We start from the raw sequence: 144,179 nt of genomic DNA, 5'->3' as shown, positions 1-144,179 counted from the left end.
CCCACGACGAGTCCATGGTTACCAAGATCAACGAGCTCAAGACCACTGTCTCGTTTCGTATGCGGAGAGTGGCGTGTCTCTGTGTCACCGTTGGCAATGTTGGCATGTCGAAGGAAGAGCTGACGGAAAACATCTTCAACGTTTTGAACTATCTGCTTCCGCTGGTGAAGGGCGCTTGGCAGAACATCCGCTCGTTATCGGTCAAGTCATCCATGGGGCCCCTGCAACGACTGCACGGTTGAGCGGTCCGGCTGTCCCCGAACGCTTTTCCCGCGTGTTTGTACGCCTATTGTATATCCCAAATTCACGTCGTAAGCGACTAAGAAACAATACGTTCTTTAGCTTCGCGCTATACACACCTGCGTTGATTTTCTACAACGCGCTCTATTTTGTGTTTGTGCTTAGCAATAAATTGATGTTTAGTGTGGTCCGGCAGAGGTACCTCCATATTTAGGATGCTTAATATTCCAGACTTTTTAAGCGGCACGGATCACGCGCAGCCTGCTTACAATAACACATTTGAAATCTGTTTTAGTATTATGAATGCTAATTGTAGTGCTCGGCCGGCGAGGAACCAGTGCTTCCCTATTCTTGGTTATCTATTATTTTTTACTCGCTTTATCCACTAGAGTAGAGACAATGGACGCGCGCCGAGCTTGTCGTCGTTTTGGTGGTTAGCCTATGCAGGAGTGTGATGCTGAGCACCTGTATTGGCGGACCATAGCAGCCCATATAGCATTACCTGACGTGTCAGCCGCTTTCGAGTGGGAGCAGTAGCGGACTGGCGGTTCCTGGGGCATGTTGGCCGGCACGCGCCTCACCACGAATAACAAAAAAAAACGAGGCATCCTGAGGCTTGGCCTCCTAGATCATCCCGAGCGCGTTTTGCTCCGGGTGTCCCAATCGCCGCGTACCCTAGCCAAATGCTGTAATTTCTCTGGTGTGTACAGACTCCACCAGGAAGCCCCGCGCACCATAAGGCCCCGTGGCTTGCTGTGTATGGGCCGCTTCGGCGGCATATCTACGCTTCATATGAGTGGTTTCTTGGGCGAGTTGGTAATTCATCGTACATGTAAGCGCGAAAAGAACAAGGACAAACGAAGTGGACGGGACACGGCGCCGTGTCCCCTCCACTTCCCGTGTTCTTGTTCCTTTCGCGTTTACTTATACGATATCTACGCTGCCGTGTTTGTTGGCCTTAAGTCGGGTGTGGTGAGGAAAAGTTTATTCCGCGCATGCAACACAACCTATCCCGTGTCTGGCCGCTTCTGGAGTGAACGCACAAATGGTATTCACTGAAAAGTGTAGCTGTCAGTTTCTTCCCTTGGAAACACTGAAACCTGCCCCGAAGATGACTGAAGCGCCACGGACATGGCGCGGCTTGTGTCACTGCACGCGAACGCCGTAGAAAAGAACACCGGCGTGCGTGAATTTTCTCCGTTTCAACCTGATTCCCAATGGCGGTGTCTACAGAGATGTTATTAATTGCACTCACATTGGAGTCGAGGCCTTGCTTTGCGTTCGGTGGAGTAGAGTTTGGAACGTCCAATACACATCAAGGCCTTAGCACGGACAAGTACCGCCATCCCGCGAAGCCCGACGTAACAATCCACGGCGCACTCACATGGTTGCCTACATGCGTGCCTCGCCAGTGAATACAACTCCTAAACTCAAAATTCCTGGCGCGCGAAGTGACCTCGGAGGCTATGAATGGGGGCCCAAAACGTTAATTCGCAGGATTACCACATTGCGCAAGCTGTGCAGACCGTGTAAACAATTACATGTAGTTTCCTTGACGTGCAGATGCCCACGGGACAGTCGTCTGGCCGGCAGCAAGCGGAGAAAATAGCAAGTGGGGAAGGGCAGGAGAGGTCAATAGGAAACCGGCTTTTTCGCTCTTATCAAAGGAGGGGGTTGGAAACGTTATACAGGTGGAGTTGGCTGAACGGAGTCGGCGGTAAATCTCCAGAAACTAATGGCAGATATTAGAGAATTTTAGCTGACCGTTTTCGACAGTCCGCTTCACTCCGATAGCCAGCAGTAGCGCTACTGCGCCTGCCGGACGCGTTTGGCCGTGAGCTCCATTACCGGATCTTAAAGCAGAAAAAAACTGGGCGTAAAAGGCAGGACTGTGATATTGGGCAAGGAATGGCGCAGACTCACAAATAACTGAGCCTGCCCCCGGTGGACAGATGAAAACGCGGTTGGCAGTACGCATCTGTCCGGTTGCATTTCGTGTCTCATATTAACGTGTTCCATCTTCCCATCCCGGCACGAATCACCTCGCCTAAAAAACTGGTTTGTTCAGACTTACCGAATGCCTAATATAGCCACATCTGAAAGGGACCCTAAGATGGATTTTAAAGTGTTTTTGTGGGATAAATCGGCTCTCTACTTCTTGTAGAGGTAAGGCCAAAAAATAGTAGGCATATTCGCTCACGCTAAAAAAACTATTACTCACAGAAGGCAGAAATATTTGTTGCCTCCGCGACCTGCGATAACGAAGCAGTGCAAACGGAACCATGGTTGCCCGCTTAAACTCACCTCTTTGCCAGTGGTTTTTGACTGCAATACTCCAGCCCACTTTTGTTTGAGGCGTCGGCATTACCATCGTAACTTCAGGGTCGCCCATGGGACGATGACGCTTGTTTTTTAGCGAGATTTCCGGTTCTTTCGGACTTCGAGCCCGACTTTACGCGTATACCATGATTTCGGGAGTCGATTGCGCATAAACAACAGTTACCGTATACGGTAACTTGCGGGCCAAGTTTTACCGTCACCACATAGCTCACTGCACAGCCGTATATATACTGTCGCGTCTTGATTACATGTAGCAAATGCACTGCGCTCGGCGCTTCATGCTTGGTACAGCCGATAAATATAATCTTAACTGATTCTGTTTATTGCGTTTAATCTTCCTAATGATGTTCAGCAGCACACCAAACGACTTTTTTTTTCAGGTTGCAAGGGGGAGGAGGGAGGCCAAATGCCGCAATTTCTCGTGCCTCGCATGGTTCAGATGCGCTTATGAACTCGCCATACTCTCTTAAGCCTTTACAATCTTGCTGAGCAAGATCACTTAGGTTACTGCGTAATGATTACGATACATTTTACTAGTTTCTCGGGGAAATATTTAGTGGAGGCGTGAATTCGGGCTAATGCGTTACTTGGCGCCAATCGTTCCGACTAGAAGGTGGCATTGCATCATGTAATCTTTGTTAAAGCTCTACGAGATATGTCTGCGATTGTTTCAAGCAAAACTATTGCATTATGAAAGTCTAATCTACAACGGCCGAGATTCAAGTTGTTTCCACTGTAATCGAACAGTTTTGGGCAACAAACCTTTCTGTCATTTTCTTGGAGACCAATTCGCCAGATGTCGCTACTTGCACTACGGCAGCCGGTCAGGCGGAGTACAGAAATCGCAAAGGAAGGGCTAAAACATGTACTTTTCGTTTCAGCGGCAACGGAACGAAAACTATTGTTTCCTGTAACATGGTGAACGTCAAAGCGCATGGGGGGACCAGGCAACACGTTCCGTTCAGAAGGCCGAGCGCATCCAATTCGATTTTCCGACGAGCATAACTTGATGGAAAGCAATAAAAGGAAACTTCTCCGCAGGAGTTGTACTTACCACAACCAGGCGCTGCGCATACTTTTACCTCATGACGAAAACAACGGCGAGGCTACGCTCGACTCAATGAATCACAGAAGGGTGTGCAAAGATTTGTTTCAGGTACAGCGGCGGAGAAAAAGTCTGATTGACTTCCTTGTCGTAGGAATCGGAAAAACACGGAAGTCAAATGTGCAGTGAAATCTGCAGCGAAAAGAGCATGATTTGTGGGTCGGCGGCTGTCTTGTGGGTGTGCTTGGAGAGCGACGTCTTACTGGTGGGTCACTTCGACAAATGTTCGACTTCTTCGGTCCTGCTTCGTGGCGTGTACGGCAGACGGTGGCGTTCCAACGAGCTCAGCTTGTAGAACGCGAGAGGCAGAGTTCGTAGCTTGGACTGTGAACGTGCAAGCGCATTCCGCTTCTCTCTGGCGTTTCTCTTTGTACCATTTGAGTCCCGTTGGCTGCATTCGCCCGTCGGCGTCATTGCCTTTTTAAGGCGCCATCGCGCTCAAGAACGACGCAGCTTACACTACCCAATCGATGCGCCAACTGTCGCCGCTCGTTAGCGTCATGATGCACTGCTTTGCTTCACCTCTCCTAGACGACAGCTCCATCCGCGTCAATAATACTTTTAAATGCAGAGCATTTCTTAGCCTCGCCTCTTCCTGCGTCGGACGGCGTCCACAGCTCCGCGTCCGCAGCAGGTGCGCCTCTCCTCCTTCCCTCCTCTCTCTCAACAGCAGCTGGCGCGCGCATGCGTCGTAGTCAGCCCGTTCCCTCCGTCGCGGTCTCGGCGTAACAGGTGCGTGATAGCAGCGCGGTGGGGCGTGGAAGGGCGCGCGCTGCTTGCGCATGCGCGCTCTCCCCCCCGTACTGCTCTCCCTCTACTGCGCGCGCTGCAAATATAAAGCGGCTAGCGGTCGCTCGTGCTTCAGTCACTGCGTTGCTCCTTCCTTCCTTGGTTGACGCTCGCTCCACCCTAACGCGACTTTACTCTCCTCTCTCTACCCCAAACCAACACCAACGCAACTACGACCCAACTACCCACCTTAACGCGACTTTACGCGGCGTTAACGACCCCCAATGCTCTGCATTTACTCGTGTTCCCCTCGCGGGAAGGCGCGGAAATTTTTTTTTGTAGTTTTTCCTGTGTTCGTTGTACTAAAGTCATTTCCATGACGGATATTACGTCAGTAAAAGCTTGGTGTACCCCGGCATAAAACACTTGCGTGTTAAATGAAAGCGATTAAACTCTTGTGCCAAGGACGGAGCGCTGAGCGCTCGCGGCGCGAGCGTTGTGGCGCCTGCGCTTACTGTATGCTCATCAGCCGAGAAAAGGTGAGCGTCGACCGGGTGTGTGATTGCTTTACACTCCGGTATAACACAAATATCTGCAACTGTGTAAACTCAGACCCACACGAAATAAGTTTTTTCTAGCTTTCTGGTGTTTTTACGTCTGTAAAAAATGCTTTATTCAAGGCCAGACTACTTCGTCACACATTAATTCAATAAGCCGTGGGGGTGCTATACCTATTAGCCCCATTCTGACGCTACATTATTCAGGAATTGTGGCCCGCCTGTTTAACAGGGTATTTAAAGCCAGCATTGTGGGAAAACGCAGAACACGCCCCAAAACACGCAATAGCAGTTGCACTTTAACCCCTTAAGGAGGACCTAAGTCTACAGACAAAAATATCGCGTAATTTTCCACAGCCCTTAGTCTTCTATTGCACGCCCTTTGGCAGGGTGCGTCCCACGATAAGTTCGATGTCTGCGTATCCCACAATGCTGGCTTTAATACCTGTTTAAAAGGCGGGCCACAATTTTTCAATAATGTAGCGTCACAATGGGGCTGATAGGTTTTCGGAATACTGATGTTTGCTTGTTTAAGTACAGGTTTTTTCACCGCTACGGAGCACTACGCCTAGGGTACTTCCAATTGCAGTACTCATCGCCAAGGTTGGGCTTTTCGCAATACACGCGTTCTCTTCCCGCTGCGTTCGAAACATTGGCACTAAGTTAAAGAAACGAAAAGCACTGGAATCTTTTATCCGTGCCTTTATTTAACCAACCTCAAGAATGGAATACTAATACAAAGTGAGGTTCAGTGGACAATACAGTGCACTTACCGGGTACCCGTTGCGCTATGTCGTAACGGAAATAAGGTGGAGGAATGTCTTACCCCACCTGTCGTCATTTGCCATCTTTACAGTTTTGTGATTGACTGCTGGTTAAAGGTCTTTGTAAGAGACATTACGCATGATTGCAAACACTCCTCGCTGTTCTAAAAGGTTTTAAAAGTAAAGCAAATGGTCAACAGCGTAGCCGTAACCGAAAACTAGTGCTCACTGTAAGGTCCAAGAAGCTTGGTTTACACACAGTAACCCTACTAGCCACTGAAAACATTTAGCTAGACATGAGAGGTTGATTGTACAGCGGGCATTGGTAATTTAGTTCGCAATTTCCCCTGCGAGAAAAGCCTGAAATAACAAAGTAACAACGTTATCCATCAACCTTGCCTTCGAAGTTCCCAAAATTTGACCTAATTAAACCTGTGCGTAAGGACCTGTTCGCATGTCAGAATTGATATCTCTGCGCTAAATAAAATACGGAAATGCTATGTTGCCTTCTGAACGCAAAAAAAGAATATCGCAAGCTCTTATAAACAATGTGAGGCAGTGAAGTGTTGTTACCATTCCAGGGCATCCCACAAATGCAATTACGCATCATGTTACCAATCGAAGCTAATGAAACTGCTGTCGTCAATTGAATTTGCGAGATCTGAGCTTCCTGGTTTTTTCTATTTCTGTTTTTATTCGACGTTCAAAGTCAGAGTCGGCAAGGATCGAGCTTGCTACAAACCACGGCCTACAGGTTCATTGTGATTATTTGAACCGTTCAGTGACCCCCCATGAGTTGCCGTTTTTTATGGCAACACTTGGAAATACATTGAACGTTGAGGGAAAAAAAGGACGACAGTTGTAAAAAGTATGTAAACAAAACAAAATCTCAAATAGAAGGTGGTGAATACTGACACTGGGCCAATGCCGTTCATTTTAGATGTGAAGCATCTCATGCTCGGGGCTGTGTCCCTCCCTCCGTTGTTGTCGTTATCTGCCGTCCGCACTCTACTGCGCATGCGCGTCTCTTCAGCCCCGTCAGCGTTTGGGCTGACGACAGCGCAGTCTACTATAAAATGAAATAGTTAGGCGGCGCGCGGTTTTGATCCCACGACTCTCTGGCCGCAACGGGAGGTACGTGGCGCTCTTCCCACTGCGCTACAAAGCGAGAGGAAGCATGTGCTACGAACGCGCCTTATGTACTTCACTCATTCAAACTACGTCCAGAAGCTACTGATACAACCAAGGCACGCGAAGCTGAACGTCAATGCAAACGACGAACTGAAAAGTAATGGGAACTTCAGTGACCCCATGGCTGCTTCGCATACTATTTAGGGTTCCCCTATGGAAAGATGGTGCAATTTTTTCATCTTCTCTTTCTATAATTCTGCTCTAGTATTTCGAACCTTACGACTGCCTAGTACAATGCCACTCACTGGATATGCACCGTTATCACTCTTGTCTGCACTGCTAATAGACACATACAGCGCGAAAAAGGCACGAAGCCCGCCCACAGCGTGTATTCTCCCGCTACCGCTCAGCGGAGCATCCACATTAGCAGTGCGATGTTGTTGCCACCTATAGGCCGACCTCGCGGCGAATAGGTTGTCTTGCTCCGATGTTATCATTTTATACCGTCGACAGCGCTTCAAGGCGGGAGAAAAGAACGAAAGCTCCAGTCCCTATAGCCTTCAGTACCCTATCCAGGGTCCCTTCTACTTTGTGGCGTAGGTCTCTTATTTCATAGGTTCGATATTCCTGAAAGGACAGGGTTACAAGTAATCGTCGTTCAGTGCACACGTATTTATAATTTGTCATTATAAAACGTGGCATAGACGTTATTTGTAGCCTGCAATGATTATCTTGGAGAGAATGTTACGAACTAAAACTTTGTAGCCGAGTACGGCTGATTGGATTTCATTCATCGACAATTTGGGTCATTCGCAAGACTGTCAAGTCTTTAACTGTCGTTTTCAGTGTCACCGTTTCGACGAAAAAAGCCTCCTGTACAGTTGTAATCAAAAGGGTACACTTACGATAAATTTAGACGCCCGGGTAGGAGGCTTCAAGCAAATGAATTGGAAAGGTACACATGGCCACAAGTTTTTTTTTAAGTGATAAACCAAGGGGTCTAGCCGTACACTTAATCTACTTTGTATATGTCTACTTTCGTATCTGTAGGTCCTCCTATGCTTTATTACGAGTGCTACAGAATATCAACGGGGTCTCGCAACCCTGACATAGACGTATCTAGCACCAGATAAATCGTTGTGGTGGGGCTGTTGCCAGACAAAGAGCTCATACCCATTGAGGGTATTGGCCTGGTAAGGGGCGTTCCCCGAGGCAACGTGTGCTCAGGATTTAAAAATGTTAAAGATGTATTAAAAGCACGCACACAGGCAGGAAAACAAATTGAGAATAAATTCTGTTATAGAAAAAACTTACAAGAAGTGGGATATTCTACGACAAACTAAAGAACAAGTTCGAAACTAAAGAATAAGGGAAAGAAAGAACGACAGGTATGAAAAGTAGGTAAGCAAAACAAAATCTCAAAGAGAAGGTAGTGAATACTGACATTGGGGCAATGTCGTTCATTTTTTTCTGGTCTAGTATTTCGGAACTTACGACTACCTTGTACAATGCCACTCACTGGATATGCGCCTTTGTTGCTGAAGACGGCCGAAGAAAACGAAGCAAGTAGCCCCGTTTATGCATCAGGGGTCATTTAGGCTCGACAACCGAGGTTTGACTTAAATTTGTGCCGACAACCAGTGCCATCCACCGTGTAAATTCCAAAGCCATGGAATCTCGCATCTCTACTGATAAGCTTGCCAGCTCCATAGCTGCGGTGGTGGCAGCGTCGAAAAAGAAGCCTCGCAAATTTGTCGAGACTGTGCAGCTTCTCATTCTACTGAAGAAATGGGACCCCCGGAAGGACGGGCGTTTTTATGGCACCGTCAAGCTTCTCTACGCTCCGAGGCCCAAGTTCCGGGCTTGCGTCTTAGGGGACCAGCAGCACTGCGACGAAGCCAAAGATTTGGACTTGCCCTTCATGAACAGGAACCAAATCGAGGAGATTAGTAAAAGCAGCACCAGGCTTAACAAGCTGGTTAAGACATACGACGCCTTTCTTGCATCTCCTTCGCTTTTCAACAAGCTTCCTGGTCCCTTTCGCCGAGTGCTGTACGTTGCAGGAAAGGAGCCCACGCTCCTAACCCATGACGAGTCCATGGGTGCCAAGGTAGAGGAGCTGAAGAACACTGTATCGTTTCGTATGCGGCGAGTGGCGTGTCTCTATGTCACCGTCGGCAATGTTGGCATGCCGAGGGAAGAGATGCTGGAAAACGTCTTCACCGTCGTCGACTATCTGCTTCCGCTGGTGAAAGGCGCCTGGCATAATATCCGCTCATTATCGGTGAAGTCATCCATGGGGCCACCGCAACGACTGTATGGTTGAGTGATCCGGCTCTCTCCAAACACTTTCGCCATGTTTCTTCGCTTATTGGACATGCTCAGTAAATTTATCCCGTAAGCGATCAGGAACAAATGCGCAGACTTTGACTTGTCCACGCAACCATGGTTACATGTGGGATTTAGTAGCGTTTACTAAGTGATATATTCCTTTTTAGCGTGCTGGCAAAGGTGCCGCCGAATTAAATTTTTATATTCCAGACCTCCTACCCGTCGTCGGATCACTCACAGTCGGCTTACAATAACACATTTGGAAGTTGCTTTCTTTGATGAACCGAGTTGCAGTGCTCAGTTTTTTTAGTAGAGCCTCATTGTTCTTAGTTATTGTGCGTTTTAATTTTAGTGAGCAGCACTTGAGCGCCCGCTTCTGTGGTTTGGCGACGGCATCAGCTTCGTAACCGAGCAAACTGAGAGAACACCAAAGACTGAGGGAAAATGCAAACGCAAAATGTCCGGAAGGTGTGAAGGATGAGGGCCGTATGCGGAGGCGGGGCGAGACGCTGCCCCGTGGCAACATGCTATGAAGTAACCGAGAGAATGAAGACGCCTCCTCATACGAGCCTGCAGGAGAGCGGACGATGAAAGTATGGCTAAAGTATGAATGTTAGGGCAGTATGCCGAGGCCGCTGCCTCATAAGCCCAGCAAGCGTAGTGTAATGGATATAAATCGGGCCTCGTCATTTAATCTCTCATCAGAACCACGAGACTTTTGCCGGGGAGGTTCAGACACGATATAAGAACATGCTCGGCGGCGGCGACGCCCTGAGAGGTAACGGTAGAGTATATCGCGTGCCGCCGTGCGTTCGCTGAGTTCGCGATCACTGTCTGAGATGCACCAACTTTGCGCCGTGACCAATCGCGCTCCGCACAAATTGCCCTGTAGGAAGCACAGCACTCGTTAGCCATTTTTAATCTATTATAGGAGACATGACTGACTTTGACCAGAATAGAAAATTTAGGTAAATAAAAACTTTAACACGAAAGCAAAACACGAATAGTTGGTATGCAGCTACAAAAAGCTCGCCAGGAGAGTGGATCTAAATTTTGCTAACTAGTTCTTTCATGGAACGGTAATTAAGACACGTTTATGTTGAAATCCTAGACCACGCTTCTCAGGCACGCATCCTAAAAGTCTAATGTTGCTGAAGCTTTTTTTTTTTGCTCAGGTAATTCATCAATGTGCATACTACGGATACGCATGGAGCTTTGCGTCTTGTTTGTTATTATCCACTTGGCGTGTGCGACGGTGAGCATCCATACTGCTCGACGTACTTTGCGCGTCTATTTTATAAAACTAATAGCAGGTAATGAATTTCATAAACAGGGGGGCGTAAGGCCACGAAGGCCGAATGCGGCAATGTACAGACAAACATCACCTTCATGCTGTCGTCCTGCATGCATCCTGTGCAGCTTCCACGATCTCACTTAGTACCTTCAGCAGCCTCTGGGCCTAGCATGTACTAGGCCTAGTTTGCTAGCAATGCCCTTTCTTGCTTGCGCGTCGTTATTCCCCCCTTTGACATTTACCCGAAGCCTTCGCTCTATTACAGAAAGCTTGCGAGGTGGGGCACACAGCAGTCTCATCTTAAACCGTAAGGAATTTACGCTGCATTTTGTGTACTTTTTACCCGATATTACCCGTTAAGCTCCAAAAAATTCCCGGTTGGCAACACGAGAGCAACACTCGGCTGGTGAGGTTTGGCACAAAGTCGTAGTGGCAACAATGGCGACCGCCAATAGAAAAATAGTCCCAAAAATACTACTCGTTACCGTTTGTAACCAATTATGTCCATTTTAATACTTCCGTACAAGGACCCGGAAGTTCTCCGTTATTGAAATTTGTGATAGATGAGCGTAACCACTGTCGTACAGATGTGGATAGAATTTTACCTGAGGCACCTTCTGTAACAAGTCAGAATGAAGTGGTGGGGCAGAGTAAAATCAATCGGAAAGAAGCAATAATATATGGAGGGGTGTTTTAACAGCCGAGCACCGTGGCTTCCAAGCTACATGCCCGTTGTCCAAGCACATCGAAAACAAGGCTACATGGATGTGCACCAGACCAGCAGCCAGAGGGGGCCCTAGCCCCCCCACCCCCCGAATTTTTTTTACATGGGGGGGCGGGTAGTGTTCTCCAGCAGCAGGGTTTTCGCCCCCCCCCCCCCCCTGCGCCAAGAAACTTGTCAACAGCAGATGGCCATGTGCAAAACTGAGCAGACCTTTCCATGCCCATGTTATACAGCGCTAAGTACATAGGCCGAGCGGGCCACGGCGTAAGCCACCCGGAGCATTACAAAAGATCGCCGGATACCGCACCCCATAGCAGGACCCCGATTAAGAGAGAAGGGAGGTTACGCTCCCGACTTCGTCACCCCTGCGGCTATTCGACCCGAACCACTAACATTTTTTACCTCCCAGACTTGGCCTGCCTGTGGCGCCCTCGACGACCATTACCACTCTAGTGCGAGTGCCCAGCAGACCCCTTCCCTCCCAATGCCTCTAGGAGCAGGCGCTGCGTGACCCGAGGCATCGAGCCAAGTCTACGTGATGTCGGGAAAGCCGCCTTCGCCGTCCTGGGGTAGCGCATCAAAAGCTGCCGTCGACTGAGTGCCCCCTTCCCTCCTTCCATCCCCTTCGACAGGGATTGTCCCGGCGTCTACACAACGACGCGTCGAAGAACCATGCTGCTGCTGGACACAATACGCTTTCGGCAACATATAGGCCACCCCAGCGCCTGCGAGTCTTCGGAGGAGGTGGTGACAGAGGCCTGACGTGGCACCTACCTTTTGGAGGAAGGCTTGACATTCCTGCCTGCTTCCTTGTGGACGTGCCCCGCATCGTTGCCCTGCACTTTGCGGCGGCTTTGACGACTCTGTAAACACCGTTATTCAACGACCCGCCAACGCCCGAATACCAGAAGAAATTCCAGATGTCCCCCCAACACGTCAAAACGGGTGGTCCTAAGGGCGTCGACCCTAGGCAGATTGCTTCACCGGAGTCACCCTGACCTTCACCTGTGCGAGAAGGAATCGTGGCCTCGCTGTGTGGGTATGTGGGCGTCTGTATGAGCGCAATGAATTTGCGTGATTAGTGCCTTCCCGACAACAGCGGGAGAAAGTGTATGGAACTACGCACACTTCCACTCTGATCGGGAATGTAAATACCTGAACATAAAGCTTTATTTCTCTTTCAACCTGGTCCCCGTTAGTGCCCCGGTGCGACACCAACCACGGTCAACTTCGACCACGCTACCCCGGTTCGCAACAGTGACCACCCAAGCCCTCGCGGTCGCCGCGGTTTTCTGGCCCACCCCTCCCCCTTCCCTAGATCCCTGAGCTTAAACAATCTTGTTTCGACCTCCCTCTCTGTCTGTCTGTCTGTCTCTTTCTTTCCGCCCCCACTAAGCAAAGTATACGACACGGCGCGACAAAGAATACCACTGGTTCAAATTAAAGGCCGAGGTCCATCGCAGTGGAGGTAAGACGCACTGGCGTTCAACCCATTTATGGTCGGGAATATATCGCGTGGTGTACATTTTATGTGTGGTGTTCTCTGCGTTCATCATTCTGAGCCCAAAAAAGAAACGGCAAGGTGCAACGCTGACGAGCTACTTCAGCAAGCTTCCGAGGTGAGCTTTGTAGATTTGTGCAATTTTCCATAAATGCGGGAATGTACAACTGCATAAATGCGGGAATGTACGAACGCATATACAACTGCATCAAAATAACTTCTGCCGAGTTTTCTTTTGGAATTGGCAGACAGTTTAGGTTTTAGAAGTATACTTTTAGGAGGACTTGAGCTGCTTGCTTGATACTTACGAACGGTAACATTGTAAGCTTGCAGTGACTGGGCGGTTGTACGAACAGGACGAAACCGGTAGCAATCCGACAGCTGCGGTCCTTCACCGCGAGAAAGTCACTGAACCGTCGTCTCTAGAAAGACTGCCTGTGAATCTGAATGAACAGCCAAAAAAATGATATTGGAATCTACGTAGGCTGCCCGACCGCTCCCGAAGACGCAAAAGAATGTGTCTACACAAGCACATGAACCCTTGTTCAAGGCGCGATGTCGAGATTTTTTTGTGTGAATGGACGGGAAAGCCGATAATTGCAGCTGAACTGGCTTCAACGTTTCCAGTGACTCGCCTAATCAGACGTACAAAAAGGCGCCTTCTAGAAGGTCTACGTCCTGTTTAATACGAAATCAAGAACAGGAAAAGCTTCCGGCGTCTGCGCCGTGTCTCGTCACATTACCATTCACGAAATGGAAAAATGCACTAGCAGTATTCGAAATTCACGCGAAAGGAGTGTACCACAACGACGCAGCAATCGCGGCACAGTCATTTTTGGAAGTGACTCATACAAAAATGAATGATATTCATCTGCAGCTGAATAAGCAAGCAAAGGTCGAATCACAAAAAAACAAGGCAATTCTGAAGACAGTCATTGCAACAGTACTTTTTTGTGGCTGGCAAGAAATTGCGCTCAGGGGAGATCAAGATTCTGGCAGACCTGCACTAGAAGAATCTTGAAAAAACGACGGAATCTTTAGAGCAGTGCTGTAGGGGGGGGGGGGTAGTAGGGGCGATCAGATTCTTGCTGAGCACATAAAAACGTGTGGTAGAAACGCCCTCTACACAAGCCCAATGATTCAAAATGAGCTGATTGCGATAATCGGCAAACAAATGCAGACGGAATCATTCAAACCGTTCAAGCTGTGAACAGCTCTGGATTTTTCTCCGTTCTCGCCGGCGGCACAATTGACGGAACACAAACTGAAAAGTTCTCCTTGTGTGTATGGTATGTGGAGCACAAAAGAATGAGAATCAGATTTTATCGCCTTCATACCAGTTTCATTACTCAGTGAATCAGGTCTGGCGGAAACGCTAGAAAACGAGCTTGTTCACCTCGCTTTAGATCTCAATTGCATTAGAGGTCAAGGCTATGATGGAGCCGCTGTCATGAGTGGTTCATTTTGTGGAGTGCAGGCCCTCATTGGTGAAGTGTGTCCTTTAGTAGTGTGCACGTACTGCCCTTCGCATTTGCTGAACCTTTGCTTGAATGAAGCATCTAAGGTAAGCGACATCCGATACGCTTTCGCAACGACTGCTGAATTTTCTACATATTTCAGAAGCTCCTCGAAAAGAAGCGATGTTCTTAAGAAGCCCCTCGAGTCTTCGTCGCGCACATTTTCACCCCTTCCTAAGTACTGTGAGTGTGGGTGGGTTGAGCGGCATGAAGCAGGGATTCTCTTCAATGAAGCGGTACCTGAGATCTTGGAGTCACTGGAAGTACCTATGGAAAGTCTAACAGGGAAAAATGCCAGTGCTTTTGCACTTCACACTCATCTGTGCAGCTTCAACTTTCTAGTGTCACTCGCAGTGAGCGAGAGGGTTTTTATTCCTGCGCTTCGTTTGCCTCGGTACCTGCAAGGCGATTTCGCAACCATCAGCTTCGTCCTCCAGCATATAGACTTGGTGCTGAAACGGCTTATTGACTTCAGAAAAGATGCCGATGATAAATTCAATGATACGTTTGATTCATGCGAAGCAACGGAGAGAGGATTCAGCGTTCAGCCAGAGATTCCCAGAAACATCGGTTCACAGATGTTCAGAGAAAACCACGCTTCCTCTTCTCCTGAGATAGACAGACGGAATTGTTTCATCCCGTATTTGGATGATCTGCGGCCTGCATTGACCGAGCGCTTTACTTGTCACAGGGCGATGCTGAAGAGTTGTTAACTTGTGCTGCCGGACTACACCGCCAACAGCCGCTTCGAGTCTCTACAGCGGGCAGCAGATTTCTGCATGGCAGACATGAAACAAGAAAAATTTCAGAGTGATCTTAAGGCGCAGCGGGAGATATGGAAGCAGAATTGGCAAGCAACACCTCCAGAAGAGCTGCCAAGGTACGCGACCGATGCCCTCAAGCAGTGCAACACTAGCCTGCTTTCAAATCTCAGCACTCTACTCAAGATACTTGCCACACCTTCTGTCCCCACAGCGAAAGCTGAGCGAACCTTTTCTACGCTGAAGTAACAGCTCTGTTGAGGAACGCTTGAATGGGCTCGCTCTGATGTCACTGTATAGAGTCCGTGGACGTGAGCAATGCGACTGCAACGAGAGGAACACAGCGGGCGGCTGAGACCCAGTACGAGGCATTACAGATCCTCGTGGACACTCGGGCCCCAGATAGAGTTGTATCTACTGAGATCCAGTGTCCCGTCTACCCAGACGCCTTGCAAATGTGCCTCTACCTGACCGTCCGCGCCCTGCCATCTCTACTGAGGAGCTCACAGCCATCCGGGATAGCCTAGAGGCACCAACGCTGGCCCTACCGCGCACTTCAGTGCGTTCCATCATTCCTTTTTCCATCATTCATCTGCCCCTTGTGCAAAGATTATGATGTGGATCATCTATTATGTGTGGGTCCTTCACTGGACTGGGCCAGAATTCGTCACCTTTGAGGCCAAGGCCTCCATCCTGGAAGGCCCCCCGAACTCCAGCGGTAGCTCTGGGGACCCCACAACTCTCCTTTCTTGCCTTCCCCCGAGAGGCGGGTGTCGATCTCAATCTTTAAATAGGTTATTTTTATGTCCATAGACATTCTTTTCGCAAATAAAAACAGCGTTTTTTTCTGTCACCCACCAGTGAAAATTTATCATCATCGTTAGAGAATGTTGGCTTTCCTGCAGGGCGTATTGGCCTACAACAGCATTAGTGAGGACAGTAAAGCTACGATTTAAAAGAACCCATTGGCGGGGCTCGGCTTTGCATTTTAAGCCCCGCAGTCGCGAGGGAGAGTGGGAAACAACACAGTCAGTGTTATGCCTCGTGGGCGGCGGCGATTAGTTCTAGGCGTAGGCCAGTTCTCACACGTGCGCTCGAGTGCAGAAAATTTGGACAGCCAGCTCTTGCTTCGACGCTCATTGAACGCAGACACACTTGCGCTTCAGCGCCAAGCTCCTGGACGGTTTTGGACGGTTCTAACACTTGCATCCAGTGCAGACGATTTATTTGATAACTCTTGTCATCCTAATTTTTGCACTTCATTTCTCGGCCAACAAATGAAATACAAAAATTGTGTTCAATCGAAGATTACAAGCAAACGTGTTTTGTTTCATGCATTCCGTTGACTGCGTTGTGCCTCACAAGTCATCCCTTTCGCAGATTGGAAGGGCGCAAATTTTTTTACGAGCTTCGCACATAGCCTGGCCGACGCCGCGTGCTCCTCGTGAGACGCACGCTTACATGCACTTGGTCTGTTTTTTGGTATTTTTTTCTGGTAACGCTATGCGGGGGAACTAAAAGCTTGCAAAGCTTTCTGTTAAACGGGCGTCCTGACGACGACGCCACCATCCTGAGACCTAAACCTTTGGCGCAGCTTGCACTACTAGTGCAAGCTGGAGAAACAGCAGAGCTAGGGGTTGACCTAGCTTCTTCCCACACTGACAGCGGATCCCAAGAGAGAGAAAGCAGCAGGACCCAAGCAGTGCAACGCCCTTTCAGGCGGCAATGTAAAACAATTACTAATAAAGTATGTAGAGTGTTTCATTCTGTCGCAATCATCGTCATCCCTTTCGACGTCATACTCCGATAGCACAGCCACCTAGAGAAAATCCAGTTCGCGTCCTCGTTTGGTTAGACCTCCACTTCTTCGTCAGCTGGTCCGGTGGGCGTTTCCTAGTATGGCGAACCCGTGTTGCGATGGACGAAGACGGGAGCTCCTCATGCGGCGTAACACGGAGAAGTAGGCGCGAGGCATGGGCTAACGTGCTTTCGGTATTTTTTGCCTCCGTTGAACGGATTTCAGTCGGCATAAAGAGCTGTGCTGCAAAACTGGCGCTAAGAAAACCTGCAAGACATCGCTAAAGTATTACTCGCATAGAGATTATATTTTTGCAGAAAAGTTTTGTTTCTTTCTTAGCATGTGTATCCTTGCAAGGCGACATCCCTCGTAAGCCACTGGATTCTACCCCTGCAAGTTTTGCTATTCGCGTTGCTAGAAGCACCTTCGGCAACCCGCGACCGGGCAACAAAGATACCGAACGCACGCATGCACCGGTGACGGTTGAGTGAAAGAGGTGATTAGAAGACGAAGAAGGTAACGCAACCGTGAAAAACGGCGGACGTATTCTACGCTACCATGCCCACCGGTTCGCCACGAATGCCTCGAAGACCTCGTAAGTGACACGACCAATGTTTTTGTCATCGCTGTAGATCGCCTATAAATGTTTTTTCTCCTGCGCCCGTCCGCGTGTTTTCTTCCTAGGTGCTTGTTTTTTTATTGCCCTTACGAAACCGTGGACCGCTTCAGACTAGGCCGTCCCGCTGTGTTGCCAAATATAGATTTCCAAAATAGTCCACATACTCTAGCGGGCCTCACGCCTATTATATCACACCATTTCTGTACACAACATACCTTATCTGGTATGTACCATCTAAGGATACGGGTAAATTGCTCGAGGAGGTGAAGGTGCTGTCGCGACGTGCGTCTAACGCATAATTCAAATGGAGTGGCGGGTGGCGTAGGGTCAGCAGTTCACGACTTGCGCTATGTATTCAGGCCTGGCGCCAAACACCTGCGGTAGCCCTGGTTACAATCTAGAGAAAATGGCATTACGTATCCATGCTTCATATCGCTCAGCATATTTTGTTTCGATGTCTGTCGCGTCCTCAGTGGTGTTTGATCCACATTGTTTGATCCACATACCGACGAAATATAAATAGCTCTGTGCAAGTTCATATCGATGCACAATAAACATTCAACTGCTCCTGTGAAGGCGAATTTCATTTTCGCGTTTTACCGTTTCCTATGGAAGAGGGATCAACCACATTTTTTGCAAATAACTAATCAGAACCCCGAGTGAGCTTCTGTATTTCAAAAACAGAGCACCCTTCGGTACTCTCTAGTTTGCTGCTCCAAAAGAGAATAACACATATTTGTCCTCTACATTTCTGCCAGAGGGCCGTTCCTGGGGCCGCAAGCTGACTTCCTCGCTTGCCGGCTATGGCCGCCGACTGGAGTCCATGTCGACCATCATGAGGCCTTCAATGAGAACCCGCAAGAAGTCGGGCGGGGACTTCCACACCACCTTTTCCACTCTGTACCCAAGGTGCGCACTTGTTATTCTGTCCGCACCCATACGCATGGCCCTAGGAATATTAGAAAGACGTTGTGCTTTAGCAAGAACCACGTGAAGACGTGTTACTTTTAAGACTGCGATATAGATTTATTCGCATTAACCACCGGCTATGCCATTAAATGCTGTCCCGTTTGAAAATAACCGACGTAATTTTAACACTACTATAAAGGATCGTACAAGGTAATCCTCAATCACACCACTTAAAAAGCCGTAACGTCAATTATCCATCATAGCGCCAAAGCATCCCCAAAGTGACACTAAAGTGAATTTGTCAAGCTTCTATTCTTGCCTGCATTGTGTGGACAATTACTTATCACTGTTTGTTAGGTCGTCTAGTCGATATTTATTTCATACATCCAGAAACAAGAAAAACTACTATGCGTGGTCTGTGGCCGCCGCACTAACAGCAGAAATGTCCATACGAGGTATAGTGGGATTGGAAGGTGTCCAAAATTAGAATTCAATCCAGATTGTGTTTCGGTTCTGTGAAAAAAACTAGCTGCTTCGCTCGCATTCGAAGTTGTCGTTGGCTGGACATTCTCGATATCTCAGTAACAGGCTTACTGCGCTTCTGCCGTGTTGTCGGCTGTAGAAGGCGTGATATAAGCCTATCAGCACGGCTTATAATCATAACGATCACTAGCCGAGACGTGCGCAGTAGTTGAACGCCCTCCGCTTCACCGCGGACGCTCGAATGCGATGCGCTTTTCCTATAACTTTGTAGCGTCTGACTCGCGCCTGTATCGGAAGAGGCGTGTTCGCACCAGTAAAAGGGTCTGCCTACTCGGGACTGTATACGGGCCAGCAGTCAGTGCTTATGGCAACGCCGCGCCAACTTGACCTTGCCAGCGCATCAGTGTCAGTCTGCGCGCGTTCTCCGCACTCGCTCGTGGAGGAATGAACTTTACAGCGCAAATTAAGCATAAAAAATATTGCCCAAAAAACAAATAACTCAGCTTCAAAAACATGCGGTTTTGGGGATTTGAACTTGCGAATTGCAAGAGAATACGACTAGAGCTCCAGACCACTCAGCCATAAGCCATTGTTGGAACGGCCGGAAATGTGTACTATGAATTGTATCGCCTGTTTGCGCCTTTATTTAGCTTTAGCATTTTCAAGGAGCTTAGATGACATTCTTGAATACCCGCCGCGGTGGCTCAGTGGCTAAGGCGTTGTGCTGCTGAGCCCAGGGACACGTGTTCGATCCCCAGGTGGTCAAGATAATTCCGGAGCCCTCCACCACTGCGCGCCTCATCGCCTGTGTAGCGTCAGCACGTTAAAGCTCATAATTTATCGAGTATTTCTTGAATAATGCTCGTGCAGTAAGCGCCTTCCCAAATCCAACAAATATCTCATCCCTACGCACTGGAGAAAACCGTTAGCAAATGTGCGGTCGTGCTGCTGACCGCTGGGCTAGTTCCCCCAGCGCAAAAACTGCTTCCCGCACCTTGGTTGACGCTGCACGATAAACGTTTCGGAGAATTTCAATTCCTTAGTACCTATATTAACTTCGCTGTTTCTTCTCCCGCCTTTAATCGGCCTTACATTTTTCTACTAACGTCCCATATAAAGAACCGTCGCGTGTGAGCTACTATGGGACAACTTCGACTTAGAGCTTGATACAGTCTACAAACTAAAGGAACATTCTTCCATGCACAGACGTGTCGTGGCTTAGTTTCAACTGAGCGAACGAATTGCGACGACCCACCGGCGGCCGCTGACTAAACTCTGGCACGACTCATTCTGTCGGAGGGTCGCCGAGCCGTGCAGTAGTGCAGTCAAGCCAACCCATCTGCTGTGTACGTCATACGAAACGTCATAGGAAGACGACAAGAAGGATGAAGAGAGCAGGACGGCACTTTAGATTTGGATTTTTCTAATGAGTAAAGTCGCGTAAACACACTGAGAGTGGTTGAAAAATGGCCTGGAGACTCGCACTACAATTTCCGCTAGTACTAATAATATCCGCTTCATGGTTGGGACCCGGGGTCATTACATTGCCGAAGTAGATATATTCGCTTACCACCCCCCCTACCTCGCCACCAATTTCAACCGCCGTGCTCTACCCTGGGTATCGAGCATTACTTCGGTTCTCTGGATATTAATTTGCAGACCCGCGATTGCACTCTGTTTGTACAGTGCGGTAATCATGCGTTCCGTTTCGTCCCCCCCCGTTTCTTCGCAAGGCAACGTCATAAGCAAATCTGAGGTTACCCGACGCGGTGGCTCTGTGTCTAAGGCGTTGCGCTGCTAATCACGAGTACGCGTGTTCGATTGCCAGCCGCGGTGGCCGCTTTTCTGATGGAGGCGAAAAGAAAAATGCCCGTGTGTACGAGATTTTAGCGCTCGTAAAGATCCTCAGGTGGTCAAAATTAATCCGGAGACCTCCACTACGGTGCGCCTCATCGCCTGCGCTGCGTCGGCGCATTAAACCCTACAATCTATCAAATAAAATCTGCGGTTACTAGGTTATCTCCGTTAACCGTTACGCCCACCTGGTCCCCATTGAATATTTTGAATACCAATTGTAAGCATGCTGTGAATAACATTTCAGAGATTATCTGCTTCTCTGACACCCTTGTTTATAAGTATTTTTCTGTCCTCCTTACGGAGGACAATGGTATCTGCGGACTCATTGTAGATACCCGTCTAGTATTCTTACGTAATGCGCGTCTACTCCCTGATTCCGTAATGCCTGAATGACAGCTAGGGTTTCGACCGAGTCAAATGCTTTCTCATAATCTATGAAGGCTATATATAGGGGTGCAGAATACTCAGCGCACTTCTCTATCACCTGATTGATCGTGTGAATATGGTCCATTGTTGAATAGTCTTTACGGAACCCTGCCTGTTCTTTAGGTTGACTTAAATCTAAGGTTGCAGAAATTCTCTTAGCGATTGCCTTGGTAAGTACTTTGTAGGAGACGGACAGTAAGCCTATCGGCCTCTAATTTTAAAGACCTTCATGACACCTTTCTTGTGGATTAGGATGATGTTCGCGTTCTTCCAAGATTCCGTTACGCTCGCGGTCATTAGGCATTCCCTATACAGGTTTGCCAGCTTTTCAAGTACAATTTCCACGCCATCCTTCAAGAGGTCTCATGTTATCTTATCTTCACCAGGTTCATTGCCCCCTTTCATTTCTCTCAAAGCCTTCCTTACTTCTTATGTCGTTACTGGTGGAATCTCTATCTCCTCTGAACTACTTTCTCGTTCGAGATTATCCTGGATGTACCGGCTACTGTACAGATCCCTATAGAATTCATCGGCTACTGTGACTATTTCATCCCTATTTGTGATGACATTGCCTTGCTTGTCATTAAGTGCATACATGTGATTTTCCCCACGCCAAGACGCCTCTTCACTGCTTTCAGGCTATCTCCGTTCTTTAGGGCGTATTCGGTCCTCTCCATATTATACTTCCTTATTTCAGCTGCCTTACGCATATTAACTTGAAAAGCTCCGCTAGCTCTGCTCTGTCAGCTGGGGTGGAGACTGTCATGCTTTGCCGTTTCCTAATTAACTATTTCGTCTATTGGGACAGTTTACGACTATCCTGTCTAGTGATATTACCTCCGTCTTCTATTTCACCTTCCCTGATAATGCGTGCAAAATTGTCGCTTGCTTCCTGTGTCGTACACTGTTTCCGTGATTCAAGCTGAATATCTGCTCTGCAGGGCGATCCTGAATTTTCCAACCTTCAGTCTTACTGTTAGCTCATTTATCGCCTTCTTTCGTACTATCTTGTTACGGTCCCTCTTCAAATCTAGCCTAATTCAAAATCTCATTATCCTGTGGCCACTACACGTCACTCTTCCGAGCACTTCCACAACCTGCACGAAGCCAGGATCATCACATAGTATGAAGCCTATTCCATTTTTATGCTGCTCCTTAGCGATTCGGCACGTCCACTTCGGCTCTCCCTTTTGCAGAACCGAGTATTCATGATGCGCGTAATATTCCCTCCTGCGAACTCTACCAGTATGTCCCCTCTGTTATGCCTACACCCCAGACCATAGTTCGCAATTGTCTTGTCTCCAGCCTGTTCCTTCCCTATATTGGCATTTAAGCCTCCCATAACTACTATATACTGTGTCTTTACTCTAGCCATTTCTGATTCGACATCTTCCTAGAAGCGTTCAACTAGCTGGTCGTCATGGCTGAATGTAGGGCCGTAGCCCTTTACCACCTTGAATTTGTGCCTCTTATTAAGTCTAATTAAAAGACCAAAAAGCCTTTCGTTAATGCTATACTATTCGTTCATGTTTCCAGCTAGGCTTTCATTGACTAGAAATCCCACTCCCAGTTTTCTTCTGTCCACTAGACCACGGTAACATACGACGTGTAAATTTGCCGGCACTACAAAGCCTTCACCTGTCCTCATAACCTCACTAAGCTCTACTACATCCCAGTTAATCCTCTCTAATTTCTTGAACAACACCTCTGGATTCGCCTCGGTAGATACCGTTCTCGTGTTAAACGTTGCCAGGATAAGACTGCAATGGCGGCCTGTCGGGAATAGAGTGATTCTTAGCACCCTTTTCTGCGCCACAGGTCTAACCGCCGTCGTGGTCAGTTGCTTCGTAGCCACTGGAGACTGAGGGCGGTAGGTTAATTGGCGCAGTCAGACCCGTTGTGGCCATTGATACACCATTGTGGCCAATCCTCCAGTGGTGAGGGAGTGCGTTACTGGCAATGGTCGCCGGATCAAGCAGCACCCTAAGCCCCCTTGTTCAATTCTATCAACACACGGATTTTTTTTCGCTGCTGGGAGTGAGAGCCCACTGCTCGACTGACTGCGTGGAGCAGCGGACCGCGGTAAATTTGAATTGGCTTGAGCAAACCTGTAGAGTAATAATGGAGGGCGGAGCGCGATGACAGATGTAGGGAAGGGGTGGTGAGCGGGGAAAGAGAAGGGAGACACTTAAGTACCAGGAACTGCAGACGACTGCTGTCTTGCGATGAGATTTGCAACGAAATGAGCACATGGGCATCCTTTTTTTTGCTTTTACAGCAAAGCTGTAAATGGCTAGGATCCAGCAGATCGTCTCCGGTCCCAGAGCGATGTAGACAGGAATCGCTAGCGAGCGTAGCGCCAGGTTGCGTAGCCCACTCAAATTTCCGGAATCGTAAAACTGCGCGTCACACCCCCGGGGCATGAAAAAATCATACAAAATTAAAGCATGCGCCGTGAGTACCATACCGGCGCTATAATAAATTTCTACCACGATTCCTGTGTGTTTTATAGCGTAAGCTACACTGGCCGAGGTTGAGCAGTTTCGCGTGTGCCGTGAAGGGCCGTTCTCCACAAACGCGAGAGGCATTGGATTGGATTGGATTCGAACCGATTCGATTAAATTGGATTGAATTGGATCGGATTGGCTCGGAGTGGCTTGGCTTGGATTGGATTTGGGTTGTATTGGATTAAATTGGATTGTGTTGGATTGTGTTGCGTCACAGCCGCGGCAGACGCACTGGCGCCGGCGCGGGCCCAGGTGTGCGCCTCAATTGCGCAGTAGCCAAGTCTGACGCTGCGTCGGAGCCGCTTGATAGCCGTTTCACATGGCTCGGGAAGAGCCGTGCTGAGCATGCGCGAGGAGCAGTGACTGCACAGGACTGGACTTTCAGTTAACAACCAGGAACAATTCTCAATCGCAAATTACAAACAAACGTGTTATTCTTCGTGCACCCCTTGAACTACGACCCAGACAAACCTCACGTTGAAACTCGGCACCGCAGGTTTGCTGGCCATCCCTCTTCACGGGGTGGAAGGGCTCTGAAGTTTTTTTCTAGAAGATCCCCTCTTTGCCATTAGATTAAGTGAGTTATGTGAACATGGCTGCCGTCAATACAAGCGGCGACGTACTGATGTAATGTAAACACTATTTCTAGTTTTGTTGGTGGACCGCCGTAAGCAACGACGTTTTGTGGGAGGGTAAACCGCGTGTCAGCTTTTCTATGGCTAAAATTTCGGCATGGGGATCACAGCTTTTTGTTTGTTTGGCACGCATAGCATCCACCGCACAGCCTCTGACTGTTTGGCTCCCGACTCCATGAAAATATACGCCTAATTTTACGGCGCCAATCGAGAATCGATAGTACAATTGCCACGCTCATAAAAGCGGCAATCTTGAGATCCCCTAACGTTGGAAATTACGGGCTTAGTAACATTAAGAGCTCCACTAAAACATGCCGCAAGCACATCTCCCGTGGTGGGAAGCAGATTTTGTTCGTCGGCTAAGAGATCCTCCATATTCCTTTAATATCTGCTCCATCAACGCGCGTGTTGTTTGCCTCGTGAAAGTGTACCAGGGTGTTATATCTCTATTGTTTTTTTTCAGCTAGCCATGCAGACCAACTTTTTTATAAATGGTAAATTCTCAATTAGGTTCTTGTGTGTGGGTTAGTGCTGCCTTTCTTACGGGCTGAGGGGACCGATAGGGAACAAATTTAACGCGGTTTTAATATCTTGCCGCCGTGGCTCTTATTTGGTGTAGGTAAGTACAACTTTTCTGCAGCAGATGCGGGAGCAGGTTAAATATCGATTGATTGATTGTGGGGTTTAACGCGCCGACGCAACGCAGGCGATGAGGCGCGCCGTAGTGGAGGGTTCCGGATTAATTTTGACCACCTGGGGATCTTTATCGTGCGCCGAAATCTCGTGTACACACGGGCGTTTTTGCTTTTCGTCTCCATCAGAAAAGCGGCCGCCGCGGCCGGGAATCGCAGGGTATATATCCCAGGTTAGTACAGGACAATCCGTACCTCTGCTCGACGCTCAACCCCATACCGCAAATGGAAGTTCAGTTCTTGAGAATCCAATTTCAGTTCTGAGAAAGACGACCCCCCTCTCGTCTCCTGTCGCAGCATGGACATCGGGGACTCCCTGTGGGACGACCGCACCCCCTTGGAGCAGCTACTGTCGATGGCCTTCTGCTTCGGCCTGTTCCTGCTCATCATCAGCAGCACGTACTTGGTCTTCTTCGCGCACACCTACAACCTGCCCAACAGCCACCAGGTGTTCGGCATGGAATTCGACGTCTGCACCAAGGAGGTCTGCATGGAGCACGGTATGACTTTGGAAGTGACGTACAACTCGGAACACTGAAAAAACGTGCTATAGAGCCTTCTCAATAGGCCATAACTAGTTGGCGAATGTGCGTGATGGTTAAACCGCATCGCCTTGTTTATACAATGCAAGCTCGTTAACTCGAAGGTATATTCAAATTATCTTAGCAATTTCAGTGACGGAGTTGGAACCTCCCCCAGTCAAATTCCTGCATAATTCGAAAAGAACAATTTGTTCTCGCCTAGCCATCGTAGAAGCCGATATCTGAAAAACTTGATTAACTTGAAGGCCAATAGGTTTCGCCACGGCATACGTCCCACAGCACCGGCAGCTTGGCGCCAGACAAGCGGTGAAATAAATAAATGCACCTGCCACCTACACACAAGACATCACCACCTACAGAACGGAGAAAAGTGCGGACAAAGGTAAAATTGAGTAAACACAAACTGAACACTCAAGGCGCTTCTTACAGAAGACGGACCGATTCCTTGCTGGCTACGTCAATGTGGGCACGATGCAGTGGTGAGTGCTGTAGTGATCTGTCATGCCAGAAGCGCAGAACCTTGCGCTGGGAGTGACGAGGACGAAGAGGACGACGAGGCACCACTGCAGCCGTCGACTCTGGAGCGACGGCCGGTTTAAATGCCGCTCTTCTCTTTTTCGGTTGTTACGAAGCCGAAGATGATGCCTTCTGCTACCTCGCTTGTTAGAACAGAAAGTGCTCACTGGCGCCTTTAAGGAAAAAAAGGCAGACTGCAATCACGGTCTTTTTCAAGAATCAAATTGTCGATATCACTACTGCTTACAAATCTAAGTGAAGCATTGTTAGTCCTCGAATCCATTAGCTGGAACTTCCATAAATTTGTCCAGAGATGGCTTCACCTTTCGGTTAGAGTGATCGAGCCTGTATTCATATGTTTTTGCACAATTAGCAATAAGGGCATGACAGTACAAGTGGTGCTTTGCACCCATCGGACGACCAGTCTCCACCAATGTGCAGACTGAATTCACCCTCGGCTGTAAAGAGTGTTTTAGCTGCGGTTAACTAACGTGCTTAGTGCTTTGTTTGGGATAATAAACGTCTTATAGACGAGACGATGGCCACCGACAACAAAACGGTCCTCAGCTTACAAAGCTCCAAATACTGCGCAGATATCGCACATCGCTGGCGGCATGGTGACGCTCTAACGAGCGAAGCGATCCACCCCTGCTCACCTTAAATAGAAATAAAATCCTGCGTGCGCCGCTTGCCCGAAACATACAAGCTCGGAGTAATGTTAAGCGCTCCACCCATATTAGTGATTGCACACACGCGACGAAGCAGACTGGCAAGCCAAACGGTTTTGAACGTCTCACAATGAAGGTTAAGAACAGCTAGAAATTATGCTCCACCAAGCAGAGGGAACCACCGTCCCCGAAAGCGTTAGCTATTCCCAAGTTAGCGTGGCTTGGCTGCTCAATAAACTTTTAAATTATGTTTAGTGGGAACTTAAAATGGAATGAAGATGCGCCAACCAGCCTACAAAGAAGCGCTATTTGTTAGACGCGGTTATGGATTGTGAATACAGCAAGATTTTTCTGACTTTTGTTTCGGTCATTGTGTGAGAGTGAACGTTTTACTCGGCGCCTTTGCAGCGCGCCTGCTCGAGTCGACGCTGAATCGTTCAGCAGAGCCGTGCGGTCACTTTTATGAGTACGCCTGCCACCAGTGGCCTCGGACGGTGGCCTCCGCCCTTCCCGACAACACCAGCAACGTCTGGACGCTGCTTCGCCATAACACCCTCGTCGAGCTTGAAAGTAAGCATCCACGTATCTACTCCCACTCACTTAACGTATGCTTAGATTACTGCCACTTTTAAATGAGGCGCAATTTTTTACAAACTTAGTTCGGTGGAGACCTCGTCCTGTGTAAACGTACCGCCACCAAAAGCTTGTCCTGTTGCTTAAAAGGGCGATGCAGACAAAACACAAGTTTGGTTCATTCGAAAGATTGCCTCGTTAGAATCATACTGTCACCACTTTTAACGTAAACTTGGCTCAAAATAAGCTACACAATTAGGAAAAGAGGGAATGAAAGGAGGGAATGAAAGGAGGAAAAGAGGGAATGAAAGAGGAAAGCAACAGAACGAATGTGACAGCTCGGCGATTAGCGGAGCTCGGCAAAAGTAAACGCAAATTAGGAGGGCTATAAGCTTGCCGAACGAGCTATTTTAGCTTACACTTAGCGCACATTTTTTTATAACAGTAAAAATGCAGGGGTGAGCAGTGGAAGTTACGAAAGTGTACGTAAACATAGAAGTACCGATGCGTACAGCTGTTTGTACTGCGCGCACTATGCTGTTTTAGCTGCACAACACTGCGGCACTTTGGGGTTGTCTTAGACGACAATGGCCGATTGGCGTAAGCGATGGTGTCTTGCGGGTCCATATTTGTTGAGCGAACACCATGTTACACGAAACGAGTATTTTCTACTTTAACAAAACAAGCCAGGTATAAATACGGTCAAAAACAAAGGCAGAAAATGCCCCGTCGCGGTGTGGTGGGGCATCTCGGTTGACTAACGGTAAAAAAAGGCTGCCCAGCCCATATGATGTCATTGCAGACGTCACGAAAACACTCGATTTGGCGGGAGAATCAAAATTTTAATTTAAGTCTATTAGTTTGTCAGGGAATAACGCATCTTTTGCTTCCGTACAAGCGCTGGGGGCACCACAAAACATGAAATTGTTGGATTAAGACATACTTGCATTTTGTCTGCATAGCCCCTTTAAGGATACCACACAGACAAACACATGTTGGTTCACTCACAAGATTGCAACGTTAGAATCATGCAGAAACAACTTTTAACTTGAACTTCGTTCAAATAAGCTATATAGTTAGGAAAACTAAATTTACGCATCTCCACGAAGTGAATCATGGCGAGTGAGCGAAGCACTGGGTGTCGTTCTTACAGTAAATCACCCTTCGCATTGCCCACTCGCGCATGTAAATGAGTGACAACGCGTGTGTACAGTATATACAACTGTAATGCAATCCAATCCGATACAATTCAATTCAATCCAATACATTTAATCCAGTCCAATCCAAATTCAATCCAGTCTAATCCATTTTAATCTTATCGAGTCCAATCTAATCTAATGCTCCTTGCGCAAGCGTAACACCGTGTCACGGAAGCCAAGCCCCGGACAACAAGAGGCCTTAAGGTGCTTCGCCGGTAAAAAGGAACGGCCAAAGGGAATGGCCAATGGACACACTAGCTCATTTCCTGCAACAGAACCCCTGCCGTCATATGACCAGCCCTGCGATTAGCTGAGGCCGGCAAAAGCAAAGGCGAATTACGCAGGGCTTCTAGGCTTGCCGAATGAGCTAGTTGCGGTTAAACTTCCAGCACATTCGTTTTATAGCAGTAATAATGGTGAAGTAAGCAGTGCAGGATACGAAAGTACACGTGAGCGTGAAAGTACCGATGCGTACTGCTGTTGGTACTGCGCGCACTATGCTTTAATTGCACAGCAGTGCGACGCTTTGGGCTTGCCCGAAACTGGCTGACTGGCGTAGCGACCGTGTTTTACATGACCCTATTTGTCGAGCCATCACCATGCTTCACGAAACGAATTTTTGCTACCTTAACAAAAACAAGCCAGTGCAAATACAGTAACAAACAAAGCAACGGCGGAAAACTGCCACGTGCAGTATGGTGGCGGCATCTAGGAGGACTAACGGTAAACAAGGCTCTCCATACAGCTGCCTGGCCTAATCGCGCACTAGGTTCCGCTTGAAGACCTGTTCTTGTGACGTCATTGGAGACGCGACGAAGGCAGACGATTTGGTGGGATAATTAAAACTTTAAGTTGAATTGAATAATTTCCCAGTGAATAAAGCATCACTTCCTTCCATACAAGCGCTGGGGGCATTATAACACACGACATCCTTCGAATATAACAAACTTGTATTTTGTCTAAGCAGCCCTTTCATAGGAAACAAGAACATTTTTCTTTCCTCACAACGAGGTTGGTTGTGAAATTGGAGTCACATGACTCGACGGAGCGCTCTGCGGACGTCAGCGTCTCATTGGGAAGTCTGCGTCGTCTCGTTGTTTGCGTCTGTTTTCGCCCTACCACTTAATGGATATTCAAGAACGGGTGAACCCCATTTGCGATTTCACCTTTCAACCGAGCCAGCAGCACCGGAACCGTTTTTTTGTGTTGATGTCCGAATGAGTTCCAGCAATGTGAATCGCCCTCGAAGTGCGCGTCTCCTGGCTTCAGACACGTTGCGCGGCACATCCGGGGATGCAAAAAAAACGCCATCAACGTTTTGTCTCTCTCTCTCTCTCTCTCTCTCTCTCTCTCTCTCTCTCTCTCTCTCTCTCTATCTCTCTCTCTATCTATCTATCTTCTCACGTCATGATTTAAACAAGCCCAAAAATAAGCAACAGAATTTCAGGACTTCATTTATTTTTTAAAGGGACTCTTAATTACATTCCGTAAACGCTTTTCCTTTTTCCTGGGGGGGCGCCACTTGCGCTCGAAGAAGGTAGACATGTGTTCCATAGGCTCCGTCTTCGACCTCTGGTAGTGCCGGACTTGTTGTAGTTATTGCCTTGAGTGTGCACTCCACAGCTTCGCGAAGTGGCCAGCTTCCCGTTCGTGCTCGTCTCCAGCAGATCTGACCGCGCGGCGACGCATTACTGGCGACTTGAACTGTGCCCGCCAGCTAAGCCTCTTGCCCGGCAGTGAGGCGGCCGGCTGCGGTGGCACTCCTTCGCACGTGCTCGGACACCTCGTGCTCCCTCCTCCTGCCTGCATGCTCGCGCACAATGTCGGCGGCAACATCGCCTTCTTCAACGCTCCCACAACTTCCAAGGTCGGCGCTTCATGCTCCCAGTGGTTCCCTGCTGGCCCCCGCTCAACTGGTCCTGGCTTCTCCGCCGATGACGCTCTCACAAGGTACAGCCTCCACCCCTGCAACTCAGTCCCCTGATGACCCGGATGGTCAAGTTATGGATCAAGACGGCAGCAACCGGGACAACGACGGCCCCTGGAAGATCTGGACTCGAGTCAAGCCCAATCGGAAGACTGCAATCACTCGCCTAGATCGGGTAAGTAGGCCCCGAGCACTCTTCTTGATGAGACCACTCACAAAAATCAGTGTGCGCGCTATACCCAAAAACGCCCTCGCACATCTGTTAGGCGCTCTTGCGCCTACTCCCGAAATGGCCGAACTCGCAACGCACCGCTACGACGTCGCCGGAAACTGCATACAGGTTACCTTATATGACCAGGAGCACGCTAACCGCCTCCTTGCAACTACAAGTCTCTGCTTTCAGCACGACAACCGTGTGGTCACTCTTCCTATCGAGGTTAAACACTCCCCCAGCCGTGCGAATACTTCACGTGGAGTCATCACAGTGGAACCTGGAGATTCAAACGAAACAATTTTGAATTGGATTCGCTGTGAGCAAGCTGAGGTCTTGGCGGCGCAACGGATAGGCAAAACGAATCGAGCTGTTCTAACCTTTGCCTCTCCAACGATTCCGAACGTCGTCAAATACTATATGGCTATAGTTAAAGTATCTCCTTATGAGCCCAAGCGAATGGTTTGCTTCGCATGCCACAACATCGGGCACATGGCGAAGTACTGCCCGCATCAACCTGTGTGTCGTAAATGTGGGCGCGTACATGCCGAAGCTGAACCTTGCGAGCGCACACTTTATTGCGTGGCATGTAAAAAGGATGGGCATCTGGCAGTGGACCCCACGTGTCCGGCCCGCTCTGCCTTCTCCCCTCGCATCAATTCAAAAGTGCAAGACGGCGTGTCCTGGGCTGATCGTGTTCGTACTCATGGCAACCCAAGTACCAATGCCGTCGGCGCAGTGTCGTCACCTGCTGCAGCTACAGTTGACCCTCCACCTCCACGTCCTGAGACAAGCGGCCCCATTCTGCAGACAGTATTGTCCGAACTTGCCAGCCTCCGAACTGAACTTCACCAGCTTCGTGAGGAAAACGCGCAGCTCAAGGCTGAACTTGCAGCATCCAAGCTGGGGTCTCATACCACGCCCACCCATGCAGCTTCCTCGACCTCAATCACGCCCCCAAAAAAGGCTGATTCCCCCTCTACTTCCATTATTGCACCTGCAAAGTCGGCCCTCCGCAATCCCCTTCCCTCCACGCCCAAGCAACGAAAAAGTCGCAGTACTAGTGTCAAGCGTACCCCCACCTCGCAAAAAGCGACCAACACGAACGATATTATGGAGATTCTAAAATTTATTCGCGCTGACATCCAGCAAGAACGGCGCGCTCGAATGGCTGACATGGACAAGCTTCGCACTTTCACAGAAAAATATGCTGAACAAACTACGGCCATGATGAATTACCTCCAAACCCTACCCGGTCCACCAAATGAAGGCGATGAACCGCCTAGAAAGATAACCCTCTGTGCTACCCTTGGACAATGAAGCGGTCCCTTTGCGTTTTACAGTGGAACTGCCGTAGTTTCAATCAATCGGCTTCTATTCTGTCCAGTCGAGTATCACAAATTCTTCCAGTTCTTATTCTCCTTCAAGAAACAAGATCCATGCCCAAACTTAGAGGATACACCAGTTATTCAGAACCATCAATAACTCACCGTGGCAAGACCACACCACTCTCCCAGCCTCTAGTGGTAGAACAAGCAGCTGTTTTGGTACGATCGGACCTAGGTTGCTGTAAGCTGTCCGTCCCAGGTCAATGCTCGAAGGATCACGAGGTGGTTATCGTGCAGGTTCGCCTACCTGACGGGAAACCAATAATTGCAGCATCCGTGTACTACCGTCCAGTCACCGGCTCGCAAAAATCCATCAACTATAATTGGCTACACCACCTCGTTTCGCAGTACCCCCGCACTCCCATTATCATCGGCGGCGACTTTAATGCGAAAAGTACCACATGGGGATATGCCTCTACCGACAGCCGAGGCTCCTGCCTTGAGGCGGCCATTGACGACTGTGGCCTCTCGCTGCTCAATGACCCTACATTACCCACGAGGGTGGGTTTTCATCCCAAGCAAAATAACAGTTCACCTGACCTCACCATTTCTACTACTGGGGTGATTCGTGAGTGGAGCACCTATACCACCACTTGGGGAGGCGATCATTACCCGATCCTCCTTACTCTTCGAGGAAAGCGCTTCCGCGCTCGTCAATGCCTTTCGCACATCAACTGGACAGCCTTTCGAAGCAACGTTGATATCCCTGGAAATGCTACCCTGTCGCAATTCACTGCGGCTATACAGTGTGCGAAATTGCAGGCTACAGAGAAAATCATCTGTGACTCTTCGACATCTGCCCTGGACGCACATCTCACTAACCTCTGGAAGCGCGTGCAATCCCTCACCACTCGTTACCTCACCAATGGAAAACGTCAGCAAGACCTGATCCGGATTCGTCGCCAATATCAAATCATCAGGGAATACCAACGATCCCTTTCCAACGAGCATTGGCATAGCCTTTGTGAGAAGCTTGGTAAAGAACGCGGGCTTTCTAAACTATGGAGCACATTTCGGAGCTTGTCGGGAAAGTGCAAGCAAAAACCCACGTTGTTTGCTTCGCTCACTCTCCGAGACACGCCAGAGGACGTTGAGCGTCGCCTTATTACGGCGTTTTTCCCTCATGCCTCTCTCAGTCCCCACCCCCCGCTGCCGACCATAATGGTTCCAGACGTGGATAGAGATCTGGACGCCCCATTCACCATGGGGGAGTTTAAAGCGGCTCTTCACCAGGGCAAACCACATTCTGCACCTGGTCATGATGGTGTGACATGGCAGCACCTGCGTAACTTGGATGAGTCGGCGCACTTAAAACTGCTTGATATAATTAATACTTACTGGGCCTCGGGTGACGTTCCCAATGACCTCAAACTGACGCTAGTTCATCCGATACCCAAGCCAAACAAAGACTCCTCTGTCCTGACTAACCTTCGGCCAATTTCACTCACGCCCACGATTTGCAAACTCATTGAGCGCCTAATCAATAACCGCCTTCAGTATTATTTGGAATACGTGCGTCCGTGGTTTCACCCGTCTCAAACTGGATTCCGTCCTCACCTAAGTACGCACGACTGCCTTTGGCTGCTCCGACGTGTTCTCAATCGCACATCCCGGGCTGGCAATCCGGATTACGTCCTCACTTTTGACGTGCGAAAAGCATTTGACAACGTTAGCCAATCGGCGATCCTCGAAGAGCTCGCTATGGCCTTCCCCAGCCAAAGGGCCCAAAACTGGATACGAAATTTTCTTGAAAATCGTCCAATTCGGCTCAACAGCACGCATCCAGGATGGAACCCAAGAACATTTTATCTAGACAGGGGTGTTCCCCAGGGTTCTGTCCTTGGACCCGTTCTTTTTAATTTGGCTATGGCACGCGTCGCCCGCAACCTGGAACGGGACACTGCGGCTCGTTTTGCTATCTACGCTGACGATCTAACAGTGTGGGTTGAAGCCGCCGATTACAAATGCACTGAAGACATGGCTACAGAATTGCAGGCGGCGGTAAACAGCCTCTCAACCACTCTCCCAACCCTCGGCCTTGAGCTGGCACCAGAGAAGACAGAATTTCTCCTAGTCCACGGTCAGCACCGACCGCCCGCCAACATGCATCATACTATCTAAATCGGCGACACACCCATTGCCTCACACTGTGGCCATATCCGTCTACTAGGTGTTCCCCTCGCTAGCCACAACAGTGCTCGGCAATGGATAACGCAGCTGCGCAAAAATTGGAAACCGATGCTGCGCCTAATCTCTCGCCTTTCCAACAAATTTGGTGGCGCCAACCAATCGGCGTGTCTCACACTCTCAAGGGCAGTAGCCGTCGGTCGTCTGACTTATGGCGCCCCGGCTTATGACCTCTCTTCAGCGCACAAGAAGCACTTAGCGGTGCTTTACCGGGCCATGCTTCGTACTATCACCGGACTTCCGAGGCATACTCGCATTGACGCTCTTGAACGAGCTGCCCCTGTCCCTCCAATGGAAGAGCTCCTTGCGGAAGCCCTGCAACAACATCGGTTTCGGCGGACACTAACACAACAGGGGACTGCACTCTGTGCGTGGGACGAACGTGTACCTCCAGTACTTCCATCGGCCTCGCCACCCCCTCCCCCTTGGGTAAGCCCGCCTGTTACAGTTGCCCACCAACGAACCGGAATTCCGCGCTCCCGTCGTACCGCTCGTGAAAGGGCCCTTCAGCGCGTCCTCGCAGCGAAATTGCCGGACGAGGTCGATATTTTCACGGATGCTAGCCTCTCCCCTTCCCATATGGGTCTGGCCTGGCGCTGCCCAGCTCGACCGGACCTGGACGGCTCCCTCACACGTCACGCTTGTAACTCGTCCCCCCTGGAAGCGGAACTCCAGAGCATCTTTAGCGCACTGGATCATTTGGCCTTCACCATTGCAAACCCGCCACCTCCACGCATCCGCATTCTCACAGACTCTCACCAAGCCCTCCAAGAGCTGCGCAAACCCTTCACCGATCATCCAACAGTGCACCGAATCCAACATATGACCGCCATTCTGTCGCGTAATGGGATCACTACCCGTTTGGCATGGGTTCCGGGTCACACAGATCCGGATGGGGGCAACCAGGCTGCACATGATGCAGCACGGGAGCGCCTTGATAGTACACCTCCCCTGGTTGACAACGCGTCGCCCTCCTTTCTCTGCCCTCGCCTTCAACTTGATCACGCACGCCAGGCACGGAAGTGCCGTCTTTCTTCCGTTACCCCTCCTGGCTACCTGGCTCTGGCTCCCCCGATGCCTCGCTCTGCGGAAGTATTCGTCAACAAAGCTAGAGCCAACGCAGCTCTCACACCCCACATCACAAGAAAATGGATTTACCCAACGGGGTCTCCACCTCCTTACTGTCCCCACTGCCGAATGGCCGTATTCGCCACCCTTGACCACCTAATCTGGCGCTGCTCCGCGTTTTTGCTGTACCGGCCTATCCTCACCAATTCTATGCCTCCCGATGCCTCAGAAGATGATCCTCCATTTGAAGATCCGAATTTTATCAGAGCCATTGGGCTGTTCGGCGTAGAGAGTGGTCTCTCAAGATTAGTGTAGAATCGAGCCTACTCCGGTCGTGAAAATCTCCTAATGGTAGATCTACACCTTAGCCTGACCTCCGCGGTCTGAAGGGAACCCCTGTGCCGTCTTCATGGACGCATCATCTTTTTAGCTGGGCTACTCCTCCCTTCCCCTCCTTCCCCTACCCCTATTTTGGCCGCATGGCCTTCCCTCGCCTAATAAAGGACTACAACAACAACCTTTTTCCTTTGCGTCTGGAAGGACTGCGAAAGGTGTAGCTTTCGCCAGCACGGTCGCGCTGCTGCGTGATTTGATCGTCGCATGAGATACGCCTCCCGGTTCTGCTTTCCTTTGTGCCTTCCTTTTTAAAGTCACAGAAGTCACAAACTGGTTATCGGATTCGTCCATTGCCGCAACTGATTGAAAGCTGGCCAGTAGACGGTACGCCGCTGTAGTGACGTACTTTCAAGGGTCGAAGAATGCCAAGATCGGGAAAAAGAGAAGAATATTTGCGCAAATTTCAATGTTTTCTAATGGGCATAGAGTACTAATTATTGGCCAAGGTACTTCGTCACCCCTATTCTGACTACTGGATACGTTGTTTGACTACGTTCTGCAAGCATCTAAGATTTCGAAAAAAGTTGACAAAACCGTTGCAGGGCCCATATAAGAGAGTTGCACTGGATGCGCCTTTGGGTGGCACGTGCCTTCCACATGCTCGCTGTGGTTGCCAGGGCCTAGGAATCAACACTGCATCGCCTAATAACGGCGCATTGACTATTCCGGCGATGTGGGAAATGATATGGGGTTTTCAAAGAATTCTTGGGTGCGTGGCTGCTCCACTCGCAACCACGGCCGGCACCGGATTCCGGATTTCGCACGTGTCCGCAGAGTAGCACTATAAGGCGCCATTGTAAGAACAGTGCGTTTCCTGAAGTGTTTCAGCCACGTTGTACTGGTCACAGCTGCTTCTACCCACAAGACCGCACGCATACAAGACTGTAAACCTTGCCTTATTGCCATCTGCGGTCAAGCAGCTTCGGAGTTCGCAGTATACATACTACTTGGCAGTGCTAGCGACGTCTCTCAACATGGGTGGTCTTGATAGAACGTCTCGCGTAACATCTTTACTGCGTGCGCTGTACATGAAGTAATGTCGCAAAAGGTTTCCCTCTCAATGCGCGCACAAAGTGCGACAGAAAACGGAACGGCCAAACTCCGTCAGAAGGTGGAAGACGTCGTCTACGTAGCCAGCAGCATTCTCTGCGCTGTAGTTGGTTTCACACCCCGTCCGACCTTATCGTTTGGGGACGTCAACACAAACCGCGGCTGATTTCCTCTCTCCCCCCCCTGTGGGTTTGCTTGCGCGTTTGCTTTCCGGCTGTACCTATTGTGTATAATAGTCATTCCGAAAGCTCGTTCGCAATGAAGAGGATAGTGTTTCTTGGGCTAATTAAACTGTAAAATTTCGGTCTGTCCATCTGTTTGTGGGGGGGGGGGGGGGGGGGGGTAAAGAGAATTTATTATAGTCCGCATACTGTCTGTCTCGATTCAGCCAGCCAGCCAAAGCAAAATAGGCGCTGCTAAATTGTCTTATATACTCACAGCCAAATCTAAAGGCCTAAGTCCGGTGTGAATGTTCATATCTGTCAACGTTGTTGAACAAGAACAAGACATTACGCAAAGATAAGGCATAAAATAAATACATGTGTGATATTGGCACTGTTTAATTATTTAAAAATTTACGAATGCCTGCTTTTTGGTACAGCAAATAAAATACTACATCAACTGCAAAACACCTCGCCTGCTGTGGCGCGTGTTATCTGCAGGAATTCAAAAAAATCAAATGGCAAAAGCAACAAAAGGTTCCAATAGATAGGTTACGCGTTACGCTTGGAACGCACGTGGTCCTGTAAGCATTATAGTCGGGTGCCTCGATTCACGCGCGTCTCCGCCGTACGGCAGCGCTGGCATCGTGGCACCCGACTTGAGCAGTGGAACGCGGTAAATTTAAATTGACTTGAGCAAACCTGTAGCGTGTGATCTTGGGAAGAACGAGACGGGAGAGGAACAGCATGAGAGGTGATCGGGAAAGAGAAGGGATGCATTTTCTCGCCAGAGGCGCCAGTCCACTATTGTCTTGCGTCGACATCTGCAACAAAAGGAGCAGATATCCGCGGCACATTTTTCCTTCCATTTGCTTCCCACATTATCCTCCATTACGCGCGATGTTGCGAGGCAATCTCTTGCAAAGTGCGGCGTCACACTGAACGACGACGGGCTGTGCGACGGCAGCAGCTATGACCGCAGCAGCATCAGCAGTACTCAAGACGATGACACTGCCGAGGACAAGCTGTAGGTGAGGTACCGAATATAATTCGGTAGTGAAACGCGCTCGTGTGCTGTGTCTTTATTTATTTATTTTTTTTGCGTGCGATGTATGTGGGGTTGACCTACATTTGAGTCGACCTACAATCGTGTAAATACGGTCATGAATGGAGTGTCAGCAAGCCGTATATATTTTACAGGGGAAAAGAAAAGGCACAAAATCTGGAGGGTCCAGTCGCAACTTGGCCAGTAATTGGAGATGCGCTCGAGGATGGCTCTTTAAAGCCGCCCTGACGTAGTCATTTTCCCAATGTTTTGTTGTCAGAACGGCGATTTTAAGGCAAATTTTTTTTGTGTTCTCACTCGCGGCGTCTGTAACGTGAATACGCCCTTCAGGAAAGCCAACTTTCTCTGACGATAAGGATGATGATCGGGGGCGAAGTGTAACAAAATTAAAACTCTTCCGTGTGAAGCCTTGCAACTGCTCCCTCACGCACTCTCCGCCGAAGTTTAATGTGCAACACAGAGAGGAGGGGACGCAAGCGTGCAAGAGCGCGACGGAAATCGACCTTACGTCATGTTGTGAGGTGAACAAATGCAGTCGTTACCCCTACGACGACGCAGGATGATAATGGCGTTGCTGTACTTGTCGTAAGGCTGTTAGCCGTGAGACGTTAGGGCTAGCTTTTAATTTTGAGGTTTAGGATTTTAAGCCTAACGTCCCATCTTGCGCGAAGCAGCAGGTACCGATTCATGCGGTACACCCCAAACCCAAACGTTAGGCCTACGCAGTGCACGCCCGAGAGTTGTTCGGGGTATTTTAGAAAAGTGCTGCGTACCTCTTAAGAGAGCAAATGCCCGCAGTGTGGGATTGGCCAATCGGAGCCCATTACGAGGAAGCTCCGCGTTCAACCATCGTCGTCCTTTGACCGAGGGGTACGTGATCTTTATATAACACACCCGCTCTTGCCTACGTACGTTGTGGGATGATCCATCACATTCTGGCGGTGATTCGCGAGTTCCGGAATCGGCAAGTGCAGGTTTAATCGTACGCTCGCAGGTTTACTTGTTGATTCGTATTATTTATTTGTCAGGTCGTCCGTACTCCTATTTTATGTACAATCATGTAGAAACCAAATGCAAACACACGAATACGAATTGGAACACACAAATACCGCGATTTATTTCTCTGCAGGGCAAATTGTCGCGTGGCTTATTTACAGTTAAGAGGGTTGGGAAATGCGGCGCGTCCTATTTGGCCTTTACAAACACAAATACTCCATTTTGCGTGTTCTCGTCCATATTTTAGTTTTCGCGTTAGATTTGTCCTTGCCCGTACTTGATGACTCCATCGTTTAAAACATCGCTTGCTGTTTTCTGTTCCGTGTTTTTTTTTTTTTTTTTTTTAATTTCAGACGCCGTGCTGAGACTAGTCAAACAGCGCAGCGGAGGCGCCAAGCTCAAACCTGCGTTGGAGAGCGTCGTTCTGTTCTACCAGTCCTGCTCAAACTGGAGTGAGTGCCCTTTTCTTTTCCAAACGCAACTACTCCCCTAGAACAGAGAGGCTCTTTAAATTAATGAGTTCTACATTTTGACTACTGCATTCGCGTACTGAAACCTCCCCTGTTGTGCGGCTCTGGAGCTGTTCCGCACACATAACGCACACGCAAATAAAGGGAATGGGAGACGACCGTTTCTGGCAGGCTATCTTTGACCGCGAAACTGTTAGCCTTTAACTAAGGTCGCAAAATTTTGTGTTGGAAACAAAAAATCAAAATCGTTCCACTCAATGTGAAAGCTGTCGGATGTGCAGAAAAGTGATTCCCCATAATGAGCTGCAGCGCTGTTATCCGCTCACTGCTGCCACCCAATGCATTTCAAATTTCCCGCCTTCGCAGTGCTCTCGTGCCCTCTGCCTGAAACTGCGTCAGTAAGAGTTCGGTTCTTTTTGCGCTTGCTTTAATTTCGTATGCTTGAGCTGTCATGCGTCATTTCGAACGCAACATTTTTTTCTTGCGCGGCTGGAGCCTTTCTGCGTCATCTCAAACGCGCCATTTCTTTCTTGCACGGCCACTTTTTTCGCTTACTGTCGTAAAAACCAACGCAACGAGCGTTCCTCGAACTCGGGGGCTGCCGGTTATATACACAGATTTTGCCTCAAATGTACCTGCAGTTCTCTTTGCGCTAAACAACGGGGAGATGCACGACAAGATCGAGCGGTTCACGAGGTTTGAACGGTTATGACTGTTAAAACCGCGGGGTTTTTGTAGCCAGAGCGGTACTCCCTGACGCTGGTACATTAGGCTGCACTTAGGTAAGTTATGTCACTGCAACGCCTGATTCCGACAGTCGCATCGACCGTTACCGAGCTAAGACGACAAGGCGAGCCTATAAAGTGCTCTGCACTTAAAGCCCCGGTACTATACCCAGCAGTTCTCCCTCAAGACGCAGAACGCATGCGTCCGTCTAATGAGGCCTGCAGCCTAGAGCTCAGTATTCGTGTGAAGAAAAAGCCACAAGACAAACATCGAAACCACATGACGTATGATAATGCGGGGGTGAACAATGGGAAACTACCCTCCCTTCCCCCCCCCCCCCCCAAGTGTTCTAGTAAAAATTCGGTTTGCAGATGCTCTCAAAATGGGAGTGGGGTGTTGACGCTACTCGAGGACTAGCGCATGCATTAGGCTAGGCAGCACCCAGCAGTTGTCGACCAAGACGCCGAGCGCATGTGTCAGGATCCACCATGTTCCGCCGGAGAAGTCAAGTGCAAGCGACAAGCCCGCCGAGACAGCGAGGAACATTTCATACCCTCCCCCATTAGCATGTGTAGTGGTTTGGAACAGGTGCGCTGGACATCCACTTTCGAAGGGCGAGGTGGCGTTCATTCTTTATTCGGAACCATTTCTATCCGGGCAAGTACACTCAGAGGAATTGGTTTAAGACACTTTGAGCGAGTGTAAAAGCCCGGTACTACGTGTCTCGTATTCCCAAGCGACGTGCGCCACGAGAATATGTAATATTTACATGACCACCTCAACCACAATACTCGGGTGAATAATAAACGTTGAAGTTTTTTTATATTCTCCACGGGCCGCACTGTGATAGCACCCTTGTGCACTAGTTTTTCCATTCACGAACCATTACATTTGGCAGTTTCCATTTTGTACAGAATCAGCAGCCCTCACAGATGTTTTCAAAACATTTAAGTATTTCATCGTGATAATTTTAAGTCGACGTTGTTGCAGGTAATTGTTTCCCTCTCTCCAAAATCTTCTTGAACAGTCTGACGGGGGTGATAATAAACATAAACCAATGATCCCCCTTAAATACCGATGGTGCGAGAAAACCTGACCGTTGAATTCAACACTTCACAGTACAACCGTGAACATTTTGCTTATTATACGAATCCACCACCCATGCAGCATCAGTGCGTCACCCTTTATTAAGTGGCGCAACAAACTATTTTGGTTTGCGGGAAGTGCAAATTTTGCGGGAGTTCAAAATATGTCACCTTGACTTTTAGTTTCACTCTAATATATTTGGCCAGTACCCATTATTCATTGTTTGTATACAAAACCAGTGAGGATATCCAAAGGTTGCCGTGACGTCATGAACACACTGGAATGTTCTTTTTATTTCAAAACGCCTCGCATGTTTCACCCACATATTTTTGTTCGGCGTGGCGCATTAGCCTGCGCCTTTGAAGGAGTTAAGGCCTCAGTGCAGCCAGCAAATGTTTATCAGCTTTAAAAAGAACCCAGTTTGCAGCCTCACTAGCATCAGCCAAGCCGGCGAAAAACAAGCAACTTAGCTGGTTGTTTTTCACCTGTCGCAGAAAAGGGAAGTGAACACTCGGCCGTACTGAAGAAGTCGTTGAAGGGGAGCTTTAAACGACCAAAATGAATTGAGAAAGATAACGTACAAAGCGTAAAACGTGCTTTGTTCTCAGGTTCTCGCAACAAAGCCACCTCGTTCCTAACTTTAAATCAAAGCTTCACTTATCCTGTCGAGGCATTCCACCGTCGGCGGGAATTTGACCTTAATTTGACCCCAGCTGCGCCGTGTCCTTAAAGGAGCCATGAAGAGAAAACACAAGTTTGGTTCATTCAAAAGATTGTCTCGTTAGAATCATACTGACACCACTTTTAACGTAAACTTCACTCAAATAAGCTACATAATTAGGAAAAACGGGAATGGTAATGCGACCCACCAGCTCATTTCTCGCACCAGAACCTATGATGTCACATGAGCTAAGCTCTGCGATTGGCGGAGGCTGGCAGAAGCAGACGCAAATTAGGTAGATCTTACAAACTAGACGAACGAGCGATTTGCGCTTAAATTTAGGGCACATTCTTTACAAAGCAATAAGAATGATGGGACAAACAGTGGAAGTTACGAAAGCACATGTAAACATGGAAGTACTGATGCGTTCTGCTGTTCGTACTGCGCGCAGCATGCTTGGTTTAGCTGCACAGCACTACGGGGCTTGGGTTTGTCTCAGACGACACTGGCCGATTGACGCAAGCAACGGTGTCTTACGTGACCCCATTTGTCGAGCGAGCACTGTTTCAGGGAACGAATATTTTCTCCCAGAACAAAAACAAGCCAGGTTTAAATGCAGGCAAAAACAAACCAAACGCTTGCCACGGTATGGTGGCGCCATCTAGGTGACGGAACGTAAAGAAACGCGGGAACAAACCAACACCGCTGTACAGGGTGGAGAGAACCTTTGAACGGTCCCGTGCCGCCGCAATTGGGCCAACGAGCTCAACGCGTTATTCTTTTCGTTTCCCACGAGACCTAGCAACGCGAAACAGACAATATGATTCAAACTTCTTCAGTAAACCGCGTTGCGGCGATAATTTTAGCGCGGTTTTGACACAATGACTTGCTTCGGCGGCGAGCGAGCAACCGAAAATGGCGGCGCCAGCGTATACGTGTACGGCGGATGCGTGAATGAAGGTACTCTAGGCTGCAGAGCGGTCGGTTCCTGTGATGTCATTTGGAACCACGAAAACGCACGATTGAGCGGGAAAATCAAAATTTTAACCTAAATTCTTTAATTTCTCAGTGAATAAAGCACCGTTTGTATCCGGACAAGCGCTGGGGGCACTATAAAACACGAAATCTTTCGAATAAAATCAACTTGCATTTTCTCTTCATGGCTTCTTTAACAACGCCCCGCGTGACTCACAGGGCCGAATTCCACCGAAGGCGGCGTTCACTAACCACCGCCGCCGCCGCCGCCGCCTGCGCCAGTGCACGCGCTCTCCGCAGCGAGGCCCGGCTGTCTTCTGTGTGCTGATTCATAACTGAGCTTCCACATATCAGTTTAAAAAAATACCGCTGATTGCCTCCCCTCCCTTTGCTTGGTTTCGCGTGAGTGAAATCTCTTCTTTCTTCTTTCTTTCTTCTCTTCCTGTCTCTTAAAAACTCTTTTTGACTTCGGTACAGTTTCTTTATTTTTAATTGGCGTCACCCGTGATACGTATGTGGTACGGGTTGGGCTTTAATGTTACTTTATAGCACTTTATTTTGTCTCTCTGTCTTCTCTGAGCGTTTCTCGGGAGCGGGAGGCTTTGAGCCGTGGTCGGCTAGCGCTTGTGCTGTCCACGCCTCGTCCTATGTTTGTTTCTTTACAGCGCTTGTTTTGTGCGACTATGAGCCAACACTCCCAAACCTTTTCCCTTCTGGACGGCAAGCGCGGTCTGATCACCCCGCTGTGATCGCCCGGCGAGCTGCTTCACTGAAGAGGGCCGGGAATGGCAAGCGCGCGAAGGTAGCGTCGGAAACTGAGGAAGAGCGAGCCGTTCGGCTCGGAAAACGCGGGAAGTGTGGCCACAACCATAGACAAAGGCAGGCCTTGGATGGACCGTATAACGATTGCAGCTCAACCAAAGTTTAATTGATTTGATTATAGGGTTTTAACGCGCCGACGCAACGCAGGCGATGAGGCGCGCCGTAGTGGAGGGCTCCGGATTAATTTAGACCACCTGGGGATCTTTAACGTGCGCCGAAATCTCGTACACACGGGCGTTTTTGCTTTTCGCCTCCATCAGAAAAGCGGCCGCCGCGGCCGGGAATCGAACCCGCGACCTCAACCAAAGTTTAACCAAGTGAAACCAACACATTGCCAGGCTAAGCCAAGCTCTCGCTTTGCCTATGCAGGGTTAGCTGAGATTACTTTGAAAAGCGCAACACGGCGGATACAAAGAAAGAAAACCGAAACGGGTGCTGAAACCACATGCAACCGCATGCCAACTAGCTCGGTCTTCTTCATTGCCGTTGCTGAGCTAAGCCACATTCATTTTTAAGGGCATAGCTGTTCCTGCATGACCTTCATACTGAATTGCTCTACGTATACACACGAATGGGACGATAACAGGACTAGTACGAGGCGCCTCGTCCCAGTCCTGTGAGCGTCCAATTCGTGTGTATACTTAGCGCAATTCAGTATGAAGCATCACCAACTGGTCCCATTCTACGTGCTTTTGAAGCATGACCTTGGTCCGTGGCGTTGGCAAAAAAGACCAATAAAAATACCGAGCGCTCGTGAGCGTCGCCTTGTGTTCAGCTCGACCTTCGACAACACACTGCGCAGAGTTTGTTTGTGGCGTAATCTCTCGCGTTCTGTTCTCCTCGACAGTTCATGCGCGATCGCCCCTCATGTGCGAAGTACAGAAAAGCTCGCGCTACATACACCGAGTTCCCGAATCCCGTTGCCGCGGGTTCTACGGCGTGCTAATGCGGTCCACTTTGGGAGAGAGGTGAAAGCGTGGGGTGAAAATGATGCGGACCTGCCAGTCATGTAGACCTTTCAGCGGCAATTTCGGAAATACGTGTGAAGTGCAACAGCCGGGCCTCCGACGAATGGAGAAGGCAAGTCAGCTCTACTATTTATCTAGCCTGGCACCATTGGTTGAAGGAGCACCATTTTTGTTTTCATTATGAAGACCTTACTGAGAAGCCAAGAAATAGCTGGAATATTTTCAGACGTGCGCTCTGGGCAGCCGGTAGTATTTTACCTTGGCCTACTGGAGACATTGCTTCTATTTTAGAGTATTACACGTCTCATTTCTCACCAGTAAGCCTTCAAATTTAAATTAATACTCGGAAGGCCGGACTTTCTGTTATGCCCGAGAAACAATCAAACGAATTTGTACACAAAGGAACCCGGTTTTGGGGCAGTAAATAGCGCTAGGCGCCTTATAAAAAGACGCTTCGGACAGGGCTGATAATACGGGGGGAAAACTTTAGAGACGGCTTTTTGCAGCGGGAATTATTCTGTTGCTATAGTGAAATTTGAAGCTTTAAGACGAACGGTACAGGCTGGTGGAAACCCTAAATAAACCTTTATGGGCAGGGCCTGCATTAATACAACAAATCACCACGCGCTTTCTTATAAGCCAGACGTGCCAAGTCTCACTAAGTGTATGTCAGCGTACTTCCACCCTCTTTACAGAGAATGTGTTATAGCGATGACCAAATAAGGGAATAAAGTAGGTCGTCAACTTTATTTCGTATCTATTGACAAGCCCAAGGACACGGATTCGATTCTTGGCCTCGATGGCCGCTTTTCTGGTGGAGGCGAAGAGCGAAAAGCCCCATGTGTTCGACATTTCAGCTCACGTTCGACATTTCGACATTTCGGCTCACCCCACTATCAATAAATCAATTTTGTGGTAACTGTTTAAAACATTTTTGACCATTGTTTCACTATGGTCAACAAGATAAAACGCCGTTCATAGATGTGCAACAATATCAAACGCCGGGAAATTACGTGTGTTTTAAATTCATCGCAACCGAGCTAAACTCAGAGGTGGAATAAATTATATGCCCTGATCCGATAGGACGCAGATAGGACGCAATTGAGTCTTGCTTGAATGATCGATAGGTAGATTGATTGATTCATGTGCTCATTGGTTGAGTCATTGTGTGAACTTTTGGGAATGAATATTTGATTGATTGATGTGCTCACTTATTGATTGATTGTTTGAGCTTGTTAGATTGATTCATTCATTGGTTGGTTGATTGATTGATGAGCTCACTGGTTGATTCATTGTTTGAACTTGTTAGATTGAGTGATTTTCTGATTGATTAATTGATCGATCGATCGATCGATCGATCGATCGATTGGTTGCTTGCTTGATTGATTGATTAATTGATTGGTGCGCTAATTGGTTGATTCATGTTTTGAGCTTTTTAACTGAAGATATTCAGTTCATTTTCCACTCACTTCGGTCGCTCAGTGGCCGGAGAATTGTCCTGCTGCGGCCGGATAAAGCTTCTCCCTCCTGCCCCCCCCCCCCCCCCCCCGCCCACCTCCCAACAAAAGATGGCTGTGGCCTAACTCAGGTGTGCCTGGGGGTGCGTACCGAGAGGTACGGTTAATGTTATTGTTTAGCTTGGTTCTCTGTACGACTATGACGCTTCTCGAGGCATGCGGTTCTTGCTCCGTCTCCTCGGCTGGCTGCCTCCTCTTGGTTTCGTTCCGACGACGAAGCCTGACCACGAATCCCACCAAGCCGCTCCTCCTAAACATACGATTTTTTTCTGTTCTTTTAATATTTTTATTTGCATTTTTCATTCCTCATTTTTAATGTTTTGTTTTTACTTTTCATTTCCATTTCTTCTTTAATTTTTTTATTTTCAATATTTTGTATTTTTTGCGAGGCGAGTGGCACTGCCAGCTGCGGCGGCTAGGGAATCGCTAAGTTCCCTAGACACCGCAGGTTCCCTAGGAACCGCTGCCAGCAAGGAAAACGAGGTGCGGCCACTGGTGACAGCAGAACGGCTACAATACGGCCATTGTAGCTCTCACTATAAAAATTGATTCGTAATTACATAAAACATCCCCCAATACACTTTTGAGGGTGGGTGTTATTTTGTTCGAATGGAAACGCTGCGCCGGGCGTAGAGAGCGCCGGTGTTCTACAGTACTCGTTGCCTATATTTCTTGTAGCTGACCAAACTAACCTTTTTAGGCTAAAGGCGCTTCCCCGACCGGGATTCCAGTCTACAGCAGCAACTGTGTTCGCGAAAATTTTGTAACACGTCATCCAACTGATCTTGAGCGCGCCGCAGTAGCGGAGGCAAGATTTTGCACTGTAGATGCAATAAACGTTGTGTTATCTCCTAATATCTACGGCTGAGATGAGAGGTCCGGGGCAAAACTGGTTTTCTGCAAAACATTCACACTTCCTACAACGCATGAACGCTATTATGAAGAAAGGTTACACAAAAAAATAACCATGTCCGTTTTTTAGGTGACACTCCGGAATCGCAATATAGTGGCTAAATTTTCAAATTCAAGCACTTGCGGTAACCGTCTACTTGGGCGAAGCTTGGAAGCTGAAAGCGAGTGCATTGCGGTTGTAACGGGTACGTATCTGAAAGACATAACTACAGGTTAGTTAATGGGAACACATAAGGAGGTAATAACGTATTACGTTGCAATTTATGTTCCCTTGTGCTCGCGAAATAACCAATAAGGCTGCACTGTGTGGCGTGCAATTCTTGCCCGTTTGGATATCCAAATCACGTGTTCTATCTATCGGTAATTCTCTAACCCAACCTCAGCGGCACGGAACCTGGCGGACTTGGAGCCTCTTCGCGACGTCCTGAGAAACTTGTCCGTGCACTACTGGCCCCTTTTGGACGTGTACGGCGAAGAGTACAATGCACCAAGGCTCCTCCTTCGACTCCTGCTGCGCTTCCGTCTCGACGTGTTCGTCTCTTTGCGGGTGCAGCGGAGTCTTCGAAAGCGCTCCCGCTTCGTGCTTAACGTGAGTGACGATGGAGGGCCACTCTGTCGACCACTATGAGGCGAGACATTGCCACTGAGGTGGAGTGAGCATTCCTGATACAAAGTTGTGCTTTGTGCCCTAATAGCCCTACGATGCCGGAGGGGATGGGGTTTCGCTACCGTTACCAATGTGTACAATCACCAAAATGTGAAGTTGGGCGAGTTGAGACGTAGTCATGATGAAATGTAGCAGCGCAAAAAACGATGAGGGAAACTGAAGAAATTTACAAGACGTGCGCTGACTCGCACTTAGTATTTCATGCGAAAGGAACACAAATTTATAGCCGACACACGTGCAATCTGATGGGGTGAAACCAAACAAAATTGGAAACATCTGATAAAACCGCGTAAAGGCCTGAGAGTTATGTAGCATCTAAAAAAGCTTTTTCCTCCTCGTACAGAGTCAGACAAGGCTGGCTTACACATCCGGCTCGCCTCGTGTTGACATGATAATCTTCAACAACTTCTCCTGTCAACTGGTCTTTATGTGTGAACAAAATATCGCATTCATCAAAACACGGCTTTCAGCCACATGCTCGGCATTGCGCTGATAAGTGGGAGGAGCTGTCCTGTGTTAGATTATTCAAATGTTCCCGCAGGCTCGTGTTGACACATCTACCCCATTGCCAAATACACACAATTCCGCAATCGAAGGGCATGCGGTGCACAACGCCTGTACGACAGGGCACAAACTTGTCATCGTGGTTGATGCTGCAGCCTCTTTTATTTTTTCGCCTTGTGATCCATCTTCCCCGGTATGGCCGGGAAAACATGGCAAAGTCTGAGGGGGCTGAGAATGCGACATTCACACCGTATCTTTCTGCTAGAGTCTTTATAGATGCATGTTTTAATTGGTGCACTATGGAATGACAGTTATATATTACTTTTTTATCTTGTTTTTGCTCATGGTTCGGTTTGCGTTTGGCAAGTTTCAAATTACTCTTTCGCATGTTTGTGCAATCTCATACTCGTGGTACCCGGCTGTTTCAAGCCTACTAACCAGGGCCTCCAACTGAACCTAAATTTGTGCACACATGACTCTGACAAGGCAGATCGGAGCGTGTTCAATAATATGCCGTTCTTAACATTTTTCAAATCCGCGAATCCCTCATATAGCAGTGGCTTGGATGATAGAGGAATATGCGCAAAACATACATGATTATTTATAAACTTTAAATTGAGGTCAAGGTATTTTAGGCTATGCTCCTTGGGAACTTCGACCGTGAAGTTAGGCAATGAGCCATTCTCCTTGAAAACTTTTAGAATGTCAGCGACTTTCTTGGGGTAATGTGCCACGTCCGTGAAAATAAGGAAATCATCCACATATATAAAAAAATGGGGAACAGCGCGAACTCAGACAAAACACAAGAAGATGAATGTGACAAACCCGAGCGCTGACTTACAACTGACTTTTATTCCTTGGCTTTTCACATATATATGCCAATAGTCAAGAAACACAAGAAAAGCAGAAAATTTCACGATAGCGGGAGATACCAAACCGCTCGTCACACTTCACCAACGCCATGTGCCACAAACAGTTGCTGTACTACTGAGGGACAGATAATTAACCTCTTTCTGCGAGAGGGACAAGGAAGGAACGCTGACACATTTATCTTTTCTGCGCAATATTTCTGTGGCTTCAATTATTTCTTTTGTTATTTTATCTTTGTGTCTTGAAATGACCTGCGTTTTTTGAAAGATTGGGGCGCAGCCTCGGCAATCCCGACAGTGGACACCTAAGTGGCCACTAATCGCCTAAGCGTCCACTGTCGGGATTGCCGACAGTGGACGCCTAAGTGGACAATGGACAGTGGACAGAAATATTGCGCAGAAAATATAAATGTGTCAGCGTTCCCTCCTTGTCCCTCTCGCAGAAAGAGATAAATTATCTGTCCCTCAGTAGTACAGCAACTGTTTGTGGCACATGGCGTCGGTGAAGCGTGACGAGTGGTTTGGTATCTCCCGCTATCGTGAACGTTTTTGCTATTCTTGTGTTTCTTGACTTTTGGCATTTAAATGTGAAAAGCCAAGGAATAAAAAGTCAGCTGTAAGTCAGCGCTCGTGTTTGTCACATTCTTCTTCTTGTGTTTTGTCTGAGTTTGCGCTGTTCCCCCTTTTGTAATCATGCACCTACTCGCCCCAGCCTTAACCCATCCACATATGTAAATATCTTTTTGTGAAGTCCGGCCAGACCACTTTTAATTTTCTTATCAACCAAACTCAGAAAGATTTCACTCAAATCCGGTGCCGGTGCCACGGTCTACCCACATACCCCTGACCTCTGCACGTACAGCCTATTTTGCCAACTCACGAAACAAGGACCACCGGAAGAAGCCAAGTAGCTCCATAAAAGCTTCCATGGAAATACCGCATTTGGATCAGAAGGCCTGTTCATCATTATCCTCAGTAATGCAAGTGTTTAGCGCCTGCATGAGGCTACCATAAGGTAAAGAGTAGAAAAGATCTCCAATGTCGACACTGAAGGCGTAGCAATGCCCGGGGTTGTGGTCAGTCGGGTGCTAACAAGCGCAATTGAACTGAGAATAACCAAAAGGTCGTTAACACTCAAGCGGGAGAGGTGTGCCTGCAGAAATCGGGATACAGCTTTCTGCCAGGTACGGTGTTCTGAAACAATAGCCCTAGACTGTACCTCCGGTTTGTGCGTTTCTGCCGCAAAGAATACTTCAAGGTGGTTATTCTTGGCCTTTCAAACTTGCGCCCGCAAAAATAAAGGTTGAGTTCGTCTAAAAGAGTGATAGCCTATTGCACTACGTTTGCAGCTTTGACTGAAACTGTCGTGAAGCTTTGCGCACAACTGCAAGTGATTTTTCTTGAAATATACTCCCGGACATGAGTGGGAAAAATGCTTTATGCCATTGAGCTCTGTGAGCGGATTTCAGGCCTCTAGCGGTTTTATCAGAGGTTTCAAATTTTGTTTGATTTGACGACATCAGGTTGCACGTTTCGGCGATAAGTTTGTGTTTTTTTCCAATAAAATACTAATTATGAGTCATCGTCCGTGTAGCGAATTCTTCCTATGTCCCTCGTCGTTTATTGCGCTGTTACAATGCCTCATGTGTACAATCAAGTCAACGGCGAGCACTCATCCCACTATGTATCATTGAAACTGTAGAATAATAGACCCCAGGGTACAATGAAGGCCGGCAGGCAAGAACATCAACTCTGCTCATCAATTTCGCGCTTCGTGAGCGCACATTTGATTTGTCCAGAGAAAGCCTTAAAAAAATCGGAAACACATGTTACGACGCGCTCAATAACTAACACTGGGTTCATGCCTGGGCGTAATTTCTTTTATCGTGCAAAGCACCAGCTCTCTCATTAGTCGCCTCTCATACGGAGCTCCGTACCTCTCCCTCAAGCGAGCAGAACGCAAGACACAGAACATTTTAATTAAACAATCGTGCAAACCTGCAATCGGTCTCCCCTCTCGAACCTCTACTGACTTGTTCTTACGCTTGAAAATACATAACACTTCGACAGAGGCCAACTACACCCGCACCCACTACCAGCTTCTTCCAGACACGCTTTACGTCGATGCAACCCCATACCCAAACCGATCGGCGTATGCCCTCACCACCGTAGACATCCAAAAACGTATAATCGCCACTGGTTCCACGATGGCCTCAACACAAACTAAATCAGAAAATACAGCCATTGCGCTCTCTCTTACCTCCACCCATCGCGACTACCTGACAGCCATCGCAAACTCGCAGGATGTCTGCCGACGTCTACAAAACGGTGTATTTCTGCGCACTTCCCTACATATCATGAACACTCCCCTTACCTCCCCGAGGAGTGTCCTATTCAATGGGCTCCTGCCCATTGTGGGTTGCCCGGCAACGAAGCGGACAACGGCGCAGCCCGGGAAGTGATACACCACGCCAATTACCCCGACGCCCCTCCTCTCACACTGGATGCCCACCCCCTACTTTCCAATAACGACGTTCGGACACATTATAAGCTCTCTCGCCGCACTTTCCCGCCACCTAATCCCTCTCTAACGATGGCTGACGAAATCACTTTCCATCAACTTCAAACCCGGACCTTCCCTCACAATACACTTTGGCATTTGATCTTCGCGACGTCTCACTCACCACAGTGTAAGTTTTGCCTCGAAGGGCGTACTGTTTATCACATCGTACGGGAATGCTACCACCCACCCGTCCTCCTTCCCAGTCCCTACCCCTCCTCTTCAATGTGGACACCGCAGCTGTCCAGCTCAGAACCCTGTTCCCAGCTTAACCTCGTGAAACGGGCCCGGCCTGCCAGCCACAACCACGGACTCCTGTACTTAGGAGTCGCCCCACTGGTCTGCCTACACACACAGAGTCGAATTGGGCTTCAATAAAAGTATACTCATAAATTCAAATAAATTACGGGCCACGTTAACAAACGTAATTCTAACTTCAGAGGATTCGATCTATTATTCGATGAGAAAAGTAAAAAATAAACACAAACAACACAAAGAACACCTGCCACAATGCTCTACAAATACATTTCTGTTGAGTAAGGAAGCCAAGTTTCTGAAGCTTTTGTGTGCAGCACCTTTTAGCAGCAAACAAGATCTTTATACTTTGATGTAAAATGGTTCCATTGCCACTAGTAGTATGTGTTTGCTGCAACGGATCTGTGTACACTAGAAAACTCTACTTTGAAGGGATTAGGTGTACAGCTAAGATTCTGTAAAGGCAGCTTATGCATTTGTAGACAACTCTCGAAACTTCGGTACCGTTACTTTAGGTTCGAACTGAAAGATATCACCAAGAATAAATTAAAACAGACGCAAACATTTATGATAATAACGGTAACACACATACATGTATCCGCATGCACACTTCTTTCTGCTCACAATCACAGCGTGCCAAAAAAAACAAAAAAAAAACCAGACCGCCGTCAACAACATTTGCCGACCACGGAATGAGCTCTTTAAGTTACAGCAATTACCTCTCTGAAATACGCCGCAGTTGCAATAACAGTGCCGCTGTTTTTTTTTCCCCGAAGATCGTGTTTGAAGACGCACTGCAATATCGAGCGTAATTTTGTAATGCAGATTTATTCAACCCCGTTTTGTGACGTTTATGTCATGGTGTAACATCGAACTTTGTATTCTCTGACGCGTTCCCTATAAGAACATCAAAGCAAAATCCCCCGCAATGAGTAATTCGCCATATCCAAGTTTGTCGCCCTATTGGAGAAGATGGGTGGTGACAACCAGTGCAAGTGTGTTTTGTACTGACTGCTTCTGTTTTGCGGTGACGAGGAGCGCGCTCATTAGAGACCGTGATTTGTCAACAGCCAGAATAATCATATGACGTCAAACGAAGTTGGGATCATCTCTATAGCCAGAAACGCCACATATATTTGCCCCCTTCTCACTCTCACATACTGCCTCCCACATTTCATTTTTCAGGGGCTACTCGGTCTGCTAGCGCATATGCGTGGTGACTGATACCGCGCCAAAGAGATGTAGAAGCAGACTTTAGTGCTTCATTAGCCGTAAAGGGAAAGCGAGACCGCATGCCAAGACGCAATACAGGACAGCACTTTTGCCTTTAACTGTGAACTTGCCCTCAGGACCCACAGACGATCGGAAAAAATTACACGCCGCAAGCACTTCTCGTGAAAGTGAAGCGAGGTGTTCTTAATGGGTTTTCGTGCAGCTCACCGAAAGTGGGGAACCTGAGGGCCTAAGAAGAAATTAAGCACTGTTGAGCTGCCACAAACGTGAGGCAACCAAGTTGGTTAAATTTTTTGGGAAGCCTGCCACCCTCTTGCACATTAGTACGGACGTCTACGCTGCTGGGGTGTCTCCACACTTTTTTAGAGCAAAATATGTTCATGCCTTGTCAGCCGTCAAGACCATCACTTGACCAAAATGTAAGTCTTGAACACGCCACAAATCTTGCGGCCCACCCCAGTGGTCATAATGGCACCCCACCTTTTATAAGCATTGATTTTGTCATCATTTTGAGCAAAGCTTCACTCCCTCACATTCCAACGCAGGGAGCACCCAACTCCGTCTGTGGAAGCCGTAGGCTTGAACTTTACGACTCTTACTATGGAGACCTCCCTTCCCGCAACTCGCGGAACTGTCCCACATTGAGGGTGATTGTCCCTGGCACCGTGAGAGATAAGAAATGAACATTTAAAAAATATAGTACTTGAGCAAGAACTATTTCACGTTTTATGGGTGAATAGGGAGATTTATGCCAACGTTATGTCGTGGGGAGGGCACAGTGGCATCATTAAGGAGCGATGCGTTCGATTAGGGATGGCATGCAGAGATACCTGCATGCCCAGGAAGAAGTCCGTGAGCCAATTGCTCCACCATTGTGACCCGCGTAACGACACAAGCTATAGGAACACGCTGGGGCGTGCTGTGAGAGTAACAAATGGCTGGACGTGCACGTATCCTAGCCTGGCAGACTATCACAGGATGTTTCCAGAAATATACACGACGAACACTCGTGAGGTATAACGCAAAAAGGTAGCCGCCTTAACCCACATGCTCTTGGATTGTACCAAGGATCCGCACGGTGCTAACTCCAGAAACCGCGGTTGTCCGCTGCCCTGTGCAGCTCCAGCCTGGACGATCAACTCTGGGCCGTACAGCAGGCCTGTGAGGTGGTCAAGCGGCAGGACATCGACGCCCCCAAACGGGCGAAGAGGACAGCGGTGAGGCCTCCAAGCGGGTGACTTAGGCCCGGTCAGCGTAAGCTCTCCAGGCATTCAATAAAGTTTTACCAACCAATGCAGTGGAGCACATCGGTTGCCGCCTGGTGGCCGAAACTGACAAAGCATTCACATCCCACTTCTATTGCTGGCGGCGTTGCCACAAGGAGAGATTTAGTTGTGCGGATGCATACAGCGTTAGATACCATATACTATAGCAAAAACTCCATCCAAAAGGTATAAAACAATTTATTGCATCTAACTTCGCATTGTGCTGTGTCAATCCCCGCTTCCTCATCGTTTCCTGCATTTTGCTAGTGGAATGGTGGTCACCCTATCTGCGACTAGCGTAACATTTATTTCTTCTGTTAGGTTGTTCTGCCTGAGAATATTTAGCCATATTTTTTGTGAAGGTGAGCAAATCTTGTATTGAGGTGAAAACACGCCCGAACGCCCGTGTTTGCTGCAGATTGACAGTCCACAGTTCGGCCTACCCGAAGGACTCCTGCGATTCCACTACCCGAGCAAAGAACAAGTGCTGGACCACTACCACGACTTCATCGTGCAGGTGGCACGCTTTTTCCGTACGGACGTGCGCCTTTCCACCGTCGCCAGGGACATCGTCGAGTTCGAAGAGAACCTCGCCATGGTGAATTCCCTCTTGCCTATGTCTCTCAATCTCCTGGTGTCCTTCTTACGCAGAGCCTCTTCAGCTTTTGCCAGCCAGCCAGATGACTGTTGTCGAAAATCCCGAATGAGCAACAAAATCTGAGATTTTCAAGGACATGTTCATGCATTTACGAGCATTTTTTTTATAATGGTGGTGCTGAAGGCCATGAGATCACACAAAGGGAAACTTGTAAAACACTGTTGCATACGGGAAAGATGTGCCCTTGTGTCCGGACTGTTTATTTGGCTCGGTTTAGTTTGTTTGGAGAAATTGGCAGTACTGCTTAAACGGTCTTGTATTTTCTTGCATTGTAATTGCGGGAAATATGGAAGCGGGGATAACAGCTTGACAATGAACTTGAAGGATAAAATAAAAAGTTGTTCATTCTTCTGCCATTCATCTACTATAGTTTTTCTCAGAACTTAATGCAGATAAATTAACCTAAAAAGCAGCATATTTGAAGATTATTTAGGTGATTTAAAGTTCCGCCGGGGTCACTACTGTACGGTGTGCTTGACATAGGGCGCGATATCTTATCCCTACAGGTTAGTTAACCTACACACACATATATACGTACATACATACATACATACATACTACATACATACATACATACATACTACATACATACATACATACATACATACATACATACATACATACATACATACATACATACATACATACATACATACATACATACATACATACATACACACATGCACGATGGAGTAGTCGGATTGGCGGCCGGTCTTTTCCAAAGATGGTTAACCTGAAACGCACAAACCGTTTTTTGGAACTAGATATATATATTGTGTGTGTGTATAATACGGTTATAATTTCTTGCAGACTGTCGAAATGGTTTACAGCGAGAAGTCTTTTCTATGGAGTGGTGTTCTGACCCAGTACTCAGCACTGAACGAAACGAATATGGTGAGTGCTGTTTATGTAAAACTGTGGCTCAACAACAGCATCATTGTTATTGCTTCCTTTGGTGCACACGGATATTTCCTGCACAGTGTGTTGGAGCCATCATGCAGTTGTCGTGCAAGCCAACCATGCATTTTATACTAATCTACACGATAGGTAGCGCTACGCGAACTGTGGATACTTCACCAGCTTGGCAAAAAACACAACTGGAAAAAGGTATTTCTGCCGAACTACCTCGTATTGTAACAGTTCCATTGTATGATTTGTAGGCCTTCATCTTTCTGGCTTATCACAGGTGGTATCGACGTTGTGAATAGCAGGAGACCTCGCAAAAATTGTCATAATTGCTTAGACAACTGCACTTCCTTTGTTAAGATAACTCTGAGAGGAACTTGCCGAACTATTGCTCTTTGGCACACTGGGTAGTTCGAAATATCTAGCCTTTTATATCACAATTTCCTGTTAGTGAGGAGATTTAGCTTAGCCTTACAGTGATCAAAACGGGCGGCTATAACTATCTAGCGGACTCCTTCGCACTGCGCGGGCGACATCTACTAATAGCGCTTAGTTTGAGGCTGATAGCATGTGAGCATGCACGTCCCAATCAACGCGATTGCCGCCTCTTCCCTCGCTTCGCCCTTCAGAGCCTTATCTTCGGCACCTACTTTTCTGTGGTTCCGAGCCCCCAAAAAATATGAGATATCCCGCCTCAGTGCGCTGAGAAAATTTTCGCGAACCATGCAACTAAAACAAAATTCCCAGCATAGTCCGCCCAACACGTATAAAACCACGCTAATGGCCAGGCGTAGTCATGAAAGTAGCAGAAACATACATAAAAGGGACTAAATCACTGATTCCTGCAAAAAAAAGAGCTGGCACGGACCTAAACGAAGCAAGTTTCTAAAACTCATTTGCGACGCACAAACCTATCATAAATAGATGACAAGCGTGATAAAAAGAAATCAGTTCGAAGTAAAAATTATTAAAAATCACACAACTATTACTCTAATAACGTTGCGAAATTTCTTCACAGCGGTAACTGCAGCCTTCTCGGTCACAGCGCATATCTGCTGCGTCTCAGGAAGTGATCGCATGATCAGCGAACGAACGGCGGCGGGCGCTACTCTGCCGTTAAATCCCAGCGCTTTGCTGCCGCCGAGAATGTTGTTGGAAATCGTCTTTGAACCTCCCCTGCAAATGTCACGAGGTTCGGATAAGCCGCAAACGGGGGAGAAGCGACGGTGAAAGTGTGAGGGGAGGCAGTGAGACATATTGAACCGCCGCGTCTCGATGGGAGATGACGCCTTAGAAGCGCGTGCCGCCCCCCCCCCCCCCCCCCTTCACCACACGCTGCTTCTCCGTTTTCCTCGGCTTGGAGTGCCTCGCTTACTAACTCGGTTACGCGGACGCTGCCGTGAAACCCCTCTATCGGGCGCGAAAGCGCAGCGTGCTAAAAAGGACGGGCGCCCATGGGAGTTAACTCGGTTCAACAGGATTGCCGCCTGCTAGCGGAACCCCTACAGAGCGAGGCCAACCTACCGAGAAAGCCTAAACGGAGTGTTAAAAGCACGTGGATATATGTTTATACTTGCCCAAGGTTTCGCAACACGTTACTGGTACCTATGAAGAATAGAACACCGATGCGCTATTGGGCTTACGGCGTGCTGCAGTAATTGTGCTCGTGCATGATGCTGGGCCAACGGGGGTTCGCTGAATCGTCGTTCCGCGAAAGCACAGCGTAGATATCCCAGAGCAATGCTTGGATTCACGCGCTCGTCCCCAACTCGCGTCTCGTTTCTACCAAAATTTTTCAAATCTCTGTATCACAAAAACGAATCTTCCTTAGCATTTCATTCTAGACCTATGTTGGCCATTTTACGAGGTAGTGCACCACCACGATCGGCAAATGGGCTTTGCAATAATACCATGAGCCACCTTCCTGAATTCGAGTAGCCCGTCTGGATGTACATCTATAAGTCGCCTACGACTGCTCCCATTTAAAGGTAATTTGTGGAGTCTGTAGAAAAGTTACGTATGGTGCCCATCAGAGGGACATTCTATAGCATCTTGAAGCCGTAGTAATGAAGAGCCCCCCAAAAACGTTTTTGTAAAACCGGTCATACACAACATATTTGTTCAATTAAAAGCACGGCTAACGACATACATGCAACCAGAACACAGCATTTTAAAAACAGTGCCCACGTTAAACAAGCGTACTGGCACAATCATGTTTAGTTTTTTCTGTGGTCAAAATCCGAGCGACAAACATTCCTTTGATGTGCCGGTCTCCTTTCCGAAATTCCTCATATAGAATTCTTAACTTCCTTGCGCATTTGTAAGTTAGCAAATCTTGTGTACGCCTTGTCATCGCTGTTCTCTGTAAATTATCCCGTAGTTCTCTGTGCGGGTAACACCAGCTAAGAGGAGAAAGACATTGAAAATATGGGGGTGCCATTAAATGATAATATAAGGGTGCGATTAAAGGCCTCCTATCGTCTCATTCAGAAACTTTGTCTTGCTTCTACCGGCGACTCCATCAGCGCGGGGGCAGAATGGCTGCGTGCAATCCTGCATACCTAGTTTGCCTAGAACTACAGCGTTATATTCTTCTCATGAATTCTTGTTTGGGGTCGCTTGTTCGTGCTCCAGCTATCCTCCCAATGGATGTTAGGCACGTAGTCGTTGCCATAGTATTAATTTCCATCCCCGTCTTAAGGCTGCCAGGAAAGGTTTTCTGCCAGCACGACCCTGCTGCTTTTTTGATCTCCGGACCTTCTGATCTACCAACTCTGTAAATTATTTATTTCTTATTTCTTATTTCATATTTCTTATTTCTTATTTCTCATAGAGATCAGTCTTGCGCTCAGGCGTCATGAACGGGCAGGAGTAAAACTTCGCGCCGTACTTTTTGCCATAATATATTTTGTTTCCAGGCCCCATTCCCGGAGATTATCCGCAAGGTTACCGAACGCGTCAACGTCACTGATCATTCCCATCTTGAGGTTGTCCTCTGGAGCAAGGAGTACCTGCATTACCTGTCGCATTTGTTCCGCCAACCGGTCATAAGGTGCGCTGACAAGATGTTCATACGTAGCTTTGAACGTTACTTTCCGGTAAGTACGAGCAGTGTGACGCCACAGAAGGCATGCGGAGGAAACCCAGTGAGGAAGCGCTACCATATACTTATTTTCGTTCAGTTGGCAGCAGTACTCTTACATTTCTTCAACACGAACAATTCCAAGAGGCAATGTGTACAGTCGAAAGCTCTTGAGGTTGCGACTCACAAACAATAACCCGGGACAGCCAATGTATGTATAGCCGGAATACATGCATGCTTGCATGCATCCAAGCACGCTCGCACGCACGCACGCACGCACGCAGGGGCGTATGTATGTATGTATGTATGTATGTATGTATGTATGTATGTATGTATGTATGTATGTATGTATGTATGTATGTATGTATGTATGTATGCATGTACGTATGTATGTATGTATGTATGTATGTATGTATGTATGTATGTATGTATGTATGTATGTATGTATGTATGTATGTATGTATGTTATAAACATGCTGATAAGTACGGCTGTGGCAGGCCTACGTATAATGGGGCCTGTAGGGGCTTGACTCCTTTATTAGACCGATAGAAACAGAACGCATGAGGACGCTGGATATCAGACTGCGAAAGAGGCTGAAAAAACTAAAGGTTCAGCACGCCCAAGTCAACCCAGTGTAGTAGCAACGCTCCGTTGTCGTAGGCTAGCGCTACCCCAGTCTGATGCTTAGGGCTGCCAGGTCTAACACTAAGCGCCGGCGGACTACACGGCCGCAGAAAGTGCCGCAGGTATTTGGATGCGCCTCTCTGCAATGGACATGATCTCAACTTACACTATGCTACATTACATAGATGCTCATGGCAAAATCTACCAGGAATTCGAAATTAAAGCAAATCACATACTGTTCGATCTTTATAAGTATTGCTGCGCTTGCCCTAACGTGCCCTTGGGTTATTACAATTATGATACATGCCTGCTCTTGTATTTTCACATCGCAGTGCCTTCATGTGGCTACGTGCTCATTCGGTCACGCCGCTGCCGCAGGTTTCGTTGCGTTTGCGTCGTGGTATCGCGCAAGGAGGTGTACGTTACCGGGCTAATGTGCGCATTCGTGTTAGTTGGTCCCTGCCACAACGCTCCAGGCTAAAAAACAAAATTATTGATCACTTTTTCTTGGGTCACCACTATAACAAGAATGAGCTTTTGGTTTACACACAAACTGTTAATAACATATATTCAGGCCACTGGACTTTTTTCAATCGAGAGGATTTCTCAATGGGGATGGTGTGGCAAAGTGTAAGGCCGTGGCTAGTTTTTTTGGTGTATCTGGAAGAAATTCTGTTCATTTTAAAGGACTTACCTTAAAAAACAAGTTAAAATGGCTCCCTAAAGTTACATTGCATGCTGTGCTTTAGTGGAGTCCTTCGTTCGTATTCTCGGTTCCCGGACAAATGTAAACTTGCCGTGGGGGCGGAACAGACAGCGAGAATTTGTCGTATTGCGTAAAAGAATGATCAGTAGCTAAAGAACGGAGTCACGCGAACAGCATAGCTGCAACTGTTTTCTAATGTGTAGAAGTTGCAACATTACTTTGGAGAGTTTCATTTTTACATACCAGGTAAAACACAACACGCGATTTGTCTTATCAGAATAAACAGAAAACCGCGACGTAATGTTTCTCGTTGACATTATCGTAAGCTACTCGGATAGCAGAGGAAGTTTCCTTTACCCTAAGGCCTCAAAACGTGTTCGTTTTGGAATCTAACGTAGACTTTAGTTTACTCTGTAGAGCATAATCTCTGTAAAGAATATTGTTTTACGACACATTAAACTGTGCGAGTACACATGTAAGGCAACCTCGTTGTCCGAAACGCAGGCGGCACCTGATCAACTACATGACATGGCGCGTCATCCTGGAGCTAGGCCCTTACACTAGCGAGCTGTTCCTGGACATCCGACAGGACTTCCTGCGTAAGCTCGGCCTTGCCACGAATACACCGCGCTCCGAGCACTGCCTGCAAGACCTGCTCGAAAAACTGCCCCATGCGGCTGGCTGGCTACTCCGCAACGACTCCGCTCCGCTCCGCAATGCCCAGGTGCGGGTCTTTTTTGCGTTATGGAACAAGACGTTAAGTGGCTCCTTTATTCTGTGAAATTTCTGGGGAAATTGAGTTGTGAGCCCGGATCGGCTGATCGGAACGTTCATCTGTTTTTGTACTGAACTTGCAGTAGTACTGTGCCATGCTGTAACTTTTGATATTTTGTAACACAAACATGGGAGAAATGTAAGCCTCGAGGACTCCATAGCCTAATGTCGTGTCTGATTGTTTGCGGCTCCGATGCATCGTTAAGACACGGAAAGGTTTCAAATGGCATGGCTCGCACACCCATATTCAGAGAATATTTATAATGTATTTCGACTTTCGATTGAGAGGATATATTAAGCGGAGTGGGCTTCATTGAGAAACAATTGTATTTGGACCGCTTCGGGCAAGCATCATTGCTGTAAGAAAACTGTCATCCTTCAGAGCCACTAGGAAGAACATGTTCGATTGTTTGTAAAATTAGGGGATAGCGCATTGTGGCTCAAATGAATACTACAAATAAAAGTTGTTACCGGGTCAAGAAGCAATACCGAAAAAACGCGTTTTACAAGGTGTAGATAATGTTATCTATTGGGCTGAGCCAATCAAGCTCTACGCGGCTTTGGCAGGCCAGACATTTTGTCCTGGTTCAACAACAGATTACGTCATCACCACCACAGCCACCACCGCCGCCATTACCATCATCATCATCAGTCTACGTATTCCTTATTAAAATGTTTTTTTTTTTCATTCCAACAAAACTGAACGTGAGTTTGAAGGGAGTGTATAAGCAAGGCGCAATGTATTCAATATTATTACAGAGCTTCAGTGCCTGATTGAACAGAAACACAGAACTATAAAGACGAATAAATATGTAGAGTAATAAAACGACTGCGAAACCGTGCTGGCAAGAAGTTTCGCATCACTATACCGTTCTCGCCTATTGCTTTGCTTCCGCGATTAGCAAAGTACGTAATGACGGAATCACAACCGTCACCCTTCACCGCAAAAACAAAACAAAAAAAGGACCAACATGGTATGTCGCTTCCAGGCCAGTTTTGAAAGAAGGAAATGTAAGTGATCAATTAAAAATTGCCTACATACAGGCAATAGTCTAGTAATGTGTAGCATTCTTATGCCGCTTGTCTTGAGGGTGAGTTCTGTAGAGCCAACTGTTTCTGTTTTTCTAAATCCTGTCCGACCTATTACCTTCATTTACGCTAATATAACGATTACATGTGGTACTTCGCCATACCTGCACTTTTTGTAAATGAAGGGCGCTACAGGGTTCCCCAGTTTCCGTATTTGTATATTTTTCTTGTTTTTTAGTTTTTCAAAATTCTGTTTTACCGATTGCCTCCATTGACGCTCTTACAGCGATTACCGGTTGAACTTCCGCGAAATGTGCATCATTGTGGTAATGCAAGGCATTACATGGTTCGGCAGTTTCCGCAATTTTCTTATACAGTTTTATGTTGTTATAGTGAAAACTTTTGTACGAACAATTATCTCCATCTACGGTAATCTAACGATTACGGCTGCAACTTTGGCGAAATCTGCATAATTGTGCAAATGCAGGGCGTTACGCGGTTTGGGATTTCCTGCTTTGTTGTATTTTTCTTGGTATTTAATTTTTCAAAATTTTGTTCGAACAATCATTTCCATTTACCCTCTTATAACGACTACAGGTGGAGCTTCAGTGAAATATGCATTATTGCGGAAATGCATGGCGTTATACGGTTCGTCATTTTCCGTACCTTTTTATATATTTGTTTTATTTTATTTTTCAATATTTCGTTCGGCCAAGCATCTCCATTTGGCTACTATAAAGATTACAGGTGGAACGTGCGAGGTGTATGCATTTTTCTGGAAATGCAGGGTGGAACGCGCTCCCAGATCGGGGCTACTAGGCTTATAATGCAATGCACTGAAAAACTGCGACAAGCACGTTTAAAAAAATCATGCAGCCATCCGTCTAACGACGATAATTGAACGCGAAGCTTTCTCGGGACGGACTCTTTGGTTGACGTCTGAGTTTGGACTGAGTTAACACCATGCCGAGAGGGAGCTCCCTCCCAAGTTCAAGTTCATAAAATACACCGTGTGTTTGCCTTCTTCATTTGGTCTTCAGTTTCGGAGCGTTCAAGCAGCACCAATCTTTTCCGGTGTGTTAAGGAGGGCGGGGTTGGGTTTTGTCACGTATACATTCGCCAGCTTGTTAATCGGTTTTTGTTCGTACGGGATACGAATGACCCTTTTCTGCGAACATGTTTACAAAGTTTGCTGTCAAAAGCGTTGCCAACATATATTGTCTCGTCCGCAGACGAAAGCTATAGCAGCCCTTAAGGATATATGAAGGAGGTTGTAGACTCCTTCAGGTTTCTAGCAGTACGGTTTTTACTGGAGTACTTATCATCTGTGTCAAGAAAGGCACTTACTAAAGACCTAAATGATGTGTTGTTACCTGTGCCACTTTACCGATCGGTGTATAGATCTGTTCCTGGCCAGGACGTGTTATCTCGTGTTAAAAAGATGGCCGTCCCCGCCCCGGTGAAAACCTTTTTCTTTAAACTACACACCGGTACACTTCCCGTTAAGACGTGGATGCAGGAGAAGGGCTTGTTTGTCGCTGGCCTTACAACGTGCACTTTGTGCAACAAACCAGACGCTATTGAGCACGTTTTCGTGGAGTGCTGGGACGCCATCTTTTTGGGGGATGTGTCGCAAAGGACCTTAAAGATAGACCTGCCCGTTTCACCCCGTTTCACCCCAAGTATACAGTGTGCCGTATACGACCTCATCATGGCTCTGGGATTGCATGCCATTTGGAGGTCGTGGATGGCGGTGCGCCACGCTGACCCGCAGGCCCTCACTGTGGGCAAATACTTTGCACAGAGTGTTAGTTTGCTCTATGAAGCGCACAAGTGCCAGACGCCCGATATGGGATGGCTACCTATACTAGAATAACTGTGTACGTTTGATGTTTATGTTAAGTCTTTCCGTCAGCCGATGTTCAGCCGACAGTTTTTAATCTATCCGTGGCGTGTATTGTGTGCAAAAAAAGTTAACAAAGAAAAAAAGGCCAAATTGGAGCAATAGGATACACGCCGGCTCCTTAAGGCGATGGGCCCAGGTTCGATTCCGGTTCGGGAAGCGTTTTCTTTTACTTCACCCGGTATTTTCGCGTTACAGTCAGAACACAAAAGCTTCGCTTTATAAACTATTGAGGGCGCCCCTAAGGCAGAGGGGCTGAGTGTAAAACTGCTCACTTAGCGAATCGTTATCTACAATGAAGTTCAGTACGTTGTCCTCGCACCTGAAACTGGGGCATGTTGTCGGACTGCTATTAGCGCTGGCAATTGACTGAGAATTTAAAAATTCCAGAATCTGGATTTGTGACTTAACGCCGCACAGTGGAGCAGTTCTGAAAAAAAATTTCATTGATAAAAATTACACCATCTTCCCGTAGGGGAACCCTGAAGTATGCGGAGCAGCCATGGGGTCGACTGAAGTTCCCATTATATTTCAGTTCGTCGTTTCCGGTGCCGTTCAGCTTCGTGTGCTTTCGTTGTATTAGTGGCTTCTTGACGTAGTTTGAATGAGTAAAGGGCATAAGGTGCTTTCGTAGCACATGCCCCCGTATCGGTTTGTAGCGCAGTGGGAAGAGCGCCACGTACCTCCCGTTGCGGCCAGAGAGTCATGGGATCGAAACCGGGCGCCGCCTAAGTATTTCTTTTTATAGTGGACTGTGCTGACGTCAGCCCAGACGCTGACGGGGCTGAAGAGACGCGCATGCGCAGTAGAGTGTGGACGGCGAACAACGACAACAAGGGAGGGAGGGACACAGCTCCGAGCATGAGATGCTTCGCATCTAAAATTATTGATGCTCTTGTATTTGTTCCACGGCCACCGTGCATCGGTGCGTATGATACTGTATTCGTTTTCGAAGGTGATCACATAAGATAGAGGCCCCTGTACTGCGGGCTACTTCGCTGTAAATGAAAATGGAAGGTGAGAAAGATGCAACGGAGAAGTTAAAGACGTTCGATCAAACGTATGTTTGGTAGGAATTGGTTAAAATCAAAGCTTAACATATAGTAGTTTTAGCGACAGCCACGTGCTGAGCAGCTTCATTCCTCGTGCTTTTGATTGTAGGGTTTAACGCGCCGACGCAACGCAGACGATGAGGCGCGCCGTAGTGGAGGGCTCCGGATTAATTTTGACCACCTGGGGATCTTTAACGTGCGCCGAAATCTCGTACATACGGGCGTTTTTGCTTTTCGCCTCCATCAGAAAAGCGGCCGCCACGGCCGGGAATTGAACCCGCGACCTCGTGCTCAGCAGCGCAACGCCTTAGCCACTGAGCCACCGCGGCGGGTACCCTCGTGCTTTTCGTTAGAGAACTCGGTGTATTATTCGTGTATTACACCCTGCAGCAAGAACAAAGAAAATATTTTGATTGAAATATTCACTTCAGCAATGGTTTAACATGGCACCACCATATTCGTTATCCTTGCGTCAGAAAACCACTCTTTAGGACTACTCAGGCGTAATCTAAAACAAGCCCCATCTCATGTAAAAAGACTTGCATATGTCACCCTTATTCGTCCAAAAATAGAATATGCCTCTGCAATCTGGGATCCTCATCAATCATATCTTACAAATAACCTCGGGTCATTACAGAACCGTGCTGCTCGCTTCATCTTTTCTGATTATTCTACATTATCAAGCGTCACAACATTAAAACAGCAAGCTGAACTTGATAAGTTATGCGTTCGTCGCGCTCATGCTCGTCTGTCCCTTTTCCACAAAATCTATTTCCACCCAACACTTCACAGCGATTTCTTTCAGCCTCCATCAGCCATTTTTCCACGCAGGGATCATCCCAACAAAGTTAAGCGCCCACTGTGTCACTCGTCCTTGTATGCACACTCATTCCTGCCCCACACCATATCTGACTGGAACGATTTACCCTCAGATATAGCAACTCAAACTGACATTACTAAATTTCAAGAACTGCTTCGCCAACCGTGATGATTTGAATTGTACTGTTTTTTGATATGCATTATTGTGCCCCCACCGCTGTTCTCTTTTTTGCCCTTCATCGTTTTGCTGTATTCAACTGTACTTAACTAATTCCGTAGAGCAATGTCCTTGTCACCGTCTTGCGCAAGCGCAATCCGTTTATTCGTTCAAATTATTTTTAACACATTGTATTCCTGCCATATTTTGTAGAATTAAATTTGCTTTCCCTTTCCTTTTTTTTTTCTTTTTTCTTCTTCTCGTTCATTTCTATCTTCTTTTTTTGAACCCAGGTTTTCTTGTTCTTTTCTACTTTTTTCTATTTTGTCTAATACTGCTTGAACATGTGGTTTCAGTGCGTGTATGCCCCCCCCCCCCCCCTATGTAATACCCTCATTGAGGGCCTTTAGGGGTAATATGAAATAAATAAAAAATAAAAATCTCTGTACTTCATTGGTACGTAGAACCAGAGTCCTTCAATGCCTTCCTGGTCATGAAACTTCGCCGTCACGCTATGGGAGAGCTTCGTTCGCTGCCACGCCGTGGCGCTGGTGTTGATCGGAGGGCAGCCGGAGGCGTGGTCAGAGCGCGTTTGGCTGGGAACAGACCACGGAGTAAGGTAAAACAGACGCTCGCCGCCTTAGCAGCAGTGTGCTTTCGCTTTACGTGTCGTGGGCCGCTCAAATGGACATATCATTTTATGAGTGGCGAAAAAATTTGCTGCGAACGGGCATGCTGCTACTGCCTTCCTGCCTGCCGGTCTGGTTACAGAGCAGCGGTGGCCACCCGATGCCCTCCGATCTGCGCTGGCGCCCCTCGCGGTAGCCTTTGTCCCCGTACAAAACTTGGCCGGGAGTTTCATGACCAGAGATGCATTAAAGGACTCTGGTAGAACCTACCTTCAACACGGGTTGATTACTCGGTTCCAAGATGATGCACATAGATGTTTTTTATAGTTATTCGAAGAAGCTTAACTGATGATGGTGACAATGCCTAAAAGCTTCAACTTTATTTTGGGGGTGATAGCAAGTGTCATAGCATGGGTCCGCAAACTACTTGTGATGCATATCATTGTTTTATTGAGTTTGTAGATATATGGCTTGTAGAATATCAAAGGATGTTATCAGTACTGGTAATTTCGTATTTGCGGTTACATTTTCTTTCCAGAAACAAGTGGAGCGTATGTGTGAGGAGCTCAAAACTACCATGTCCCACAACCTCGACTACAACGAGTGGATGACTCGGGCAACGAGACAGCATGCTATTTCGAAAGTAGGTACCGCTCCTTTTGGTTTTACTGCAGACGCAAATTGTGTCCACCAAGGACAACGCGGCGCTCAATGTTGTCCCACGGCACCCAGCGACTTATGCTAGATCATTGCTGCTCATTGACGTAAGGTTCGCCATACTGCTCTTACGTTTGCGACGCCATGCGTCAAATTTATGATTGCGGAACTTGCGGATTGCGGAACCTGCAGATTTAGTACTTTATCGCATCTCAATCATCTTCATCTGTGGCAGGTGTAACGTCACGCCACATAATTCGCTGCAGAGACACGCGTCGCAGTTGTGCTTGCTTAGATCCTCGCCGTTGCGGTACCACATGAAGAGGCAATAGTTTTAGTGGCGGCTTCGCGGGTGCATGGTCGCAATGTCTCGCCATGGATGGTGTAGGGGCTGGGCCGGCAGCCGTACGCTTCAGCTTTCACTCGTGGTGACTAGGGTTACAAGTGCAGCTTCTGACCTGTTAGAAGTGGAACTTCTTACCTGATCCAATTTTCAATCGCACCCCAGTCTTTTCAAGCCTTGATGCTTCTGAGAAAGCTAAGCTCACTTCTCAAAAAAGCGCAAGACATAGAACAGACGGGCCCAGATAATCAATATGGATAACCAATAGCGTCCAGGTATGAAAAAATGATAGTGACTGTTGTGCGACGCTTTGAATCACGCTAGAAAAAAAGAATTACCAGAAAGGTAGGTCGCGCAATAGCTATTTTTCATTTGCCTTGCAGATACCTTAAACCTTAATTTTCCCCAAGACTACCATGTAGCGTAGAAATTCAGTAGTATTTCAAGCTACAATGAAATAAATCGATAGTTATAAAAAAGCAAAAGGGGTTTCTACGCCTAAGACACTTTACGCTGTTTTGGTGGCGATATCACTTCTACCAAATTCCAATCGCCTGAAGGTGCAAAACATACATGCAAAATAAGCAAACTGTGAGAGAGAATTTTTTTTATTAAAACTTGGGCTAAAAGTTTAGCCCCTTAAGCACTGAGAAGCCGTAACAAAGCATCAATGAAAAACAAGATTGCGGACCCCGTGCGATCAAACAGCAGCCTAAACAACGTGCTTGAACCCTAAAAGTCAGAGACATCGATACTGAGGTATTTTAGCACTCGGTTAACTTCCGCTTGGATGCAAATACACGGCACTTGTCTCGCCGACTTTGTGTTGAAGGAGGCGTCACCACTGCTTGGTGTTTCTTTTACTGCTATTTATTTATTTATTTATTTACAGAGACCTCACAGGCTCCTGAGTAGGAGTATTGCGTGAGGGGGGCTGGAATATTTATCTACATAGGTAGGGATCTCGCGAAGAAGGTACATCCTTAAACAGTAGTTAATGGCATGTACACTTGAGGCCGGAGATATTGCAGGTAAGGCAGTCTATGTATACAGGAATGTACAACAATACTATGACAACGCACATAGGTATCAAATAAAAGGACATAGCAACTTGGCAATAAAATGTACCTAGAACACAAAGTTGCTCAGTTCGCCTCTGAATACTACGGGATTACGGATGTAACAATGGAATCTGGGAGTTCGTTCCAGAGTATTATCGCGCTAGGCAAGGCTGATGAATTGAAGGCGTTAGTGCGGCTAGGAAGGCGTTGGTAGCTGAGGTTATTATGAAGACGACGTGATGTACGGGACGGCTTTGTTAAGGGTAGGTCGAAAGGGTGTTGACTGTAGTGTATTTTGTGTAGAAGGGCGAGAAGGGCTATCTTCCTACGTGTCTGCAGTGTAGGTAGAGAGAGAGAGAGCTTAATGTTCGTGACGCTAGAGTTTCGCTTATAGTCACCAGTGATGAAACGCGCCGCACGGTTCTGTACGCACTCGAGGGCACGGATAAGATATGCCTGGTGAGGGGACCAAATGGATGCCGCAAACTCAAGTTGGGGGCGAACGAATGATTTATATGCTATTAGACGAGTGGTGGCCGGGGAGCCGCGCAAATTTCGTTTAAGGTAACCTAAAGTGCGTGAGGCCTTGGCGGTGGTTTTTTCTACATGAGTGGACCACAAGAGGTTAGGCGTGAAATGTATTCCGAGGTACTTGTAACTGAGTGCAGGGCATAAGGGTCTTTCGTTTAGGTTATATGTGAAGGTAGAGTTAAATCGCTTGCGACTAAAGGTCATTAATTTGCACTTATCAATGTTAAGCGACATTTGCCAGGATAGGCACCATTCCCTAATACTATCTAGATCCTGTTGAAGAGCAACGTGGTCACTTGGAGAACAGATTTTTCGATAAACTATACAATCGTCAGCAAATAAACGGATGGAGGAGGTAATGTTAGCGGGTAAGTCGTTTATATAAATAAGAAATAACAAGGGTCCTAAAACGCTACCCTGTGGTACCCCGGATGTAACGTCACATAACGGAGAGTTGCTGTTGTCAACAGTTGTGGACTGTTTGCGAAATGACAAAAAATTTCTTATCCATGAGATAGTTAATGAATCTAGATGCAAGGATGATAGTTTGGCGATTAGACGACAGTGAGGTACCCGATCGAATGCCTTCGAAAAATCAATAAATACACAATCAGTTTGAAGATATTGTTCCATATTAGAAAATAAATCGTTAGTAAATTCTAGTAATTGTGTTTCACAGGAAAAACCTTTCCTAAATCCGTGTTGTTTCGGGAAAAAAAAGTTGTTATCTTCCAAATGCTGCGCAATTTTGGAGGCAAGTATATGCTCTAGGAGTTTCGACGCGATACATGTTAGGGAGATCGGACGATAGTTCTCTACTTTGCTTTTGTCCCCAGATTTAAATATCGGTACCACTTTTCCAATTTTCCAATCAAACGGAATTTCACCTGATGCGAGGGACTGTTTAAAGATATGGTACAGGATGGTGCTTGAAAAGGGAACGGTCTGCTGGAGAATTTTTGTGTTGATGGTGTCAATTCCAGACGAGGTGGACACGTTAAGATTTTTGATTAGTGACGTAATTCCTTCGATGGTGATATCTATGGGACTCAAATCGATAGTCAACATCTGAAACCGATGGAATACTGGAGTAGTCTTCTTTCGTGAACATCTCGGAAAAGAAGTCGTTGAAAACTCGGGGGCATGCTTCTTGCGTTATCGGGGTGCCAGTGTCATTGCGAAGGGAAATGTGATCAGATGTGCTAGGAGGTGATATTGTTCTCCAGAATTTTTTAGGGTTGTGCGTCATTAAAGATTGTAGGTCATGTAACAAATACTTTTGCTTTGCTTTACGAACAGCACTGCAGTATGCTTTTTCTGAGGCTCTGTGGTTATTGGTTGCAGTGGCTGTTTTTGAACGTTTGGCGATTTTAAACAGACGCTTTTTCCTATTTCGAAGAGTGCGAAGTTTTTTGTTAAACCATGGCTTTGAAGAACTAACGCGGAAAGATATACGTGGGATATGAGTGTCAATTAGTTCCAATAACTTTGTCTTATACAAAGACCAGTTATCATTTACTGAACGATTGGAAAAATTATCAAGAAAACAAGTGCAGAATTCTTCCAAGCCACGGTTTATGGAATCGTAGTCAGCTCTTTTGTAATCAAAAATTTGTTTGGGGATGGTGACACGTGCGGTAAAAGACGTAGTAATCGCGAACTCCAGAAGTTTGTGGTCGCTAAATCCGTCAGAGCAATAAATCTGGTTCACCGTATCGGGCGCGGAAGCAAATACCAGGTCTAATGTATTTGAGCCTCTTGTTGGCTCGTTCACTAATTGCTCTAGGGAGAAATCTAGTGTAAGTTCTATGAATTTACTTGTTTCGCTAGTTCTGGAAGTTAGGTTAGGCCAGTCAATATCCGGGAAATTAAAGTCGCCGACTAAGAGAATATTGGCCTTTGGAAATTTAGCGGTAATTTCAATGAGGTTATTGTGGAAATCGGAATTAAAAGTCTCAGGACTATCAGGTGGTCTATAACAGACACCAAAAATATATTGTGAAGATTTCGACGTAATACAAATCCACAGTAACTCTAGGGGAGTTGTTACATCTACAAGAAAAGAAGTAATATGCTTTTTTACAGCGAATAGGACACCTCCGCCCCTTCTGGTAGTCCTATCCTTCCGGTAAATAACAAAATTGCAGCAGTCTGGCAGTACTTCGTTGTTAGTAATATCAGGGTAGAGCCAGGTTTCAGTTAAGGCTAAAACGTCGCAGTTTGTGTTATCGAGATACGAGCACAGTTCTGTACGTTTTTGAAGAATACTGCGCATGTTAGAATAAGATACGGAAGTTGGTGCTGCTTGGTTCTGTTGTACGGAGGTTCCGAAGGCTTTTTTAACCCGCATGATGCCCTCAGCTGTCGTGGCTATTTAGAAGATTGCGTTACGCTGTCACTTGTGGCATCATACACATAAATGTTATCTCCGATTAGTAGTTTGTTGCCGCGAAGTTTGTATGAAGCGTCTTGCCCTTTAGCGAATTCCATGAGCTTTTTCCTTGATAGCCGCGTTGCAAAACAAAAATCTTCGCGCACTGCAAAGTCTGTTCCCTTGAGTTTAAGTCCGTTTGCCAAGACAGCCTGCTTATCTTTGTGAAAAGCGAATTTAGCAATTATGGGTCTGCAGTTCTCAGGGTTGTAACGACCAAGCCGATGAGCGCGTTCAATTTGGGATGGCTGAAGTGTTATTTCGAGATGTTGCGAACAGAAATTTATTATTTTGGCTTCAGATTGAGGCCATGTTTCGGAAGATGCGTCACCTATGCCGAAAAAGAGTAAATTATCACGTCGAAGCCTGTTCTCGGCGTCGTCGCAACGTGTAACTGTGGCTTTCAGTTGGTCCGATATGCTTTTCGGGAGGGATTCAGCAGAGGCAGGCCCCGAGGGTGAGCCACTGCTATGCAATGCAGTAGTTTCCATTGATTGGATTCTTTGAGATAGTTGTTTTATTTCTGTATCAACTGATGCCTGCCACTGTGTAACGGACGTTTGCCACTGTTTAACTGCGCGAAGTTCAGTTCGAATATCGTCTTGACCAGACTCAATTCTTTGAACTGTTGCCAAAACCTTAGCTAACATATCATTGTTATCAAGGTGGGGATGGTCCTCATGAGTACTGGTATTCGCGACAGGCATGTTATCCGGACCGGGATTTGATTCCACGTCGCCAGACAAAAGCAACAACAAGCTACTTATGCATTGGGTGATTCGTTTTTTACATCGTTCAAGCACACAAAGAGAGTGTCTGGGGCACGACACCACTAAAAGACAGCGATTTGACGATTTAACGCAGAAGCTGTTATTCAAATAACTAACCTGCAACAATACGAAGGGTGAGCGATCCATTCTTGCTGTGATGTCGTGCCCCAAGACTGACGCGGTCGCCGGCTGCTTATATTCGGCGGCGAGCACGCTGTTATCTGGGTGGGTGGAGCTATGTGGCCGTGGTTGCCAGCTGCCTTCCACGGTGGGCGAAAATAGCGGCGGCGTCCAGTAGTCGGGTGAAGTGGTTCGATTGTAGTGCCAGTCCGCCAGGAAATCCGTGACTGCCGGAGCATCTTGCAGGCAGAAGATAAGGGCCATCTGCAACAATACGAAGGGTGAGCGATCCATTCTTGCAGTGATGTCGTGCCCCAAGACTGACGCGGTCGCCGGCTGCTTATATTCGGCGGCGAGCACGCTGTTATCTGGGTGGGTGGAGCTATGTGGCCGTGGTTGCCAGCTGCCTTCCACGGTGGGCGAAAATAGCGGCGGCGTCCAGTAGTCGGGTGAAGTGGTTCGATTGTAGTGCCAGTCCGCCAGGAAATCCGTGACTGCCGGAGCATCTTGCAGGCAGAAGATAAGGGCCATCTGCAACAATACGAAGGGTGAGCGATCCATTCTTGCAGTGATGTCGTGCCCCAAGACTGACGCGGTCGCCGGCTGCTTATATTCGGCGGCGAGCACGCTGTTATCTGGGTGGGTGGAGCTATGTGGCCGTGGTTGCCAGCTGCCTTCCACGGTGGGCGAAAATAGCGGCGGCGTCCAGTAGTCGGGTGAAGTGGTTCGATTGTAGTGCCAGTCCGCCAGGAAATCCGTGACTGCCGGAGCATCTTGCGGGCAGAAGATAAGGGCCATCTGCAACAATACGAAGGGTGAGCGATCCATTCTTGCAGTGATGTCGTGCCCCCTATTGCTTTTGCTTTCTTGAACGCATTCGGTATGCCAATGTCCGCAAACCGAAGCATACCGGCACCAGCTGTTTCCAAATTCATAGTTTTTATAGCTTGCATGTGTGTTAGAGGTATAAAAACTCTTACGACATTGTGAAATCGTGGCTCTTCGCCTGGCTGCCACTCGCACGTAACGCAGGGCAGAGTAGAAAACGGAAATAGTAACTAAAAAAGAGTAAGGCATTCAACACTCCTTTTTGATCCCCTCGGGCGCAATTCTTTTGAAGTGTTCATTGTATGCCCTAGGATTTTGTTTGCACGTAATATATGCTTATGTATTTGCGAACCTGAAACAGCAGCATAAAAATGTAGGAAGGTATTGCGAACCCACATTGTACTTTTTTTTATGTCGCAGGTGCAGCGGATAAAGTTCGTTGTCGGCGACCAGAACGAAGACCTAATGGAAGACGTAAGGCTGAAACAATGTTTTCATTGAGAACGTAGTTATCATGTGTGGCTACACTACAAAAGTAGGCAAATTATATTCAGTTGATTGTTGGTATATAGCGTATTTATTTTACCACGCAACTTGTTGTTACGCGGTACAATTAAAAGTTGTTCTTAATATTATTAGCAAAAATTTTCACTGCTGCAGCCTCGATAGTGCCGCTCTTAACATTTTTTTTTCTTTTATGACGGCAAAAACTGGCCTTATCGTCTAATCGAAAGCCTTTGACTGTATTTGTTGTCGCATAAACTGGTTTCTTTTTCTTACGCGTCAACAGATTACGGCCATCGATTTGCCCTTTGTAAGTATCCGTTTTATGACAAAACTCCACACCTATCATTTTTTCATTTTGTACAGTTGAACGCAAAAAATAAGCAGTGACTTTGGAACGAGATGACAAAAGTACGTATGTGTCGTATTCTTGTTCGTGTCTTTGCGACACAAGTGCGCAGGTTTCGGGTCGTAGTGCACTTGTGTCACGTCCTTTCAGTGTCCCTGTCTCTTTTTTGTGCCCAACTGTACAAAACCATGGAACACCAACTGGGCCAATCGATCACGTTGCTCTGATTTTTTTGGCAATCCTACATCCTTGCAGTTCTATTGAAGCCTCAGGGGTGGATGCATTTTTTGAAAACGCTAATTGTCGCCAGTTAAACGAAAGTTCCATACGTTTTAAAGGGATTGCTTCGTGCGCCTGGAACACCCAACTAGCTCCAAAAAAAACGGCACTGAAGTGCATCTTTCTAATTTTAGCGCCTGCATTGTATATTCCGAGAAAAAAAATATCTTCTCTATCGAGCTAACCGCCGGACCTTCCCACCACCGCACCCTTGTCTGACGAGACGAAAAGCGGTCGTGTACAGACAACTACAAACTAATGCGCTAATGACTCCGGTGATAGCCAAACACATTTGTCCAGAAGTGTTCCCAAGCGACGTGTGTGTGTTGTGTAAGAAGGACAGAGCCACAGCATCTCACATTCTGTGGGACTGTAGACTACACCCCAGTGAAGCCAATACAGTCAAAACGCTCCCGCCGCTCCTCGCAAGTGCGACCAGAGACAAGGACTACGAAATACAACATACGGCCGTCCAGCAGATGTTGGGGGCCCTCGAACGCCAGCGCCCCGAAACTGCTGCCTCCACTGGAGGCAATGCATGAGTAGGGAGCCGACGACGAGTGGCGGCCTGACACGACGACTAGGCTGCGTCCCAGCTGCCGGACTCAATAAAGATGTTTGCTCTCTCTCTCTCTATTTCTAAAGATCGGGAGGATAGCAAACATTAGCAACTTTCTTCTTTTTGCATTAATTGCGTTTTATGCTAGGTTTTGCAGTGTTCAATTTTTTAAGTTTCCAATTTCACGTGTGTCAATTTTCACGCGCGTCTATTGACTTTTACTTCACTCAAGCACACTTTGTACAACCTATTACGCAGTGTATTCAGCATTACCATCTTTCACCAACACGGATGTACCGTAACCCGCAGTGAGCAGCGCTCTAAAGAAACGATACTTTCAAACTCACTTTTTTTTTTACAAAAAGGTCCCGCCAATTCGCGCCAAAAATAAAATCAAGCTACACTTTGGCCCGCTGAAGCCAATTTATACCAATTTTCGATCATTCTTTTTCTGTGTTGCACTAAAAACTGGTGCACGACGCTTGCGCGGCCTCGAGGCCTCCTGTCATTACGGCGATTGGCCATTTAGCAATGCCCCGTAGACAAAACATAAATGGAACTCGCAATACCTAGGTTACGTGACGTCTTTCCCCTACATCCCGACGTTTTGATAGTTATTTTTCTTTTGTTCACCTGCTTCGTACAACCTTTTCTCTTATTGTGTTCCTTGTGGATATCATATCTAGGCTCTGCCCCACCCCTACCACTGCAAAACCGAATCCTCCGAGCGGCGGTGGGATCTAGGTGTTCGAATTTTGTGGCCAAGCTGGGCAAGCTTCTAGCATGAATGAAACACTGCCTAATAGAAGTCGAATTACGGGTGCACGGTTACGCACCTAGCTACCACGCATATGTCTCTCAAAACTATTCAAGATTACGAAACCTGGGTGCTTCTCCCGTCGAGTAGTAATAATACAAATATTTTGGTTTCCTGTAGCTAGATAAAAAACACACCGAATAGTGTTGGGGGATTTTTAATTCATATTTCTTTCTCCACTTCGTTGCAGACTGAGCATTCCGGCACTTACGTAATCCTTGTGGTTAAGCTTATGGTCTTTGCGGCCGTGAAGGAATGGCATAAGCTGGCTTGGAATCACTCAGAATTCCTAAAGTGAGTGCTGAACTTTGCTTTTAATACAGCATGGAATTAGGTAGTACCTTAGTGTTTGATCATTACGCACGCTGATGGTTGTCTTCACAAAGGGTAAACGAATATTGCCTGCGTTAATGGACACTTCCCTTGAAGTATGTTTTTTTACTTAGAGGTTGACACTTTCTTGCGCTTTATTGACTCTTCGTTTTCTCTTCTGTGTGCGCGTGGGTAACGTAGCGTGGGAGACCATAAATTCCCTGTGTGACTGCGATAGTTCCTTGCTTCAAGCATAAAAGCAACGGATGTGAAGTTGCTCACTGTTTAGAAAATTTTCAATATCCTCAATGAATTGTCGGATTTATAACTCTCCTCCACCAAGTTCATCTCCCGCTATCAATATTTGTTGCAACACATCTACCAGCGCAATTTGTGATTTGGTGGTTTTTTGTGTGTTGAAGGTTTTGCGGCATATCGAAGTATTGTTGTAGTCTCACTGATTAGCAAAATAGGCACGTTGCTCACTCGACACTCGCACTCCACCCCCGACTACGCACTCGACACCCTACTCACCGCAAGGGACCAGCTCGCGTATACAAAGTGACAATATCGGAGACCCAGCGGACCCCGAGTCCCCACACTCACGCTGTCACCAAGTGTAGCAATTAGTTTTAAAGAGAAAGGTAGAAGCTTCTAACTATGGCCGTCGGAACTATGGTCAGGCTCCTGCCGATGGGCGGTCTGTCTATCTACCAGGCAGGGAGCTCCGGCACCTCTCTGGCCACGGGGGTAAAGCTATACAAAAGCCCCGCTCTCGTCTTAATCTATGCAGCATGGTATTTTATGAACCCCCTCCAAATGTGATCAGCCCGTGAAACGGGGCCGCACCGATCTCTCCTTTTTAAAACTCCGAGAATATACTTTCCCAAAATCTGATGACTACCGACGTCTCTTGATAATCGGATCTGTTGAAAAAGAAAAGCCCGTTGCTCATTGTCCGTGTTCTTGATCTCTAAGCGCATAGAGAGAATTATCGGTAAGTCCTACAAAGGCAAGAAACAAAAACCTGGGCACTTCTGGTGGAAGTTACCACCCAGAAGATGGCCACAGCACTCCTGAGTCGGGCCCAAATAGCCGATTTCGACATCAAGGCGACGCCCTACCTCACCCAATCAGCTCCCTGGGCGTGATCTCCTACAATAATATCTATTTCGTATATAGCGGTATTCTCTCTTTGCATCCCTCCTAATTTCCAGCTATCTAGCTTTGATATCGAGGTGCTGATAGATCAGCTGCCTGAAACTTACATTCTAATAGGCGATTTCAATGCACGTAGTTCACTGCGCGGCTTTTCCCGTACGGACTTGCACGGTCGCCTTATCAAAAAACTCCGGACATCTCCGGGAGTATGCCTATTCAATACTGAAAAGTCTGCTAAAAATAACCTAGTACACAACCCTTATTCACATCTTGACTTGGCCATTGGCTTTGCAGTTCTGTTTCCATCTTTTGAATAGTACGTGGACACAGACCGTTACGGTAGTGATCACGCCCCTATTTCACTAACATATAAAGGTCAAGGCTCAAGCAAATCATCTTCCCCTGAGTTGTTCTATAGAGCAAGAGCAAATTGGAATACATTTACAGAAACATTGAAACTTCATCATGCAGCAGTTATCCTCATCGGGTTTAATACTTTTGTTCTTTCTCAGAGACTATGGTATCTGCCTTAAAATGTCTCTCAGCCGCTGTTTCTTGTCCTTCTTTGCCCCAGTTGGATTTGCACCACTATATTCCAACCATCATCATCATCATGTCTCGACCGCATAGGCTTGCTTCTAGTTCCACTGTTACCTTAGCACTGACACAAACTTTTAGTCCCGTATTTGCCCACACAAGTTCAAATGTTTTCACCAACGGCGATTACGTTTAAGGGTGTTTAAAAAAAATGATGCGGATGTCAATAAAAACAAATTCTTCATTGCAGCTACGTTTTTTTTAATTTCGACTGCAATGGAATGAAGCCATCTTGCAATATCCATTACAAAACAACCATGTGTAATCACACGCTAAACCTTTTCACAACGTTATGTACCTAGAAGGGTGGAAATACTCTTTCCACCCGACCATGTGTTTCGATCAGAAAAGAGTGCTTGGACAAGAAAAAGTGCTGCAGTGCGGTAAGGTCAAAATTTGAGTACGTTGTACACACACCTTGAGTTACAGGACTGTGCGCACCCAGATCTACTCGCACCTTCAAAACGGAACACAGATTCCCAGATACTTGCACATTAAGTAAGAAAATATTTCTATATTAGAAGGAGAGCATGTTTTCTTCGGACGTCAGCTTAGCGTGTGCTCCTTTTGCGCCTTTATAAAGCGTACAACACAATCGTTTGCAACTTGTCTTGCAACTTGTCTAACAACCTGTATTTGTTAGAAGTTAACATATTCACCACTAATTTTGGTACAAGGTATATAAACCGCTGCATGCCAGTATGGGCGCATACTAACCCTGTTGGCTACGGTATATCTGAAATTATGATATAAGAACAGCAATTGGACAAAGTCGTCGTTACGACGACTTTGTCCAATACGGCCCGTTCCCTTTTCTGGACAAAGTCGTCGTTACTACGACTTTTTCCAGAAAGGACAGGAGCCGTGCTTTGAAATGAACTGTTGCTATGAACGTCACCAGGTTAAGGGGGTACCAGTCGTGTAGTTCACAGACCTTATTGTCGTATGCTATGGCCTTAACCAATCAAATATTAGACACATTCTACACTCTTCAAACCATGTACAAAAAACGTACATTGTTATGTTTTTATCGTCCTTTGCGCTGAACGTTTGGGCTGTATAATTAGAAATTAGAATGTCGGCCACGTACTACAATGGGTTTAATAACATTGCTGCCTCACGTCCACAGCCATTTCACAGCCCTTTTGAAGATTAGGGTGTCAAACGCTTAACGTACGTGTAGAACACTTAATGCGGGTGGGATGGGGGGGGGGTTATCTATTGCTTTACGCAGATGTCAGGCAAACGCTTTATGACCATTGTTATTCTAATGTGTCGCATTCTTTCGTCTGTAACCTGTTGTTTAAGCGAGGTTGAATGCTGACCCGTCCTTTTGTGCTCTAGTTGTTTTCTCGGTGAAATAAGCATTAGCACCATCAGTGAACCTTCAATAACAGCGCGCCAGAAGACGACGTATATGCTAGCAACATTTTTAAAAAAACACCCCTCTTGGCGAGATTCGCAGATGTCATTTCTAGCACGCAGGTCCGATGAAAAAATTACGCCAAATTTCAAGTACACGAATGAAAATTCTAACGTGAAATTATATACGATAACGACAAGTTTGTTTTTACTCAAATAAAACACCGTAGCACGTAACGATATACAGGGCGAGATAAAGCAAAAAAGAAAATTAATACTAAGAAACACACTGCTCGCACTGGTCCGGAGTGGTTCCGACCAAAACAAAGACACAAATGTAGAAAATAGATTCTTTCTTGCCCACCGGTCTTACGAGAGCCGCCGGTTTAAAGCGTACGTTTCGAAGCGTTCTCCGGCTTTAAACTGCAGAGATCCCGTACACCCCGCCAAGTGGTCTGAAAAAAAAAAAACGCCTAGTATACGACTCAATCGCGAGTCATTCTCACTGAATAAAAATTGTCCAATAGAAAGTTTCGCCATTAATTATTTTATTCTACATAGAAAAACTAATGCTATTGAGTTCAAGAATTAGGCTTTTTGCTGGTAGTTTTGTGTAAGGCGGGTATGAGGAAAAAACTGCCAAACACAAACATTTGGTCCTTTATTCCAGCGATGTTCCATATTCTTCCCTTCAAGTCCATTACGATGCGATGTACAACACCGTAGGTAAGTTTTGTAAACGGCGTTGCTTTAATACGATGGCTTTAGTAAGCAGCGTTTCCTGGCCAGCAGTCCGTAATTTTTCATGCTTGGGAGCAAACCTTCATCCGCGCTTTTGCTGCTGAAAACTTTTTGTGGTGGGGAAAATCATCACCACCGTCAAAGAGCATTCCAGACCAGCTGAACTGAAATGAGATCTTCGCAATATTCACACGTTATTTGCAACATTTTTTAGCACATGTTAATATTACTTAGCACTAATGGAACCTCGGACAGATTTAGGGAAAGTATATTAGTAATAACTGCGAGCACGTTTATTGAAAGTTCGCGCCAGCCTGTTTTTCTCAAAACAAAAAAAAAAAAAACGGTGAGGCGTAAACTGGGTGAATCCGTATGACATTTATTAGAGGAACCAGAGTGAGAGATACAAGAAAAGAGACCGTCCCTAGAGATTTCGTCACTCTGTCTTAGAGCCTGTGATTACCTGCCCCTCGAAAAAAACCCTAAAACAAAAGATAGGCATACAGGGCGAACGATGACTTCCAAATAAATTTAATACTGAAACAAGGCAAATATACAAAAATGTAAGCTCGCACTCAAACACAATAAGTCAACCCGATATATACCAACAAACTCACCGATATGCGTTGCGGTAGATTACTGTGTTCATTTGGATGTCTTTTAATGTACAGTAACAACTGTACTTATTTTCCACAGTTGTTCCAGGGGCGCTGCTTGGACCGCCGCTGTACACTGACGGTCTGAGCCCGTAAGTTCTAATGTTTTTTGCACCATGTCGGCTGTGCTCGTGGCTGCACATTATAGACGTAGAAAATTCGCAGCGTTGTTAAAGCCGTTTCTGTCTTAGCCTTTCCCTCTTTTTTCCCATTTCTTACAAAGAATCGCCGTTTACAACAGAGAACAAGCGTTGCTTATTCAATTTTAATTTAATCATGGAAACAATACGAGAAAGAATTGCTATCGAGTGTTATCAAAGATGTTACGTTTATCTCAAACGGCACGCACGACATTTTCAGAAAAAGCGATGTGACGACGCACTTATGGTCCAAAAATTCAACAAGCAGAAGGCTCATTCGGTCACGTGGGTAGCGAGACGCTCGATGGTACGATCCTAAAGTCCAATTGAGCCTGCCCATCCAATGAGGCTAAATTTGCAACGAGTCCATAGACTCAACCGTGCCTGAATGTCCAGTGGAAGATGACCTGCGATTAGACGGAAAAATCAGATTTTTCCGGCACTCTCGGGGCGCCGCCATTCTACCCCCAATCGGTATGCTGCCATGCGGATGCTTCCTGGGGGACTGTGGGAGCAACAGCTGCCGCCCCAGCCGCATGCCACCGCCCGGGCGGTACTACGTATTCTGTGGATTGCTAGGGCGCCTAATCTGTTTTGAAAAGTGTTATGTACATTTTTTAAAGAAAACCTTTCGACCTCTACTAGCCAGCGGTTCTTTCTTGGCGTGCGGGACAAGATACTCCCAACGGGGCTGCAGAGGGCCGGGACGGTTATCGCTCACGGAGCAAAGTGTAGATGGCGCGGCGAATTTGCCCTGCGTTCCCCGCGCTCTCACGCCTGCGGGCACATCGGCACGACCCAGCTTTGTCGTCTGCTTACAGACGGTTGTTGGGGCTTGATTTGGCGTAGCTTCTCGTCCATTGCGCGCATACTTCGCACGACTTGAATAAATTGTTCGACAGCACCTCCTGGGAAAACCGGACACGACGGAAATAAGCGGTGGTACGGCAAAGATACGTTAAAGATTGGTTTGCAAGGCGGGAAAACAAAATGTGGAGACCTCATAGAGACATCTGGCCGCTAGACACACACTACCTTTTGCGCACTGCTTGCCACGAATGAGACTTCGTTTATAAATTGATGAATACCAATGCGGTTGTGTTTTAACAAGTATTACAAAAGGCGAAAGGAGCAACTGGTTTTGATAAATAGCGATTATAAGAGTTCCCTCATCTTTCTCGCAATTCTCAAACTTACTCAACTAACTAGTTTAGGTCGGTATAAATGGGAATCACTAAGCTCACATGCCGAATAGTTCCGGTGTCCGCACTTGTGTCGCGCGGTGGTGTAGCCCAGAGCTAGCACATCACGGTGGCTAGGTTCCGCTGTCTCACCCTTCGAATGACGCTCCTAGCCGTTTTCTTTCCGCCGACGCACGTCCGGGCTACAGGGCGGCGTCCGCCTCTTTAGCCCGGCCGTGGCCGACGCTTGTGCGTTCGGGACGCCACCCCTGCACCCCCCGCGGTGGCTCAGTGACTAAAGCGTTGTGCTGCTGAGCTTGAGGACGCGAGTTCGATTCACGGCCGAGGCGGCCGCTTTTCTGGTGGAGGTGGAAAGCAGAAACGCCCGTCTGTACGAGATTTCGGCGCACGGTAAAGATCCCGAGGTGGTCAAAATTAATCCGGAGCCCTCCACTACGGCATGCCTCATCGCCAGCGTTGCGTCGGCGCGTTAAACCATACAATCAATTATCAATTAATCGACGCCGCCCCTGCGAATTCTAGGAAACGGCAGGCAGAATCTCTGGTTTCAATCTTTATAGAGACACGCGTGTGAATTCTAGTGACGTCACATGGGCAATTGTTGTGGGTATCGTTTCCAGCTTTGCTTTCAGCCACCTTCACAGCGTGGATTGGAGACAATTTTTTGTTTTACATGCCTTCACGACACAGTATAACCGTTCACCAAATAGTGCATTCACGGTGAGTGAGAACTAATTTTATGCCAGGTGTGCCAATGCTTCACCCAGGAGGTGCTGTCGTTTCTCAAGCGGCCAGGTGTCTGTAAATGGTCTCTACATTTTGTTTTCCCGCCCTGCCAACAAATCTTTTACGTATCTTTGCCGTACGACTACTCAATTCCGCCGGGTCCGGGTTACGCAGGAGGTGCTGTCGAATAAGTTAATCAAGCCGTGCAAAGTAAGCGCGCAATGGAGGCAAAGCTGCGCCGAAACAGGGCCAAAACCGCCGCTAAAGCTTACGACAAAGACGGTGTAAGAGTTCCGCCGACGCGCCCGCCTTGGTGAGCACGGGGAACGCTGGGTAATAGCGCCATATCGCCGTGCCGCCTACACTGTGCTCCGTGACTGAAAAGCGCCCTCCGCCTCCCAAGCCGCGTTGGGAGTTTCTTGTCCCACACTCTAGGGAAGAACCGTCAGCTGGTAGAGGTACAAGGCTTTGCTTTAAAAGCGCGTGACCGACAAACCCGGGTGCAGCAATGGACCGCAAAAAGCCTGGCATGGCAAAACAGCCTCATAGGTCGTGATTAGGGCTAGAGAAACATACGACACGTTGTATTCGCGATCTCTATCCAGCATGGGCAAACCTGGCATACAAATATTTCGCACTGGCGTGACGGCAGGTCAAATAAAAGGACGCTTACCAATTTTTGATCGAAATTAGAAGCCAGAAAAAGACGCGCGATAGGCACTCCAACGCGAGCCGTGCCGTGCGGCTAAAGCAACGGCATCTGTTCGAGCAGTCCCTCAGGAAGCGCCTACATGGCGACCCACCGATCGCGGAAACATGGCGGCGCCCTGGGAGTGCCGTAAAATCTTGGTGTATATAAAGAAGTAAATTAGCTGTGATTTATTGAGGCTGCTCGGAGACCTCTGTTAAAACGCGGAGTTAGGGCACCTGATACATTAACTGAAACATGACGTTTCTGCCACTACAGAAAAGCTCACCTTGCGCAGTTTTATCGCGTGTATTATGGATGGACGCTGCATCCAAGCCTATTTAGTTAACTGGGCTTAAGCAAAACATTTTTTAATTACCTAAAAGCGCTATCATATGATTTTGTCTTCTCGTGTGATAGGTTTTTATTGATATAGTGCTTTCAATCTGAAGTGCGCTCAATTTTATGAGTTGACAATCAATATAAATGTCTAAATAGAAAGGTAACACCGGTATGCTCTAACGGAAAGAACGTAAGTGGCACCTAAAATTGAAGAATAGCATATTTAAATACATGAAAGAGTCACGAGTTTTGAATTCCACGCAGATAATAAAAAACACAAAACACAAGCAAATGTCTATTCGGTCCCTATCAACATGTAATGTAAAAGCTAATGGAGGAAATAAAATAATGAATAAATTTTCTAATCCCAAATAGAACAAAATAAGCCGCTAAATAAACGAAGGAAACAAACATTATTACCGTTGACTACATTATTATTGAATGGTATTGAATAATGAATACATCGAATAATGAATGACAGCCTACCATTGTCCCTGAAGAAGAAAGTGTATGACAGCTGTATCTTACCAGCACTCACCCACGGGGCAGAAACTTGGAGGCTCACTAAGAGGGTTCAACTTAAATTGAGAACGACTCAGCGGGCAATGGAGCAGAAGATGATAGGTATAAAATTAAGGGACAAGAAGAGAGCTGAGTGGGTGAGGGAACAAACGTGTGGTAAGGACATATTAGTAGAAATCACGAAGAAGAAATCGACATGGGCAGGGCATGTAATGCGAAGGTGAGATAACCGTAACGGAGTTGATTCCTTGAGAAGGCAAGCGTTGCAGGGGGCGGCAGAAAGTTAGTTGGGCAGATGAGATAACGAAGTTTGCGGGATAAATTTATCGCATTTAGCACAGGACCGGCGTAATTGGAGATTAATGGGAGAGGCCTTTGCGCTGCAGTATGCGTAGATAGGCTGGTGATGATTATGATGATGACGATGTCATGCAGATACCCGTTCCTATATGCGGGCGTTCGGCGAAACAGTTGCCTTTTCAATAATCTTTCGTTTTGTACACACTATAGTGGACGTTCTTAAAAGTTGGATTTCATTTCCTTTGACTCGCGAAGCTGAGTGGTGGTGCCGAGACGGGATATTCAACTTTTTTCGGAGTGTCTTTAATTTGCTATTTCCCGATACACACCATCGGAAGCAAAAAAACACAGCGCTTAGCCTGGCAAGCTCACAGTGTGTGAAGATTTTCCACTTGGATCGCTTCTTCACATTTATTTAAAGAGCCCGGCTTACAGCACAACGAGTAAATAGCAATTGGTGTACAGTGATCATGCGGGCTAATTAATCTCCATTTGAGCGGAAACTTACGGCTTAGCAGAAAAGCTCGAAAAATCACTGCACTATCGCTCCAACCTCACATCATCAATAAAGAAACCATCAAAGTGAAACGAAAAACAAGAGAGCATCAAGTCAAACGGAGCTTCACAATCAAGCAGGGTATAACCATTGCCTCACAAAAGGCCGCTAACATGCAACTTTCCCTCTAGGTGCCGGCAACTATCATTACGTCTAAAGAGATGCATTCGTATACATCACAGAAACTTCAGTGAGGACTTCTTTTGTAAAATGAAGTCAAGCGCCCTGCAAGGAGAAAAAATATTAAACTGGAAGGGAGAACTCACGGTGGCTAATCTAAGCGCTGTTTTTTTCTGTTTTCCAGGGCATTTAACTTTGGCTCCCTTGGTTTCTTGATTGCATCTAAGATGATGAGCTCACTAATATTTGAAGGTAAGTCCATATGGAAGCTGATATTTGAACCTGACTAGTGATAAGGCGCAAGGGATCTCGCCTCAACTGCTTATCTTGTGCCTACACACCATCGAAAAAGAAATTTCAAGGGAGGAGACCACAACAACAAAACATGACATAGAAACCAATGTGGCCTACGCCTCGCGTATGATTCGGCTGGTGCTTGCACCCTTATATCATTGATTTCCCGTGAGGTTTCTAAAAGGCTAAAATGGTAACTTAACTAACCTGATTCTCGCCTCGTTCAAACAGCTAGCTTGCCCTGTTTACAAACATAAAATTTCGACTGGTTCTCTTTTGCGCATTAATGCATCAAGTTTCATAGTATCCCATTCGATGCTTGTCAGGGAAGTTTGCTATTGACCTGGCATTGGAGTGATTTATTTTATATTGTGTCCTGCAGAAACACTGCACCACCGCAAACCTGTCGAACATCAAAAAGACCGATTCCCATTGGTCATCTCTGAGAGTGTCGTTGGCGATTTTGTTGAAATCACGTGACACGTAAATGTGCACTACCCTTGTTCGCGCGTTTACGTGAACCGACGAGTCATGTTCTGTCACTTTTTAAAGTGAAGCTCTGCTATGCCTGGAGTTTGGAATGGAGTTTGGTGTATTTTGTTCTACATCAACAGAAACAGCGCACCATCTCGTTAAACGCGCTCTAATTACGTGCCTGGCTCCCGTGCGTGCTTTCCTATGGTTTCGTAAAGGTGGCGGTGGTCACCCACGTGGAGCACAATCCCGAGGCTCCACTTTAAATCGCTAGGCGTTTCATGGAGCGAGGCAATAGTGTGCGTGCGCGCGTTTGTTTTTGCAGTGTTGGCTTGATTATAGGTTGATGCCGCCGTTGGAGCTGTCCGCTGTGCGCGAAACAGCGTCCGCCGTAGAATAAAGTTGAACTGTGCCTGAAGAGCAAGGGACAATGGCGCTGCCCACTTGCATTGTCGTCGCGGCTAATCTATACAGCAGTGTACTCCGGTGCAACGGTAACGGTAGCGGCCGTTCCACGTGTGCAATTTCCGTTGCAGAAATGAAATCCTCCCCCTGAATTCGTGCTTCTCTGGCGTATTGGTGACATCCGCTTCGCTGGTCACCCACTTTCTCGGTGGGAAATTGCGCATGATTTTCGCTCAAATGTGTTTCCAAAATTATTACCAAAGTTAAATTAATGGCAGCACATGAGGGCGTAATTGCGCTCGTGTTTTTAAGACATTATGATACAGAAACAAGATGACTTATCACTGCATGAAAATCGTCAGATTTTGAGTATAGCGATTTATAAGAATTACGCGTTTCCGTTTTGTTCCCCTATTACCAGGAACTGCGAATGCGCTAATGATGATAGCAGTGGTATCACCCTTTTGCGGTATTCCATCCCAAGAAAGGCTTAATCCAGGAACATGTGATGGGCGCAAAACATTAAACGCGTTCATATGCCGCGCCACACCTCAAACCGACCTAAAAGATACCAAATAGCTTGTATTTCCGTAAAAAATCTGCAGAATTGAGCTAAGGGAACATTTCTCAGTAAAAACATAACGGGTCAATGCAAAATATTAGCATTGCTGGGTTCGAACACAGAGCGTTCATTCTTAAACCCACGACTGTAACCCTATGCTCCAAAGGCAGAATGGCGGCTACCTTTTAGTATTTACATAAAAAATAGAAGGAGTGTTCCATGTTGAAGCAGCAGGTGGCGGTGGCTGTGTACAGCAAATGTCGGGCTTGTACCCACCAGTAAACATAATCTCGCCACCGTGTTGTTATAACGTCTCTATAGGAACAACCAAAAAAAGAGGCTAAGTCGCAGGTGGCATTGTATCGGTGGGCGTTTTTGGACCCCTGTCAAAAAGATCACCTCGGTCGCTGAGTAAGAGAGCAATAACCACGGTGTATAGGATGAACAATGCTTACGAAATAGGCAGCCGCTGATCCTTGAATGTTGCTCTTAAGTTCTAAACCCTCTGCGGCTTTAAGAAACTAAGCTTGTGTGAAATAGCCGTACTTGCCTGCGAGACTCTTGACAGAAACCTTGGGGTTCAAGCATCGGCTAACAAGCCGTTATCGCGCCAACGGCAAAGGGGCTCTGCAAACTCAATTCCAAATTCGCACATCAAAACAAGTGTGGGGCTGGCTGATGGTTTCTTGTGTAGCGTGTTTTCCTTCGGGGTAACAAATTCCTGCAGGCTTGAAGCAATAAGCATTTGCTGGTTTGAACCAGCGGATGCTCATTGTCGTTAGTTTTTAACCACCGCGTGAAGACAACCAGACACATTTTCGAAGCTGACTCTTCTTTTCGCAATCAAAATTTGGTCAAGCCCACGTTTTGCTCTTTCCTCGACCCGATATACAATCCTTGTTACAAAAATGCAATGCAGAATTACAGGAATAACCACTTGGTCAAAATTACATAAACTAAAGATTAACCCTCCTAAAACTACGGCTATATATTTTCTGTCAAAATAATCCAAAAGTTAATTCGGATCAAATGATATACATTGACGACGAACCTGTAGAAATTGTTAAAGCACACGAAATTTATGAGGTCTGTCTCACTTGCCATCTAAGCTGGGAGAACCATACAGACTATCTCTGTAAAAAACTTACACTGTTCTTACTTGCGGCAAAGGTGAGGCTTCAGATTTATTACGCATTAATTTACTCCCAACCAAGTTACTATTGCTTAGTGTACAGCAATACTTGAAAAGCCATGAGGATTGCGCGGAAGGACAACACAAAGAGGAGACAACAGAACGAGCGCAACCGGACGTTGCGCCCGTCCTGTTGTCTCCTCTTTGTGTCGTCCTTCCCCGCAATCCTTATGGCTTTTCGAGTGTCAGACCAACTAGCCCGTCAACATATTTTGTGTACAGCAGTACAATTAAGTCTTACATAACAAAACATTTCGGGCTCCAAAAAAGAATGGTTCGGCTGATAGAAAATATTGAATGACTCACCACAACGAAGGAGGCAGTTAAAAATATCATATAATTAAAACAGACTACATTTATGAATACTGCCTCAAACAGACTTACTACTTTTCTTCATCCAGTATCAGTAATTTCCTAACATAATTGGTTGGCTTGAAATACTGCGCTTCAAAAATAAACACACGACGTCATGATATCTGGAAACCACCCTATTTTCGTAACAATTACAAACTACAACGGTTGGCCCATAACCTTAGATCAGTTTTTAACAAATATCAAAACATAGCCAAATTCTTGATCAAGCAAAGGTCGACAATATTTTTCCGGTTTTTAGTATGATTACTGTTGATTACTTTGTTTCCTTAATTTGAGATTTGTTGTATACATATTTGGGATATTACGTTTTTAATGACGTCCACAAAATGCTATTCTCATCTTGTAGGTTTTTTGTGTACTTTTATGAAGTATTGTGAATTTTTAAAGTATGTAATCCTTTTCTTTGTTTTATTGTTGCAATGCTATTTCGCTACGTTCAAGTGGAAACTTTTATTTTTGTGATTACGCTCGTCGCTGAGACTTGTAGTGGTTTCTTGCACTCCGTCAAGTTGCTTATGCAGCGTCTACCTTGGAAATCACGCAGTTTTATCAGGAAATAAAATTGATTTGATTTGATTTTGATTTTCCTAATGGCGTAATTTGCGGTCGTTTTCTTGCTTAAACAAAAATAGCGCTATGCTCTAAACTGGAAACCCTTTGCGCATAACCGCGTTGTCACCAGAAATCTTCGAGTTGAAAAAGCGTATTTGCTTTCCGCGCTTCCAGGAGCATAATCTAGGCAGTAAATAAACGAATAACATCCAAGTTGGTCTAATTTACAAGGCTATAGTTTCAGTTTTTCAAATTACATTCGAACTATAAGGTTTTTGATGGCTTCTGTTTGAGAAAGGCTTAAAGGTGTACTCTTTTGTAGACGGTCATCGATGCACTATGAATGCAATTGCAATCTGGTCGTAACGTGCGTTGGACACCACGTTTTCTAAGAGGTGGGGAGCTGGCTTCGTAAAACTAAACAGGAACGTGAGTGTTGCACGTAACCACCACGTCACGCGAAGCGTACAACAGATTCCAATGATACAGCATAATTGGTGGTACGGATGTACTTTCTAACTGGAGCCATTCTTGTTGATTAAACCAGAACTCAGATGCACGCCTACGTAGTCGCGCACCTTGAATAAGATCATTTTGTATTGTCTGGGTATTTACGATGTCTGAAGCACGTAAAAATGTTTTCTACATAAGTTATGACTCGGAATTTTTATTTTAGCTTTCATATTTTGACAGTATCGTAGGAGCTAAATTTTTTTACTGCTTTTATAAACTGCATTTTTGGCACAAAGGAATACAAATCATTAACTGCGTCAAGATGCCACATGCGAAACTGCACGACTTCAAACACGCTGCTCTTTGTGCTTATATTTAAATACAGGACGCTGCTTTGACCAGAACGAGACATATATGTGCTGGTGGGACTCAACAACCATCCGAAACTACAGCGACACGGTAGAGGCTTGCTACAACCACCTCTTCAAGGCTGTGAACAAGGTAGGCCGAAAGAGATACTGTCCGCCAGACCACGAAGGCTCGTCTTCAGCGCAATCAAATTTAAAGAAGTAGTTATTTGACGTTGTACTAAAGACTTCTTAGTCGAATGTTTTCTGCAGCCTTTTTGACGCGTTGGAACTTTTGCGTACTACAATAACCAACGTTTAAACGGCCGGGTAGTATTTCATTTTGGTCGTGACAGAAGAAAATGAAATTATTTCAGTGCGGCGCACGTTAAATATCCGAGGTGATCAAAATATTCGAAGCCGTCTATTACGGCTGGCGTCATAACCCTGGCGCAGCTTTAGAACGTCAAACCCCAAATCAATTGAAAATGCCTGAGTTGTTTGCACATCATCGAAATGGTTGTCTCTTTCTCTCCCTTTCGAAATTTTCATGTTATAAGGTAACCGCGTCATCCTTAGTGCAACTCCAGAAGTCTAACAATACACTGCGATTAAACACATTGTAACACATTTATTGGTCGTACTCTTGCCTCAGTTTCTCGGTGACTGTGTGTAAAGCAACTATAGCAAGCATTTGAAAGTTTCAAACGATGCCCGTAGCCATAAAATTGACTTCACAGCATGCATCTATGTCAGGGTGGATTATTTTCAAGTTACCAAAGGTTTGGTCAAAAACCGAACCGTTACTTTCGAGCGGAACTTCACAACAATCACGAAATATGGCGTTTCGGCTGCAGACTAGCTCAGACGCGCAGCTTAGGGGTACTGCAGTATAATATTGACCACCTGAAGTTCACTAATGTGCTCATAATTCTTGTGCATACAGCATTTGGAGAATTCAAGAGGTTCGAGGTACGGGTGATCATATGTACCTTACCGAAGGAAGGAAGGAAGGAAGGAATACGTTTTTTTATCCATCGGGATCAGGTGTTAGGGGTGGAGGAGGCCCACAGGGCCGCCGCGACCGCCAGGGCCCGGGAGGTGGTAAGGACTTGGTCTGACTCCCCCGTGTCACGCAACATCTGCTCTCAGTGGTCTGGAGAGGGAACCGTGGGGTACGTGTCTGCGGGGCATTCGCAGAGGGAATGGTAGTGAGTGTCGAGTGCCCCGGAGGCTGGACAGGCAGGGCCAGTAAAGAGGTGTGGATGACTGTGTCTTAGAACGTCTCAGAAAATACCAGTGAAAGCCTAGAAAATACCAGTGAAAGGCCCAATTTGTGCATGAACACTCATTAACATGTTTGAAACTCACCGCCCTCCAATCAAGCTTCAGTTCCATCCGCGCCTGGCATCGCTGAAAACTCGGAAAAGCAAAGTGCACAGGAGGAAAATTCTACGCCAAGAAATGTGAGCGAAAGTGGAGAGAAGGCATAGAGCAAACCAGCAGGTGTGTGGAGTGCGCGCCTCAAAAAAAAAATATTAGCAGTGGCTTAGCTCGGCTATGCTAGGATATACGTAGCGTGAGCTAAGGTTCAGCTCGTTATTCTTAGCTCTCCTGGTTGTCTAGGGTTAGTTTGATTATCATGCTTACTGCTGCTTCAATGACACCCACGGCGTATGCGCATTATGTGAGACTTGTATATTTATCATGCGGCTCAGAGCTAAGCTGGTTCAAGAGGCGCACGCCGGTGTTGCTGCGACGCACGAGCAATCGGTGCCACATCCGGCCACCCCTCGCGTGATCATCAAGTGGACCGGGTCCCCACCTGCGGAACGGGGGTCGGCGAAGACGCTGGGCACGTGGGGTGTGTGAGAAGCACCGGTTAGCGAGAAACGTTCTGTGCGCCGTGTGACGTCACTGCTCCTCGCGCATGCGCAGCACGGCTCTGCCTGAGCCACGCGAAACTGCTCAACCTCGGCCAGTGTAGCTCACGCTATAAAAAGGCTTCCCGTGGTCGTAATCGACCCTGAGTCCCTCACGTTAAGAAGCTCGAGTCTACCTCGCTGCGCTATCACGGCATTGGAGGCGCGCAGCATTTCGTTTGGGTTGGTAGCGCTGCCACGGAATTCGAACTTTTAGTGAGTCAAAGTGGACTTTATCTTCGGACTTTGGCAGTTTTGATTTTGTACTTTTATGGAGTGGATTTTGGACGTTGGTTTGACGTAGTCTGCATGGAGAAAGCTTCGATTTTCAACCATTTCTTCTTAAGAATGAGCAGAGCTAAAAATGTCAAAATTTAGTGAACAACCCCAGCTCCACTGTTTGCTCAAACTTCGCATCTCTACTGGAAACGTGGCTTAAACGTTTTTATGACCGCTTATCCCCTTGTTACGAAGGTCTCCCTCTGGATCCCGCTTGAGCTGTGTTACCATAATATTCTCTGTGCAACCAGAATTGCTTGAGTTCGGCTATTGTGTTTCGGTGGCGCTCGTACAACTGTTTGTCTTAGTACCATTAGGCAAGTTCTGGTAGAGCGGAACTAAAGCTGCCCTTTTGGCGCTATTTTATGAGATTATGTTGACTTTTTGAGGTGTCACTAGGATGGGTAAAAGCGCCTTTTCTTCGCTCACAAAAGATGGCTTTGGGGAAAGTTGTCAAGCTTTAAAAAATGGCTGACAATTACGTAATCCCTAATGCACAATTTGAGCGCACTCCTTCAGCTTTTCTACTGTGTGAGGTATGTTGAGGGGAAGAATTCCAGACGGATATGTATGTGTTGTTACAGACCACACCACTGTTGCTTCATGTGCGCGTACCTCTGGATTCTGGCTTTGGCGGCGCTAAGCCTGGGCTCGGGCGGCGCATTTACTGCAGCGGCAGACGAAGCGCTTCCTTCGTCTCAGGGCGTGATAACGTTATCGTCGAACGCATGACGGCGCGCAAATCTGGCGCTATCTCGCAGCGCGTCGTCACGTGACACCGACCATGTTTCGGCGGCCTCGCTATACCTCCTATTCCCTCACGCTTTCGCCATACTTTCGCCCTCTGCTTTTCTGATCGCCCTACTCACAGACATTTCCCTGCCGCTTCACCGGCCCGGTATTCAGGATTCGACCGAAGTCGTCGCGTCCGTTCTTGCATGGCGGCTACCCTGCCGCGCTTCCTGTTTTTTAGAAGTGACGCTCTTCTTCTGTCGCTTAATCCTTCCCTTTCTGAGAGACTGGGCTGTTACGCCTCACACGGATTTCCGAACTTGCCATTGAATGTTCTCCATGAATAGCGGGCCCGGATCATTTTGTCCGCAGGCTCCCACATATCTCCCAACCAAAGTGGACCGCGTAGCACGCACCAGAGCCGGTGCGTGCCGACTTCGCGAACTCGACGTCTGTAGAGTGGGTTTTTCTGTGCTTCCTACTTGAGGCGCGACGGCACGTGAACTGGTGGAGGTAAGATAACGCGAGAGATCATGCCACAAACCCTGGGCTGAGAGTTCTCGAAGGTCGGGCGGTGCCTGCATGCGCGGTTAGATCCTCACTCGGCGACGTACTCGCGGCGATTCCCCGTAGGGGCTCGGGCAGTCGGCGTCTCCTGTCGTTGCCGTCGAAGATTCATGTAGTCATGGTACTCAAACACCGGGACGGTCGTTCCCTAACGCCTTGCGCTAGAACGTAACGAGTACTAAAATAAGACACCAGGAAACTCGTTTTCAAGCGACTCATGCCCGAACGTTTCATATCCGTGGGCACAAACGCGCACTGAAAGAACATACCGATGCATTCGTTTTCCAACGCCTCGCGCAAGAACGCTTCCTGCTTCAAAGACACAAGACCTTTACAGCGAAGCGGTATAGCTCTACCCCGCAACGGTTTCATCTCCGTGGGCAAAAACAAAAATACAATTATGCACTTCATGCTTGGCCACTCCCCAGGTTTTACGTTAGAGGGGATGGCCCGAGCTTTTCTTTTCTGCGCACGTTTGGCGGCCACCCACCGCGGTGGCTCAGTGGCTAAGGCGTCGCGCTGCTGAGCACGAGGTCGCGGGTTCGATTCCGGGCCCCGGCGGCCGCTTTTCTGATGGAGGCAAAAAGCCAAAACGCCCGTGTGTGCTAGATTTCGGCGCACTTCAAAAGTCCAAAGGTGGTCTAAATTAATCCGGAGCCCTCCACTACGGCGCGCCTCCTCGCCTGCGTTGCGTCGGCGCGTTAAACCGAACAATCAATCAATCAACGTTTGCCGGCCCAACCACCAGCCTGAACAGCGTGCGCTGTAAAAGATATATATCGTTCACGTGCGCAGTTTGCGAACGAAGGTGTTATACTGATGTAGAGCTGTGAAGGGCTACGATGACGAATGGCTTTCGAGGTTTCAGCATGGGGGCGTTGCCAAGAGCAGCTAAATGGTTCTTCTTTCATACCTGCAAATGTTTAATTAACAATACAGTCCCATTACATGAAACCTCGAAGGAACATCGCAATTTTATCGCTCAGCAAATTTCAAGATCAGTCAAAACTAAGGCGGCTCCGCTGGCGTGTTAGCTCGAATTGAGCGACGGTTGTGAGCTTCAAGTCTCGTCACAACCACAGATATACTTGGCTTAAGGTCTTACTTGGAGTCGGGGTTGTATGCATGGTGCTAAGAAAAAAAAGCGTATTTGTAAAATTTTTACCACCTTTATTTCGCCTATTTTCTGCTGACAGAAGCTGTACAGTGCAACTGTGTTGCCGAACTGTGTCTTTTCAGACGGAGATCAACACGTTCCACTTATTTTGCCTATTTTCTGCTGCAAAAAGCTTTACAGTGCAACTGTGTTGCCGAACTGTGTCTTTTCAGACGGAGATCAACACGTTCCGCAAGGAAATGGTGACTAGTATGGCAGCTGTTGGCCTCGCATACAAAGTAAGTTTCAAACACATGAGCGAACAGGCAATATAAAACAAAGCTAGGCGTGTTAGTAGGAGAATGTTCAGCTTGTGGTGGTTCTATAAGATATTCAACAAGCCCTTTACTCATTGTTAAACGGGCCGTGCAGACGAAATGCAACTAGTATTGTCAAAATAACTATCACACCAATTTTACTTCGAAATTCAAACTAATCATCTATATATTAAGAAAGAGATGAAGCACTGCCGACCCACCAGCCACGTCTTTGCTGGTTCCATATGACCTCACTAGATTTTTGTTCTATTAATGGCCGCCGACCAAATGTACCACAAAGAAACTATACCGCGTGGTTGTAGTTATGCGGAGGCTTGGAGTTACGTTTTATCATGCCACGTCAATATTCACGTGCAGTTGACACACACGTAACCATGATTGTATTCTAATAACGCAACGCCGCTCACGTGATGTAGCACGAATTGCGACTAATTGCAGTATTTCTTGCATTACCGGTTAAAAGCATCTTTAGCGGCTTCAATGGAATGAGCTAACAAAAGTTTTTTTTTTTTTTTTCAATGAAACAATCTTGTATTTCGTCTTCATTGGCCGTTTAAAAGCAAATGGGCGTTTTGAAAGCTCACATTATGCTTAAATTTAAACACCTGCGCGGTGAGGGAAAATCATATGTTACAGTCGCATCAATGAATTCTTTGAGGGTTTTTGTTAACAGCTAATACGTCTAGTAAGCACTCGCTGTAACAAAAATACCGTATTTGAGTTGTCACTTGTACCAAAGTGTCATGCATTTGTCACCCAAAGGCACACATTTTAGAGCTGATTAATCGAGGAATGTCGATGGTGGCTTTCCCCGCGCAGAACGAAATGATAAGTAGTGTGTACTTATTCACGACACCGTTTAAAGCGGTCGAGCCGCTGTCTCGGGAAAATGTGAGTTCTCCGCGTGCAGTAAGTTTAAATTGTGCTTAACTCTTGTACGTAAGTTCCTTGATAGGCTTCGGAACAATTTCTCAATAATTCTACTACCGGCGCAGGGCTTTCGAGTGTTTATGCGAAAGTATGAAGAAGAGTTCGAGCACAGCAGCCTCAAGAACCTGGACCTCACACAGAATCAACTCTTTTTCATATCATTCGCAATGGTCAGTGGTACAACGTTTCAGTTTTAGAGTTTTGATACGGCACAGTTTTTTCTCGACAGGGTGAAGTTTTCTAGTTTTATACAGTTCTCTTTTAACTGGATTTATTTCCTGCGTGTTGTAGAAGTGGAACAAATGCGGGATAAAATATTCCCCCCCCCCCCTGAATGTTTATTCTCCTTCTCTCCGGTTTAAAACCCCCAGACATGGTGCGAGAGTGTTCCCAACCAACTGCGAAATATCATTGACATGGCTACCTCACTCCCGGATCCACAATACAGGTAAGAGTCACGTGGCTTCGGCACTATGTAAAAGAAGATTGCTAAATAACATTGTGGTATAAAAAAACAACGTGCGTCACCCGAACGCTGTTTCGAGAGATGTATGTCCTCTGTTCAAAGCTTATCAGGTAGACTGGACAGGTGCTACATAGAACGTCGCTTATAAAGATTAAGAAAGCGGCAGCGCAGAATTACATCGCAATGAATTGATCCCTCGAAAACTTCGGCGGGGAATTTTTTCATTGCTTTCTTGAAAAATTAGTTTGCTTTCTATATAATAACAGGGGCAGGGTGAAGAAAACTTTGGTCGGACAGCTTTCTAAAGCAAAGAGAAGAATGAAATAACAAGTCGGATAACTCGGTAATAAGTTAACAAGACCGTGTTTATGACCGATGACACAGTCCGTCTGGCGAGTTTGCGGCTAAAGCTTTGTGATCCTGTACACAAGAACGCGGGTTAATATGGTCCTGCGTGGCCGTTTTTTTTTTCACTGAAGAAGGAAATAAACAAAAGTAATGGAGGCTTCATTGGTGGATCTTTATGAATGCGTGAGCATCTCATCCCTATTTCACACTTGTGTGTTCGAGGAGGTCAAAGTTAATCCGGAGACCTCCACTACGGCGCCCCTCTTCGCCTGTGAAGCGTCGTCGCGTTAAACCCCTCAATAAATAAATAAATAAATAAATAAATAAATAAATAAATAAATAAATAAATAAATAAATAAATAAATAAATAAATAAATAAATAAATAAATAAATAAATAAATAAATAAATAAATAAATAAATAAATAAATAAATAAATAAATAAATAAATAAATAAATAAATAAATAAATAAACAAACAAACAAACAAATCTTCGCTCTTCCTCGCAAACTTGACGGTTAGCCTGAAGCACACGCCTTGCTCGGGCTTTTTGGAGTTGCCAGCGCGGCGCATCCAGCATGACCCTTTTATACCATTCCAGCGGTGCTTTACGTTCTAACCGGCTTTGGAGCTAGGTTTGCTCGCTTTAGCAGGGGCATTGCCAGCCTATAGCTGTTTCTTGTTGTTCACCAGTATCGCAATTTCGCCGCCCTCACTCGATTTTCTCCCTGTCTTGTGGCGCTGCACTGGTGGCACATTCAAATTCACAACGCGTACAAGCTATAACGGGAGTCATGGGACTCGTCGAGACGAGTTGTGGCGGCCCTGTCGGCAAATTCAAGTGCCTAGCCGCGCGATTTGACTTGACGTCGTCGTAGCAACGTCGGTAATGATTCGGAGGCACCACCACCGCCGCCACGTGCTTCTCTCCTTCTCTGCTCTATTATCCCTCTTACGACGCAACGGCAAAGATTGTTGCCCTATTTGTGTCTATCGTCCCCGCAATAAAGCGACAGTGCTTTCCGGGCTTCCACACAGCTTCAAAGACCAGTTGCGGCTTTACTTTTTACATTGGCTTTCACGACGACCCTCCTGTGAAAGACACGGTGGAGGATGAAAAAACTTTATTTACACGCAGCATTAAAGGGACACTGAAGTGAATTTGTCAAGCTCCCGTTTTTGCTTGCACTGCGTAGCCTGGCTCAAATTAGCACACTTTTCATCGTTTTACGATTGACAAATCGGTAATTATTTTACAAAGCGCGAAAGAAGAAAAACTACCATGCGCGATTTGCGGCGGCCGCACCAACTAAAGCTGTGACGTTAAGAGGAGCGGGCACCGTGATTGGACGATGCCCAAGGTGAGCAACCAAACAAGTTTCGGTTTCGGTTTCGGTTCTGTAAAACACAACCATTGGCGTTGTTGCATGGGCATTCTCAATAACTCAGTAATCATCGTACCGCGCTTCTGCCATGTTGTCAGCTGTAAAAATGCATAAAGATAAGCCTCCTAGGACGGCTTGGAATCGTAGCATTCACTAGCCGAAACCTACGCAGTGCATGAACGCCCTCCGCGTACCCGCAGACGCCCAAATGTCATGCGCTTTTCCCCCATATTTGGAGCTTGCCTCCCTCATGCCTGTATCGTAAAAAGCGGGTTCGCACCAGGCCAAGGGTCTGTTCATTCTGGCCTGTGCCCACTGCCTGCAAGCAGTCGGTGCTTATGGCAACAGCACGCCAATGAGAACTCGCTAGCGCGCCAGTGCCAGCCTGCGCGTGTTTTGTGAACTAGTTCGTGGAGCCATGAACGTTGCGCCCCAAAAAAAGGTGACTCAATATAGAAAACATCGGCGGAAAACGAGAAAGTTAACTTAGAGAAAAAAAAGCACTTACCCGCGGGGATTCGAACTCCTAACTTGCAAAATACTTGCGGTGGCATATCAAGCGCCCCACACCACTCGGCCACGGAGCGGGCTCTGCTGGCTTTCGTAATATAGGGTATATATTGTACAACCAGTTTACACTTTTATTTAGTTTTGGCATTTCAAACAGCTTAGGTGACTATTTTTTGTATTGCGCTCGTGCAGTAAGCGTCGCCCGAGTTTCCACAATAGCTCACGTCTAGCAATTGCATTTCGTAGACGGAAAAACGTTCGCAGATGCGTAGTCGTGCTGCTAACCGCTGTGCTTGTTCGCCCAGCGCAAAAAAGTGCTTCCCGCACCCTAGTTTTACGCTGTACGGTAAAAGTATCAGTTGATTTTATTTCCTTAGTACCTATATTGACTTCGCTGACTCTTCTCCCGCCTTCAAGAGGCCTTATATTTTCCTACTGGCGTACCAGTCAGCGAAGCGTCGCATGTGCGCTTGTGCTGCGCTTGTGTGAAGCGACCTTGACTTGGAGCTAGATACAGTGTACAAACTAACCAAGTAAAGAAAGGCAGATTCTACCATTCACAAACGTGTCCTGGCTTCGTTTCAACTGAGCGAACGAATTGCGACGACCCGTCGGCGGCCTGCGGACGAAACGCTGGGCCGACTGACTGTCTGAAGGCAGGGGAGCCGTGCAGTAGCGCAGTCAATTGCCAGCTCGGCTCCTCTCGACGTCACACGAAAACGCCGCAGAAAATGGGCGAGCGTAAAGAGAGGAGGACAGCATTTTGGAATTAATTTTTCTACTAAATAAAATCGCGTAAACGCGCCCAGGGTGGTCGAAACATGGTCTGGCGACTCCGGACTACAATTTGCGCAAGTAATCCCGCAATGTTTACATATCACTTCAGTGTCCCTTTAATATGCGCCGAAACTGTCCGAAGCCCGGTTCACCAACCTCACCTGGTCCGTCAGATGGTCCGAGGCTATCCAAGTCCACCATGTTGAAGGAGAAGATGCGGAAAATGTGGGGATTGAATTGCAATGGGACAGGAGAAAATAAGATGCAGTACTGGCAAGTAAAATCCCCAATTCAGCTTGTGAAACCCACTTTTTGCTAGGCAATTCTGGCATATGGCTTATATTCAGGCGGTGTAACGTATATCTTACCCAAAAAAGCGATTTTGAAATGGTGAAGCACCGCATATGTTCTTTAAATTATTCCCCATTGCGGTTTATTTGCAGCATTACCCTGAAATCAATTTGCTACAGGGCAGAGTAGCCTCCTTTCTACTGTGACAAGCATGCCTGATTAAAAAAAATCATTCTTTCCATTTCAGAGTGGAAATATCGCTCACCAACTTCGACAAATTCGGGAAGTACTTCGCCTGCAATGACAATCTGCTAAGTTATCAGGAGAAGAAGTGCAGCATTATATGATCAAGCGGACACGAACTATTTGTATCAATAGGGACTGCAATTTGCAGCCGTAGAAATGTACTTGCAGGAGTACAGCTTTATTAGTTTTATGAAAAAGGTCACACCGCTGATAGCGAAGACTGGAATATTTTCGTCACGTTCTGACGATGTGTTCGCTATTTTTTTTAAGTGTCTTACCTAACCAGTTGTCCAGTTGCCAAATACATTTGTCTATGTTGTAAGAGTGTGCCTCGAACACGCGAACGGACTATTACCAGTGCTGGGAACAATTCTATGTTAGAGCCAACAACGCCAGTCAGGCAGGGCTTCAATGCTTCGTTTCCGTCGCCCCATTAATATTTCGGTGCGATTACTCAAATATCATGGTTTCCTACGTGGTATTATGTTATTAGAGTTTTAGCTGACCGTTCATGGCGGTCCCCTCCGCTTTCCACGGCCCGCTCAACACAACCGGAATGTCAGCAGCAGAAATGCATTCAACCAAGCGATAACCGTATCTCCCTCAGCGGGGAATCATTCGCGTCACCGTTCGTGCCCTGTGCGTGCGTAAACTAAACGTCACCCCACAGTTCATTTAGGAATTGCAATTTCGGTGACTCAAATAATAATAATAATAATATTTATTAGTCAAACAGAAGTCATGTACATAATCAGGCCTACCTAAGCCGCAACGGGCTTGTCAGGCAGAGCCTGGCAGGCGACAAGCGAAAAAAAAAAATAAATTATATATGTTACAGTACGCAGCACCAACCAAGAACAGATAACCATTCGGTATTCCCGAAATCTCTGGAAAGCACTAGCGCATGCGCCTTAAAGCCTTTTTCAGTTTATATTTCGAGGCATGCGCAAAAAAGTCAGATGGCAAAGTGTTAAATATAGCTGGCACATAATGAAGTAATATACTGTCTTTAGTGCCTTATTTTACCGCTTGATATAATTTAGTTGCTGTCACTTTATAGTCATATTAAAATATTTCAAAAAACCATTATATTTCTGAATAGCCAAGACAAGACTGTCTTTCAGAGAGCTCCATATAAATACGCTCGCTCTTCGGTCGATGGTTTTCGCTTCTGTTCAAAACTCGGTGGACTTTGTGACATCCTTGCATATTACCCAGCGCATTTGCGGTTTCGTCGTGCACGTTTCAACTAAAGAAACGGACTTCGCCGCAGCGCGCTCGCCTCAATAGGGGCAGCCATCTTGAAATATCGCGTGGTTAGCGTGAGCTGGCGCGACGGTCCGCTCAGCGTGCGCGGTGAGCGATGCCGGCCCTGCTCCGATAAAAAGCTGGCGCCAGAGCGCGCCACGCATGCGCAATGGCGCTCCCGCCTGCTATCGAAGCGGAGCGGACCGCGATAAACGATCAGCTAAAGCTCTGCATTGTGTTGCGTTGAACCCCGCTTTACGTATTTCATCATATTGAGCTTTTTCCCGTGTGAACTCAGATGATGAGAACGAATGTTACTTCGACTCAGGAGTTTAACCAAACCATTTCGCAATGACAGCATTTTTTTTTGGATACGTACGATTCAAACTCCTTTGTAAAAATGAGTTAAATCAGTATTAGTGTCAACCTCGCAAGTGCTTATTAGCATGAACCTCGAAGAGGATCGGGCGTAAGATAACACGGACGAAAAGGGAATTGGGAACATTTTGTGTGACCTGCAAAAGTTCCCATAAATATTTCAGTACGCCGCTGATTCAACCTTTAAAAACTTCCAATTTCTCTCGTGAAACCTTGAGTTCCTCCTCAGCGGTTAATCTTGTACTTGTAACAATGCAGCGTTATTGCGCAGAACTTTATAAACCGGTGGAACATTTACTGAAAATCATTGTTAAGTGTCAACAACGTTCGCATTATTGGATGTACTATGTGGGCTGCACTATTTGCGTATTCGCCTAGCATGCCAACACCCAGCCCACACAACGACGAATATTTTTGAAGTGCTGAGAATAACATTCGTTCCAGACAATAAGAATGGTCCCGAGAATAACGGTGCTTTCTTCGCTGTGGGTTCTGTCTGATGTTTAAAAAAACGGTCGGTATGTTGTGCGTAAACATATAATCGTATTATATATATATATATATATATATATATATATATATATATATATATATATATATATATATATATATATAGCGTAAATCATGCCAACCTTCAATGAAAAGCCCCAAGTTAAAGTACGAAAAGACTGTAATGTAACAACTAACTTCTCTTGTCATGATCCAAGTAGTCCAGCAACATCTTTTATTGAAGAACTAAATTAAGGACAGCGTGCCTGAAAACGCGCCGTTTGTACTAAACTATAGCAGACGTCACCCAGCATGACTCGTCATTCCATTCCAAGCAAACCCCGAAACTCCGAGATCCCTTCCTTGTTGATCTCGTTGACGGTCGACAGTTGTCGCTCCATCCAGTTGTACCAGGCCTTCACCTTTGGAAATGCTGTGAGATCGTAATCCACACTCTGCGATAGAACGGTAAGCAAAAATAAATGTGGCAGAAAGTAGTTGTCAGCTGATGGTGTTGTAACGCGCTGTGCACAGTGGACAGATATTTACAAGTGTCGAAGTGGTCATTTCTTTTTTAACAATAGAGTTTGCACTTTGGTTTTGTTACCGTCACTGAAATATGCGCTGGCATTTCTGAAAGTTCGTTCAGCTCTGCTAGACATGTGGAAACTATTTGTTCTCCCTCTTTTTTCTTCCAACTGGTAGTAAAATACGATTACTGTGCTATACTATGCTAAACCTTACTTTACTATGCTGTTCAATAAACAACTGTACTATACCCTACTCTGCTATACTGTACGTACTATACTATACTGTACTACACTATACCAAAATATGCTATACTATGCTGGTAATGACCTCTTATGTTTATTGCTTAAACTTTGTCATTCTTCCAATGAAACTCTTGGCCGTCGAGCGTTGGGTGGAGTCCTTTTTGTTTCGGAAGCAATTGAAACGCAAGCATACTTTAGTAAGGGTTATTTATGGGTACTCTGTGGGGGCAGCAATTTATGTAAAATGTGGTAGCCTTAATCAAGAAGTGACTGGGTCATTAAGAAAACTGCACGATAATTGAAAGGATAGCTATGGACTGCAGGGCAACGACACATAACGTAGTTCTACTACTTTTTGATACGGATCTGTGTTGCTGCCGTAGCTTTTGGTGTCGAACTTGTGGATTCATTACCGCAAAACAATCCATATAATCTAGCAACATTTGTTTTTGGGGAAACACGAATCATTGCGACGTCGAACGCAACGTATGTAGCGTTGTGCGGTAAAAAAACCCGCAGTTAGGTGCTACCACACGTATAATTGACATGGTACCAAATCGGCTCACCTCGGGTACTGTAATCGAGACGAGCAGAGATACGTCCGCCAGCGTCATCTCTTTGCCGGTGAGGAAGCGCCTCGGGTTGTCGCCAAGAATGGCCTCGAAAGAATGCAGGCTTCTATGAAAGGCAGCCTCTTTGTCCGGGCTCTTAGGCTCACCCTTGAGCAGGTACGAATACTGCGACGCACGAAAGATGTTCGAAATAGATTATTACTCACCTCTACTGTGCTCACTGTCGCACTGGTGCAGAAAAATCTATTTCATTTCTTTAGATGGTCAGTGCATCGCAATAAGGAGGTGGAACCAGAATAGCGAAGTTTTTTATGTAAGGTAATTAAAGTAAGTAACATCACTAATTAGCAGTGCCCATTCGCGTTTGGCGGAGGACGAAAAGCGGGCTGATCGCTAAAACGAAAGCCAATCGCAAACTGCTCTTAAGATACCTTACGTGCAACCAACTTGGCGAAAGTGGGTCCCGGATCTGCATTTTCTGCGCAGATATGCGTATGTAACAATTCGCGGTGGGCAGCGCGGCGTAAATGCTTTACGGGGCGCTTCTGTGAAATAACAGAAAAAAAATTGGCGCAGCTTGAACCAGTGGTGCAAGGCCGGGAAAACAGCAGACGGGGTGGCCACTCTCCCTTCGTTGGAGGCCCGGCTCTTGCACCTCACATGGATTTCTGAAACTGCCGCATGAATTTCTCCACGACTGGGAGGCCCGAATTGTTTCGTCCGCAGCCTTTCACATCTCTCCCAAAGTGGACTACGTTAGCGCGCGCTAGAACCCGCGGCAACCGGCTTCGCGAACTCGGCGTCTGTAGAGCGCACTGGGCGTCTGTCCTCCCCACTTCAGATGTGAACGCACGTGAACTGACGAGCAGAACAGCACGCGAGAGATCACGTCACAAACGCTTGGCAGAGTGTTTTTGAAGGTCGAGCAGGCTGATGCCTGGCGTTCCTCACCAGGCACACGCTCATGTGCACTCGGTATTTTTTGGCGAGCTCCTTACGTGGTGCAGTTCCACGCGCACACACTCATCATAATCATCATTTATTTTACCCTTAAAGTCATCTCTCGGATTAGTACATAAGGGGGGGGGGGGACAATCAAAGTACAAATGGCAATGAAAATGCAGTTCATGGTTACAGTTTTTTAATTACCAAAACATACAGGTTTACCAAATACAGGTTACCAAATACAGGTTACCAAAATACAGGTTACCAAAACATGTGCACTCGGTATTTTTGGCGAGCTCCTTAGGTGGTGCAGTTCCACGCGCAAGCCTGAACGACGCCGGGCCCTCCTCACGAGGTGCACGGTAACGTGCGCTCGGCTGGGCGGAGTTTTCGGGTACCGCTCCAGGGCGGAAATAAAAGCCTAGACACCTCTGCTGTTAAACGCCAGTCACCAGAACATCGTCTACGAATATGAATCGAGTCTTAACGTGTGAAACATTACTGCCTATGCAGTGCCATACATGCAAAGGGCGGTCCCTGTACTCCTACTACAGCCGGGTCTTCAGTGGCAATCCAGCGAAGCGAGCTTAAACAACCCGAAACTTTGAGACATTCAGTCCTACACCTGCTCGAATCCTACACGTATTGCGGCTCCCTCCCCATTCATTGGTACCACCGAGCAGTGGCAGGCGGCGCTGGGTAGCCCCCGACCCGCAGATGCACAAAAATCCGACGGAACGGGTTGCCTTGGTCACCGGCAAGCTGCAACTACCGGTCACCGCCCCCTCCTAACTACGTATCACAATAGTTAATTTCTCTCGAGCGCGAGCACCGCTGTGATGAAACTTGAAGACCCGCGGAACTGCGTAACATACTGACGCCCGCGAAAGAGGCGAGTATACATCAATACAAAAGCGTGAGTGCGTGCAGTCTGAGGGCACGCTTCACAAATACACTTGATCCTGTTAAATAATGAACACTCGGGCCGTTATTTGTACAAGTCCGGACGCTAATAAAAATAAGCTTGATTTCGGGTGAGCAATGAAAAAGTTCAGTTTAATGGAGTGTGACCAACTGATGCGGGGCTTAAGTTTCTTATGATCTTTAAGGTTTGTTACATTGTTACGGTGACGAAGGAGTGGAGTTTATTTACATTGTTGACCGCGACTCAACAAGGGAATAAATGGCTTCTCACCGTTCAATCGTCTACCTTCTCTTCTTCTAGACGATTTTGATCGGAAATCACTGTGTAACGTCTCGGTTAAACACGGGTGTAACAATATTTACTGCCTTTGTTAACAAAGTGCATGATGTACAGCAGATAATCAAAGATCTGCCGGTGGGATCATTTCCGCCGTGTTCTCCAGGGTGACACTTGGTTGCCAAGTCACTGATGGGTGGACACTTCCGGTGCGATCCGAAACATTTAATAACGTGGTGAATGGCTCCATTGTGGAGATAAATCCTGAAAGCTACCAAACCATACTTATTTATAATAACGTGTGAGACACACCTCAGGAATAGTATATCCGATGAAAAAATCCCAACGGCAGGCTGATTCAAGCAGTTGATCAACAAGATTGTGGCAGCGTTAAAAAGCTGACAAATAGACGCGCTACGTGTAACGGGAAGTACCCGGTATACACCGACTTGGAAACGGAATGGCGCGTCTTTCTGATGCCTAAGTGCTGTCAAAACCTGCAGCGTAGAGGGTTATTGTAGTAATCATACTTACAAAATAGTCGGCAATTGTCCGGTAAAAAGTACCCAGGTCGAAGTCCAAAAACTGATCAATGAGGGCCCTCTTGCGGACTTCCTTCGGGTAGAGTGAGTGGTTGGGCGCGTACATGTCGACCAGATACCGCATGATGGCTCGGCTGTAATGTGGTCATCAAAACAGCCGGAGGGTTAACAATAAATGCGATTGGTTGTACTCAAACTCGAAAACAAGTCTGCGCGTGTTAAGTTTACCAATTATTGCAACAAGCATTCCTTAGAAAACAAACTTTCTAATTACTCACAAACTTCCAAACACGGCACATCAACAGCTGACAGACTGCTTTCTCGCCTAAACCGTAAAGCCTACGAGAAAAATGTTGCCATAAAAACGGAAACGAAAGGGTTTCTCGCTTTTTCCTTCAAATAACCGCACCACAAAGGAAGAGAGCGTGCCAATCATGCTTTAGTATTATTCATTTTTTTTAAATATCAGTTTCTGTTCATTTCTTTGGAAACCCTAGAGCGGTTTCTCTATTTAGAAATTAGCGAAAATTGCGTCCCACGCTCTCATTTTCAACACACTCTGGCCGCACAAAAACTCTCGAGACAGCAGAAGAATGTATATTTGCATCCCGCAAAGGTGGGAAAGAAGGCTGTGGCTAAATGCTGAAGCGACGTTACACATGTCGCCACCCCTGTGCACTATGAACTGCCGCGCCTGCTCCCTCCCCTCGCCGACCTCAACCTTTCACCCCCGACTACTCCTGGTTGTCTGCCCTGGCGCGCACGGCCGTTCAGCCCCTGCACGCCCTGGTCGACAAGGCTCCGGCTCACAGAGCTGCCCTTCCGTGGATCAACCTCCCGTACTATGTCTTGGAATGAATAAAACTTTTCTCCTCTCTCTCTCTCTCTCTCTCTCTCTCTCTCTCTCTCTCTCTCTCTCTCTCTCTCTCTCTCTCTCTCTCTCTCTCTCTCTCTCTCTCTCTCTCTCTCTCTGCGCGGCCCCTTTTTAAGGCAGGACGTGCCACCGTCACTGACAGTGCGCAACTGATGTATACTACCGTACAGTCATACGTCCCAACTCTAAATACATTTCTGACCACTAAGAATTTCCAATCAGCGGTGAGGCACCTCTGACCCCCAAGCACTTCGTATCACTGGTGTGAAACCCCCAACATCACGCTACATTTTTGCATTGAAAATTTGATATGGTTTTCAATGACAATAGCACTGACGCAGGGTCAATTGAACATGGCGAACCACCCAGAGTCAAAAAATATAAATACTTGGGAGTGGGGATAAATAAAATGGAAACATTACTTAAGAACCCACGAAGAACTTAAAAATAACGGAAAGTGAGGCGCAACTATAATGAAACATAGACCTCTGGGGTGAGGGGGGTGGGGAGGGTACAGAAAACGAAGTCGGGAGAGGAATTGAGGAATTTCAAAAGGAGCAATGGTTCTGGGCCCCACGTTTGCGTATGCAGCACTCTGCTTAAAATCAGACGCTCTAGCAGGCCATGAAGTTAACAAGAGAACGGTAGGCTGTTTGGCCTTACGAGCGGGTGGTAAAACAACTAACCAGGTAGTGCACAAACTTGTGGGCTGGAGTCCTTTAAAGTTCCAAAAGATCACAGTAAAAATATGTTTTCAGGGAACGTAGAGAGCCAGTGATCCACGTAAGTAGGGAGCTAATGTTTTTAGCCACATATACACGAATAACGTGGACATAGAGTGGTTAGAGAGACCAGAAGGCTAACGAGGAAATATTGAAAGAACAGTGAAGAAAAGACAGGCAAGGCAGCCCAAAAAGAAGCGAGGCGAAAAAGAACGAAGAAATGTTTATAAAAAATGGATGCTAAACATCGCTAGACATTTACCGGGAAGAGAAATCGGATATCAGAAAGAAACACCTCTCCGAAAAAAAAAAGAAAAAGTTCCCGCATTTTTGCAGCCTCCCCTTTCCATAGGGCGAATTCCCGTGCAAGCACGGTGAACTTTCCAAGCGTTGTAGTCCCACACAAGGAGCGAGCACCAGGCCGGAGAGTCGCTTGTACTTATTTTACCGGTAGGTGCTTGGCACCACGAAGGAACACGAATGCACATGATGCCTTCCACAGCCGCGGTGGACACTCAACTCGCAACCGCCGGTGGCAGGACATGCCGCCAGACCCTTTCACACCCGGCAATGGCGCAACGCGTTCTGATGGCCGGGGCCCCCCAGATGGACAAGGGTCAGGGGCCCCTCGCAAGGGTAAAGACCGCTTTCTAGGCTCGTATTCCCCTTTCAAGGGTCCGCACTCGACCAGGGACTCCTGTACTTATTAAAGAAACCGGTGGGTGTCCGGCGGTACCAGGATTCGAACCGGGTACCTCCCGCACACGAGGCGCGTGCTGTACCTCTGAGCCATCGCTGCGGCTTTTTGAGGCTAGAGCACGTTGCTTGAGAACTAAGAGCTTGGTGTGGACGTATACAGAAAATGACGGGGTATGAAACAAACTATGCGACACGTGTGGGATTGTGAGTGTGCCCATCCAAACTTTTATGTGGGAAATATCCAACTTTCCAAAGGACACTGACTTGGAAACAGCATATTCACGTATGTCTTCTTCGCCGGTAGATGAGAATTCATGAAAAAGTAGGAATTATATGATGCAGCTGTCATCGTCACTAGCCACTCCATCTAAGTGGTTACGGGGTAATGCCAAAATTGAGCAGTAACGTGTGGTTACCTTAATGTTGAGTCTAATGACTTGCCCAGCAACGACAAGCACATTGTACGTCTTGCTGCATGTACCGGTTGTCGACGTGTAATTGATGTGTAATTGATAACTCGATGCATACAACGCTTCTTTTAGGTTCAGCTTTATTCATCTGAAGCCTTGAAAGCGTAGTGGTATTGAATCATTTTCGCGAGGACATCCCAAAGTAAGACCATCGCTCAGCAGTGAGAAAACATGTGCTGGATGGTTTGTGGGTAATCAAAAAAAAAACCCTGAAATCTTCATGGTACCAACCCCTTTGATGCGTTTGTCTACTACGACATGGTCTGCCTATGTGCAACCTAAGAAAAAAACTTCATCCCAGTTGGTACTTACGCATTCGTAACGCGCGTACAGACGTTTCTGCCGCAAAATTTTGATAACGGCTATGCTCGAGATCTAGAGACAGGCCGTCGTGTGTATGTGTGTGAAGGGGGGGGGGGAGGTTCTATAATGTCCCAATCTGCTTTACCTTCCCTAGTTTTTAAACCAAAGTTGTTTATTACATCCATAATTTGACCGGCAATAATGACCTGTTAAAAAGCAATGGGGAGACGACTTTAAAGGAGTAATGAGAATTTCTTAGTGTTGCAGCGGCCAAACATTGTATGGCACAGAGTGAAATTAAAAACGTGGTTTAATCTGAAAAACTATACAATCTCTTCACGTATCCGTAAATTCCGCCGGCGTGCTATTTGGTGACACCACAGTTTCGGGAAACCCACTGACTAGCCGCAATTTAGGCAAGAACAAAAAGACATTTCCAACGCCGATACGAGAGCCAAACAGTCAATAAGCCATGCAGCAGGTGAGCCTATACCGGTTACTGCTTTTGTGCCGACAAAAAGGCACAAGATTGCTCGTAAACCTAGGCAGCTTTGTGCTTGGTGCCACGTATTTAAAAGTACCGGAGTGGTTCACATCTGGGTAATGGCAACAACAACAAGTACTGACAACAAACTTTTTTTTTTTTAATTTTTGTATTGATACCGAATGGCCTGCAATCCCGAAACAGCAACCTAAACACTTCAGCTCCCGATAATTATATCGAACGGGCAGAAAATAGTCCGTTTTAAATTCCCGGGCTTCAAGCCGGAGGCTGCGTATGACAGAAACACGGTATTACTTCACAATTTCGTTCGGATGTCGACCGCACAAAATTATGTGGATTCGACTGCGGATTCGACAACCCCGCCGTGGAACCTGAGCAGGCTCAGGTGCCTGAAAGCGCTAGGCGTACCGTTGTAGCGGAGATTTGATTACGGCTTTCACTAAAACTCTGATGCCGACTTCTGTTGCGATTCTGGGCTATATTTTGGGTTGCTTTTGGGCGTTTGGAACTCCATTTCTTGCACGAGTGCCTTTCTGAGCAGCGGTTATGCCAGTAGCTTTGATTACTTGCATCGCTTCATGAATGCGACAGCGCCCAGTCGCCGCTCTCCGGGCCGCGCGTGTGAAGTGACGTCACTAGTTTTTGACGAGCGTTGGAGACCTACAGGTACGTCGCTTCTCTTTTCTACGACGGTGTCATGTCACGTCGGTGCCCGTTTGCTTCTAGCCGATCGGTGTGCTGATCAGTCGGCGTTATAAATGAGGTCAAATTGATGTTCCACGCGTCGCGGGCCGCTCATATTTCAGCCAGGGTATTCTGATAAGTAAATAAAGCGAACTGTGTAGTAATATTAATACCTCAAATTTGTGTCAGTATCCCTTTAAAACAAATGAATTCGTTTGCTTACCTTTCCCATAGGACAAACGCGTCGTCTTGTAAGGTCGGTATTGTGTGCGCTGGATTCAGCTAGAAAATAAAATTCAAGAAGTGGCTTTACGAGACATTTAAATAGTGGAAAACAGCGTTTAAACCATGCCAGCCTGATATTAACTGTCCCCATTTAGGATAATATAATAACAAATTGTAATATTTGTTTGATCACACAAAATAACGCCATTTCGCATGCTAACAAGGAATCAGACTTCCATTTTCTTCAAACCTCCACAAATGGTACTATCTCTTTGTTTCATTGGTTATTACTGATCGGAAAATTACTTTATTTCGTGATATCGAAATGTATCCTGATATATATTAGTGATATAAAAATATATATTTATATGGAAATGTTACTTTTGTTGGGAAATAAAGATGGGCAGGCAGGGGGCGCCAGTAGGAGGGACGGAAAAGGGGGATCGGTGACGCTCACTGCCTGGCTAATCGACTCCATCCCCATATTGGAAGCCAGCCACTGGTCGTCTTTCGCTACGACTCCATCGATAGCAGTGTAAAAATGTGCTAACCAGTCAAATAGGAAGGGAAACCTTTGGAGCGGGTCTTGCTTGTGATAATAAAACTAGGGAACAACAATCATGTCAGGCATGAAATACATTTCACATTGATCTATAAACCTCCAAATACTATTGGTATATGCGGCAGACCTGGACACCAGCTGCCTGTGTGTCAAGAACAACTCCCGCGGTTTCTGGGTGCTCGGATTAGGCACCAGGACCAGCGCGGTTTCCGTGGCAGTAACTGAATTCAGTAGGCTGCAATCACACTGTGGGTCTCACGTCATACGGCTCTGTTATCTCTCCGACATGTTATAACTGGTGAATAGTGCACTTGACGTAACATGTCCAGGTTGGTAGAGTCTGCTTGAAATGGGCAGCGCTGCTCTTTTATCGAAAGAAGGAATCCTCTAAAATCAAGTCTGTGGATTCATCATACTGTCGCGTACCTTGGTGAAAAAATACGAGCATGACATTTGCTGCAACATTAGCTGCGTATCATTACCTGACCAGGAGAGTGCCTACTTCAACGTGTTTAATCAGAGCCTCCCCTAACTTCCGCATTGAGATCACTAGGCGCGTACGGCATTCTCATCATATCAGTAGAGCGGTAGCGCTCACAGCCAGTAGCTCGATCGCATAGTTCCTCTGTGCTAGCTTACCTTCATTTTGCACCCTTCCCTACTCAGATGGCAGTGTTGGGGCCCTGTTCTCACTTTATCAATTCAGGGTGTAATGTTTTTTTTTCGTAAGCATAACCTCAGCGATCAGTGTGGTATGCACGTACAGCTTTGACGACAGGCAGCGTACTCAGAGGCTAGGCTTTTAAAGATTGCAACCATGCTGACAAATATTCCGCATATAAAATATAAAAAACACTTGGCATATCTAATAAAAATTAGGAGCGCAGCTGAGCAAGTCAGAGTAAAGACATTTTTTAAGGTTCAAGTTCTCAACACCACAAAGTGATCAAGTCACATTGATTCAAAAGCTACAAAAGTGAAATAAAGGCCTGTGTTAAGCTAACCATCACACCATCCTTTTTACCGTACCTATTTATTTTTTAAGCGCTGTAGCAGCGTAGTTGAGCTCTCCGCTTCAATGAAAGTTTCGTTGCGTTATCACCTTCCTGGCCGTCACCGCCGCCACTCTATCATCTGCTGCTATGTTACAATGTTATGGCGTGACCACAGAAAAAGATAGCCGTGACCACGGAGCAAGATCTTGCTCCGTGGCCGTGACCATCGGTTGTATGACGCGGTAAGGACACCGAAACGTTGCGCCTGATAACGGCAGAGCGCACGTATTTCGCCGACTCACTCATTGGTCAAGCTCGTAATAAATAAAACAGTCAGTTTTTTTTTAATTTTAAAGACGATAGGCTTTCTTGGGCTACTTCAACCCAGAAATTTTGGTCTGTCTGTATGTCTGTCTGTCCGTCTGTCTGTCTGTGACTCGATTCAGCCACCCGGTCAAAGTAAAACAATGCCTGCGCAATAGTCTTATATAGTCACAGCTAAATGTACCCGTCTAAGTCCGGTGTAATGTTCCTACTTGTCAACATTGTTGAAGAAGAACAAGACATTACGCAAATATAAGACAATAAATTAATACAGAAGTGATATTTGCACTGGTCCTTTATAAAAAATCATACATCCTTGACTTTGCAAAATTAAATTCTTCATGCCCGCCTGGCAGCGATCGCCCAGGGACTTCTGGACTGAGAAGACCCCCCATTGCCACTACTACAAAAGCTAATATTGAAATAAAGTTTATTCCTCCGCCTCCTCCTCAGCTGCAGAAAAAAAAAAATTCACTCCGCCGTCGCCTGCTGTCGCCCGCGCCACTGTAGCTTCTGGCGCCATTTTAAGAAATCAACCAGCAACAGCTACGAAAGGTTCCACTAGATCGGTTCCACGTTCTGCTTGCAACGCACGTGGAGTAGGGAAACGCGGTTCTATAAACGTTGAAGTAGGGCGCCTCGATTCACACGCGTCTTCGCCGTACGGCAGCGTAGGCATCGGGACACCCGGTGTGGAGCAGTGGAAAGCGGGAAATTTAAAATAATTTAAGCAAACCTTCGACGTCTTTAGCTTGGAAGGAGCGCGATGTAAGAGGAACAACATGAGAGGTGAGCGGGAAAGCGAAGGGAGGCATTTACTTGACAAAAGTCGATAAAGACTATCGTCTGTTGACGACATTTGCAACGAAAGGAGCAGATACGCGGCCATTTTTTTTCTCTTGAATTCTGTCGTGTGACCTACGAGCTTAATTGTAGTGTGAACAAATTACATTGGGCTCTATGTAATGAAGACGCGTGTACTGCCCTCTTATGTGGCTGTTGCGCCAAACACATAGTTGCTAGTGTATTGCCATACATGAAAGCAAAATACGGGACGTTATTTTTATGCTCCGTTATCGCTGAGTTGGGAACAATCAAAACTATTGTTTCTTTTGCTAAAAATCAGCTTTAAACCGAGCGCCGTGCGCAACGGCGCCTGCTCCTGATTCACGGGAATTTCACGGCGACCAAGGTAGGTGAAATTTTTTGCCCTGTTTCAACCGACGGCAGCCGCCATTTGCAAGGTACTACGTAATATCACGTGACCTTTACGCAGGCTGAAGTTGGCGATGTGTGACCGAAACGTTACTGCCACCTGTTTATATTAAGAAAAACTTTAAAACTGGGGCAAGTGAAAGTCATGAAACGTCAAAATGACGAAACCCCCCACAACCGCTTTGTCAGCCGGAAGCACGTGAAAAAAGTTCAAATCGAATCGGGCTAGGGTTCGGCGAATTCAAAATTCACTGTGAGTTTGTAAAGCCGACAATCGTGCTCATATTTCCGATTGCACTTTTTCCACTGCTTTGTATGGGAAAGACCAAATCGCATTTTCGTTTAATCTTAGCCCTTGTAATATTTTCCAATTATGACCATTCCAATGAGAATTGCTACATTATCTGACGGCTCCAAAAACATGCGGGCGCACGCTCACGCACATACACACAAAAACAAGTTACACCCGAACTTAACTGTATTAAAAATTTTACGCAGCAACTGAAAGAATCAGCAATGCACACATTCACGATATACTTTGTACTATGCAGAGTGTACCACCAACACAACATATAAGTGAAGTCCTACAGATATCCTGTACTCCAGAAATTTCAAGTGCCTAAATATATCGCTTCAGGGTGGTCAATGATATCACACCTTAGCTATTGTAACTTGGTAAGAAACGTAATGTCGAATATCGTGTTTGCCCTTTTATAGGTTTGTTCAGACAAAATCCTGAAATTGATTATATGACATTTGCGTAGGTAACATTTGTTAGTAAAACCGAATTGGCTGTATCAAGGGCTGAATACTCATTGAGAAACCATGATTGCACCTCTTTTTCTGCGAAATAACTGTTTCAAATATTCTTTTATCACACGTACCATTGTAGATTGGAATGACCTGGCGAATGATGTTTCACTAAGTTCCTTATCCTTATTCGAGTCGCACTTGCTTTGATTGTTGTTGTTGTCGTTTTTCTCTATTACCTGCCATCGACTATGGTTCTGTGTAATTTTCTGTCATGTTATGTACTCGTTACAAAGATGTAACCCACCCTGCTAAAGTCTCGTTACGAGATCGCCGTATCTACAAATAAATAAATAAATAAACAAATAAATAAATAAATAAATAAATAAATAAATAAATAAATAAATAAATAAATAAATAAATAAATAAATAAATAAATAAATAAATAAATAACATAAACAGGCCATTTACCCAAAATCTTAGTACCCCCTCTTAGAGGACGTTCCTTAGGCAAAAACTTGTGAAATGACTTGTATGGGTTAATTCGCACGGGTTAATCGCACCACCGAAAACAAGTCGCACGACTCCAAACGAGACAGCTAAAGGGCCTCCGAAAAAATTAGGAATTGCTGCTAAAAATATTTAAACACGTTTCACTCTCTCAGGGGAGATTTTTTATGAAGTCCGGCCGTATTGAACTCCATCAGCGTTATAGAAATGAAGACCTCAAATTCGAAGTCTGTTAAAGGTGAAGTTTGGCAAAGCGTTCGCATCAGCTAATAGGCCTTTTCACTCTGCTATGGGTGTATGTTTGGATGATTTTTCTCGCCTTTGACGGTGACTAATAGCATAATTCTCAATTTTTTTAACGTAAATTTATGGGTGCAATTTTTTAGCAAAAACAAATTCAATATATAAAAGGGTAAAACAAAGTGAGGAATCCGTAAAAAAACACGCAATGTATTTCCAAATCCGGATTTGTCCCAGTGGAATTAATTGAAACAAACTGACACACTCGTTTTTACGGGTACGTTCCACCTACACGTATGACCAAAACCAGTTCGATATCTGAGCGAGAAAGCGATATAATTATGAATTTTTGGTAAATCACTTCCTCTTTCTTGCCTTAGGTATGTAGTGTCGAAACATCCAGCCTCCTCTAGGCCATGATACCAATGTACTTTCAAAATTTGAACTCTGTAGCTCCCGCGCTTTCGGCTGGGCATTATAGAAAATCAGTCAGTGAGTCGGTAAGTCAGTCAGGCACTTTTTTGTTTGGGTGTAGATCAATCTACGTATGTGTGCACGTGTGCGTAAGGTTAGTGTGTTTATATACCGATGGCTCTGAGCATAACGGTTTTCGTTTACCAACAAGGACTGGCATAGAGCCACTCACCTTGAGGAATGATTCCTTCATTTGATCCTTAGCAAGAACATTCACATCTTTCAGATCCAGAACGATTCCCACCAGTCGGGCCACAATGCGGACAGCCCTGGAAGCAGAAAAGATTCTCATTTTGTCTAAATGCATCTAATCCGCTCACAGTAGGTCGTTATCTTTGAGTTTTGAGTGGTAGATTTTTCTGTGCGCAGGTTTTAAAATCCTCCACAAGGCGAAGCATCCCTGATAAACTATATTATCGTGCTAAATTACCATCAAGCGGTCTTGTACATAACTCGCTGCGAGAAACGTGATGCCTGCATTTCGTTGCCTTTTTCAAACTATGAAACAACGCCTCAGATACAAATCAGCAAACAAGAACGAGCGAGGTATTTTCGTTACTTTCTGTGCCCTAGGGACGGCTAACGGTATTAAATAGCGGCTTTGGAAGTAACGTGTTCAATACGAGTTATGAAAAGTGTCTAACCGGCGCTTTCGCTCGAGGAGCTCGCGAATGCAAAGCCAGCGGCGTGAGTGACCAACGTCTCAAGCCAAGAACTCGGTAGAGGGAAGCCAACAAACAAAACAAAACACCCTCTCCCTACCCCGGCATTTACCGGCATAGCAGCTGTGATCATCAATGGCTCATCCCACACAGCGGGTGTCACAAAATTGTGGTTGGGTATGCCGACGCCACTGTGAAGTGGGACTTGGTGAAACGGCCGTGAGGCCCCTCCAAAACATTCCGTTTCCCTTTGGGCACAAACCAGACTTTCTTATGCGCACCTAGCGCCTTATAATCGTTCGCTTGGGACTCTCCATCTATTCTTTTTCACAACGAATAGAACTCCGCCTTTCCGCCTCAGTAGGTTAGGGAAATAGCCTACTGTGCACCGTTCCTCCTGTGACCATTCCAGGATGTCATGAATAGGATGTGCAAAATCTGCGTTCCGCCCGGTGGCAAAAACGTTCCTCTAAATTACACACCGGTACGCTCCCTGCTAAAACTACGATGAAAGACCGGGCTTTTTACAGAGCTTGGTCGACAGATTGGCGCATCTGTTCATAACCAGACACAATTGATCTCTCTTTTGCAGATTGCAGAGGTGCTGTATTTTTGTGGGAAAGTTTGCAGCGAACACAAAGAAAAGTACTGGCTGTCACGCCTTTCCAAATCCAGTTCTGGCCATTTAACTGCCTTGGTGAGCCACAGTATGACATGCTTGTTTTAATTGTTCTTTACAGTCTATAGTGATGTCGCTGATGTGATAGGCATGCGGAGCCACCTAGATCAATAAAATCAATAAAATCGTATTTCCGAGAGACTGTGGCGCTCATACATATTGTGTATAATTCTTTCGGCCAACCGCCTGACTCATTCGCTCTTACGAACGGTTGTGTGTGTTTGCCTGAATTTTGATGTACTCGTGATAGTCCTAACCACTGGGTATACTCTTGTATGCTTGAGTTTTTGTAGTGTCCTCGGGACGTCGTTATGTTCGAGCGTATTCGCCCATGAAATAAAGAAAAAAGAAGGCCTTAGTAACCTGGGGGTGAGCGAAAGTCTTTAGAGCTAACGGCCTTGGTTCGAACCCCAGCCGTGTTACGTTTTTTTTTTTTTCCTGAGACGTGGGATTTTATTACCGAAACATGTACCTTTAGATCGATTCCCAGCTTTCTGTCTGTGGGCATAATCTTTCCTTTGTATCTCGTAGGTTGGTTTAATAGCTGGGCGCAGCATATAAACACGCTGAATTAACGCTTCACATCGCACCGGAAATGCTGGGCTTGAACCTATCACGGAACCGAATGCATCATCCTGGGAAATCCCCATATCCTAAGTTTCTGGATATGGGGACCCCAGCACCGGTCTTTTCTTGGAATTCTGCGTGGAACGGGTGCAGTGTGGTACCTTTGAAAACTTTTTTTCTGATGGCGTAGGGCAATCTCTCGCAAAAAAAGAGTTATCGGATTTCCGACGAGTGCCGTAATTTTCAATGGGCAATCTACCTCAGTTGGTATATTGTTACTAATACCAGTATTCGGGCAAAATGTGTGGGTTTTATCCCTAAAGTGGAGCCTAACAACGTGCCAAGCGACGTTGGACTCATTGTACGTCGAGCTGAATGCAACGCTTGTGGTCGTTTTTCAACTTGAAAGCTACAACGCGTTCACCACTATATCCTCGTTCAGTCAGCCAGAGCATAGCCTCCTGTATAACTGGCTGTGCCTGCTCTATCGCCCCGAAACCCATTGGAGCAGCCCATTAACTTTGGGGGCGCCTAGTTCTCAGGTATGTCGATGGCCATGCCGATGCGAACTTCTGTTTCAAGCGGAGGTCAACTGAAACGCACCTCGGCGTCGTCTGCTACGCGAAGGCGTCTTCTAGCTGAAAAGTCCACAAAACGGTGAGCTTGGACTTCATGAGCCAATATTAAAGACCGAAGCTTTATACATGGCATCGCAGAACTACTAAAAAGCGCTCAGTGTACTGTTCCCGCCGGCACGCTCGACCTTTTGGGTTCACTACGCGAGTTTGACAACAAAATGTAGTCATGTCCTCACTGCTGTCACTGCGATGAGAGCCAGTTAACTTTTCTCCCGTTCTATGGGAGTTGATAAGCGCAAATAATGATGCTTTGATTCGGTGTTTAGTGATAATTGAGTCATACTAAATAAATTTTGTTGAAAGAAGTCCAAACAGTCTAGCTCCCCTGTTTTACTTACGAGTACATTCAGTTTCGTTCTGCCGCTAATATTGTTTATGGTCCCCGATAGGCCACGCGCCCACTCACGCCCCTCCGCCTCCCCTATTTCTCCGTCACCACTGATCTACGAAATGGTGCCATCGCGCGTGTAGTAGATATATTTAGAATGTGGTAATGGGCAATGCCGGGCTGCTGCGAAAAGAATGACGACTTCACGCTTTAGCTCAAGGCGATACTCCGTGTTTGAGGGCCCCTATATAAGCTTAGGATAAACATTCAGCATGCACTTAGCTCGTTTCTCTCTGTACTTCTCCCGGCTGCACTCAATCTTCCTCCACCAATCACGTACCGAAAAACCGATCAGTTCTCAGTGGGTCACAAACCCACTAGTGAACTCACCCGTAACAGTTCTGGCTGAATCGAGTGAAACGCAGAAAAAAAGCTTTTGCGTTGAAGTATTTAGGAACGAACAAGGTAGGCCGAGATAGACTATCCCTTTTGTAATTAGCACTGTCAAGTTCTAGCGTCACCCCAGCCACTTACTAGATGGTTTTATTTCTGGCCTCGCGAATTTTCATACCATTTTTGTCCAAACAGGAGTTGCCCATCAGTGCTAGAGCCAGAACATCATTTATACAATTTATAGTGTTGTTTGCAAAGGGCCTTGACAACTTTTTTTCTAAACTACCCCATTGTTGCCAGGTGTGAAGACAAATGTTGACCGAGCCATCGCCAACACAGGAGAACCTTGGATTAGGGCACCACCAGAGGGAACGGCGCAATTTCTGGCACTGAGCAGGCACAAAACGTTATACAGGAGGCTATGGCCGGAGCCATGGGGCTGTGCCTGGGATACCCTGTTTGCGATTTCCGTCCCTGTTTGCGATTTCCAACCCTGTTTGCGGTTTCCGTCCAGAGACACTGTTTGCGATTTCCGTCGAGTAGTAAATTTTCCTGTTTTGCCTTTGAAGTCCAATGCTTGATTTCATTCTTCTTGCACCAGCTACCTCTTTAAGGGATTGTTAGCTTATATGAGCGCTCGAATGTGGCTTCTTTGCTCTATGGGGCATGTAATAGCTTTCTCATTAGTTCACAACCCCTACTTTATTAAGGGATCTCAGCATTGACCTAAAGTCAATTCCTTATCGGTTCGGTAGTAATTTTACAACAATACCGCCAGTTGAGGACGACAAAAATTAAGTGACAGCAGCCTTGGTTAACAGCTACTCAGCCTGTGAAAACTTAATTACTACATGCCCATTAAGTCATTAAGTACGTATAGCACTAGTAATACTATAGTTTAGATGTTTTGTGCCCTTTAGCCCAAAAATCACGTTCAGGTTCCGTTTATCGATTTGACATACTATAGTATTTTGTTCCTGTTTGAAGAAGGGAAAGCAAATTAACTTAGGGTATTTTGGACCCCACAGCGAATTCCCGTGCTGTGTGATGACAGCATTCAATATCGGGCCAGTGCTGTTGGAAAACCTGATTTGAGCGCAACGGGACACGACGAAAACAACGATTGTAAAACTGGCGCACCGCTTTGGAAAAAGGAAAGCCAGGTGACGTAAATTGCAGCCTAAATTAATAGGCGGTTAAACAAACACAAAAAAGTGAAGCTGTACAATTAGTAGCCAATCACGCCGAGTACCAAAGCTCATGCCGATACTACGAAATGACGTCCCTCCGTCACGACACTGCGCACCGAGAAATGTGGTTTTATATCCGTAATCATTGCCTGAAATCATCGGATTTTCAAGAACCTGTTACACTGCGTGGCGTATGAACCTTAGACGCCGCGGCAATCAACACAATCACGCTGGGGGTGACGTTTTTGGGAAGTCGCTAAGCACTCAATTCGATGGCGAGTTACAGAGTAGCGAACAGCTCTAGCTTACCGAGCTGCATAGCTCAAGTACAACTCAGCACACTCTAGCGCCATGTGTAAAAGCCATTACCTGCAAGGCGGACTGGCGTTCATCTGATACAGCACGATAGACATGGCCGCTGGGATTAGGGCAGGAGCTTTCGGACCGACGAATTTTCTCGCTGTATCGGAGAAAGTTGGCAGGCGCCGTATTTTATGGCGGGAAGCACTTCGTGAGCCGCCCAGGAACAACCCTACACAGGGAGCTGTCGGCCGGGCGTAACCAGCAGCAGCCCGGGATATGGAACAGGACGTAAGCGTTCGCACTCTCGACGGAAGCCCGGGCGAAGATAAGGAAAGCAGCGGCGGGGCCTTTATTCTTTTCGTATCGCGCCGCCCTGCCGTGACAAAGACGGCGCACATTTCCTGTGCCACGAACTTCGGAACCAGTCGACCACCATGTTAGCACAAAATGTGGTCTCTCCTGGCATATTAACGACATGCGCCCGCATTGGAGACTAAGAGACGGAAGCACCAAAGCGAGACTTTCTGACTCGGAATTACAAAGCGGTGTTTGACTTTGGGGCTCGTTTGCGATCGCTCCGCAAGCGATGTATTAGCACAAGTTGAAAGGATAGTTTTGTGTGCTGCAGTTTAGATAGTATTACAATTACAAATTTGAGCTTAAGAAGCTTACTTTCGTAAGAATCGTAAGCAGCTTACTTTTCAGTCGCCTCATCATTGTTTTGTAAATCATTGCTTTGTGAACACAAGATAACCACCCCATTGTAGTGCAGCACACATGTTCCAAACGCTGCTTCGTACTTCGAAGTGAGGTGTATAAACAATTTCTCGTTGCGACCATGAAGGCGTTCCCACTTGCGGGGAAGGCGTTGCGGGGAAAATGTCCCGGCGAATAAGCAAAGTGGTGTCATCTACAAGGTTGAATGCCAGAACTGCGGCGCATCGTACATCGGGGAGACTGGGAGGCGACGAGGAACTCGAATGAAGGAGCATGAGAAGGATGTGTTGAAGGCTACAAATGGTAAAGGTGTAAGGACAGAACTGGTTCACCACTGCTTAAAAATTGGACACGTGTTTTGTTATGTCAACGCAAAAACTATAGCACGTGAGCAGCGCTGGGGCCCCCGAAAATTTATGGACTCGTGGTTTATTCGCCGTGACCCAATGGTGTGCAGTGTTAATCGTGGCTCCCTGCCGGATGTTTATCGTGAGGTTGATAGATAGGTTGTTTGTGTCTCTTACGGGAGAGTTTGTTACTGACGATGCCACCCGAATAAGTGGCAAAACGTCTTATGATTTTGTTTTGAACGCTGTTGAGTAAAACCAGTGTTTTTGAGACCCACGAATGATGTTCTCTACCTTCTGATATATTTTTTTCAAATATTCATGACTGCAGTACAAGTGTTACCCCAATACAGCTCACAGATTCTGCTCACATGACGTCATCCGGGAGATTTCGGGCAGGACAAACATTTCTTGTTCCATCTTGCTGGAATCGCGCAAGCCCTGTACTTCAAGCACCTGCCATGACGCTGTGGGGAGCTATGCATTGCACCCATGACATTGCTTTATTGAAAAATCTATAGTACACCAAAAGAAATAAATTTGAATTTTCGCGCATGCAGGCCACATGCCAGGGCAGGGAAATAATTTAGGCACCCTGGGGATAGTACTTAACTAGTGCAAATCTCGATACAGTTACAAGTGTCCCCTTCGTTTTTGATTTTCATATAGATGGTTAGGCTAATGTCCGCAGGGTTGTTATGTAGGGCACGCGTAATGTACGGTATGCCGGCAAATCTCAACGACTCATGTGGCTGAAACCATTGGCAGCCTCAGGTCGTGAAGATATATTACACAACCTTCTAATCCAATTAAATTTCATACAAGGAAATTATGGCGGTTATCACCCACCGTGCTTCGCGTCATAGCAACGGTGGCGTCCAAATGAACGAGAATGCTATTGCAATCTTTTTCGCGTCGTACTGGTGCAGTCCATTGGCCTTCAGGCACTGAGAAGTTTTTATAGTGTTTTCTTACCTATGTCTGATTGGTTCTACCGGACGGGGCCCCATTCCAAGCGCAGATGCCACCCACTTGGACTCTAATGTCAAACTCGAGGCATTCTCGAGGTACTCTTTCTCTATAGACTGGTAACGCCAATTTTTTCGCCAACTGAGTCAACTTTATTAGTGATGGTCATGAATTAAAAAGGAGCTCCTATGGACCAATCGTGCACAAAGTTTCGCGCGCCGTAGCCCGTGCTCATAGCATCCATAACTACGCGGTTATGAGTCCATCACGAAAGGTGCAGCGTCTACAAGATATTTCCTGTATTCATAGTTTTTTTATCGCGGCCGATCGGCAGCAGGCGCACTCGTATCTCCGCAAGCTCTAGGGCAGAAAAAACGACGTAATCGAGTACTTGAAAACTTGGCAGGCCAATTTCAAGCATATGAAACATCCCCAGGTAGAATAAAACGATTCATGGCCCTTCACTACGTCATATGTTATGGCTGAGGTGCGACGTCCTTGCTTAGAACACAAATTTCATTTTGAATTTTAAAATTCTAATCTAAGGCGTTGCGCTGCTGAGCACGAGGTCGCGGGTTCGATTCCCGGCCGCGGCGGCCGCTTTTCTGATGGAGGCGAAAAGCAAGAACGCCCGTGTGTACGAGATTTCGGCGCACGTTAAAGATCCCCAGGTGGTCAAAATTAATCCGGAGCCCTCCACTACGGCGCGCCTCACCGCCTTCGTTGCGTCGGCGCGTTTAACCCTACAATCAATCAATCAATTTTAAAATTCGCACCTATATAGGTATGGTTAGGAAGACCCGGTGCATTGCCGACCTCAATAAACTCAAGGAAGCGACGGTTGTGAATCATACCGACAAAAAGCGCGATAACGAACAGTATCCCTGCTAGGCCCAGTAAAGCCATGCTATGAACAAGCAGCGAATTAACCGGACACGTAAAGCGAAAGCAGTGGCTAGAAACTTCCCTAATCAAACTTTTTTTATGCGGAGGACGGGGAGATTTCTGTTTTGTTCTTAAGCTTACGGGCTTCTGGCAAAAACGATATGCTAAACCTTTGTGCATTGGAGAGAATACGTCCCTTGTAAACGCTACCCGGAAGCAGACAATTTACCGGCTCTAAATTTTGTACACAATTTACGCAGGTTTGACTTTCCAAAATTGCGGGAAACATTTCTGGAGACCACGAATTCATCATGCAATTTTTTTGTTGGAAAGAACTGGCCTTTATAACGCTCAACTTCCTCCACGCTGTTTTCGCCAACAAGGGAAGATATCTTGACGAATTGACATTCAGTGCTGCGAAATGTCAGTACTCAATTCATATCCAATATATCAAAAACAGAGTAATCGTTAGTTAACTTCAGGCTAGCATTCAGGTTGCGCAATAAAATCAAGCCACGGGCACCGCTGCAATATCACAGAATTCTTTATCGGAGGTAGCTTTTGTAAACTGCTGTCAAACACTGATGGTTTGGCAGCTGTTTACGTCACTGGCTGCGCAAAAAAGTTGCCGGTGAGTAGGCACTATTTTATCTGTCTTCCACCTTATCTAGTTCAATAATTGGCATGCTCATTCACGTCTGCGTGATTGCTATTCTGACATTGAAATCACCTGACCGAACAAGACGTGTCTATTTATCGTAGTACCTACAATACAAATAAAGAATATGTTTACCGGCAAACTAAATTGGAAGGGGGAAAGGTTTTAGAAAAAAGAAAAATAAATAAAAGACCTGCAGCAAGTACACATTGAATATACTTCCCGTGTACGAAATATGTGTGCAATAGCTGCAATAGAAGCACCGCAATACGCCAAAAAAAGTGGCCGGATGTTCCGCCCCCATGTGGGCGCGCGATGGCGGAAGAGGGAAAGGTGGAGGCGAAAACCAGCCGGGAAACGTCATAGGTGGACTTCCGGCCGGAGCAGCCGCCTGGGCCACGCTCTTTTCGCCGTGGTCCCTCTAGGGGCTTTCCACAACGAGAATGTTCCGCGTTTTTTTTAGATGTTGTTGATGGCACTTATTTGTACAGTTTTCTTTTTTAAAAGGTATGCATGACATCTGTTACAATGCCGGGTTCCTAACAAGAATAATAACATGCCGTGATGTTTTATAGCATACGGAAGCGACATCCAAGGTGGCCGCGCGTGATGACAAGGAATGTACTTCCCTACGTTGGATGCTTTGTCAAACACTTTCTGCATTGTTTAGAAGCGAAGCCCCTTTGGGGTTCGGGGTGTCGGCATCTCATATAGTCGCCGTCTCATGTCGCCGTGGTATCGTGTAGTCACGGTACTAAAACACAGGGAAACGCCTCGCGTTGGAACGTAAGGCGTACTGAAAGAACACTCCGGGACATTCGTTTTCCAACGCCTCGCCCTAGAACGCATCGTGCTTCAAAGACGCGAGACTTATAGCAGAGCGGTATACTTCTACCCCCAACGGTTTCATCTCCACGTGCAAAAACGAAAAGGCGCCAGAAATACACTTATAAACTGCATGGTTCGCCCCTCCCCACGTTTCATGTTAGTGGACATGGCCAGTGATATCTTTTTTTTTATTTTTACAGCCACGGACACGAATGTTGATATCTGATGCTAGTTCTAGGAAGGATGGTGGATACTTCTGTACTTTGGCACAGGATTTTTTGTTCACGTTCCAGAAAGAAAGTCACATTTGTTAGGCAAATACCTATTTCTTTAAACGCGCCGGTCTTCCTTGGTCACATGGTTTCAGAATCCCAGGTGTTCAAAATCCCAACACTTAGCGAAACTAAAACAATGTTCCAATCCTGACAGAACTTCTCTCTCTGCTAATAGGTAAAAAGTATTCCTACAAAGTAAAACAACCAACAACACAGCACTACTTATTTTGCAAGTATACATGCCGCGAGAAGTCTGGAATTGGAAAATACCGCTCCGAATCATCGAAACAGTCATCATCATCATCATCATCATAAGCCTTTTTTGCGTCTACTGCAGGAAGAAAGCCTCTTCCGAAGATTTCCAGGCCCGCCTATCGAGTACTAATGGAGTCCATGTTTTTCCCGCCAATTTTCGAAGCTCATCTCGCCAACCAGTTCTCTGCCAATCCCTATTGTGTTTGTGGCCTTATTGGCAGCCACTCTGTCAAACGGCTGGTCCACCTGTTGTCCTTCATTCGCATTACGTGATACAAATATACGTGAGCGAAAAGATAAAGACCCAAAACATATAGGGCCATGATTTCCGAGTGGAATTCTTCGCCCAAGCTGCGCTGCGTTATCGTAGAGTCTATCTATGCCATATGCCTGCATATTATAACCAGGCAGGCACTTGTTGTCGTTGAACCTCACCTTTACTCAAGCGATATTAGTCTAGCTATGCCATATGCCTGCATATTATAACCAGGCAGGCACTTGTTGTCGTTGAACCTCACCTTTACTCAAGCGATATTTGTTGATAGGAAACACCGCCAAGAAAAATGGCGCAGAAATTACGATAAGACTACGAAATAGTAGAGCGAAAAATTAATAAAGTGCCTTTGTCCGCCTAGCGGTAAATGCCCAAATCAAGCAATGCTGAAACAGGGCAACGATATATTATCACAAACCCTTGGTAATTGTCACCAAAAGTAACGGAACTACAATCTAACTGCGTTGTCCGGCTGACCAATTATAACGAGGCGGTGATATTATATGATAGTAGAATGCGCAACACAAATGTAAAAAGCAAGCCCAACTACATCCGCTAAGGCTGCGGAGGCCCCAGTCAAGATTTCAAGAACAAATGCAAGTCGAAAGGCAGGACGGAAGAAGAGGAAGAAGAAGGCAGCAGAATTAACGACTGATGTTTGGCCGATCCCCTGATTGGGTATGCGCCAATATTCAAAGGAACAACAACAACAAGTTGCTTCACATCGCTCTGGAGGAAAATCTCGCACACCGCGGAAATACTTCCCCTACGCCAACAGAATCGTGTTTACTTCGTCAGAACAGGTAACGGATGCACGCCCGCTACCAGTCTCCCTGTCATCTGTCGATTTTCTCGGCGTCGCGGGTCATCGAGCAGTGGGTAGACCTTGCTTGCCCGGCACGGATTCAGCGGGGCCGCCTCCGTTGCGAACTCTTACGACGGCGACCCCAGCAGCTTCGGATGCTCCGGCGCCACCCGGACAAGGCCACGACGCTGTCGGCACGACACCAACACCCGAGGCGCGTCAATCGGTGAGAGAATGGGTTTCCGAGCCTTCCGTGCCAATGAACACTCAACCCGCGGTTCGGGATGAAACACAAGTTGCATCGCACCTCCAAATGACCAAACAGACTACGTCAGTGAACAAGACGCAAGACGTGTCTTCTGAGACATCCGCTCCACCATCAACGTCCACAACCAATCGCGTTGTCCATAAGAGGCCCCCAGGAGATCCCGAAAAGAATCATCCCCTTGTTATTCCCAAGGGAAGCATTCTTGTCTGACCATGGACCACCCAGTCGATTTTACACCTGGATCGGTCCGGTACAAGACCATGGTTAAGGCTTTAACACCTAAAAGCATTGCAACCATTCTGAACCGAACATTACAAGCGAACTTCGACTCCTGCCTCGGCACCAAAGGCATTCGCGGCTTCGCTGTTCGCCCGAAGTCAAAACATCATTGCTGTGTGGCTCCCGAGATTGACGGCAGTGGATCGCATGCAAATTCTCAAGTTCATAACGATGACACCTGAAGACGTAGCTCCCGTGCAAGTGTACCTAGTTGAAGGGTCTGACTTGCAACGCTACGGTAAGTGCGGTGTCGACTGCAACGAAGATCAGGCGGTGCTCCAGCGTGAGCTTTACTGCTCTACACATCGTCTCATAGCAGCGCGCTGCATGGGAAAAAATTGCTCCCGCCTCATGACTTCCTACACTTCCCGCGTGCTTGTACTACTACGGGTGCATTTTGCGACCGCAACCCCACAAGCCTGGTGCTGTGTACTGATACAAGTGCTTTCGACCTGGTCGTATGCGCAAGTCTTGCCCTCCCTCAAGTCAGGATGAGGAAATGGCTGAGAGCAAGGTGCCTTACGGGTGTTGCCTCTGCAAAAGTGACGTTCACCACATCACCTCGCCTACGTGCCCGACCAAGCGAAAGGCTACCAAAACATTACGTCGCCGTCAAAACCACAGGCTACAACCAGTCAAAATGAACCCATTTGCCGTACCGACAGCCAACCGTTTTTCGGCCCTACAGTGGGATGAAGAAGACTCCCTGATTTGTGTTCTGCACCTGAAAAACCAGTATTGTACAGTGATGCTGCACGCCGAGGGGGTCGCCACTCCCAGAACAATTCCGTGCAGCATTCACTTATGCCAAACCCAATGATGTCGACACGGCGGCTATTGATGAGCAAATAGCTAAACTCTTAGCAGAAGTCACTAACCTCCGGTTGCACCAAAAGTTACTTTTACGCCGGAAGCGACCTGACCAACGCACAGACCTCTCCTCAACACCCGCACCTACGCTGCGCCAGCCGCCGCCATTTTTCTGATCGCAAAAATCGTCCGCGATTCCCGACAACTCGACCTCGTCGCTCTTGCGTTTTATGGTTAACCCCCATCCCACATTACATCAGTACTCCTACAGCACTTGATCTCCTAATCACCCTAGCGATTCCACCTGTGCCCAGCGTCTTACAGTGGAACTACAGGGGCCTGTAAACGAAGATTGGTGAGCTAAAGACTGGTATCCTCAACAACAAGCTGCATTTCTGACCTCTCCTTGTTCAGGAAACAAACGCTCTTCCTCCTATTTCGAGATTCAGTGGTCATGTGCCCCAATCTGTAGTCGATCATCGTGTGCACGCTGCGGCGCCTTCCGGGAAGGCGGCCGTGTATGTGGCGCCATGCTACCTGCAAATTGAACTCTCCCTTGAACGGTGGTGCAACTCGTATCAGGAGGTAGTGGCCATTGCAGTTCAATTTACAAGGGCAACTGTGGTTGTCATATCTTTATACATGAGGCCACCAGGTGGCTCACCCCCACGCATTAATTTGGGCTGGCTATTGGCTATTCGTCAGCAATACCCAGGGTCCCCAATTTTTGTGTGTGGGCACTTTAATGCACCTCATACACAGTGGGGTTACCCCGTATCAAGTGCCCGTGGCAGGCGTGTGCGGGATGCGTTTGCGGGATACGTTTGCGGATGCGTCCTTTGTGCTGCTCAACCAGCCCTGCGCAGCGACACGAGTGGTGCAGTATTCTCGCGGGGCGTCTTATGCACCAGACCTTAGCTGGTGGTTGGGGCCAGGCACTCCTTTATGGCACCTGGAGCCCGACTGCAGGAGGAGTGGTCACCACCCAATCATCATAGGACTACACCCGTCGCGGGCCCGCCGGCTCCGTCGCAAGTGCTTGTTCGTGAGTTGGAACAGTTTCTGGTCTACGCTGGCTGCCCTGTCTGTGGAGGCGGCAACAGACCTTCTTGACAGGATACAAAGTGCGCTCATTGGTGCCACCACTACCACACGGGTGGACGTAATCGGCCTGCGTTAGACATCGGCCTCCTGAATATGTGGACTGCTCGCACGCAAGCAGATCTTGCAACATCTATTGACACTGCTTCTGCAAACACCCGTGCGCGCTTGCAAATCCTAACAGCGAAGGCGGGACGACACAAAAAAGACCTTTCGCGCTACCAGTGGTACAACTGGAGTGAGGGGTTTTCCTCGAAGACACCAAATGCCTCTCAGAGGCGAACATTCCGGGCAATGGAACGTGTACGGCGCACTCCGGATCCGGCTACCTCATGCTTGCTTTGCGGCTAGGCTATGTCCCGAAGATTTTGCCAAGGAAACGGCCAGAGCGTTTTTATTCGTTGTATGATGCGACACCTGTCTGAAATCTATTGCCTTGCCCACGATCCCTCCCTGCACATATGGACAAGCCTCCATTGCCTAATGACATCAAAGGTATTGGGGCGGATTTTACGATGGCCGAATTTCTTGCGGCAATAGACTGTGCTAAGCGAAAACCTGCGCCTGGTCCAGACGCTATTCATTACGAAGCCTTCAAGAATTTAAGCAATGATGTGCTCGCTGAACTCCTCGATTCACTCAACGAGGTATGGCTTTGTGGAGTCAACCCTGGCCGCTGGAAAGCAGCGCACGTCGTTCCCATATCAAAACCTGGCAAGCCAGCGGTGATGCTAGAAAACCTTCGGCCAATATAACTTACGGCGACGGTTTGCAGGCTTTTAGAGAAAATGCTAGCCACTCGCTTGTCGTGGTGGCTTGAACACCTTAAGTGTTACCACCCCGTGAAAATCGGCTTTCGCCCATCACTTGACACAGACGACGGGCTTAGCGTTTCGGCAACATCAACCTTTTCGTCAACCCGCAGTCATGGTGTCCGGACCATCCTAGCAATGGACATCCAAAAAGCATATGACATCAGTCACGCTGCTATCCAGGGCTCAATTGATATGCTCCACCCTCCCATGCTGGTGCGGCAGTTGGTGCAGTCATTCTTTCAAGCCAGGACATTTGGGATACCCCTTCACGGACAAGCTGTTGGTTCCTTCGTTCCCGTACGTGGTGTGCCCCAAGGATCGGTTTTGGCTCCGACCTTGTTTAATACGGCCTTGATGTCACTGGCATGGCGCCTTCATGATGTATCGCATGTTAAATTTCTCATTTACGCCGATGACATCACCGTGTGGAGCACTCACCATTACCTGGAAACTCAAACGAGTTCTCTATAATCAGCCCTGGATGTCACCCCAGCCTTTGCCTCTTCGGTGGGCCTTCAGCTATCAACGAGTAAAATAACACACATCCGTTGCCAACCACTGGGGCCGCCGAAAGCTTGCTGCTTGTCCCATCTACCTTCAACTGGCTGGGCAACCACTTTAGAGAGCCCAAAAATCAAAGTCCTAGGATTGTTGATACACCAGTCAGGAAAGGCGACAGCTTGGCTTGCTCAGGCTAAACGTCAAGCTGCTTAAACGCTGTCACTGGTACGCCGTAATGCTCCCAAAGCTGGTATAGCCAGCTCACACGTGGCGCAACAAATAGTGCGAGCAGTTATACAATCGCGCTTGGTGTACTCTCCTGAGTTCCAGAATTGGACGGAAACACAGTGGGATCGACTGGAAGCGATTAACAGAGAGGCTATGAGAGAAATTACTGCGCTCCCACGCATCACCCCTATAGTTGCTCTCCAGGAACAAGCCCAGCTGAACACGTTGGATGAATGTGTTCATCAACGTCGCGAAGCTCGGAAATTGAAGGCTGCACTGTGTGATTCTGCGCAAGCATGAATAGCTTACGTAGTCTCTCATACGCTACCAGCCCTACCGCAGCGAGTACTTCCCCAGTGGCAGTTCGTGCCATTGAGTGGCAACAAACCAACTGACCTTCGTCGTCCAGATTCCAACATTTCGGCGTCTGCCCTCAAAGAAAGCATCGCCGACACGGATAGCCACCCTCCACCCAGCTAGACCATATTATATACCGAGGCCAGTATACACAATACTGTGATTGCCACTGCAATTCATTGCACTGGCCATCCAGCCCTCAGCAAGACGACCAGATTTATGGTCCCGGAACCTCCGTCATTGTTCTGTGCAGAACTTGTAGCCATCAGAGAGGCTGTGATTACTGTAACCGAAATCACTTTGCACGCCGGGCGCGCATCTTAGTTCGCACCGATGCTCTACAAGCAGTCCGCCTACTACGGTTAGTTAGTCGTAGCCCTGTGCTGGCTCAGAGTATTCACCAACTTGCGGCAGGGATCGCTCACAAGATTATAATTGAATCGGTTCCACGTGACCTACTCACAGACCACTGCAAGGCACACGTAGCAGCCCGACTGGCAGCATCCGTTTCATCTCCGAGTTCCCTGTTAAAGCTGGATGATGCCACTCTCCTGGTGACGAGAAAGGAACACCTCCGCCGCCGGAAACGTGCTCTCATTCCACCGTGTGCTGCCACCCTCGCCCGGGTCTTACCCGCGCGGAGGAGGTTGCGCTCAGGAGGATTCGGGTGGGGGTGGCCTTAACTCCCGCCGTGACCCGCCACTGGCCTAAATACCGAGGTTCCTTAACAAACCCTGGTTGCCCAGTTTGCCACCGCAGTGACGCGATCGCCGACGTCCACCCCTTGCTGTGGTCCTGCTGCGCCTTGAGGCCGACGAGTCTCCGGCACCTTGCGGCGACAAGCCTCCGCGTAGACGACGCCTCCGCATACGGCGCATGGACACATGGGCGCCATCATCGTTCACTCATTTACTTCATCCACGAAGCGAACATGTTCATTTTAATCTAATCACCTTTAGTCATCAACACATACACCCATATATATGCCATGTGGGAAAATAAACGTGCATAAAAAAATGCAAGTCAAACCTGAAGAAGACGCCGCTGATCGAGCAAGTGCGAGGAGGCACCGTAGCGCCGCTGCAAAAATCGCACCCACGCGCCCTGGTGCGTATGAGTATGTGTACGGATGAGTAAAAAATGGGGGGAGGGGGGGACAACGAACAAAGGAAACCGGGAAGCCTAGTTAACCTGATGGTTTATGCAGATTCCGGTAACGCAAATAATGTCCCGCATCCACGTTTACAGCGTACGAATGCCATATTTTCCCGTATTTATTTATGTACAATACTGCTGACCCCAGTTAAGGGGTCGTAGCAGGGTGGAAAGAAGAATGTGATACATTTCACAATAACACCGACAGAAAGAACGTGAACTTAAGCAAAAAAAAAAACAAAATTGAACTGAATGCCAATTTACAGTGGCGGAGGGATAAGATCTGGCGTAGGGCACATAAAAAAAAAGAAACCGATACATGCATTGAAACAACACACTGTAAAAAAAGAGTACACATCAATTCCCGGCGCACACAATATACACCGAGAACCAGAACTCGTTATGCACATTTCAAGTGAACAACGAGAAAGAAAAGTTTAAAGTCAAGTAGGCTTTCAAATTTGTTATTATCAGTTTGTTCGGCAACATGGCTTTCAAGGTTATTCCATTCATCCGCGGCGGCCGCTTTTCCGATGGAGGCGAAAAGCGAAAACGCCCGTGTGTACGAGATTTCGGCGCACGTTAAAGATCCCCAGGTGGTCAAAATAATCCGGAGTCCACCACTACGGCGCGCCTCATCGCCTGCGTTGCGTCGGCGCGTTAAACCCTACAATCAATCAATCAATCAATCAATTATTCCATTCATCCACTGTTCTTGGAAAAAAAGAATACTCAAAGACATTGTTGTTCGGCTGGAATGGGGTTAAGTTCAGCGAGTGACGGTGGCGGGATGAATGACCTGAAAAAAAATACGTTAAAGGACTACTGACACGAAATTTCAAAGCTGAGATAACTATGTAGAACGCTTCCATTTTATCAGAATATATCTCAAGCAAGTTTCAACAGCAACCGTTCTGCGAAACATATTTAAAATCCATTTTAATCTTCGCCCGCACGAGCAAGCCCAGAGCGGACCGATATGACATCACCTGCTACTTGCCCCAAACTGCCGACGTCGGGGCTCCCGTGACGAAGCCGACGCGCTGGCTGTGGTTGGCGCGCGCTGCTCGAGTGTGTGTACACGTCATGGTTTTGGGACTGATGTCTTGCTGCCCGGGCCTGCGGGGACGGCGAAGGCCTCGGCGGTCTGGGCGCGCACGTGCGCTCGCTCGCGTGCGCTTCCAGAGCGGCAGCGATACGGCAAGAATGGTGACGTCACGTGATACCTTCTGTCATGGCGGCCGCTCGGCGTTCGTTTTGTCGAAACCAAAACTGACACGAATAAACGACGCCGTAAATGAATGTTTACGCTGCCCTCGACCGTCTAATCTGTCATTCTATGGTTAGTGGGCTGGTAGGCACGCATAGCAGCGAAAAAAACGTGACACCAAAATTTCGTATCAGTACTCCTTTAAGTATTGATGAGTATCGCTTTTGAGAAGGTTCTTCACAATTTTAAAAAGAAAGCGTTGGCGGCATAATTTATTTCTGTCCGCAATGTTCAATAAACAGCCTTGACTGTCAGTTCGGAAACTGAGGCACGGCCATCACAATTATGAATAAAACGGACTGCTTTATTTTGTACGCGATTTAATTAAGATAAGGTAGCCTCCATGAAATGGTCCGAAATAATATTTCCATAATCGAGAGTGGGTAACACGATGCTCTTATAGGCTAGTAGTTTTATGCTTGTTGGAGCATTTCAGAGAAACCTTTTCAAGTAGTGAAGTTTATACATTGATTGATTAGCAACGTTTGTAATGTGTTTATCCGAGTTCAAGTTGTTAAATATATGTAAACCAAGATATTTATGCTCAGTTACCCGCATTAGCACGTTATTAACGGCTGTATAATTAAAAAGAAGGGGTTGCTTCTTGTTCGTGATTGACATAACAGCACTTTTTTTATAATTAACAGACACCTGCCATGTGTTGAATCACTGATTAACATCGTTCAGCTTTAAATTAAGGATAATGTGATCTTCCAAAGAGTCCACAGAAGAATAAATCAGACAATTATCAGCGTACAACCTAAGTTTCATGTCATGCTTGAAAACAGTGTCGTTAAGATAAAATGATAACGGACCCAGAACAGAACCCTGGGGTACACCCGTAGTGACAGGTACTATTTTAGAAGGAGTGTCGCTCAAGATGACATATTCGTAACGTGAACTAAGGTATGATTGAATCCAACTGCAAAATTTATCGTTTTTAAGAATGGCACGTAGTTTGATCATTAGTTATACATGAGATATCTTGGCAAACGCTTTCGCGAAATCTATAAATATCACATCTGTTTGTTAACGGTCATTGATAGTCACGGCGAAGTCATGTACGGTTTCGACAAGTTGGGTCACAGTGAAAAAGCCGCCCCTAAAACCATGTTGTGCTGAAGAGAGAATCGAATGCGTTGTTAAGAAAGTAGATATGTGTTTGTGAAGGACATGTTCTAATAATTTACAACAAGTGCTCGTTAAAGCTATAGTGATTCGTAACTGACTGTTTATCCACTTGTTTAAATAAGGGCTTAATCTAGGACACTTTCCCATCTTCCGGCAGGACTCCAGTTGAAGGAGACAAATTAAAAATATTAACAAGGAATTAGGCGCATCACTCCGCGTATGTTTTTATAAATGCATTGGGTATATCGTCAGGTCCAGGAGATTTTTTTCATCTAAGTTAAGGAGTACATTAAGTATACCTGGTTCGGTAATTATAAAATTCGATTCCCGGCTGCGGCGGCCGCTTTTCTGATGAAGCGAAAAGCAAAAACGCCCGTGTGTTCGAGATTTCGGCGCACGTTAAAGATCCCCAGGTGGTCAAAATTAATCCGGAACCCTCCACTACGGCGCGCCTCATCACCTGCGTTGCGTCGGCGCGTAAACCCTACAATCAATCAATTAATCAATCAATTATGAAATCCTCAAGAGATGGCGCACCTGCTTTAACAGTACAGCCCGCTTAAATCGAACAGCGCGATGATTGTAAAATACTTCTATATAGCGAAAACTCGATAAAGAAATTGAAGCAAAAAAACTTACACGAGAGCAGTCCTGCCGACGGAGTCACGAGCTAACGCTGAGATCTTACCACCCTGCAGTTCACTATTCATACGACACTTTCTCAGAAAGAAAATAACCATTTATTGGGGCAGAAGAACTGCGTCAGTGTAGCCTGCCAGGGGAGTGAAACTTCCTATACCTTGCATGGGACGCGAAATTCGCTCGCAGCGCCGGACAAACCCATGGTGTTTGGGGGCGGTACTAAAAACATGGCGGCGCGTTGCAGACATGTACTGGGAGACGCCATCCTAATGAGGACTGAAAAGCCGAGCGGGGGGGGGGGGGGGGGGGAGGCGCAGGCAATTGAGCGCCAAATTCAATTGGGACGCACATGCAAGGTAAATTGGGCGAGTGGAAGATATTCAGATGGCCAGCGCACGACCTTGTTCCTGTTGCGCAACCCGCCACATTATCAAAAGGGCAATTGTTTTTTTTTTCTGATCGATGAAGTTTTGCGCTTCCACTTCTTTTCCCACCACTTATAAGTACGACGTTGCTTTGATTTATAAGTACACACAATCTAGACAAGAATAAAGAGTACAGTTATTTAAATTTTTATTGCCTAAATGTACCATCCATACAGTAAAAACACAACTTGGATATTTTACGCTTTTAGTCGCCAACAAAAGTGCACGGCACATGGCCGCATGCTAATAACCAGGTATCCAGCCAGTGCATATGTGTCCAGTGCCTTGTCTGTCCACGGTCCGCGTAGTCTCTGCTGGTGAAATGGGCAGGACACAGCCGGTAGCTGCTGTAGATCTGTCGAGGTGGTAAATGAGCCAGGTCCTGCCTTCTCAACACTGGAGCCAAACGCGAGATCTGGAACATCAACAAGCACGTTTGTATATTTGGGTTAGAATGAATACTAGCTTTAAAGCGGCTTTCGGGCGCACATAGTTTTGGATGAAAACTGGCATATGTATTAGAAATAAATGTTATCTGATGTATTAGGAATCCTTCTTTCTTAAATTGATTTTGGCTACGAAGACGACTTGTGACAACACCTATCGTAAAGGCAAATTTTAAATTACAATCATCCTTTATTATTAAGAGACGCGGATACGTTTTTCTGTTTGTGCGATCATAATGCTCAGTGGCAACGACCCACCTTTCTTCCTAATTGAAAATACATTTGTGCAGACAAAAGCAGCCATCCTACACCAGAGTCGCTAAGCAATTATTCATGCATATATGCTTTCGCGCACTATGTATTCCTCAGGTATTTCTCGGGCCCTGCAATAAACCGGTTTTAAAAACCTTAATTAAAAACCTCTAATAAATTACTAGCAAAGGTTAAGCATGCATTGTCTAATTATTTATCGGCTTATAGCTGTAACTTCGTTTTTGTGAATATATTGTTCTTGTATTTAAAGCTGAAACTCGAAGCACGGAATTTAAGCGTAAATTATAAATTATAAGTGGCGGAATTGTGGTTATGGTGGTAGTATAAACATATACAGTAATTGCTCAGTTTGTGTAGTTATTGCTACAAATTCATTCTGCTATGTTTCGTTGATTCACGTGAACAGAAAATTCAGAACACACAATTGAAACGCAATTAATTATTTATGTAGTCACTACTTAGTTAACATAATGCTAACAACACGATATGAACCTATGGAACCCACCCTTTGAGCCATAAGTGTATGGGAGATGCCTTCCTCCAGCTGTAGACATAAATAGGCTGATAATAATAACGATAACAATAATACTGATAATAATTATAATATTCACACTAATATTATTAATATATTGACAACAGCAACGCATGCTACGAAAACAAACTAAACGCAGACAATCAAAAGCTAAGAAAAAAGTGCAGATAGGCTCACACTCTTCGATTAGTTTTTGTATATGTTGCCTCGTATACATTTTGCTGCATACCGTGCATTCACTTGCGCTAAAATGCAAAACACACGATCGAAACGCATTAAATCAATAACGCACCGTATAAACAAACGTATGTAGCTAATGTAGACATTGGATAAATTACCATCTGCTCTGCCGCGCATTTCATGCGTAATTCAAGAGTCAAAGAAGACAGTCAGAATGTAATAAATAAATAGTGCATGTGTATGCTCACTTAAATTATAAAGCTACTGCTGCAACCGCATCCTGCTATCTCGTGCAAGCGTAGAAAAGCAAAACGAGCAGCATGCAGATCGTACCTTTCGCCCGCCGGGATCCAAACGAATTTTATGCGGCCTGGCGTGAAGAATTTCGACACCACTTAGTACAGCACGATCTATGATGACGGCGCGAATCCATGCATGCGTGTGTTTCGATGAAACGGATTTTACGGTGAAAAAAAACGACCCTCGGAACACCGTGAATCGTAGCATACCTGTGGGCGCGACAAGAAACGCCCCTTTTCAGCGGTGCGAAGTAGAAAGGCGCGGTTCCCGTTTTCCACTCCTGGTGGCGCTCGTATTTTCGCAATCTCGAACTGCAACTTTTAAGTTCACTTGCATATTAAAAACTCCGTAATTAATAAGTAACCTGGTAATAAATATAAAATTCAACAACAACGTTTATTTATACTCGTATGTAGTACAGCCCCCAAACGTTAGGATCGCTGCAGTCACGGGACAGAAAAACGGCGGAGTTGCATCCACCTGAGCCTGTTTCTTGGAGCGCAACGAGTTGCTGGGGACTGCTTGCTAAAAGGTATCTAAATAGTCGACAAGCACAAGAACGCTGCCCTCAGTGGCACTGCAGTATCGCCGTAGCAGGGCAACGGCAGTGAAGGCTTCGCTCGGGCTCGGAAGCGGTGCGGAGTCCTCGGCGTCTTCGACAAAGCGAAGGCAAGCATGGATAGGGACGCTCTTACTGACCATCAACAGATGGAGGTCGTGACGTCACAGCCAAAAGTCACGTGATAAAGACATTTTCGTCACTTCCTAGGCCGTGGGCTTTTTTTTGTTGTTTTTACTTTTTTCACGAAGGCACTGCGCATAGTATGAAGAAGCTATGCACTTCGGTAAGGTGTCTTTTATAACCATTGCGCAAGTGCGCCCTTCTGCAGCGGTGGGTTCGCTTTGTCGTTTGTTTGATTACCGAGTTTCTGTCAACGTAGCCGTCGCTTCCTTTAGTTTCACCTAAGGCTTCAGCCAAAGCATGTGGAGGCGATTGCCAAAGGCATCGTGTGCGCGCGCTACAGTCGCTTCGCCGTTTTTTTTTTATTGTTATTGCGTCATTTTGCCCTGGGAATTTGTTCTGTGCCAGAGTTGGTATCCTTTGACGTAAATTATACCCCCGTGATATGTTGAAGTGTATCGTCGAAGTGTCCCTCGGCGTCGTGTTCTGCTTCTTTGAACCAGCTCACGAATGAAGCCGTCACCTTGAGCCCTCGCCGGTGAAACAGCGACAACACGACGACACCGATCTTTTCCCTAAAAAATCGAGGACGAAGAGTGACACCACTAGTTGTGCGCCCCCATATCCTACAAGTATACAAGTCCCGTTGCCGTCAGCAACAACATGCAGCAAAAGAGTTCACCCCGCGAGGATATGCCGTGCTGTGATGCAGCGAATTCAGTGATGTGGAAATTATTGTGTGCATTGGGGTGCCAAGCTGTACGTACCACATTCGGCTTGTTATTTCGGCGACAGGTAAATGCGCAAATGAGACGTGGTCGAGTGCACTGTGTTCTGGTATATCTACGAATTCCATGGTGACAGAGAGAGAGAGAGAGAGAGAGAGAGAGAGAGAGAGAGAGAGAGAGAGAGAGAGAGAGAGAGAACCTTTAATGAAAGCTGAAGAGGTCAGTCCCACTAACGGACAATTAGTTTTATGGTAAAGGCGAGATTAGCCAAGCCATTGCACTTAGCTTGCTATCGCCCTTGATGTCTGCGCTCTTGGTGGCTGAGTGCGATGCTTGCACGGGTAGCAATTTTTGCAAGCCCAGCAAACCACTAACATCTCTGCGACGTCCCAAAAAGATCCGAACGTCTATGTCCCAGCAGTATCTCTATTAGACATCCGTACAACGTGCGATATTTTTCTGAAAATTTTTGGATGTTGAGATAACGTTGCTGGTACCTTAAGGTGGGACGTTATTTCAACTATGCTGAAGACGTACTCTAAATGTTGCTGCTGCTTCATTTGTGGACGGTATTTAGACATATTTTTCTGACGTTGTTCAGATGTTGCTGGTATGTCTGCTTGTTACTTCGTACATGTCTATCACAGTTGCATATTTTTAGCTATATCTGCTATACCTTATTTTCAAACTCTCCGCAGCCGTAACCTTTTCATGTTACCGAGGGTTTTGTATGTGTTTTGTATGGGTTTTGTACCGAGGGGTTTTGTGCAAGTTTTGTTATCACCAATATTGCTTTTACAGAAATATAAATGCGGAGGACATAATAAATAAATTATCTTCAACATATGCCTGAACAAAATTTGATGCCTAAAGGAGTTTCATTCACTGAAACCACCATTTTACTTGGTCCTTGTGCTCGCTCTCTCCGATGTTTCTTTGCGCGCGGTTGAGATTTTGTGCTTGTCAGCACTAGATCTCGCGTATGCGCAACTTTTTTCGTAACAAAAGACAATATAAAATAGCGTAAACTAGCTCAAGGCGTGATTTTAAGTATAGTTTGTGATACCGCTCCGGAAAAAAACATTACCGGCGTCGCCCATGCATAGCTGTGAAGCTGGCCCCGTGAGGAGCGCGAAGAGTCTGAGCTAGGCGTCAGCCTCTGTATGCAGCAGTCTTTCGAACAAACGTAAAAGCCGGAGGCTGACAACCGACAACAGCGAAAATGGAGGACCAAAACAAATTCCAATCCTTCAGGGCTGTCGGCTTTGGCAGAAGGCAATACGATTCCAGCTAATCGTATATGTAAGGTAAAACAGATTTGGCAACCTTGCCTAACGCTCGAAACTATTATATAAAGTCACTTAACGTTCCACATGCACTATGGGGCACAAATAATGTAGGTTGGTTTCCAAACAACCTTCTGTGTGTATAGGCGCGTGCTGGTTTTATACCAGGGAGTATGCAGGCTTATTGAGTATGCAGTATGCAGGCTTATTGAGCAAGACGAGTAACCGGTATTGCAAACATACAGTAAGGCATTTTTGTTCAAATTTGGAGGGATATTTTGGTACATTTGCCACAGCCATATTATCCCAATATTCAGATAGGCGTTATAGTAGAACTGCACTCAAGAGGAGGAGGACCAGCCGGAGGAGAAAACTTTAACAGTAAAATCGAGCTGGCTAGTGGGCAAGCTCCTCAGTCCCAGACGAGAGAGAAAGATTCATTCTTCAATTCACCGAACGTCACCCCGAGTTGCCCAGGATTTGTTCTTTGCGCCTGAAGTGGTTGGAAAACAATAAAAAGCTGCCTGGACATATTCATTTGTTTCGAATAGTGTTATACTGAAAATTGGCATGTACACTATTTATTGCGCTCGTTAGCGAGTATATCAAGTTTTCAACACCGTAATCATGGCATAACTGTTCGCGTTGAGATTGAGTTCGTTACGATAACGATGGTTCGATAGAAATTTGGTGCGCAAAAGCTTTCTTTGAGTACTGTGGACAACATTATCTGCGGCGTAGCACAAATCTCATTGCATTGCATGTCCACATGAACTTTGTGAGCCTTAAAAACATCTCCAAACCTCCTGGGACGGTGCAGAAAAATGAATGCGTTGGGCACAGAAAAAAAAACTTTCATCTAACACAAGTCAACAAAAACGAAAGAAATGGAAAACACCCGTTTTATTTCCTGCCGTGCTCCCCCCTGCTTCATACGTAGCATTACACTGTTGAGTCTTCATAAGAGCATCTCAGAAATATTTCGGGGAAGCTTACGCATTTTCAATACTTACCAAGGAGCTCTGAGCACTGAAACTCGCAGATACGCTAGGTAGGACGCGTTACGCACGATCGTCAGAGCGGTGCTCTCTGAAAGACGTTATCGCTCTCCTCGTGCGTTGTAAACTTGTGCGGGATAAAGCTTGAAATTATTCAGAGCTGTCGGAATCTGAATAAAAACACGCTTTTTAAGGCCCCAGAACATCAAAGCGGGCGATTTCTAGCAAAGGCACTGCTGCCAGTCACAACCGGACGATCGCGGCGCGCATGTAGCAGACGACAGAGGAGCGGGTCCCTCAGACGTCACATCCAGGGGGCGCCACTCAAATATCTCACCGTCATTTCGCGCAGTGCCCAAAGTTGAGTATAAATTCCTCCCGCTAAGATAAAAACTACATAAAATACACTAAATGTGTACTAACGCTACAGTTCGAACTATTGAAAAGTTTATTGTTGTATATGCTGTTTTGAGACCGCAAAATAACGATGGTGCTATAAAGCCAGATCATATGAGCCAATCCAATCCACTAGTCATGACCTTCGGCGTTCAACGAGTGCAACGGCCAGACGCGTGCTGCGCCGTTCAGTTTAAACGTGTTACAGGATGAGAGCCTTGAATGTTACTCAAATGTCTACTGTTACTACTGTGAATGAAAGAAGACTGTGTGCAGCCGTGTGAATTGTGTTGTGAACTCAATTCGTCTGGAAGAGCTCAGCGAGCCGAAAGCGCGACGACAGTTGTCACCGATGCAACGCTATTTAGACCGTTGCAGTTGCGACCTTGTTCGTCGCCTTCCCCTCGTGAGTATTGTGCATTTCAGCGTCATTACTAATGAAATATCACGGTTTATTAGTTTTGCCAGCATGTCTCTGAAAAGGCATATGGGTTGTACGTTGTTGCTGCGTTGTGGGAAACGTGCCTTCGAAATAAAGCGGTGGCGTTACAGACGGGGCGGAGCGATAAGCAGATAAACGCTTGCGCTTTGTTCACCGCAGAAGCACAACGTCGCATCTCATCGCGAACGCGGCCACAACACACACACACCCACACCACTTCGTTCGCTTGCCTGGCTACAAAGCTTTGTTTGGACAGTCAGCGATGTCACGACGATACAGAGCTGTGCGAGGGAGATGTGCTAAGCACTCGTAAAGCAAGGAACTTTCTCCATCGGAGGTAAATTTCTGTCGACAGAAAGGCGGAACCGTGAATGCTTGTCGCGCTTCTTGCCGCCTGTTAGAAACGCAAGCGGCCTTACGTAGGCACGCTATTTCGCTTCCGTTCACCAAATGCAGAAGCGGCTTAACGTACGGCGCATGTGCAGTGAGAACGACGCAAAGAATAAGCGTTCGCTAACTTTTTGCATACGGTTGCGTACGTTATTCTAAAACTCTAGTTTCCGCCCCGTCCGCTCCATTGGCCTACGCCTTCCCTCGAACCTACCAGTCGAAGTTCAAACTCCTGTGAAGCGTGCCTCAACAAAAGCAGTTGTTGGTGACGCGATCTTCCATGGATTTATAGCGCACGTAGACGAGAACATAAGAGAAAATAGGACAATGCGGTGAACTCTGAGTTTTATTCAGACACGAAAGACATAAACCAGGACACATCCGATAGGAATGGCAACACCACCTGACGTAAACATCATCTTGCGCCCTGCCAGCTACACCCGTTGCTCCTAGTGGCTCCGCAATGCTGATTTGCCAAAGTGGACTAGCTGTGTGGAGGTTTGGTCCATGCTCTTTAGCACAGCCTCGTTTCCCACTCGTGCGTGAAGGCACAACGCCTCAGAAGTGTCATCGGGATTTGTTTGCGTTCGCAGCGTAGAAGGCGCCTTTTGTACAGTCAGTAAAAAAACAGAACGAGAGATTGTGCCCCTGAACGGGAAAACTCTGATGTGCAGCAGTGATGTAATGAACACGAGTGGCAGGAATTTCATTGTTATATCCTGTGCGAATATATTTCTGCGATTTGGACAGAGAAACTGTAGAATGACAAAATTTGTGCGATGATACTCAGCACGCCATGGAACGGAAGCGCCCAACCACTAAGTGCGCAATTGAACGGAAGATGATAGGTATAACATTAAGCGACAAGAAGAGAACGGAGGGGATCAGGAAACGAACGCGTGTTAATGACATATTAGTAGAAATTAATAAATGGAGGTGGGCAAGGCATGTAAGGCGAAAGAAAGATAACCGTTGGTCATTAAGCGTAGCTAGAGTGGATCCCTAGAGAAGGCAAGCGTGGCAGGGGGCGGCAGAAATTAAGTTAGATGGGCAGATGAGGTGAAGCTTGCGGGGGTAAATTGATCGCAGTTAGCGGAGGACCGGGATAATTGACGATCTATGGGAAAGACTTTTGCCCTGCAGTGAGCGTAGATTGGTGGGTGAAGATGATGACTCATTCCTAAAAGAACGCAAAAAAACTCAGCTCAGCCTCAAAGAATGCAATTGTAACTTTTGTATTTTTAACACGCCGTTCTGCTGAATATAGCAACCTTGTTATCGCGCAAGTTGGTGTCTCTTTTATGTCTAGCGCTGAACTGCAAATGCAACACCAAACTCGTAACAAGACTGACTGCCAACTTTCACTTGGGGAAGGCCTACCCCAATAGCATTGCTATACAGTCAATTCATCCCACCTATGCAACGAACAAAGCCTGCTGTATGCCGTAAAATTGAGCCAGTATCAATTGCAGATTGCGTGTATCATGTTTTACTTCACGTGCGTCTTGTTTGCGTCCTGATTATCCCGTCTACCAGTCATGTTTGTTGTTTGCCTAAATGCCACCTAAGTCTTTATATTTTGCATGTGCTTCATTGCTGAGACGAATATTTTTAAACTTGTTTATCTCCTGGTGCAAGCCAATGCCATCTATGCCCCACCCTTCACTGCATTGTAGGATCGTGCGGTGTGGCCTCATTAACTGTATATTGATGCAAAGTTGAATTGTAAAAATATTCGGCTGGCTTGTGTTCAGGGCATAGTAGGTGCAGTAATAACCAAAGTGAGTGGGGGAATCTATTATTTTGGTTTCATTCCTACCAGTTTTTAAGCAATGCCGCAGCCACCACTGTCACATGTCTGTTGTTTAAACGCTGACGCCACTGAAAGAACATAAGCAAAATGCACCTAATTTAATGAAAGCCTGCCAAAACAACTCACTACAATAGAATTCTAACCTCAAAAATTCGAATACAGTGGCCACTGGAAATTTTACATAGAGTTTAAATTAAGGGAAGTCTATGTTTAAATTTGAGTGTGCAGTAACTATTTCTTGCACTACCTTGATGTTTCCTGCTGTACAACGTATATTTCAAATAAAAATGTAGGCCTAACAAGACAAGCGAACAGGACAACAGGACGAGTTTTTCAGTGATGTGGTT

At 46.6% G+C, this 144,179-nt stretch overlaps 3 protein-coding genes and 2 pseudogenes across 3 annotated transcripts; 4 read left to right on the top strand and 1 right to left on the bottom strand.

Moving 5' to 3' along the window:
- The window catches only part of LOC144146522 (large ribosomal subunit protein uL1 pseudogene), a 657-nt pseudogene extending 415 nt beyond the window's left edge, over positions 1-242 (top strand).
- An 8,293-nt stretch (positions 243-8,535) lies between these two features.
- On the top strand, positions 8,536-12,084 carry LOC144146521 (large ribosomal subunit protein uL1 pseudogene; annotated as a pseudogene).
- A 13,134-nt stretch (positions 12,085-25,218) lies between these two features.
- On the top strand, positions 25,219-47,633 carry LOC144146519 (uncharacterized). Its single transcript, XM_077678464.1, has 3 exons — positions 25,219-25,420; positions 39,222-39,320; positions 47,389-47,633. Exons 1-3 carry the CDS (start codon positions 25,219-25,221, stop codon positions 47,631-47,633), a joined length of 546 nt encoding a protein of 181 aa, XP_077534590.1.
- Positions 47,630-100,517, top strand: LOC144146518 (neprilysin-like). The gene is made up of 17 exons (XM_077678463.1): positions 47,630-47,658; positions 54,214-54,310; positions 54,777-54,956; positions 55,827-55,910; positions 58,841-58,974; positions 60,840-61,059; positions 67,237-67,341; positions 73,860-73,913; positions 76,138-76,241; positions 80,050-80,105; positions 80,817-80,868; positions 85,557-85,624; positions 90,065-90,180; positions 94,856-94,921; positions 95,956-96,060; positions 96,262-96,338; positions 99,913-100,517. Exons 1-17 carry the CDS (start codon positions 47,630-47,632, stop codon positions 100,010-100,012), a joined length of 1,647 nt encoding a protein of 548 aa, XP_077534589.1. The 3' UTR covers positions 100,013-100,517.
- A 1,716-nt stretch (positions 100,518-102,233) lies between these two features.
- On the bottom strand, positions 102,234-120,671 carry LOC144146938 (glutathione S-transferase D7-like). The gene is made up of 6 exons (XM_077678904.1): positions 120,438-120,671; positions 115,784-115,880; positions 110,540-110,598; positions 106,052-106,193; positions 103,366-103,536; positions 102,234-102,481 (listed from the first exon to the last, which is right to left on the bottom strand). Exons 1-6 carry the CDS (start codon positions 120,479-120,481, stop codon positions 102,347-102,349), a joined length of 648 nt encoding a protein of 215 aa, XP_077535030.1. The 5' UTR covers positions 120,482-120,671; the 3' UTR covers positions 102,234-102,346.
- Positions 120,672-144,179: the final 23,508 nt, after the last annotated feature.

The sequence above is a fragment of the Haemaphysalis longicornis genome, unplaced genomic scaffold (assembly GCF_048455015.1).
Source record: "Haemaphysalis longicornis isolate Haplotype H1 unplaced genomic scaffold, Haemaphysalis longicornis Haplotype H1 scaffold_7, whole genome shotgun sequence".
NCBI lineage: Eukaryota > Metazoa > Arthropoda > Arachnida > Ixodida > Ixodidae > Haemaphysalis > Haemaphysalis longicornis.
Note: the sequence above shows the minus strand (reverse complement) of the source record. Positions and strands in the feature narration are given on the sequence as shown.

What these genes read in the sequence shown, in the direction of transcription:
- LOC144146519 (XM_077678464.1), top strand. Translation starts at nt 25,219, where the DNA reads ATGGACATCGGGGACTCCCTGTGGGACGACCGCACCCCCTTGGAGCAG. An exon ending in GGAGGTCTGCATGGAGCACG is followed by an intron (nt 25,421 to 39,221) that starts GTATGACTTTGG and finishes TTTTAATTTCAG; the next exon opens with ACGCCGTGCTGAGACTAGTC. An exon ending in CCAGTCCTGCTCAAACTGGA is followed by an intron (nt 39,321 to 47,388) that starts GTGAGTGCCCTT and finishes ACCCAACCTCAG; the next exon opens with CGGCACGGAACCTGGCGGAC.
- LOC144146518 (XM_077678463.1), top strand. Translation starts at nt 47,630, where the DNA reads ATGAGGCGAGACATTGCCACTGAGGTGGA. An exon ending in GACATTGCCACTGAGGTGGA is followed by an intron (nt 47,659 to 54,213) that starts GTGAGCATTCCT and finishes TGCCCTGTGCAG; the next exon opens with CTCCAGCCTGGACGATCAAC. An exon ending in CTGTTGGCCTCGCATACAAA is followed by an intron (nt 94,922 to 95,955) that starts GTAAGTTTCAAA and finishes CTACCGGCGCAG; the next exon opens with GGCTTTCGAGTGTTTATGCG.
- LOC144146938 (XM_077678904.1), bottom strand. Translation starts at nt 120,481, where the DNA reads ATGTCTATCGTGCTGTATCAGATGAACGCCAGTCCGCCTTGCAG. An exon ending in AACGCCAGTCCGCCTTGCAG is followed by an intron (nt 115,881 to 120,437) that starts GTAATGGCTTTT and finishes TTCTGCTTCCAG; the next exon opens with GGCTGTCCGCATTGTGGCCC. An exon ending in TGAAGGAATCATTCCTCAAG is followed by an intron (nt 110,599 to 115,783) that starts GTGAGTGGCTCT and finishes TTTATTTTCTAG; the next exon opens with CTGAATCCAGCGCACACAAT.